This window comes from Peromyscus californicus, unplaced genomic scaffold (genome assembly GCF_007827085.1).
Source record: "Peromyscus californicus insignis strain IS unplaced genomic scaffold, ASM782708v3 Scaffold_13__1_contigs__length_99412109, whole genome shotgun sequence".
Classification (NCBI taxonomy): Eukaryota; Metazoa; Chordata; class Mammalia; order Rodentia; family Cricetidae; genus Peromyscus; species Peromyscus californicus.
The window spans coordinates 5,719,295-5,863,473 of record NW_026294424.1 but is presented as its reverse complement, the minus strand read 5'-3'; the positions used below and the strand labels follow the sequence as shown (position 1 = coordinate 5,863,473).

Here is a 144,179-nt window from a genome sequence, read left to right as displayed (position 1 = left end):
GCATTGGATCCATGGGTCTGGAGTTACGGCAACTTCGAATTGTTGTATGGGTGCTGGAAATCTAACTTGGGTCTTCTACAACAGCAGTATGTGTGGGGGAGGTAGCTTAGCAGTTAAGAACGTTTGCTGCTTTCAGAAGACAAGGACTGTATTCCCAGCACCCACATGGGGGCTCACAACCATCTGTAACTCCAGTGTGCCCTTTCCTGGCCTCTGTGGGCAGCAGGCAGCACATGGAACACAGACATACATACAGGCAAAACACCCATACACACAAAAAAATTTAAAGAAATTATTAAGAAAAGACCAATATGTGTTCTTAACTGCTGAGCAGCCTCTCCAGCCCTGTTCTGTCACTTCTTTCTCTTTATATATATATATATATATATATATATATATATATATATATATATATATATGCATTGGTGGTACTCTGGAACTGGAATTACAGACAGTTGTGAGCTGCCATGTGGATGCTGGGAGCTGAACCCAGGCCCTCCGGAAGAACAGCCAGTGCTCTTAACTGCTGAGCCATCTCTCCAGTCTGTCATTTCTTTGAAAAAAAAAAATACCAGGCTGGAGTATGGCTCAGAGGTTGGGAGCACTGGCTGTTTTTCCAGAGGTCTTGAGTTCAATTACCAGCAACCACATGGTGGCTCACAACCATCTATAATGAGATCTGGTGTCCTCTTCTGGCGTGCAGGCATGCATGCAGACAAAACACTGTGTACATAATAAATAAATACATCTTTAAAAAAGTGTCATTATTCATCTAGAAACTCTCAAAGTATCTTTCTTGGCCATTTCTATGGACTCTGCTGTTTCTGGACTCCACCAGCCCTCCGGCTACTGTGTAGCAGGAGATGACTGAACTCCTGATCCTCCACGCTCATCTGAGAGCTGGGATTGCAAGCATCTGCCACTATGCCCAGTGTTGTGTGTTGCTGGGGACTGAATGCAGGCCTCTGTGGTTGTTAGCAAGTACTCTGCCAACCGAGCTACACCCTAGCCCTCCACCGTATTTTTTGTTTGTTTATTTGTTTGTTTCTTTTGAGAATGTCTGCTCTGGAGAAGGGAACTTGGCATCAGGTCTAGAACTCACAGAGATCTGCTGTCTCTGCTTCCTGAGTGCTGGGATTAAAAGCCTGCACCGCTGTGCTGGCTATGTTCTTTCTTGCTTTTTGGGGGAGGGGGGGTACGCAGTGAGCAGGGACTCATGTATCTCAGCTGGGCCTCAAATACAATTCTCCTGCCTCTGTATCCTGAATCCTGGGATTACAAGGTCTATGCCATCATCCTTAGCTGGACTGTCTTGTGGAGAGCCTCATATACACAAAAAAAGGAACAAAACTTGTCGCTGGAGAGATGGCTGAGTGGTTAAGAGCACTGACTGCTCTTCCAGAGACCCTGGATTGGATTCCTAGTACCCTCGTGGTGGCTCACAACCATTTGTAACTCCAATTCCAGGAGATCTGATACTCTCTTCTGGCATCTGTGGGGACCATTCACACAAGTGGTGCATAGACATATATGCAGGCAAAACACCCATACACTTAAAAAAATTAAAAAGAACAGATTGATAAAACTTCTATGGGTTAATGCACCTTGGGTTAATTTGGTTCCCAGGTCCATCTAAAGAGCCCCTTCAGAATGAAAGGGAGGCATTAAAGAGCTCTCTCGCTCCCCTACATATGTAGGCATACACATAAAAATGTAATCTCTTAGCTGGGTGGTGGTGGCTCACGCTTTTAATCCCAGCACTCAGGAGGCAGAGCCAGGCAGATCTTTGTGAGTTCGAGGCCAGCCTGGTCTACAGAGTGAGTTCCAGGAAAGGCGCAAAGCTACATAGAGAGACCCTGTCTCGAAAAACCAAAAAAAAAAAAAAGCCATCTCTTTGATTTCACTGTGGTGTTGGAAATACATTGGATCCATAGACTGGGTAGCATGTGCTTCCCCTCGGTGAGTTTGCTTTAATGTCTTCTCCATGTCATTTTCATTACCACTGAGGGCAGCCATTGGCTTTTTTTTCCTGTAGTAGGCCAGTTAGTGTGTATTCTGTTTCCAATGCTCTCTATCATAGACTCAAGTCTGATGTTTAGCAGAACGCATAGGTAGCGTGTAAGTAAATGGGGCTGGGCATGTTCTGGCAAGAATTTCCTTACAGATACTGTAATTAAGATTTTTATGTGACTTTCACATTATTCATGATTATATTAAGATTTTCATTTTAATCTCATTTTAAATAATGTATATGTGTGTCTATGTACACCACATGAGTGTAGTGACCTTGGAGTCTAGAAGAGGGTGTTGGATTCCGTAGATCTGGAATTACAGGTAGTTATGAGTTGTGTGAAGTGAATGCTGGGGCCTGAACTCAGGTCCTCTACAAGAGCAACACCCTCAAGCCACCTCGTAACTGCCTTAAATTTTTTTTTTTGGAGACTGGGTATCATTTTGTAGCCGAGGCTGGCCTGGAATTCACTACATAGATTAAGATGACCTCAAACTCACAGGTCTCTTCCTCCTGGATACTGTTAGGTGCTCAACAAAAATTAACTTTGTTTTTTGTTTTAGTTTTTGTTTGTTTGTTTTTGTTTTTAGAGACAAGGTTTCTCTGTGTAGTTTTGGTGCCTGTCCTGGATCTCGCTCTGTAGACCAGGCTGGCTTCGAACTCACAGAGATCCGCCTGGCTCTGCCTCCCGAGTGCTAGGATTAAAGGAGTGTGCCACTGCCACCCAGCAAAAATTAACTTTTTAATTAACAATAATTATACATCTTTATGGGGAAGAGTGTGCTATTTAACAATCAACTCTGGATATTTAGACCATCCATCATCTCAAGTATTTATTTATTTATTTGTCATGAAAATAGTCAAAATTCTCTCTTCTAGAATTTCTTTTTTCAGTTTTTTGAGACAGGGTTTCTTTGTATAGCCTTGACTGTCCTAGAACTTGCTCTGTAGACCAGACTGGCCTCAAAATCAGAGATCTGCCAGCCTCTGCCTCCTGAGTGTTAAAGGCACGCACAACCACTTCCAGCCATTTTGAGTTGTATGGTGAAATACTGTAGGTATTTTTTCTTTCTTTTCCAAACAGGTATAGAATATCTATCTTCCATTGGAAGCAAATGAGAAACAAAGTATTTTCCTTCTTAAAAGCATAACTTGAATATTACTAAAATTAGCTTTTTTCCTGTTACCCTAGTGTTTTATCCTAAACAGAATCACAGCTTTAGATTTTTTTTTAAAGATTTATGTATTTACCACGTATATATTATGCCTGTACACCAGAAGAAGGCACCAGATCTCATTATAGATGGTTGTGAGCCATCATGTGGGTGCTGGGAATTGAACTCAGGACCTCTGGAAGAACAGCCAATGCTCTTAAGCCCTGAGCCATCTCTCCAGCCCACAGCTTTAAATTTTAATTGAATCAACTCTTTACACTCAAAGATCAGAACACCCATTTAAGGTTAAAATCCTCCACTCTTGCTGGGTCCATGCTTGGAACCCTAACCCTTGGGAGGCTGCAAGCAGAAAGGTTATCTGAACCCAGAAGTTTGAGGCCAACCTGGGCAGCAGAAAAAGCTTTGTCTAAAAATCAAAGCAAAACAAACAAACGACAGACAAGCCCTTCTGCTTTCCTGTCTGGTGGCTGTTTTAAATTTTCAACCATTCAATACTTAAAACCATCTTAGTTTGTGGTCCAAAAGAGGACGATGATGCTCTGCTGGGGTGAACGTGGTGTTCTGAAACAGTGTGTCCTGTAGAGCTTTGTACTCTCATGGAGATGTCCTGTGTTTGGGTCATTAACACAGTCACCAACATCCACGCTGACCCCTGAGCACTAGAAATGTGGCTGGCTTGAGCGAGGAAGTGAATTTTCAATTTTATTTCATTTTAATTAATTCAACAATCAATGATTCAACAATTAATGTGTCTGTGACCCTTAATATTGGATAGATTATTTTCTGAGGGCTGCTGTAACGTATTGCCAAAAATGGAGTGGTTTAAAACTATAGAAATATTGTTCTTTTTTCCAATGAGCTATGCTGCCAGTCCTCAAACAACAGAAATTTATTCGCTCATGGTTCGGGAGCTACAAGTCTGAATGGAGGATGAATTGGCCATTCTGTGTCTGGGGATCTTGTGTAGACTCCTATTTCTTCTTGTGTAGACTCCTTCTTGGTTCTGGTGGCTCTTGGAGATCCTTTTGCCATTGCCATCCCATGGCATTCTTCCTGTGGCTGTGGCTGCTTTCTCTGCTTATACTGAGTAGCTGCAATTCTGAATGATCTTGTTTCTAATTACACCTGAAAATTCCAAATAAAGTTGCAGTCTGTGGTTCTGGATAGACCCGGGCTTTGGGAAGGACAGTCATCAACCCAGCTCCTAGCAGCTTTACCACAGAGGCTCCTGCATTTACTGTGCATCTGAACCACCGGCATGGCTTGTTGGAATGCAGGCTGAGGGACCCCATCCCTAGACTTTCTCACTTGTATGTCTTGTCTGTAGACTAAATCCCAGGCGATGCTGCCACTGCTGGTCCCGTGACTATGTGAGAATGACTTCTCTGGATGAGCTCGCATTAGTTTGCTGGGGCTGCCATGAAAAGCTAATGCATAATGGGAGGAGCGATAAATAGAAAGGAGCTATCCCACAGTTCTGGAAACACGAAGTCTGAAATCAAGGTGTGCTCGAGGACTTGGAGGGAAGGGTCTGTTTTCCAGGCCTTTATCCTTGGCTTATAGATGTATGTCTTTATGTTCATATGTTCTTTTCTTGGTGTGTATCCAGATTTTCTGCTTTGATAAGAACATCGTTCATATTGGATTAGCTCCTATTATTATAAACTTTAAAAAACTTGATCATGCCTGTGAAGATTCTATTTCCAAATGTCACATTCTAAGTAACTGAGGGGTTTAGTGTTTTAATATATGCTGTCTTTGTTTATTTGTTTGTTTGTTTGTTTGTTTTTGGTGTGGAGAGCACAATCCAACCTATAACGGACCTTGACTTTCCATTTGACTATTTTCATTTTTTTTTAAAGAAAATATTTGTTTGCTGGATAGTGGTTGTGCACACCTTTAATCCCAGTACTTGGGAGGCAGAGGTAGGTGGATCTCTGTGAGTTTGAGGCCATCCTGGAATATAGAGTGAATTCCAGGACAGCTAGGGCTACATAGAGAAAACCTGTCTCAGAAAAAAAAAACAACAACACTTTTTATTTAATATTATGTATATGTGTGTGTCTGAGTGTATGCATGTGCACCACATGTATGAACTACCAGAAGATGTCAGAAGCAGGCATCAGATCCCACAGAACTGGAGTTAGAGGTCTTTTGCAAAAACAGTAAGTACTTTTAACCACTGAGCCATCTCTCTAGTTGCCCAGCTATTTCCTCTAAATTGAACTATTCTCTCCTGGAAGGAGAAGGAGGAGGGAAGTTCATATAAAATTCAGGAAGAGGACAAAGAAGCGGAGAAGGAAATCAGAGATACATCACCCTTTACTATAGCCACAAATGACATAAAATACCTTGGGGTAACACTAACCAAGCAAGTGAAGGACCTATATGACAAGAACTTTAAGTCCCTGAAAAAAGAAATTGAAGAAGATGTCAGAAAATGGAAAGATCTCCCATGCTCATGGATAGGCAGGACTAACATAGTAAAAATGGCAATCTTACCAAAAGCAATCTACAGATTCAATGCAATCCCCATCAAAATACCAACACAATTCTTCACAGACCTGGAAAGAAAAATACTCAACTTCATATGGAAAAACAAAAAACCCAGGATAGCCAAAGGAATCCTGTACAATAAAACAACTTCTGGAGGCATCACGATCCTTGACTTCAAGCTCTACTATAGAGCTACAGTAATAAAAACAGCTTGGTACTGGCATAAAAACCGACATGTGGACCAATGGAATCAAATTGAAGACCCTGACATTAATCCGCACACCTATGAACATATAATTTTTGACAAAGAAGCCAAAAGTGCACAATGGAAAAAAGAAAGCATCTTCAACAAATGGTGCTGGCAAAACTGGATATCAACATGTAGAAGGCTGCAAATAGATCCATATCTATCACCGTGCACAAAACTTAAGTCCAAGTGGATCAAGGACCTCAACATAAATCCAGCTACTCTGAACCTGCTAGAAGAGAAAGTAGGAAGTAGTCTTGAACGCATTGGCATAGGAGACCACTTCCTAAATAGAACACCAGTAGCACAGACTCTGAGAGAAACAATCAATCAATGGGACCTCTTGAAACTGAGAAGCTTTTGTAGAGCAAAGGATACGGTCAACAAGGCAAAGCAACAGCCTACAGAATGGGAAAAGATCTTCACCAACCCCACATCTGACAGAGGACTGATATCCAGAATATATAAGGAACTCAAGAAATTAGACATCAAAATGCCCAACAGTCCAATTAAGAAATGGGCTATAGAACTAAACAGAGAATTCTCAACAGAGGAAACTCAAATGGCCGAAAGACATTTAAGGAATTGCTCAACATCCCTAATCATCAGGGAAATGCAAATCAAAACAACTCTGAGATGCCACCTTACGCCTGTCAGAATGGCTAAGAACAAAAACACTGATGACACCTTATGCTGGAGAGGATGTGGAGCTAGGGGAACTCTCCTCCACTGCTGATGGGAATGCAAGCTTGTACAACCACTTTGGAAATCAATATGGCACTTTCTTAGAAAATTGGGAATCCATCTCCCCCAAGATCCAGCTATACCACTCTTGGGCATATACCCAAGGAATGCTCAACCACACCATAAGAGCACTTGTTCAGCTATGTTCATATCAGCATTGTTTGTAATAGCCAGAACATGGAAACAACCTAGATGCCCTTCAACTGAAGAATGGATAAACAAAATGTGGTACATATACACAATGGAATACTACTCAGCAGAGAAAAACAATGACATCATGAGGTTTGCAGACAAATGGATGGATCTAGAAAAAATCATCCTGAGTGAGGTAACCCAGACTCAGAAAGACAAACATGGTATGTACTCACTCATAGCAGGATACTAGACATGAAACAAGGATGACTTGTCTGCTACTCACATCACCAGGGAGGCTACCTGGAAAACAGGACCCCAAGAAAGACACAGGGATCGCCCAATGACAGAGAAATGGAATGAGATCTACATGAACAGCCTGGACATGAGTGGGGGTAGTGAAAGGCGAGGGTCGAGGGAAAGAGAGCTTGGGGGAGCGGGAGATCCCAGCTGGATCAACAACAGAGAGGGAGAACAAGGAATAGGAGACCATGGTAAATGAAGACCACATGAGAATAGGAAGAAGCAAAGTGCTAGAGAGGCCCACAGAAATCCACAAAGATACCCACACAACAGACTGCTGGCAATGGTCGAGAGACAGCCCGAACTGACCTACTCTGGTGATGGGATGGCCAAACACCCTAATTGTTGTGCTAGAAACCTCATCCAACTACTGAGGGATCTGGATGCAGAGATCCATGACTAGGCCCTGGGTGGATCTCTGGGAGTCCAAATAGCGAGAATGAGGAGGGTTTATATGAGCAAGAATTGTTGAGACCAAGGTTGGATAAAGCACAGGGACAAATAGCCAAATGAATGGAAACACATCAACTATGAACCAATGGCTGAGGGGTCCCCACTGGATCAGGCCCTCTGAATGGGTGAGACAGTTGATTGGCTTGATCTGTTTGGGAGGCATCCAGGCAGTGGGACCGGGTCCTGTGCTCATTGCATGAGTTGGCTGTTTGAAACCTGGGGTCTATGCAGGATTGTTTGGCTCGGCCTGGGAGGAGGGAACTGAACCTACCTGGACTGAGTCTACCAGGTTGACCTCAGTCTGTGGGGAAGGCTTTGCCCTGGAGGAGATGGGAATGGGCGGGGCTGGGGGGAAGGTGAGGGGGACGGGAGGGGGGAGAACAAGGGAATCCGTGGCTGATATGTAGAACTGAATTGTATTGCAAAATAAAAAAAAATAAAAGAAAAGAATAAAAAAATATAATCTAAGCTTCCAATAAAAAAAAAATTCAGGAAGAAACTGAACCATACAAGATCAAGGATGTAAGCAAAATTTATAAGGCTCAGGAAGCTCCTGAAACGAATGAGATCCACAGGCCCCTCCCCAAGATGATAATAGCAGTAAAAACACTTCGATGACCTGTCTGCAAGGTGGGCTGGGAGCTTGAGGGACGCAGCTTTTGTGAGCTGTCACTCATGCTGAGGGGGGCTGCTGGGTGACTCAGCTGGCTTTGAGTCATCCATGCTCCTGTAAGTTCCTTTCACCCTGGTCCTGTGAGTAACCTTGATAAACTCTCTAGTTTACTAAGATAGGCTTGGGTGGAGCAGTTTCTTTGGTCTGTCCTTAGGACCTGTCTGGAGTGAATACACTTTGTTCATATTCCCCAGAAAAAGCCATACAGCAGAATACTGTCTCGTGTGTGCCACGGACTTACTGCCCTTATCTTTGAACTTTGGGTGGCTGCTGGTCTGGATGAGTTTCCAGGACTAAGAGACAGGAGTCTTAGCTTCCAGTTCTGGTCTGTTGACATTTGACAGAATTCGGGGGTGGGGGTGGGGAGGAGGGGGGAGGTGCTTGCTTAAGAACACTTGTCTTGAGGTCTTAATATCTCCCTGGACTTTGCTGAATGCTGACATTCTGTCATGCCTAGATGGTAAGTTAGACAAGTTTTTGGTTGGTTCTTGGCCTCCATGTTGTTTTGTGAACTCTAAATGTACGTTAAGGAGATCAAGGCTAGGAATTTGGTCCTTGTTGAGTTCATTGATTTCTCTCTTGTGTTTTCTTTACTAACTTTCCATCCCTCCATCCATCCATCCACCCATTCTTGCATCCCTCCATGCATGCATGTATCCATCCATGCACCAGTCCACTCACTAGACTCTGAATATCTGTTGTGCAATAAGTATTGCTCTCAACAGGACAGAGCTTGGCTATTCAGAGCCTGGTTTTGCAGGGAGTTAGACATATAACCAAGTAAGCAGAAAGACATTTAAAGAATCTACAGCTATGGTTTAAATATTTTTAACTGGCTGGCCATAAGGCAGAAACAACGCTAACATTTCAGGTTCCCATGTCAGCAGTGGATACTTGTCTTAGCTGGGATTTTACAGCTGTGATAAAATGCCATGACCAAAAGCAGCTTAGGGAGGAAAAGGGTTATTTCAGCTGACAAGTCAGAGGTCACACTCCATCCGTCTCTGAGGGAAGTCAGGGCAGGAACTCAAGGCAGGAACATGGAGGCAGGAACTGAAGCAGAGGCTGTGGAAGAATGCTTCTTACTGGCTTGCTCCTCATGGCTTGCTCAGCCTGCTTTCTCTTCTTCTTTTTTTTTTCTTTCTCTCTTTCTTTCTTTCTTTCTTTCTTTCTTTCTTTCTTTCTTTCTTTCTTTCTTTCTTTTCTTTCTTTCCTTCCTTCCTTCCTCCCTCCCTTCCTTTCTTTCTTTTCTCTTTTTGCTTTTTCAAGACAAGGTTTCTCTGTGTAGCCCTGGCAGTCCTGGAACTCATTCTGTAGACCAGGCTGGCCTTGAACTCACAGAGATCCGATTGCCTCTGCCTCCTGAGTGCTGGGAATAAAGGTGTGTGCCACCACCGCCCAGCTCAGCTTTCTTATACTACCCAGGGCCACCTGCCCAAGGATGGTATCATCCCCCAAGAGATAGGCCCACATACATCAATCATTAATTAACAAAATGCCCCACAGGCTTGCTTACAGGCCAATCTTTTTTTCTTTTTAAAGATTTCTTTCTTTTTTTATGTTGATAATTGTGTGTGTGTGTGTGTGTGTGTGTGTGTGTGTGTGTGTGTGTGTATGTATGTGTACCACATGCCCATGGAAGTCAGAAAAGGGTGTTGGCTCCCCGGAAACTGGAGTTAGAGATGGTTGTGAGCCACCACGTAGGCTCTGAGAATTGGACTCAGGTCTTTGGCAAGAGGCACCAGTGCTGTTAACCACTGAGCCATCTCTCCAGCCCCAGGCCAATATTAGGGAGGCATTTCTCAATGTCGTTCCCCCTTCTCAGATAACGCAAGCTCGTATCAAGTTGACGGACAACGACAACAGAGCAGACTAACCTCAGTGTAAGAATAGTAAACACCATGAGAGGGCTGGAGAGGCAGCCTGTTGGTGAGAGCCACTGAGCATGTAAAAGCCCCCCCAACCCCCAAACCCCCAGTCTGACACAGTGTCTCAAAAGAAAGACATAAACAGCACTTAACGTCTGAGTAGGGATTTGAACCCCAGTCAGCGCACTGCCTGTCCTGCTTCCAACAGTGCCCTGTAAAGCTTCCCTCACGTGTCCTGTCAGTGGAGTTCCTGGATCCGATGTTGCCCCATTCATAAATCCTTACTCACTCAAAAGAACTATTTAAAAACTTGTGCTGAAGTTTGTCAGTGAACACTGACTTGCAGACATCGGGGACTGTGATAACTGGGCAGGCAGAAGCCTCTACAAGGCTTTAGATGACTTCTCAGTGGGAATATCTTGTGCTCTTTCTGGTGGGGATGAAGGAATAATTAGGCATGGCTGGAGCTCTGAGTCATGTTTGACTATTAGCGAGAGGTTGAAAAATGGCTGCTCACCACGCAACGAAGGATGCCGCATGCTGGGCCTTAGTCTGAGACTGACAAGGAGCTATGAGGGTTTTTACTTCGGAGGACTTCTTTTCTTTTTTCTTTTTCTTTTTTGAGACAAGGTGGAATTATGGTGAAATCTGAAGAATTCAGGGTGCTACAGCTGTAGATTTTGAGCTTTTGATCTTCCTGTCTTGGCTTCCTGAGTTCTGGGATTAGAGGTGTGCACTGTAGCAGGAATCTTAAAGAGTCTTATTAATAAAATCAAACCTGAGCCAGGTATTGGGGTGAACTGGAAGACCAGAGAACCAGAACAAGCCACAGCTACGTCACCTCTTGGATCCTCAGCTAGTCTTGTTTCCTCAGACTGGAGGCCTCTGAGTCCTCATCCAGAATGGGTCTCAGCTGAGACCTGAATGCTTAACCAGGCCAAATGCTTAACCAGGCCAGATGCTTCTAGTTTCTGGTCCTCATGCCTTATATACCTTTCTGCTTTCTATCACCACTCCCTGGGATTAAAGCCTCGCTTTCTGGGATTAAAGGCACGTGTCACCATGCCTGGCTGTTTCCAATATGGCTTTGAACTCACAGAGATCCAGAGGGATTTCTGTCTCTGGAATGCTAGGATTAAAGGCGTGAGTGCCACCATTTTCTAGCCTCTGTATCTAGTGGCTGTCTGTTCTCTGACCCCAGATAAATTTATTAGGGTACACAATATTTTGGGGAATACAATACCACCACAGTGCACCGACATTGTAGTGTGCACATGAGGCTGTGAGCGGATCTCTTGGGTGGCACGTGAGCGGCTGGGGGCAGGGAGAACAGTTAGGGCACCAACTAATGGCTGGCTATAGGTTTCAAGCAGAGGCCAGCACCACGGCCTTCCAGAGGATAAATTCAAGAAGATGCCTGGCTGAAGTGGTCAGGTTACGATTTCAACTTCCCAGGAGGCTGAGGATCTCAAGTTCAAGGCTGTCTTAGACTACATAGTGATTTTGAAGTCAACTGGGCATTTAGCATGACCCTGCCTCTCACCTAGGGTAGGTGGGTGGGCATGTGCAGTTCTGTGCTTTCTCAGCGTAGATGAGGGATTGGGTTCAAACTCACGAAAATAAAGAAAAAGATGCTTTTAAGCCTTTAGTTTGGGCAACTGGGTGTTTGGTTGTACAGTGGAAGAAGAGGGGGCTTGTTTTTTTTGGGGGGGTATAGTTCCTTCACGGGGTCTGCATGCCACTCTCTGCCCCTTCTTAGACTGTGTCAGCCAAGTTCACTCCCACTGCAGGGCCACTTTTGCCCCTTTCCCTGTGGTTTCTGTGTGCCTGGCTCCTCCCCCTTCTCACATCTCAGCAGTGTGAAGATGGAGACCGGAGACCTTGGCTGTTTTGTTCAGGGCTGTATAATCCAGGACGGTGACAGTGCTTGGCACATGGGGGTGTTCAATGCACATCAATGAATAAGCAGGAGGTGGCTGAAACCCAGCAGCAAGGCTGGGGGAAAGGAGGGAAAGGAGACACGTTTGCATTTCAGTGAGCGGAGGGGACTCAGAAGCAGAAAAACTCCCTCCACAGTTGAGGCTCTAGAATCCTTTCTTTGTGATGACTTTTGTTGATAATAAAAGTATTAACAGTGGCTGTGGAAATGCCTGGGCATAAATTCCCTTCTTCCTTACTGTGCAACCTTGGGTAAGTCTTATCTGTACTGGGACTAATAATTGTGTCTACAAGTCTATGTTGTGAATGTTTAAATGAGATGATACCTGTACAGGCAGGCATAGGCAAGTATTCAATAAATATTAGCTATTGTTATTATTTATTAAATATGACTTTATGCCAAGAAATATGCAAAGAGCCTTCCTTCCTTCTTCCCTCCCTGCCTCCCTCCGTTTCCTCTTTCTGTCAGAGTCTCATTATATACCCCTGGCTGGCCTGGCTCTCAGATCTACCTCTGCCTTCTGATTGCTGAGATCACAGGCATGCACTGCTTTGCCAGGCTATATAAAACCAATGTGCATTGTTTTTGGGTGGGGACAGGGTCTTACGTATACCAGCCTCGAACTTCTCGTGTAGTCAAGGGTAACCTTGAGCTTCGGAGCCTCCTGCTTTTACCCTCCCACGTCAAAATGACAGGACTAGAGGCGTGCAACGCCACACCTGGTTTACACAGTGCAGGGCCTGAACCCAGGGCGCTGCGCATGCTAAGCACTCAATCAATCACTCTGCCAAATGAGCCACATCTCCAGTCTTCAGTGTTTTCTTTTGAGGCTGTTTCATGACCTCTCAGGATAGCCTCAAATTTGTGATCCTGTTGCCTCAGTAGCGTTATAGGCAAATATCACTACAGCTGGCTTTCAGTGCAAGTCTCTAAGTTATTTTCACAGTAACTCTTAAGTCGCCACACTGCATCCTGGGCCATTCCCTGAATCCTAGTGTGATGAAGGGAACTAGCTGCGGATACTGGTTGTAACTCTGGGGTCCCACCTCTCAGAGCCCAGGTTATTCTCCTCAGAAGCCGTACAGGTCCTCTCTGAAGGCGTACAGGTCCTCTCTGAAGGCGTACAGGTCCTCTCTGGAAGAGCAGTAGGAAGCCTGTCTGGCGACAAAGGTCACCTAGAGATGAGTGTTTCCCCTCTGCTGGGAAGACTGTGAGCCTTGGGAGACCTTTTGATGGTTATAGTCTGTTGATCCTCACCAAACCCATAAACTGTGCATTTCTGGCCAGTCATCACATTGCTTTTCAGTATCTACAACCTTTGGGTCAGATAAGAGACTTCAACTAAAGCAATTTTTTTCTCTTTGAACACTCAATTAGCTCACCACTTATTAACTTGTTTGATACTATGATAAATAATAAGGAATGACCTTTGAAGTCATTCATTGACAACAGTGTTCTGAGGAAAAGCATTTTATATATACACAGATGCACGTGCAAACATTCACGCAGCTGCAAACACGTGCCTCCTGGAGCACCAATCTATATTGACCTCTGTACTCTTGGGCACTTATTATCACATTGAATACACACACACACACACACACACACACACACACAGCCAAAAAAAAACCCCCCAAAACAAAACAAAACCCCCAAAACCTTAACAACCATACATACACAAAAACAGAACCAAAAGTGAAAAAAAAATCCATTAATCATCCTCTGATGACCTAAATTTGGAAGAACAGAAATTACAATCAAACCAAGAATTTTACCTTTCATGCATCAACTATGCTCACGAGATGCCCAAACAAAACTAAATGAACCAAAGAGCCCCCCAGTACACAGAATCTGTGTTGTGTTGTGTAATTCCTCCTGGACCTGGAGCCAGTGATACTCCATGAGAGAAAGCTGATTTTTTCCTTTCCCAGCAGGCATCAGTTGGTGTCAGTTTTTGGTGAGGGGTGGGACTTTGTGTCCACCTCCCCTTATCAGTACTGAGACTTGGTCTGGTTTGAACCTGTGCAGAACCTGTGAGTGCTGTCGCAGTCTGTGTGAGTTCATATATGTATCACCCTTGTTGTGTCTGGATGACTCTGTTCGCCTCCTCTGGCTCTTACAATCTTTCTGTCATATTTTCTGCATAGACCCCTGAGCCTTGAGGGGAGGGGTTTGATAGAGGCAGCCCATTTAAGGTCAAGAGCTCCAAAGTCTCTCATTCTCTACACACTGTCCAGTTGTGGGTCTCTGTGTTAATTCCCATATACTACAAGAATCAGCTTCTCTGGTGAGGGTCTATGGATATAACAATATATTACTAGGAGTCATTTTATTGCTATTTTGCCATTTTATTTTAGCAGAATAATAGCATTAAGTTTTCTCCTAGGACTCATGGCCTGTCGATTCTCAGGTTCTTGGCCACTTTATCAGTGCCAGGTATGTGCTCCATCTCATGGCATGGGCCTTAAATCCAATTTTTAAAAAGTGGTTGGTTACTCCATAACACTTGTGCCACTATTGTGGCGGTATGTCTTGAAGGCAGGTAGCTGTTGCAGGTTACAGGATGACACTGATTACTATCTTTCTCCTCTAGTATGATGCAGAGTACCTTCCAACACCATGAATGCTTGGTCAATAGGGGTGAAGCTTCTAGATGGGTACCAGATCAATTTCCCCATGTTTGATGGCAACAGTAAAGTGGTATTTTCAGCAACGGAGCCTTACTACCAGGCTGTGGAGAATAACCAATAGCTTTGGCAGTAGCCTGTGCTGTCTGGGAGAGGTGGTCTGTGGGACTATTTTGGCAACAGCTCAACAAGTTGTAACCCATTTCTGGCACTGAAGGTTTTACTTGATGTCATAAGATGTCTAGTTGGGGCATTGTCTTCCCCGTTACATGGTGACTCCATTTAAATTCCTTTCATATATGCATGTATTTTAGGACACTTCTATAGTCGTAGGTTTCTCTACAAAGGCCTTTAGTGTTAGCTGCCTTTCCCCATACTTCCTCCTTTGTGCTGTCCCCCTTCACCTCCTCACTTAGTATTCCTAGTCCAGTTTCTCTTTTATCTGTTTATAACACTATGTTCTAGTTCCCCTTCTTTGGAAGATCCTATCCTCTACCCTAGGTCTGTCTATCTGTCTGTCTGTCTATTTATCTACCTACTTACCTACCTATTATCTATCCATCCATTATTATTCCTCCATACAGTTATCGATCTATTCATCTCTATCCAACTCTCTTTCTCTGCATGGGAGACTCTAACTCCCTTGATTGTGGTGCTTCACCTTGATTTCATGCTGAACTTCAGAGGTTTTCTTTTTTTTGAGCTGAGGATTGAACCCAGGGCCTTGTGCTTGCTAGGCAAGCACTCTACCACTGAGCTAAATCCCCAACCCCTTGGAGTTTCTCTTTTATGAAGCAGCAAGGACATAGTTATTAAGATACTTTATTAAGTATCTTATTAAGTTATTATAATGTTACAGTTATAATGTTGTTATAATCTTTTTTTTTTAAAAAAAGATTTATTTATTTATTATGTATACAGTGTTCTGTCTGCATGTATACCTGCAGGCCAGAAGAGGGCACCAGATCTCATTATAGATGGTTGTGAGCCTCCATGTGGTTGCTGGGAATTGAACTCAGGACCTCTGGAAGAGCAGTCAGTGCTCTTAACCTCTGAGCCATCTCTCCAGCCCCATAATGTTGTTATAATCTTAATATGTTATTCAAGGGACTTCACAGGGGAGGCTCAGTGGGGTAAGGTGCCTGCTGGCAAGTCCAATGACCTGAGTTCAATCCCTAGGACCCACACGGTAGAAGGAAAGAACCAACTCCTGAAACCTGTCCTTTGACTTCAACATGTGAGTTGTGACATGTGTGTGCATTTTTGTATACACAACAAATAAACAAATCTCTGAAGACCTTTACAAAATATCATAGTGGAAGGTTAAACACATATTAAATGGAAAAAATATGTCTAAAAGCTACCTACTCTGATTCCAGTTTTTAAAAAAAGAGAAAACACTCTGCTGTCGTCATTGACAGTGAAAAGGTCAGTGACTGCCAAGGGTTGGGGGTGACAAGCTGAATAAGCATAACAGAGGAGACTTTTTGGGGACAGTGCTATTGTGATTAGGCTAAACTGGCTGGTCAGCAAGCCCTTGGGACCAGCTTGTCTCCACCTCCCCAGTGCTGGCATTACAAGTATCACCAGGTTTTTATTTGGGTTTTTGCTGGGTGTAGAACCCAGTTCCTCATGCTTGTGTGGCAAGGCACTTTACCGATTGAGCTGTATCTTTCCAGCCCCCAGTCTCTGCCCCAAAATGATTCTTTCTAGGTGTAATTTGCTTCTCATCAGACAATTCAAGTTTACATTCACTGGGGGAAAAAAAAGTGCGTTCATTGACATGGCTTACATCTTGTTTGAGTTCAGTGGTTTTCCCTGTTCTAAGCAAGGTGCTCTGTGGGTAGAATTCAAGGCCAGGTAAGTTATCAGAGTCCTCTGGACCAACCCCACACAAAGTTATGAAAACGGAACCCCATCTTAAGTTCCCAGGGAGAGGGTGTGACAGAGCTGGTAATGTCAATTAGTGTTTCTTGCCTCAGAGGCAGGTGTGACCTGAAGAGGGTGAGGCCAAACTCCTCCTGAATTGAGCAGGCCCAAACATGTCTCTTTGACTGAACTGGAGGAATGAAGAACAATCCAAAGGCTCGGTATTGTTGTCCATGTCTCAGAGTCCTAGACCTGGAACCCAGCTCACGGATTATGTGATGTCGTAGCATGGGCGGGGCTTAGATCTTTTACAGTTCACAGTCATGGCTCTGCTCTCCACCCACCCTGGCTGCCTCTCTCCTGAAGAATGCTTACTGAGCACCCACTGTTTGTGGTATTCCAACCTGCTTCTCTGGCCATCTTGTGTTGTGCCTTCTGTCTGTCTGTCTGTCTTTCCCAGTTTTCCCTTCTCTTAGGTCATTATCACCGGTCTTTTCAAATGCTGCTCACATCATACTTATATGGAGCACCTTCTCTATTCTCCCACAGAACCTCCATCTGATGCAAGGTCTGAGGGCTCCAGGATGCTGGGTGGATGCCTTTTCAACTGCTTCCTTTCTGACTGTCTCCTGCTAATCTCCGAGTCTTTAGAGGCATGAGCCAATTTTTATTTATTTTTTTTATATCCCAAATATTCTTCACAGGTCCAGGCATGTAGTATGAGCTTTGTTTATTAATATTGTCCTCCTAATTGCGTACACCAGACATCAGGCATTGTGCTCTATGTGCACCACGATATCTTTAGCCACAATGGTGTGGCAGTAAGATAGGCATTGTGATTCCTATTTTGCAGAGGAGAAAACTAAATCTTAGAATGATTAATGACTTGCTTAAGGCAAGTGAGAGAGCTCGGATACAGACTTAAGTCTGTTGGACTCGAAAGCTATGTTCAGTAACTTACTAATGAATGAAAGAATCAGTGAGAAAGACATGTAGGAAATAAATAGCAATCTATCATGTATGTTTTGAGAAGGTGTATATTTCACAGCAAAGAAAGCAAATATAGATACTTAGGCTCAATGTAGGTCTGCCCGTTATGGGGTCATAGGAAAATGGTGGGAGGGAGAGGTTCCAGTGTTGTGAATGGGGCATAAGGAAGTTTCCCAGGTGAGAGAGAGAATAGTAGATTCAGGCAGGTAGAACTGGCAGGTGCAGCAGTAGGCAGAGTGGTCCTCTAAAGTTGACTAAGGAAATAGCTCTCACCAGCTGCATAAGCAAAGGGAGATACTACGCTTGGTTGGCCTAGACTTAAAAGTATATGAGGATGTGGAGGAGGCAGATGTTGTGGGATATTTGATTACACTGTGAACCCTGAGTTTGCATTAATTAAATAAAACCTTGGGTCAAGAGGTGGAGCCAGCAACTAGTTGACGGGAAGTAGCCATAGAGAGTTAGAGGGAGTCCAGCAAGTAGAGAGACACACACAGGAAGGAGTGGGGAGGGACTTGGAGTTTGGTCATCTTTTTTGGTTTGGGATCTTGGAAGAGACTCTCTCTCTTGCTGAGTTGCCAGCTAAGGAGGAAGGTTAGCTGGTTGCTTCTCGGCCTCTCTGAGCTAGCAGGTTTTCACCCCGGTATTGACTCCCGTGTCTTACAATAGGACGGCAGAGACTCAGTTAAAAACTATATTTGGCTGCAGAGGCAGAAGCAGTTCTGGTGGGATGCTGAAGTCCATGCCTGGGCCTGAGCAAACAGCAGTAGATTCAGGAGCAACTGCTGTGCCGACAATAAAACCACAGGCAGAGGGCAATGCCAGTCCCGGAACGGGTTAGCAGGTTGGAGTCTTTGAGCTTTCTCTGGTACATGGAGAGCACCTGGCAGATTTGGGTCAGAGTGACATGGCACAGTATGCAAGATGGAGTTGAGAAAGGAAAGACTAAGAAGAGGAGGACCACAGGCCTGTTGCAATAGTTCAGGGAGAGATGTGGTGGCCGGTGCAGGGTATGGAGCATCTAAGGTGGGGGGTGCAATGAGGGAGACCTAGAAGAGGTATTTCAAAAGAAAATTCACCGGGTGAGGCAGGAGCAAGTATTGAGACGTGGATTAAGGTCAGAGCCTCAAGTTCTGGCTCCAGATGAGTTACATGGCCCCACTTGGCCTCAGCATTTCGTTTACAAAATGTAGAGAGTGAGTTGTGCTGTCTCTAGTGGCTTTTTCAGGGTTTACTCAAGCAACTCTTAAATTTCTATTTGAGCAGACCCGGAAAGAGAGACCAGTTGCTTCCTCTGGGTAGAAGCTGAACTGGGCAGGGCTTCTCCTCTGGGATCCACTGAAGTAGCCAGGGAGCTGTGATTACTGTATCACGATGATCTGGGACTCAGATAACAGGTCATACACTCTGCTTCCTTAAACAGTTCTTTTCCCTAGTGGAAGTGTCCTGGATTGACTCAGGTTATCTCCGAAATTATGAGCCTTCAGAGGAGTGAGTGCGTGGTTTCTTGGCCTCTGATAGTACCAAAGTCGTCATGTGGCACAGCCATATCTGAATGGAATGACAGAAGTCATAAAGCCAGCACAGCTGCTTGACAAAGATCCAGCAAAGCTGAGCCACATGATGGCTGCCATGCCACCTTTGGTTTTCATCTCCACCTGTTACATACTTGGGGCAGTTTTAATATTTGTACAATTTGAGAATATTAGATTGATGGAAAATTCCTTATGAATCATTTATGCCTTCCCCCAGGAATGCTGCTTCTAAGCTTCCTTAGGACAGTCCTGAACATCCTATTCTCCCTGCTTTTAGGGAGATATCCTTATCTACTTGGAGGTCTTCCTTACGCCTTGGAGGTTGTGACACATAAAGAAGCCAGAGGTCTTTTCATGAGGCTATGAGACATTCTTGAAACATCTGTCCTTGTACTTACACAGGAACAAGATATTCAAAACAAAGTAAATTCAAAAAGGTCAACAAGATTTGGTGGGCTAGAGGAGTTGGCCACAGCTCAGATTACAAGCTTCTTCCCACTGTACACTCAGACACTTATGTAGCATATACATCTGCCCTACACAGAGACATATTGATGAGCAAAGTATGGAGTGGAAAGATGATAAAAGAATGAGATGTCAGGACCTCCCTCTCTTAGAAATGTTAGCTCATGCAGATTCACTATGGTGCCCAAGGAACAATAGAATGCCAGGATTAGATATATAGACACATTCTCTAAAAATATAAATATGAACATTGTATTATGCCAGAATTTGAATAATAACTGCAGCAGCTTTGGCCTGAGGATTTTTCTTAATGGGCACTCTGACCATTAAGAGTTAATAATACGTTACTTGGGACATGTCAAAATGCCTGGAGTGGCTTGAAGATTTTTGTTTTGGTCTAGTGTCCTTGAAGCAACCAAAGCTACCAGCCTGAGAACAGGCTGTCATATGCCTCTAGATTCTTAAAAATTAGGTTTTGGGGTTAATGAGTAAGAATGATAACTGTTTATTAATTATGTTAAAACTCGAGAGAAAGTGATTGGAAATGATAATTCTGTTCTGTCATAGTTTATTAATGATGACAAAAAGATGAGCAAAAGGAAAGTGAAACAAATGTCCAAAACCAAAAATGATATGATCTATGTTTTGGAACATCATGGATATATCCCTGCTTACTAAATTCTGTGTAAATAAAGAAACACTCTGGCTGCTAGTCAGTCAGGCTGCAAGATTCTCCCGACCACCATGGCCTGGCTCACTTCCTTCCCCCTCCAACTCCTTACATCCTTTGCAGGATCCATCCACTGCTGGGGATTGCTCCTGGCAGTTATGTAGTAAGGCTCATATTATGGGCCAAGAGGCCTGAACAGAGTTCTCTAGAATCTTCCATTGGTCACTCTACCTGCAGCCATCAAGTCTTCGGGCTCCAGGCAACTCTTAAATCTAGTACAGGACCCTGGGGGATGAAAGAGGCTCATGGGCCAAGGGATAAGGATGATAATGGTTAAGAGGAGTCCTGAGAAGCACGTGGTTCAAGAAGAGCAGAGAGGGGAGAGGACTTCTCAGGGTGACACTAAGTCAGGGTGGAGCTGGAACTGGAAGCTAAGGTTTGGAATTTCTTCCCAGGGGACAGTTCCTGCTCTCCTTCTTTGCTCTGTAGGACACACTCTCTGGGCACACGTTTCCAATATGCCGTTTAAGAGCAATGGTTCAATGATTAGCTGCCTGACCTTGGCCAATACTTGGTTTCCTTATCTAAGAATTGGAGTATCATGGAGTGACAGGTTATCTCCTAAATTATGAGCCTTCTGATGGTTGAGCATGTGCTTTCTGGGCCTTTGTTCAAAGTCATTATGTAATAAGGCTTACCCCTCTGACTCAGGGATGCTGTGGGGACTATATGAGATAATTTTTATCAGATACTTACTGATGTGCTCAATAAATAGTAGATAGCAAATGACAGATTAGCGATGGCTGTTTGACTATTTCTCTAACACCCGTCTCAGGCAATCATTGTCTTGGTCTAAGGGAGGGAGAGATTTGGTGCAAGGTCCTGAAATTAATTTGCTCTCTCGTCATTAATTAATGATGCACCTGCATCATTATTCTGTATACTTTCTTTCTTTCCTCCATTACTCTGGTCTTGTTCTGGTGTTAACAACTCTAATATCCCCCAACCCTACTCTCACACTGTCAAAAATCCATAGAGCTTCATGCCACCTCTAGGTTACATATAGGCATTTGTGAGGGATTTCCAAAGACAATCCCTCTCATTCACCTTGGTTTCTAAAACCTGGCCTTGGGAAGGAGCTCCACAGTGATTTTTCAGGACACCCATGCTACCTTCTCTGCTTACTTTTAGGACAACTGATTTCCTTGTTTACTACCTCCTTCCTGATTGTTTCTCCCCAGACTGTCTTCTTAGACTCTTTATGTAGTTAAGGCTCATGTTATGGGTCTTGCTAGAGTTGACAGGGAAAGAACTAAGGTGCCAGTGTCAATCACAGTTCCCAGAATTTCCCTTCAGCCCCTCTACCCACAGGCCATCAAGACTTTGGGCTTCAGTCAGACCTTGAGTTGTTTGTAGTTGAAATGTAGAAGAGAGGCTATTCACATAAGGCCAGGGAACCAGAAATGAAGAAAGGCCACCAGGAGGAGGTGTCCCAGCCTTTCTGTCACTCTTTCCACCCTTGAAGAGAACCACACACTTTGGTTTTTCGAGACAGGGTTTCCCTGTGTAGCTTTGCGCCTTTCCTGGATCTCGCTCTGTAGACCAGGCTGGCCTCGAACTCACTGAGATCCGCCTACCTCTACTTCCCGAGTGCTGGGATTAAAGGCGTGCGCCACCACCACCCGGCGAGAACTACACATTTTAAAGAACTTCCCATGTTTTCACCTTATTTTGAACCTTACCGAAGATGAATGGATAGAGATTATTGCTTCCATTTGACATATGAAGAAACTGAGTCCCAGGGAATTGAAGTGGCTTACTCAAGGAAAAAGGCAAGATAGCTGCAGACTTAGGATTCCGATCTGGGAATGCTGATTTCTAGTCCGTTATTCTTGTCTTTATCCTCATTACTGGAAGAATTCCTGTTGCTGGATCATGTGATGCCCGAAGCCTTTAATCATGTAGCCAGCATCTACCTGCCTCTGTTCTTTTTTTTTATTTTTTTATTTTTTTGGTTTTTCGAAACAGGGTTTCTCTGTGTAGCTTTGCGCCTTTTCCTGGAACTCACTTGGTAGCCCAGGCTGGCCTCGAACTCACAGAGATCCGCCTAGCTCTGCCTCCCGAGCTGCCTCTGTTCTTATTGGCTTTGCTTCTCCACCAGGAGTCATTGCACTTGCTGCTCTTCATCTACAGAGGCTCTTTCCCCGGCCTTGTGTGTGAGTCTTCCTGGGGAGCCATGGACAAATGTCTCCTCTCCCTAGATAGATGCTAATGACAAAAAAAAGGAGTGACTCCACTCATGTCTAGCTTATAGTTACAATTGCCTGATCTGTATCAGATGTTTACAAAATCAGTTTGTACTATGCATAACAAATTATTAGGCATATATATTTTTGGTGATCACATGTTACTCTAGTATATTGATTTGTCTTTGTTTATTTAGTAAATCCTCCACTTTAGACACAGGTCAACAGGAGCTCTTATCATAGGCTTCACGGAGGTAAATATCCCTGTAACACTTCCCTGATTATTTTCTCAACATAAACTCCCAGAGTACGACTTGTTGGTTAAAGTGTTTTGCTGTTTTTCAGACTTTGATATATATTGCCAAATTGCTCTCTCTCGAATGCCCATCTGATCAGCAGGATGTGAAACATGGAATTCACCTGTGTTCTCTCCATGATGGGATTTGGAATGGTCATTTTTAAATAATAAACACAAGACAGGAAAGTTACCATTTTGAGGTTTGTGGCGTTAGCACATTCCCATTACTGCATGGCTACTCCCCACCCCCCCAAACATCTTCATTTTCCCAACTAGAACTCTGCACCGAATAAACAGAACTCCTGGGTCTGGAGAGGCGGCTCGTGGTTAGTAGCTGTGCTGCTCTTCCAGATGACCTTAGCTGGGTTCCCAGCACCCACATCATAGAGCTCACAGCTACCCATAACTCCAGCTCCATGGGATCCAGCACTCTCTTAAGCAGCCACTCCACTGCACTCGTGAACAAATTCAACACACACACACACACACACACACACACACACACACACACACACTGTCTAAAAAAAAAACCACATTATCCTTACTTTCCTGTCATGTAGGTGAATCATAAAAATCAGACCTCCCTCCCTCTGTTCTTTTGAGACAGTCTCACTATGCATCCCTGACTGACCTGGAACTTTCTATGCAGAACAGGCTGCCCTCAAGGTTGTAGAAATCTTTCTGCTTCTGAATTCCAAATGCCATTATTTTTTTTTTATTTTGGGGGATGATTTCACTTAGCATTTATGCCTTCAAATTGCATCCATACAATGAAATTGAATCCCAAGAAACCCATCATTGTGTTGAAAATATCACACATTGAAAATACACAGGTTTTAAACACGCTCAGAGCATTTGTACTAGCCTATGGTTTGGCAAAATCATTTATGAATTTTTGGGGTGGGGGTTTGAGAAAGATTTTCTCTGTGTAGCTTTGGAGCCTTTCCTGGAACTCACTCTGTAGCCCAGGCTGGCCTCGAACTCACAGAGATCCGCCTGCCTCTGCCTCCCGAGTGCTGGGATTAAAGGTGTGCGCGCCACCACCGATCCGCTGGTAAGATAATTGAACAGGAAGTCCACTTTATAATGACATGTTGGTTATCATCCTCTCTGGAGGGAAGCACACAGGGCAAGTCTCTGCCCCTCTGAGCTGTGGTGCGTCTGTCTGACAAATGAAGTATGGATTTCAGGCCTTCTGAATCGTGGGTCCACAGAGGAGCTCCTGGTTCCTGCCACAGGTGGCTGAGGCATCCATCTCTCATCTCTGCAAACTGGAAACATTATGATGGCTGGGCTGTAGCTCACTGGTAGAGAGCAACTGCCTAGAACACACAGTCTTGGGTTCTAATCCTAGCCTTGCAAAAAAAAAAAGCATGACTGTGAAGGACGCTGGGGTTGTGTCAACTCAGTATGTGGCCCCGGGGTGTACTGATCCTTTCAACAGGAAGAAACTGTAGCTGCAGGAGGATCATTTGTCCTGTTTCCTCCTGCAAGTAGCAGGCCATAACCGTGTCTTAGGGAGGGGTACCTCCATCCCCATTTCCCAGAGCAAGAGAACAGCCTGAAACTGGGAGTTGGTGCTGCAAGGGACCAGAACAAATTCACCAGAGTCACTGTCTCTGTAGTAGGATAAAGTATCCTTTGGATATGTGCCCAAGAGTGGTATTGTTGGATCTTGAGGTAGATTTTAATTCTCATTTTTGCAATGAAACTTCACACAGCTTTCCATAGTGGCTTATACAAGTTTGCACTCCCACAAGTGACGGACGAGTGTTCCCCTTAGTTCACACTCTTGCCAGAATGAGCTGTCACTTGTTTTATTGATTCTGGACATTACGATCAGTGTAAGATGAAATTTCCAAGTAGTTTTGATTTGCTTTTCCCTGTTGACTAAGGATGTTGAACATTTCTTTAAGTATTTCTCAGCCACTTGAGTTTCCTTTTCTGAGAATTCTGTTTAGATTTGTACCACATTTTTTCAATGTTTTTTTTTCTTGATGTCCAATTTTTGAGTTCTTTATATTTTTTGGATATTAGCCCTCTATAGATGTATACTTGGTAAAAATCTTTCCCCATTCTGTAGCCTGTCGCTTTGTCTGAATGATGGTGTCCTTTGCCATACACAACCTTTCAGTTTCATGAGGTCCCATTTATTAAATGTTGATCTTAGTGCCTGTGCTATAAGAGTTCTGTTCAGAAAGTCGTCTCCTGTGCCAATGAGTTCAAGACTGCTCTTCACTTTCTCTTCTATCAGATTCAGTGTGTCTGGCCTTATGTTGAGGCCTTGGATCCATGTGGAGTAGAGTTTTGTGCAGGGTGCTAGGTATGAGTCTGTTTGCATTCTCCTACATGCAGCCATCCAGTTTGACCAGCACCATTTGCTGAAGATGCTGTCTTTCCCCAGTGTGTGTTTCTGCCTTCCTTATCAAAAGACACGTGCCATAGGTGTGTGGACCTTTTTCTGGGAGTTTGATTCTGTATAATTGATCAACGTGTCTTTTTGTGCTCACACCATGCTGTTTTTTAATTACTATTGCTCTTCAGTACAATTTGTGATCAGGATGGTGATACCTCCAGCAGTTCTTTTACCGTTCAGGAATGCTGTAGCTATCCCGGGTTTTTTGTGTTTCCATATGAAGCTAAACACTGTGCTTTGAATTTCTGTGAGGAATTGTGTTGGAATTTGAAGGGAATTGCATTGAATCTGTAGATTGCTTTTGGTAATTCTACTGACTCATGAGCATGGGAGGCTAGATGGAGATTAAACTACATTGTAGAGCTGTTTGAAGCAATATTTTTGGTGGGGGGAGATTACTTGCTCAGAGGCCAGGCAATGGTCTTAGACAAGTCATCCTTACTCTTTGGACCTCAGGTTTCTGAGTGTAGAATCAGTGGGTGGGTTAAACGCTTTTGACCCTTTTCAGTGTGAAGAGTGTGTTAGAAGTCACGTCAGTCTAAAACTTGCCATGTGCTTTCTTTAGGCTTCGGAGGCCCTGGCTCTCAAGGTCGCCGACAGCAGCTTTCTGTAGTCAAGAAGATCCAGCAGTCTTCCCGAAGCAGCGCTGTGTGGTGGCAATCACAGTGTTAATGGCGATTGTGGTTTAAAGAGGCCTTTGCCCCATCAGCCACATCACTTTCACATGAACAGTTGACTTCAGAGTATACTTTGCACCCAAGGAAACTCTCCAGCCTTCTTTTCAAGAGATGGAAGGCAAGCAGAACATGACTCAGGATGAATGGAGACAGGGTTTAACCTGGGAGCTGGGACACTCACTGGCTAGAGAGCAGAGAAACAGGCCTTGTGGAGTCTTCTGGGAACAGCGAGACCTTCCACAGTCATATTAGGTTGTTTTCTCTACCCTTTCAGAGCACAATCTTGACCCATCTCCTTTCTTCTATCAACATTTCCGAGAAGTTCCTTGTTCCATGTATCCATCCAAACTAAACTGAAGCAGGATGGCTGAACGGCGGACCCTCTCCAGCAATAGAATTGCTCCAAAGTCAGAGATTTTAGCATTCTCCACTCGGGATCATTATGGGCTTCACCGTTCACTAAATGAAGCCGGTCTAGAAGTAGTGGCTCTTCACCTCACACTGAGATCTTGAGTTTTATGTTGCTATGTATATGCTTATATGACATGCATTTATGAGGGTTATTACATATCTGCTTGTATATAGTTCCATTTGTGCTGCTTTTGAATATGAAGCTAATTCTCAGGCTCTTAGTTGCTGTACCTATCTCATGAGAGCTTTCTTGCTTTCTCTCTCTCTCTCTTTCTTTCCTTTCTTCTTCCTTCTCTTTCTCTCTCTTTCTTTCTTTCTCTTTCTTCCTTCCTCCCTCCCTTCCTTCCTTTCTTTTTTGGTTCTGACTGTCCCTGAACTCACTCTATAGATCAGGCTGGCCTTGAACTCATAGAGATCCACCTGCCTCTGCCTCCCTGTGCTGGGATTAAAGATGTGTGTCACCACAACCCAGCTGACCTTTCTTTTAAAAAAAAAAAAGCTATGTAGCACCATTCCATTGAGTGGACATGCAATACTTGCACATATATCTGTATATGTACCAGGGCTTTGTGGATGGATATTTATTCCATTTCATATCATTTTCAGTTCAGAATAGTCCCATAATAAATAAATTTAAATACTGATAATTTTGCCCTTATATTAGCCTATATGTTATGCTATATATCTATAGCATAAGTTTTTAGAGAGAATTGTTGGATCAAAGGGTGCATGCACAATTATTTCATTAAGAGTAATTTTAGACTCATAGTAAAACTGAGTAGAAAGTACAGAGCGTTCCTATAAAACTCTGACCCAAACACACCCAACATCACACATTGGATTGGCACACTCGTCATGGATGATAACCTCATTATTAACCAAAGTCCATAGCTTATATTAGGGTTCACTATCTGTGAAGTACATTCTAAGGGTTTTGACAAGTGTATGATAATATATATCTATTATTATTAGTACCATATTGTCTAATTTCACTGTCCTAAGCATCCAATGTCCCTTCCTCTCTGTTGCAAATTACCAGGAAGTCCAGACCTTCCTACTGACTTCAGAGCTTTGTCTTGTCCCCTAGTGTCACACAAATGTGGTCACACAACTGTGGTCACACAAATGTGACCTTTTCAGGTTGACTTTTCCCACTTAGTAATATACATTAAAATTAATTCATTAAAATTTTGAGACAAGGTCTTTCTGTGTAGCCTGACTTGTTTGGAGCTTGCTCTATAGACCAGGCTGGCCTCAAACTCTCAGAGATCCACATACCTCTGCCTCTTGAGTGCTAGGATTAAAAGCATGTATCATCATGTCAGGCAGTGGTGATGCATGCCTCGAATCTCAGCACTTGGGAGGCAGAGGCAGGAGAATCTCTGTGAGTTTGAGGCCAGCCTGGTCTACAGAGTGAGTTCCAGGACAAACAGGACTACACAGAGAAACCTTGTCTCAAAAAACCAAAACCAAAACCCCCAAACAAACAAACAAACAAACAAACAAACAAAAAAAATGTACCACCAGGCCTGGCTAAAATATCATTTTCATTTACTCATTGTGTGCATGCAGGTATCTGTGTGTGTGTGTGTGTGTGTGTGTGTGTGTGTGTGTGTGTGTGTATGTGTGTGTGTACATGTAGAGGTCAGAAGACAACTTGAAAGAGCTAGTTCTCTCCTTCCACTAAGTGAGTGCTGAGGATCAAACTCAGGTCATTAGGTTTGGTGGCATCCCCTTTACCCACTGTAGCTGGAGAGTTTTCTCACCGGGTCCCACCAAACCCCGGCCATTGTCCGACAGCCCACTTATAGAATAAACACACAGATGCTTATATTATTTAAACTGTTTGGCCTAATGGCTCAGGCTTCTAGCTATCTAGTTCTTACATCTTAAATTAATCCATTTCTATAAATCTATACCTTGCCACGTGGCTCGTGGCTTACTGGCATCTTCACATGCTGCTCGTCATGGTGGCAGCTGGCAGTGTCTCTCTGACTCAGCCTTCCACTTCCCAGAATTCTCCTCTCTCCTTGTCCCGCCTATACTTCCTGCCTGGCCACTGGCCAATCAGTGTTTTATTTATACAGAACGATATCCACAGCACTTCCCCTTTTCTTTTTTTTTTAAAAGGAAGGTTTTAACTTTCACATAGTAAAATTACAGATAACAAAACAATTACCAAGCAAGAATTACAGTTATAATATCTAGTCTATTTATAATAACTAGTTTATTTGGCAAAATTAAAGAAGATATCCTATCTTATATTTCTGAGTCTAAGATTTTATATCTAACTTATCTTTTATCATAATTAAGGAAAATTGTAACTAGTCTTCAACTACATCAAAGACCTCAGAAGGATATAATATTACCTGAGAAATGGGAGAAGGATGCAAGCAACTTTTGGGAGTCTTGCAGGGTAGAGACAGCTGGCAGCCTGGACAGTTATCCAAAGTTCTCTTGTAAAGTTGGGGCATCTGTCTTCAGCCCACAGGCCTAGAGTCTCTCAGTTACTTCTCTTTGTGTCGTGTAGAATGTCTGGCAGTTTCCTCTGCAAAGCAGGGACCCAAAGGACCATTTTGCCAAGCAAAGTTCAGTGGTCACCTTTTTATGGGTCTTGTATGTCCAGTCGATCAAGCAGTCCAGACAAGAACAGTTTCTTGCCCAAATGGCTATTTTTGCCAAGGTGAAGATAAACTCCATACAGAGTGTCTTTGATGCCCATTCTCCTCTCTGAAGTAAATCGGTGCTGCCAGGAGCAGACATGTCTCATTGTCCAGAAAGTCTAAATTTTTAAAAATATTTTAAATGCCATATTCTGCAGGTCTTTGAAGTGTTTGAAGATTACCTGTCTATCTGAAATATATCTATGTATACCTAGAAAACTTAACTAACATGGTACAAGTTTGACTATCATAGAAGACTAATTATTAATCTGTATTTTTAATTATCACTACAATCTAAATGAGTTACATAAACATACTACCTCAAATGAGAATAGAAATATATATAAGTATAACAAAATTAAGTTTAAACTTGTATCAATAGACTAAAATCTATACCAATGTAAAACATTTTAAACAAGTTGTTGCTCTTTAAAAGTAGGTTCATTAATCTACCCTTTTATCCTATCATATCTATATCCTCTATATCTATATCATATCCCCTTTTGTTTTTTAAAAAGAGATGGCATTTATAATCAACCTGTTTTAAATAAAAATATTGGTTTTTCTCTGTCCCATACCAGAGGGCTCTTCTGATATGGGACAAAAGAATCTTTTAACTTTTTATTTTAGGAATATGTCTGTGTTTAGAGGGGGAGTGAGCCAATTCCCTCTCCAAAGCCAGCTTGGTATATTTGGGAATTTGGGCATAGCATCTCTTACTACTTCCTGCTGGAGGGGGGCGCTGTATCTTATGGGGACACAAAGAAAATTTTAGGCTTATGGGGTAGTCCGTGAGGCTGTATTGTCTGAGCCAGTTGCTTTGAAACAGTTCTGGATGTTGGATCATCTGGGCCATGGTGTCATCAGAGACCTTTCAGGGGGTCTTGACTGGTCAAACCTGATGTATCTTAATCTGGAACAAATCCATAGCTTCTGGCTTTCTGTGGAAACAAAAGCAGAGCCTCCTTTCCAAAGCAACATATCCTTACATCCAAATTTTGAAGTCAAGGTACCTTTAAAATATACATTTTGGCATAACTCAACAGCTTTTGCAATCAAATGTTTTTCTTCAGTTACGAATATCAAAGAAAACATAATCCAGATTCTCTGTGTGATAGCCATCTTTACATGGCTTATTACCTTTAATGTTTCTTTAAAGACTTTATTTTTAAAAACTATCTATTTGTTTATATAACTGTATATATTCCTTTTTTCTCTTTTGAAGCCTATGTACATTTTTACATACATTGTAAACTATTCCATCTGAATCAGTCTTATTGTGAACCTATTGCTTTAAACTGCAGCCTTCTAAGACTGAAATGGCGCTGTGGCTGTTAGCTCTGCCCACTTCAGCTTCCCAACATGGCAGTTGTACGTTTTCCGCCAGCTCTGGGAGCCATCAAGTCTCAGAAATAGAGGGTCTATGGTTTTATCAAAGCAGCGTGTAGCCCAGAAACCTCTCTCTCTCTCTCTTTTTTTTAAAACTAGTAAAAACTAAATCTACCACACAGCATAATGTGCCGCTGGCAGATGCCTCATTCCCGCCATACTGCAGGTCAAACGTGCACACCAGGAACCCGCCAGTAGTTCAAACCCGCGTTTTGCGGCGTCTAGCTGCCTGTATGAGACATGAAGCAGGAACCTGGTTTTGGCTCTGTTTAGAATTGGTTATTATTAAATATTCTCAGGTTTAAGGTGGAAACTAGAGCCGTTGGGCGCCATTTGTAGCTGGAGAGTTTTCTCACCGGGTCCCGCCAAACCCCGGCCGTCGTCCGACAGCCCACTTATAAAATAAACACACAGACACTTATATTATTTAAACTGTTTGGCCTAATGACTCAGGCTTCTAGCTATCTATACTTCCAGTCTGGCCACTGGCCAATCAGTGTTTTATTTATACAGAATGATATCCACAGCAACCCACTGAGCCATTTGGATGAATGCAGTATACATTTAAGATTCTTCTGTTTTCTCTCCTATTCAAATAATACTCTATTGTACGAATGCACTACAGTTTGCTTATTTATTCACCTACTGAAGAACAACATTATCTCAGGTGAAACAGAGTGCAAGATGGCTCGAATGTATAGGTCCAGAAGGACAGAGAAGAAAATTGAAACCATATGTAGCTAGCATAGCTATGAACCTGTGGGGTCGAGACTTGTTGCAACAATGGAATACTTAGATTAACATCCCTCCAATCTCAGAAACAAATCATAAACTAGCACATGTTTCTGAGAGAAGTATTAGAAGGCATTATTCTGAGTGGTCACCAGCCATCCATATTATACAAGAACAGGGCACAACAACTGATGATCTTCCAAAGACACCAACAGCTCTACCTTTAAAATGGTTAACAGACAAGCCTGTATGGGTCCAGCAGTGGCCTTTAACAACAGAGAAACTACAGGCTTTAGAAGAGCTGGTAGAAGAACAGTTAAATGCTCAGCATATTGAAGAATCAACCAGCCTTTGGAATTCTCCTGTATTTGTTATTAAAAAGAAATCTGGTAAATGGAGAATGGTAACAGACCTTAGAGCAATTAACAAAGTAATTCAGCCAATGGGCTCTCTACAATCTGGAATTCCTTTGCCTACTCTGTTACCAAAAGGATGGCCTCTCATAGTTATTGATTTAAAAGACTGTTTCTTTTCAATACCCTTACAAGAAAAAGACAGAGAAAGATTTGCTTTCACAGTGCCTACTTACAATAATTCTCAACCGGTTAAAAGATTTCAATGGAGGGTCCTCCCACAGGGAATGTTGAATAGCCCAACTCTGTGCCAATATTTTGTACAATAGCCATTGGAAGTGATACGTAAAAAATTTCCTAAATCTATTATTTATCATTATATGGATGATATTTTACTAGCTGACTCAAATGCAGATACTTTAGAAAGAATGTTTGAAGAAGTAAAGAAAATTTTGCCTTGCTGGGGATTACAAATTGCTCCTGAAAAGATACAAAGAGGAGATTCTATTAATTATTTAGGATATAAAATAGAACTACAAAAAATTAGACCCCAAACGGTGCAAATTAGGAGAGATCGATTACAGACTCTTAATGACTTTCAAAGATTATTTGGAGATATTTCTCATCTATGAACTATTGTTGGGGTGAAAAATGATGAACTGAATAATTTGTTCAAAACCTTAGAAGGTGACAAGGATTTAAATAGTCCAAGAGAATTATCACCTGAAGCTGAGAAAGAATTGGCCTTGGTAGTAAAGAAAGTACATGAAGGGCACGTGGATCATATCGATCCAAAGCTGGATTGCATTTTGGTTATTTTACCTTCTAGACATTCTCCTACAGGAATATTAATGCAGAGGGAAGATATTATATTGGAATGGATATTTTTACCAAATAAACCAATAAAAAATTAAAAACTTATGTGGAAAAAATCTCTGACTTGATTTGGAAAGGAAAATTGAGACTTCGTCAATTAGCAGGAATAGACCCAGCAGAAATTGTCATACCTTTAACTAAGGAGGACATTGAAAAATTATGGACAGAAAGTCAACCTTGGCAAAGAGCTTGCAGTAATTTTTTGGGAGAAATTAACAGCAAATATCCCAAAAGCGATAGAATTGATCTAATAAAGAGAGCTGATTGGATCTTGCCTCGAATTGTATGGGAAAAACCCATATCTGGAGTTCGTACATTTTATACAGATGCCAACAAACAAGGAAAGGCAGGTTACAAATCAGAAAATTTAAGTAAAGTGGTTCAAAGTCCTTATAATTCAGTTCAAAAATCAGAATTGTATGCTGTTGGTATTAATGGATTTTTCAGAACCTCTCAACATAGTAACTGACTCTCAGTATGCTGAAAGAGTAGTATTACATATTGAGACTGCAGAATTTATCCCTGATGCTTTAGAATTAACTTCACTATATTTATTCAATTACAAGATACAATCAGGAAAAGGAGTCATCCTTTATATATAACTCACATCCGATCCCATACTGGTCTGCCAGGCCCTCTAGCACAAGGCAATGATGAGATTGATGAATTATTGATAGGAAATGTGCTGGAGGCCTCAGAATTTCACAAAAAACATCATGTCAATAGTAAAGGTTTAAAAAAGGATTTTTCCATAACCTGGCAACAAGCAAAAGAAATAGTAAAGAAATGTCCTACTTGTTCCTTCTACAATCAAACGCCATTACCAGCAGGATGTAACCCAAAAGGTACTCAAAGGAATGAAATCTGGCAGATGGACGTGTTTCACTATGCAGAATTTGAAAAACTGAAATATGTACACCACACTATTGATACTTATTCAGGATTTCAGTGGGCAACTGCTTTGAGTTCTGAAAAAGTTGATTCTGTAATCACTCATTTGCTAGAAGTTATAGCCATCATGGGTATACCTGCACAAATCAAAACTGACAATGCTCCATTATATGTCTCTGCTAAAATGAAACAGTTTTTTGCTTATTACAATATAAAGCATATTACAGGCATATCACATAATCCTACAGGTCAAGCAGTTATAGAAAGATCAAACAGAACTCTAAAGGATATGCTAAATAAACAGAAAGGGGTAACAAAACCCCCCAGAAATAGACTGCATAATGCTCTATTAACTTTGAATTTTCTTAATGCCAATGAGAAAGGAACAACAGCTGCAGAGAGACATTGGATAATAGAAAAAACTACAGAATTAAATCAGCCTATATACTTTAAGGATGTGCTGACCTCAGAATGGAAACCAGGGTATGTGTTACATTGGGGACGAGGTTTTGCTTTTGTTTCTACAGGAGAAGATAAGCTGTGGGTACCATCAAAATTGATAAAGGTTCGATTTGAACAAGAGAAACCTCTTAATTAAAGGAGGTGATAGTTCATCAACCAGCATGAACATCCAATTTAAACTAACTTATACCAGTAATACATGCCTTTTCATTTTATCAGATAATAACTTGCCAAAAAGGAACATCCTCAAAATTAGTCTTGGGGAAAGGTTTTTGTTTTTGTCTTTTAGGAGAATGAAGGTTAAGGAATCTGAAGAACACTGGACAAATGAGACAACTGAAGAAAAGGGACAAATCATCTATCCCAGGAAGCAAAGTGAAACGGCGTATGGGTATATATTATCTAAAAAATTTTATGTCTTCCTAAATGTTTGTTTCTGCTTTTCTCTAAAGATTTAACACTATTGGTCTTCTAATAGTACCAGTTCAATTAAAATTTAAAGCTGACTTTGGAGTTGGAGAATGGCTCTCTCCTTCTTTAAACTCAAGCATGTTGTTAAAAGGAAAATGTAAACTCCCTGTATCATGCCAGAAGAAAAGAGCCATCTTCTGCTATGGGACAGGAGAAAAGCCAAATTAATTAAGGGACTATTCTATTACTAATCTCAACTCTTTGATTCTATTCTGATTCTTTAAACTTTTCTTAAAGTATAAATTTTATATCAAAATTTACAAGATTAATATATATAGATATATAGTTATATATACATTTTAAACTTTGTTAAGATATGAATGGTCATATAGAGTACTAACTAATTCTAGAAAAAAGGCTTCAATTAGCTGCGTATATATGTCTTTGTGTTCGAGTCTCTTATCAGTTTTCTGCAGTAATTCACGGCCAGGCCTAACATCAACTGAAGTCTCCAGGAAGAAGATGGGGCCCCACAACAACAACAATTCCACGTGGACAATAATAATATCACTAAGCTGACAAACATCGTCTACAGATCAGCTTTGAACTACAAGGTGTGCTGTGGGATGGTCTGTACGTGAAATGTGTTGCTGATTGGTCAATGAATAAATCACTGATTGGTCAGTGGCCAGGCACGAAGTATAGGCGGGACTAACAGAGAGGAGAATTGAGAGAACAGGAAGCTGGGTGAGAGAGACACTGCCAGCCGCCATGATGACAAGCCGCATGTGAAGATGCCGGTAAGCCACGAGCCATGTGGCGAGGTATAGATTAATGGAAATGGATTAATTTAAGCTGTAAGAACAGTTAGCAAGAAGCCTGCCATGGCCATACAGTTTGTAACCAATATAAGTCTCTGTGTTTACTTGGTTGGGTCTGACGGCTGTGGGACTGGCAGGTGAGAGAGATTTGTACTGACTGTGGGCCAGGCAGGAAAACTCTAACTACAAAGGTGCTCAGAGCAATTTTGAGATGACTAGCTGAGATGATCCAGTCTCAAAGACTACTTGAATAAGGACTTGAGATAAACCCTGAACTTTGGCATTATACACAGACTGGATAATGAAGGATATAGTTACCTTTCCTAGATTTCAACAATTAACCTAAAATTTTTCGTTCAGGATAAAGATACCTTCGCCCATACCCAGCAGGAAGCAATTTTAAGAATACGACTCCCACATTCCCAAAGAGGTGGTGTGGGGCGGGTGGTTTTTTGGTCTTTTTAATGGGTTTTGGGTCTGGGATAATTTTCATTGTTTAGGAAGGTTGGTTACAAGTTGTTGTCAAGGGTTAGGAAAAAGGCTAAGCAAAGGAGATTAGATTTAAGGTTCTTGTTTAAAAAAAAAGGAAGAAAAGAAAAGAAAAGAAAAGAAGAAAAAGACAATTACTAGTTTTAAATACTTTACATTGGATTGGATTGTTTTATATTGTATACAAATTATATATATTGAAATTGATATTGTTAGAAAATGCTATATGTATATTTCTAATTGTACTTATACCGTTCATTTAACAATGCAATTTTCTGATCCTTGAATGTTATTATTACCAACTATTAGGATATAAAGAAATGAAAGTTAATAGTTAGACGTTATAATAGAACTTGTAGTTATATTAGATATGCTTTAAAAATTGAGCAGATATATTTTAGACAGGTCATCTTCAAACCCTTCAGAGATCTACAGAATATGGCATTTAAAATGTTTTAATAACTTAGAAAATTTTTCTTTTTTGAGACATGTCGGCTCCTGGCAGTACCAATCTACTTCAGAGAAAATATGGGCATTGAAGAAACTGCGTATGGAGTTAACTTTCATTGTGGCAAAAGTTAGCCACTGGACAACAAAGTATCCTCGAATCAACTGCTGACAAAATGGACAGATAGGCCATGAAACAAAGGACTACTGATTCTTGCCAAAACAAGTGTGGTTATGGCTTTATCAAAAGGCATCTTCTGAGGCCAGGACAATATGGCACCATCCCTGAAGTGGCCTTCGCAATTCGGAAAAGGTACAGTGCCCTTTTCTTCGAAGGCAGCTGAACAGGCAGTGGGCCGATGGCCTCTGATGTGCAATGGAACAGCAGCTGAAACAGTTATTCTTGAAGAGTAACTAAGCTCACGCCTCTCAATAGTAGACTGGCATTTGATAGAGGGATGTGGAGAAGAACAGGATGCTGAGATGAAGCCATATATACACAGCCATGAAGAATGGACAACTGAATTAAAAAACCATCAACTATTTCCAGAATTTAAAATCCTGAATCATGACATGACACTAGTGGAATTCAGGTGTTTCTGGTACATGGACTGCTCTCACCCAATGTGAGGTTGAACTGTTGACCTTGTGTACATCCTACTTCACAAATGAGTCTGTCAGATACGCTAAGCCTATAGGCTGAAGATGACGCCCCAGCACTGCGGAAAAACCTCAGGTGACTGTCCAGGCAGCTCCCTGTTTCTGTCAACTCACAAATTTTTTGGAAGTTGCTTGCATGCACTTCCTGTTTTTATTTTTGTTAGCTAATATTATGTCCTTCTTGGGTCTCTGAGGGAGTTGTAGGTTAGTTAGTTATAGTTGAAGATTAATTAGGATAGAAAGTGAATTAGATACATTTTGGACTTACCAAAATAGAATAGATAATGAAATTATTTTCTCTGAATTTGTCAAGTACAAATGGACTAGACATTGTTTAGACATTTATTACTTGTATATATTGTATATAGTTATTGTACTTTTGTATATAGTTTTTCTTTTGTTAGTTATAACCTTTTTCTTTTTATTAAAATAGAAAAGGGGACATGTGGTGGTATTTTACTTGTACTGAAATGTGATTTTAATTGTATGTTAATAAATAAAGTTGCCCGGGGGTCAGAGCTATTAGAGCCATAGCAAGAGCGTGGCGGTGGTGGCGCACGCCTTTAATCCCAGCATTTGGTAGACAGAGCTAGATAGATCTCTGTGTGTAAAAAGATACAGCCAGCATTGGAGACACACGCCTTTAATCTCAATCCCAACCATAGAAGACCTGGAAGTCTCTACAGAGGCAGTCATGTGTTTGGGTTTACAACCAATGAGAAGACAGAACAGAAAGGCTATAAAGACAAACACACAGTAAGTAGCTCCTTTTCGGAGAGCTCTCTTGGCTGAAGCGGATCGCTGAAGCAGGAAGGGTGAGGCTCTTAGCTCTGACCTCTTGGCTTTCTTCTCTGAATCAGCTCTGTGTTTCTTATTTAATAAGACGGTTGGTTACATCTACAGTTTTATTTATACAGAACGATATCCACAGCAACCCACTGAGCCATTTCGATGAATGCAATATACATTTAAGATTCTTCTGTTTTCTCTCCTATTCAAATAATACTCTATTGTACGAATGCACTGCAGTTTGCTTATTTATTCACCTACTGAAGAACAACAACTTGGTAGCTTCGAATTTTTGGCAGTTATGAATAAAGCCGCTATAAACATCTACATGCAGCTTTTCCTTTTTTTTCTGCCAGTTCTGGGGGTGGAGCTCAGGGCCTCACGCACTCTTGGCAAGAGCTCTACCACTGTACAAGACTGCTCAGTGGTAGATTGAGTTATTTATGTGTATCTGTGTGAGTTTATGTGTGCCATATGTGTTCAAGAACCTGCAAAGGCCAGAGACTGTAGAACCAGAGTTACAGGCAGTTGTAAACCGACACACGGCCTGGGAATTGAATCCAGGCTCTTTGTTAGCAGGAATGCCTCAATTGCTGAGCCATTTCTCCATACCCAGGATTTTTTTTTTATGTGTTTTTCAACTTGTTTGGGTAAATGCCAAGAGACTGACTGCTGTTTTTTTATGATAAGATTGTGTTTAACTGTTTAAGAAACAGTCACGCCGGGCGGTGGTGGCGCACGGCCGGGCGGTGGTGGCGCACGCCTTTAGTCCCAGCACTCGGGAGGCAGAGCCAGGCGGATCTCTGTGAGTTCGAGGCCAGCCTGGGCTACCAAGTGAGTTCCAGGAAAGGCGCAAAGCTACACAGAGAAACCCTGTCTCGAAAAACAAAAAAAAAAGAAACAGTCACAATTTTGTTTGAAGTAGTTGGACCATTTTGCATTTTTTAAAAGATTTCTTTAGTTTTTGTGCATGGGTATTTTGTATGCATGTATGTCTGTGTACCACGTGCATAACCTGTGCACCCAGGGCTCAGAAGAGGCTGTCAGGTCCCCTGGAACTGGAGTCATGGACCATTGTGAACCACCATGTGAATGCCGAGAACTGAACCCTGGTCCTCTGCAAATGCAACAAGTGCTCTTAACCATTGAACCATCTCTCCAGCCCCCGTTTTGTATTTCTATAGCAAATAATGAACCCTGTTTATCAACAGCCTCACTAGCATCTAATGTTTTCAGTGTTTTGATCACCCCCTGGCTATCCTAAAAGGTACATAGCAGTACCCCACTGTTGTTTCAGATTTGCAGTCTTTTTTTTGTTTGTTTGTTTGTTTGTTTTTTGGTTTCTTTTTTTTTAATTTTAATTTTTATTTTTATTTTGCAATACAACTCAGTTCTACATATCAGCCACGGATTCCCTTGTTCTCCCCCCTCCCACCCTCCTCACCTTCCCCTCAGCCCACCCCCCATTCCCACCTCCTCCAGGGCAAAGCCTCCCCCCGCGGACTGAGATCAACCTGGTAGACTCAGTCCAGGTAGGTTCAGTCCCCTCCTCCCAGGCCGAGCCAAGCGATCCTGCATAGGCCCCAGGTTTCAAACAGCCAGCTCATGCAATGAACACAGGACCCGGTCCCACTGCCTGGATGCCTCCCAAACAGATCAAGCCAATCAACTGTCTCACTCATTCAGAGGGCCTGATCCAGTTGGTGACCCCTCAGCCATTGGTTCATAGTTCATGTGTTTCCATTCATTTGGCTATTTGTCCCTGTGCTTTATCCAACCTTGGTCTCAACAATTCTCGCTCATATAAACCCTCCTCATTCTCGCTAATTGGACTCCCAGAGATCCACCCAGGGCCTAGTCATGGATCTCTGCATCCAGATCCCTCAGTAGTTGGTGAGGTTTCTAGCACGACAATTAGGGTGTTTGGCCATCCCATCACCAGAGTAGGTCAGTTTGAGCTGTCTCTCGACCATTGCCAGCAGTCTGTTGTGGGGGCATCTTTGTGGATTTCTGTGGGCCTCTCTAGCACTTTGCTTCTTCCTATTCTCATGTGGTCTTCATTTACCATGGTCTCCTATTCCTTGTTCTCCCTCTCTGTTGTTGATCCAGCTGGGATCTCCCGCTCCCCCAAGCTCTCTTTCCCTCGACCCTCGCCCTTCACTACCCCCACTCGTGTCCAGGCTGTTCATATAGATCTCATTCCATTTCTCTGTCATTGGGCGATTCCCGTGTCTTTCTTGGGGTCCTGTTTTCCAGGCAGCCTCCCTGGTGATGTGAGTAGCAGTCCAGTCATCCTTGTTCCACATCTAGTATCCTCCTATGAGTGAGTACATACCATGTTTGTCTTTCTGAGTCTGGGTTACCTCACTCAGGATGATTTTTTCTAGATCCATCCATTTGTCTGCAAACATCATGATGTCATTGTTTTTCTCTCAGATTAGAAGTCTTTTAAATTTTATCTATCTATGTATCTATGAATCATCTATATATATATGTATGTATGTATGTATGTATGTATGTATCTATCTATCTATCTATCTATCTATCTATCTATCTAGACAGGATTTTTCTGTGTGGCCCAAGTTATCCTGGAACTAGCTCTGTGGACCAGGCTGGTCTCGAACTCACAGAGATCTACCTGCCTCTGCCTCATGAGTGCTGGGATTAAAGGTGTGCACCACCACTACCCGGCATGAATGAAATTCTTAGAGTTTATTCCTTTTACTATTGGCATTGGGCCTTACAGTTGCCATGAATGGGAAGACGGTGGCTGGACAAATACAGTAGCTGGTGTTTCTCTCTCTCTCTCTCTCTCTCTCTCTCTCTCTCTCTCTCTCTCTCTCTCTCTGTGTGTGTGTCTGTCTGTCTATCTATCTGTCTTTCCCCCTTTCTCGGTGCTAGGGATGAAACCCAGGGCCTTGTACATGTCAGATAGGCTCAAACGCTCTCTCTGTACACTCTTCAGTTTGTATCCATTTACGGCCAGCATCCTCTGTGACTCAAGCTCTTGCATCTTAATTAATCCCGCTTCTGTCTTTTGGTTGATATTCTGGTTCTTCTGTGTTTGACACTGAACATGGTTTCACTCAACTTGAATCACTTCCTTCTTCACCCAGGTTACTGTTTTGGGAAACCCCGTTCTCCTTAGTCATCAGCATCTTTAACTCTGGTGCACACCTAATGTGGCCGTGAGCTAACACGGGTTGCTCATCTCTGTGAGCATTTTGCAACTGTAATTCAATTGCACTGCCATTGTTACAACAGTATCTGATGTCTAAAGTGTCATACATGTGGGAACTGTCACAGTTAAAATAGAGAGCAGTCTTCCTCACTCTCAATTCAAATGCTTTCATTTTTCTGCTCACTCATCTTTGATTCATCTATCCATCCATCCATTCACCCACCATCCATCATCCATACTCTGTTACTATATCCATCTACCCCTTCCATCTATTATCTATCCATCCATTATCCGTCATTTACACGTCCACTCACACGTCTATTTGTTTACCTAGCCATTCTGTGACTACTCTTGTTTCCTCTTTTGGTGTTGAGAACTGAACCTAGTGCCTCACCCATACTAAGCATGTCCTCTACCACTAAGTCCCTGTGACTGCTCTATAAAAAGAATTAGAATGCTTATGTAGTCACGTTCATAGTGGAGTCAATCACAAGTCAAAAGGTGGACAGCTAGCCAGGTGTCCATAAATGAAGGGTAGGATAAACAAAATGTGGTATAGACACACAATAAATGTCATTTAGCCTCCAAAAGAAAGAATGTCCTGACAGATATTGTAATGTGAGTGAACCTGGGAGGGGGGGTGTCACTGTTTCAAATAAAACAAACCAAACACAAAATAACAAGTACTACAGAGTCTGTTTATACAAACCTGGGGGTCACTGTGTTAAAGAAAACAAACCAAACACAAAATAGTAAATACTACAGAGTCTATTTATACAAGATGTCTAGAGCACTCAAATCCATACAAGTTAGAAAGTAGGATGGTAGTGCCAGGGGCAGCGGAGGCAGATAAGGTAGGGAGGGCGGGGCAGTGTATCACTTTAATATCATTGTAACGATGGCAGCTGCGTTGAGTTGAAGGGAATGTCATAATATTTACAGAGATGAGTAGTTAGTTCACGGTCACCACGGTCACTAGCGTGAGTCAGTAAGAGGACTGTGTACTGGAATTGGGATGCCGCTGATCAGGAAGGAGAGACTTCCCCAAATGACAATGCTGGCAGAGAAGGGAGTGACTAAGCTGAATGAAACTGTGTTCAGTATCAAACGTGGGAGAACCAGAACAATAGCCAAAAAAGTAAAAATCGGCTCAATGAAAATTCAGGAACTTGAGCCACAGGGGAGTCTGGGTCCATATGGTAAAGAGGACTGTACCCGGGAAAAGTGGAGAGAAAGGAAATGCAAGGGTGTAGAGGGCTGAATCGGCCCCAGGACTGAGGTAAAGAGTTCGAGCTGGAAGAAGAAAGGAGTTTTGGGGATAGGTGGTGGCCAGGGTAGCGTACCACCAACCCATTCGATGCGGTTGAAGCCTACATCTAAAAACCGTTAAGATGCCAAATCTTATGCCACCTTTATTTCCAGTGAAAGGAAAACTCTAATAAGATTTATATAATTCCTAAGTATTTGTTGAATTTTAAGAACTGTCAAGGCTTGTGTACTCGACACTGGAGACAGACCAAGAGTGAGCAAGGCAAAGCCTGTCCTGGCAGGGCTGCTCTTTGAACACAGAAAGGCAGTAAACCAAGAAATGGAAACTTGCCGGGCGGTGGTGGCGCACGCCTTTAATCCCAGCACTCGGGAGGCAGAGCCAGGCGGATCTCTGTGAGTTCGAGGCCAGCCTGGGCTACCAAGTGAGTCCCAGGAAAGGCGCAAAGCTACACAGAGAAACCCTGTCTCGAAAAACCAAAAAAAAAAAAAAAAAAAAAAAAAAAAGAAATGGAAACTCATGCTTTGTTAGTACCATGAAAGCCGTGGATCGGGGTGGGGGGGGGTGGGGTGGGATTGTTTAAATGCGGGTGGTCAGAATAGGTGGTGGTTCTTTCTTTCTTTTTTTAAAAAATGGTTCATAATGTATAATGTTGCTTTCATCATCAGTAGTATATAGACTTTTATTTTGGTTTTTTATTTTTTTAAGATTTATTTATTTATTTCTTTTTCCTGTGTATGGGTGTTTTGTCTGCATGCATATGTGTGCCCCATGTGAGTGCCTGGTGTCTGCAGAGGCCAGAAGAAGTCATCAGATCCTCCGTCATTGGAGTTACAGATGGTTGTGAACAGCCATGTCGGGGCTGGGAATCAAACTTGGGTCCTCTGGGAGAGCAGTCAGTGCTCTTTACCTCCGAGCTATGGCTCCAGCCCTAGTGGTGGTTCTTAGCTCACTTTGCCAATCTGAGAATCTGAGGAAGGCCCTTTCTCCAAGAAAACACAGACCTGACCACAAGGTGCACTGTGTGACTTTAGGGAGTTAGTGGATGTTTGAAGCCGACTCTGAGGGGACTATGGGGCGAAGGAGAGGGACCTGGCCTTATTAGTTTCCTACAGTTTTATGGAACGGATTCCAGCATGCTTTACCTACTGCACAAGGCCCTCTGTGATCCATTGCTCACCTGTGTCCCTGTCCCATCTCCAGCTGTTATGTCCAGATGTGCAGACCACAGGTACTTCTGGTTCTCAAACACGCATTCTGTGCTCTCAAGCTACCCTCCAACCATACTGCTGTAGGAACTCCTATTGACCCTCAGTCGTTGTGTCCCGCCCCCTGCTTTGTAAAGATTCATTTATTATGTATACAGAGCCTGCATGTGTCCTTGCAGGCCAGAAGAGGGCACCAGATCTCATTACGGGTGGTTGCGAGCCACCATGTGGGTGCTGGGAATTGAACTCAGGACCTCTGGAAGAGCAGTCAGTGCTCTTAACCTCTGAGCCATCTCTCTCCAGCCCCGGATGTCTCTTTTGCTCTTCTCACTCACTACCTTCTTTGAAGGGACCAGGTCAGACTTGCTTTACTTCACAGCCAGAGCATCTACCACACTGTGCTTGTATATGTCATCTATATCATCCATCCACTCAGGGAAATTATTGAGCATCTACTATGTGTCAGCTCAGTCCCGGGCACAGTGAGGGTCAAGAGACATTAGCATTATTCTCATAGAGCTTATACGTTAGGAAGAATGAAAATAGGGATGTCAGGGATAGGATTTAGGGGAGGGATGGAGACAAATCAGGAAGCCCCTTGGTAGAAATTTAAACCGAGACTAGAAGTTTGTGGGGGTGGCTGGTGAAGAGGAAGGGCCCTCTCTGCACAGCGATCAGCTTGCAGGTATCACACGCACACTTTCCTCGGCTGACATGAAGCAGAGCTGGCACGCCATCCAGGTTTGTATTTCTAGTGTCTGACTCAGAGCAGACACGATGAATGGAGAAGTGATCGGATGGAGGAGTGTTATCATGCACAATTACTGGGATTAGATACTAGACGGGATAGGGTGTTCTTTCGATGGGGAAATGGATTCTCTGTTTCAGTCAACACACGTGGCATGTTGAGCAACTGAGTGAAAGGCAAGAAATGTTAAAGCTAGTCAGGTTGGGGAGAAATGGTCTAGGTAGAAGGGCTTTTAAAAATTATCTTCAGGCCATATGCCTTGTGCATTATTTTTCAATTTATTAGGATGAAGTGAAATTCACACAGTGTAAAACAAACCATTATGAAATGAACATTTTGGTGGTAGTTGGCACACTTAAATGTTGTGTAACTCCCACCTCTAATCCTAAAACATTTTATCATTTCCCAGGGATGCCCTGAAGTACCCCCTGAATACTACACGGATTTGAAATTCTCTAAGAGTGAAGGCTGTTAATCTGTTCTCTTTGCTCCCCTGTTGCTTAGAACAATGTTTATCTAGCATTTGTTGGATACCAAATAACTACCAATCCCACACTCACCTTAACAGATTTTTCAGTTGCCTAAAGATTTTTCCTTAATTATATTAACATAGCTAGATGTCATTACAATTTATCGTAATGTGTTGTAATATATATAAAACAAAATGTATCATCCTGGTCACTTAAATGGACAGTTCAGAAAATGAGCTATACTCATGGTGTTGTATAGCTACCACCCCCACGCAGTCCCACTTTTTGCTTTGTAAAGTGGAAACTCGGTGCCCATTAGACAGTAGCTCTTGGGTTAAAGGCTTAGCTTTGTCATGGGATACTCTTCTACTATGTGCCAGGCCCTGGGTTTGATCCTCTGAAGCATAAAAAAACCTTAATAATACACCCCCCCACTCCACGGGCTGGAGAGATGGCTCAGAAGTTAAGAGCACTGGCTAGTTTTCCAGAGGTCCTGAGTTCAATTCCCAGCAACCACATGGTGGCTCACAACCATCTGTAATGAGAACTGGTGCCCTCTTCTGGTATGCAGGCATACATGCAGGCAGAACACTGTACACATAAAAAATAAATAAAATCTTAAAAAAGAAATACCGCCGCCCTCACAAGCCCCTGAAGCTCCCGTCTTGTGTAAGTGAAATTGCCCGGGGATCTTTATGTTTTAATTATTATTTGTGTGTATATATATGTGTGTGTATGGGAATGATTTACGCATAGGCACATGTGTCAGGCATGAGCGTTGAGTCAGAGGACAATTTGTGGAGTCAATTCTCTTTTCCACTTTTATGGGCCTAGAATGCAGGTTGTAAGATTTTGAGGCAAGTGCTTTTTCCTACTGAGCCATCTCAGTAGCCTGAGGCTAGGGATTTTTTTTCTATTAAACTTGGTTATTTTGTGTTTGTTTTGTTTTTTTCTTAAGAAAATTTTTATTCATTTTACATACCAACCACAGATCCCCCTCTCTTCTCTCCCCTCACCCGCCTCAAGCTTCCCCCACCAACCCACCTCCCCTTTCCCTCCTCCTGGAACTCTCATTCCCCTCTCAACTTCGTATCTCTTTTTCTTTTTCTTTCAAAATAACTCACTCAGGCCAGTTAGAAATGGCTGTATGCACACGGGTGTGGGATGCTGTTCACTGGAGCATGGGCAATCTACCTGGGCCACACTGATGGAGAAAATGGACTCTTCCTCTTATTTCAGAAAGAGTGGCTGTGGAGTGCTCAGCCTAAATGGGAACACCTTATCTCACACACATGCACATACACACACACACACACACCGCACACACATACTACACACACATGCATACACACACAGACATACACATACATGCACAGACATACACAGAGACGCACACACACATGCACACACACTTGCATACACATACTACACACACATGCATACACACACAGACATATACACATACATACACAGACACACACACATACACACATACACAGGCTCAGGGAATATCATGGAAGAGGGATCAGAAAGACCAGAGTTGCACTCTTTCTCTTAGTGACCACTAACTGCCAACAAACAGGTCCTCAGCTAGGGGTGGGGTCTTGTGAACCCCTTCCATCCTCCATGCTTGAGTGTTGACTGGCTTGATTTTATGCAGGCAGCTACAGCTGCCCACCATATTCAGAAGCCATTACCTCCCATCAGTTTTTCCTTACTTTTGCTCTCAGAATCTTTATAACTCCTCTTCCACAATATTCCCTGAGCCTTGGTGTGTGTGTGTGTGTGTGTGTGTGTGTGTGTGTGTGTGTGTGTGATAAGGTTGTCTCATTGAAGCTGAGCACTCCAGTCACTTTTTCCTGCACTTTGACAAGCTGTAAGTTTCTGTATTAACTGTCATCTGCAGAACAAAGAAGCTTCTGTAATGAGGAGTGAGAGTTGCAGGAGTCAACGGGTCTAAGGATAAGTATTTAGAAGGCAGTGTGACACTATATCCCTTGAGCAAATGGTAGCAGCACCTATGACCTCCAGCCAATGGATTCTTGGCCAGGTTTATAGTATGAAGTATGAGTTCCCTCCTGCAGAATACACCTTAATTCCAATTAGAACGCTGTTGGTTACCCCAATAAGATCCACGCCATTACTGCACCAGTGGGCATATCTTTCCAGGCTGCTCATTATTGTAGCTCACAGGGTTCACATCTGGGTGAGATTCATCATGGCTTCTCTCCCCCAGCAGCCTGCACAGCATCTCCTGACACTGTGGAATGTAGCCATCAGGGGGGATGTTTCCAGGTCGACACCAGCTTGATTTCTCCATGTCCTGTGGTCAAAGTGTGTGGTGTCTTGGGTAACTAAGAGCAATGACAATTCCCTGTATTGTTTTGGGGTCTCTGGGACCCCAACCAATAACTTGACAGGGGTACCCTGTACTTGTCACTGTGTCTTTTGTTTGATAACCTGTAGCTTCTGGGAGAAGCACGTTCCCTTCTTGTAGCGGATTTCAATGAAACATTCTTAAAAAAATTATGTTTTAGGAAGCTCATGAAAATAGGTTTCCATTGGCTTTCCCAACCATCTCTTCGTTCGTTATCGCTTCCCCTCTCACCCTCTAGCCTAATCCCTCCTCACTCAAACTCTCCTTTCGGGTTCCTGCTTCCCAACCATGGTCTGTTGGCTGATGATGGGTGTTGAGTTGGCAGTGTGGGTCCAGGCTCCCAGGTGATTTTCTGAGCCAGGGCCTGCAGACTTCTGGGGTTTGCTTCTCTGTTTCATCCCACAGAGGGGGTAGAGACCAGCTGAGCGCCAGTCACATTGGTGTGTGCTTCCAGAGAGCCGATCTCTCCAGGATCCGAGTGTCAATGAACTCCCTTTCGCTTTCTCTCACCTCAGTCTCTGAGTTTGCAACAAACCAAGATATTTGCCAGAAGATGGCGCCTGGAAAGAACTGTCCTGATTTTTATTTGGATTTCTCATAGTTAATGGCTCCCTTCAGTGCCTGAGACCTATAGACAACTGGGACCAACTGCCCACTGGGAGTAACGCAGGAGAGGGGTAGAGGGCTGCTGGCCCGGAAGTGGCCTGAACATCAGGACGAAGGCATCACTTACTGATTTGTCCCCTCCTGTCCCCTCCTCTCTTTGCAGCAATGGTTAAAATACATACAGGTGCATTGACTGAAGACCAGTGTGGCCATTTTCATCTGAAGGCGCTTGGGGCAATTTACTTAACCTTTTGAGTCCTAGTGCCCATGAAATGGGCAAACAAGGGTGGTCACTGTGAAAACAGAAGGTGTACTGTTTGTGGCCAGGCCATGGCCGTCTCCAGCTCTGGGAGGGCAAGGGCAGCCCTGAGGACCCCTCATCTTTGAGTCCAGATAAGATGACCATAATGAAGAAGATAAAGTTAGTCCTGTTCTTGAGCACTGCATATATATTTCCCAGTGTGCTGAAATGCCGTCGATGCACGGGAGCATCTGCCTCAGACACTATTAATACCATTTTGTAAGTGAGGAAAATGAGACCCTGCAAAGTTAGGGGGTATGTTCTCCTAAGGCTCCTTCTCTTGTGAGAGGAAGGGACAGAATTCTGACTTGATATACCTGATCGCTAGGCACTGGTGAGCTCATCGGGGTTGGGGGTGGAGGGGTGGGGGTGGGGTTTCCAGGGAGGAGCCTGATCCTTTACAACAACAGTGTGTTTCCCTTTCTTGGTTTTAGAAATAACTGTTCAGGAGTAGAAAATCTCATCCCTGGGAGATGTAGCAGGGGGTAAAATTGAGGCTAAAGTGAGGCTGACAGGGTTTGGTATGCAAATGTCTAGGGCTTGTCTCCAGGTAATAGGGATGAGACCGAGAGCCAGGGAGCCTGGCTAGAGTCAGAACTGATACTAGGGTCTTTTTAGAAAAGAACAGCTGGTGAATGTCTGCCAATCTGACTGAAGAGGAAGCAGGTTGAGAGAGAGGAGTGCCGTATGTAAGGCCCTTTGGCAGAGGAACCAGGTTGAACTCAGGCTCCTGGCTTCCAGCTGTGAATCCTTGCGGGGGGGTTTTTTTTTTTTTTTCCTGCTGCTCCATGCCAAGAGGCTGAGGTAGTATTCTGAGACGCTCTGAGGGTGGTAAGCTAGGGATGCTGCAGATGCCTCTTCTCCAAAGCTAGCCTGGGGCTTGGTGTCTAGAAGTCCTCCGTCTGAAGGCTGCTCTGGCCTGGCCTGGGCTGCAGGGCCAGCGTGGCTGTTGGCTCACTGTGTGGCTTTGGGCAAGCCATGCTTTCTTTCCCAATCGTTTTTGTTCTCAGCCCGTGTTTGCGGCTCAGACTCCTGTCCCAGTGCCCAGGGTTTGATGAGCTCCTTGAAGAGAGTCTCTGGCATCTTCTCGTCCGTGTGATTTACTCCTGATTCAGGGTCTTACCATATATGTAGCCCAGCCTCCAATCACCATCCCTCTGTCTCCGTCTCCTGAGTGTGCCACCACGCCCAGACATCTCTCACACTTTAAAAGGGTTTCAAAGTACGTTACAAATTGTCCCATGCTCTCTGAGGGGCTTGGTTCCAGGATCCCACTAATATTGAAATTCAAGTCTCTTACATACAATGGCACAATTATATTTACATGCAGACCACCCACATATATCCTCTCATGTGCTTTAACTCACCTATGGATTATGTGTAACGTCGACTACCAACTACCGTGTGCAAGCTATGAACAGTTGTTACATAGTATTGTCTAGGGAATCGCAAGAGCCTGTACAAGTTCAGTACAAAAATATTTCCATTTACAGTGGCTCGAACCATTTAGGTGAAGACACAGGGCAAGGAAATGACTCTGGGGGACTCCGTCTCCCAGCTTTTTCTTTTTTTTCTCCTTCTTATATTGGGGATTGCACTGTTCCTGGGGATTGCAGGTTGTGGAGAAGTCACGAGTGGGTGAGTCTGATGCTGATGGCCAAAGAGATTTGTATTGAGTTTTCCCCAGCAATCTCATCCTCTTGAGAATGTTCTCCAGAAAACAAAAAATTGGCGGAGCTCTCTGAAAAGTCCTGCACTCATTTTTCACACGGAGATGCCCGCTCACAGAGATGCCGGGTCTTCTTCAAAGGCCCCCGCTGCAGGTGAGTCTCAGCCTGTAGACCCCTGGCTCCAGGCGCTTCGGCTTCTCCATGCAGCTTTTCCTTTTCTACCCTACGCAGGCCGGGGCAGTCCAGGTGTGGCAACTGCACGAGGTGCCCACTGCGGGAGCACAGAGGACTTTTGTGCCAGGAGGGCACCACCCCTTAGCAGGCCCCTCCCTGCTCGCAGAACAGCCTTTACCTGCGGGGCGCCCGCCCCGAAGTTTCTCCTACATCTTTGCTAGCTCCTTTATCAACCCGGCGCGCCCAGAGCTGCTTCCCCACAGTGCGGTGCCGGGCAGCAGCGACAGGGGCCCAGCATTACTGCCGCGCAGCCCCTCTGTCGCGGGTCCCCTCCCTCGGGGCTGATCATTAACTCAAAGGCATTATAAGGAGTGAGTGGCCCCAGTGAGCCAGAGGGACTCGTCGGCCGCTGCCATGGACGTTAGCACCTGGAGCCCCGCGGTCACCGCCACAGATTCACCCATCCCGTCCCATGAGCGCATTCGCAATGCGGCTGACATCTCAGTCATTGTCATCTACTTCTTGGTGGTGATGGCTGTCGGGCTGTGGGTATGTGCGGGTCCTGGGACACGGACTGGAGAGGGCAGGGCTACTGTGTGGCATGAGCGGGCACACAGAGACGACATGGTTTTGCTGAACCACAAAGGGGGAAGATGGGCTTCCAGGTCTATAAGGGGAGTGAGTGGGACTGTCCTGGGAATGCTGAGGAGGAGTTCAGAGCACAGGAAGCCTGTGTGTGGGAAGGCAGAGGGTGCCAAGGGGAGCCTGTCAAGAAGGCCCAGGGAACATCCTGAGCTGAGGGGGAAGTCGGAGGATCACAGAGTCTAGGATAGAATGTAAGGGACAGGAAAGGGACAATTTGGAGCTGCAGCGGGGTCGGGGACAGGGCAATTGGCTACTGTCCTACCTCCGAATTATCCAGTTTCCCATGGGAAAGAAACAATTTAGAGCCAGAACGTTGTAGCCTCTGCAGACCGCAGGTGCACGAGGCGGCCTATGGCTGACCAATGCCCCCTTCTGGGGAAGGGTTAGCTTTATATGATGGGATTCTAGAGGCTATCTGGGGTTAGCTATGAGGAAGGAGCCAGTGAGCAGAAAGAGTGACCTGGTCCTGGGGAGAGGAAGTATATGTGTCTCCTCTCGGGACTCTGGGGACACACCAAACCAGAGAAACTCGTTTTTCAAAGCCTGAAACTTGGAAGTTCATTTATGATGCTGGCACACCTAACAGCTAGCCCGAGTGTGCGAGCATTTCAGCCACCTCTGGAGGTTGACTTGCGGTGGCAGCTGCTGTGGCAGCAGGTGTTGTGTTGGGCTCGTGAGTTATGAAAGGATGGTGGGCATTAGCCTTTTCATAGACATAGCTGTATGGGGGGGGGGGAGGAAGGAAGCATGGACTTTTGTTTTTTTAAAAGGAATTGTAGAAACCCCATGTAAAAGAAGACTCAAGCGTCCCTTATGCAGTGTCTGTGTGGCTGACTCTTCATCAATATACCTAGCTTCCTTAACAGAGGCGAGCGTCCAGTACTTGCTCTCATGCACTTGAACTAAATGAATGAACTCCCCACGGCCTGAGTTTATCCAAGTATAACGTAGGCCTGTTCTTATGATCCCCTCCCCCAGATATTGTGATGTGACTCTAAAGGTCCTTATGATTCTAGGAATTGTTTCCTATGCTACTGCCATTAGCCTTACTGTGTGTGTGATCCATGCCCTGGATAAGTTTTGTATTTTCAAGTAAAATGGGCACAAATAGTAAGCTGGGTAACACGCCTTCACACTAAAAGCCACGGAGCGGGGAGGTCAGGAATACCAATTATCATTTGACAGAAGAGAAACTTGAAGTCACAGGTGCTTGTGATTTGCCTATGATTTTGCAATCCCTGGGACTGTTCCGGGAACTCAGGTGTCTTGACACCAGGCCCTCAAGCATGGCGCTTGCTCTCTGCCTCCCTGCTCCAATTCAGATTGGTAGATGTTGGAGCCAAGACACATTTGCTGGTCACACCAGATGGCCCCCTTTCCAGGCATGCCCTGATCGTCGCGATGTTCTTAGCAAACTCCTTTCAGCCTCCCTCCCCAGTCCTGCCAGTGTTTACATTTTTTATGGTGTTTGCACTTTTGAAATATCTGTGAACCAGTGTCACTTGTCCTGTTAAAATGCTACTTAATGAGCCTGTTAGTATCTGTCCATGTTTAATCTTCTCACATTAGCCAGTGTCTCTTGACCTTGCTCATTTAACACAATGGATTTCTTCCAGTTAACACTCCTCTTTTTCCTACTGGAGTGTTAAGGTGGCTTGATTTAGGGATGGGCATTCCGGCTTCTGAATGATTTCTGGGCTGCACAGAGACTGACCCAAGTCCATTGTGCTCCTCAGCTTAGAAAATCATGTGCAGCTAATGTTCCTGTGTCTCCACCCCATCCATGCCAACATTACTTATCTGGGTTCTGTAGTCTTTCAACTTTGCTTCTTCATTGATTATCTTTGAGCTTTGTCCTGTTACCTGTTTGATATTTATTTCCCCTTTTTTCACTATTTCTTTTTGCTTCTCTGGGTGGTTTTTGTATCAGTTTAAATTGAATCACTGACCTTATTCTTGCTGGGAGATGCTACCAACCCAAACCAGGGTTGTTAAAAAACTATGGTCCAATGGCCAAATCTTGACCCACAGCCTACTTTTGTATGACTCAGAAACTAAGAATAATTTTTACACTTTTAGAGGGTTAGAACATAATAGGATAAGGCAAAATAAAAATAATATGTGGCAGAGAACCCATAAAATCTGAAGTACCCACTATTAGAACCATTTTCTTCTCTTTTTAAAAATTTATCATTTTATTAATTTATTGTTTTATGTATATGGGTGTGTTGCCTGCATATATATCCATGTACCACATGTGTACAGTGTCTTAAGAGTTCAGAAGAGGGCATTTCTTTGATTATCTATAACTCATTGTGGTTATAGATAATTGTGAGCTGCCATGTGGGTGCCGGGAATTGAACCTGGGTCCTCTAGAAGAGATCAGTGCTCTTAACCGCTGAGTCATCTCCCCAGTCCACAGACCCATTTTATTTTGGCCTAATCAGATGATTGCTTGTCATTAAGACCCTTGTTATTTGAACCAATATGATCATTGCTCCCTGAGTTGGAATGGCCTTTGAGTTAATAGCATCACTGAATGCTTGAGTTGGAGTGGCCTTGGGGAGCCCAACCTGTCCATTTTATTAATTAGAGTAAGAATGGGTAGCCAGAAGTCATCCAGACAAATCAACACCAGAGTGAGGACAATTAGAACTCAGAGCTTAAGATGCATGAGCCAATGCTATTCTTTCTCCTCCTCCCCAAGACACTGCCCTCCTGGGAAAACCTCTTCTTTGTCCCTTCTCCATCACTGAAGTGACAGGGTCCTTCTTTCCTCACATTTTTGCATGAAGATGGGGCTAAAGTTTACTGACTTCAATCCTCATACATCTCTTCATTGAATTATTTGACAGAATAGTTTTCACACGTTACCAACAGCTTTACCTTGACTATTCCAGTAGAAACTCTCCGCTGGGGTCCAGTTTCCATTGACAGCCCTGGAAGAGAAGTAATCCTTCCTGGTACCCAGATCAAATCTCACATCCTCAGTTTCTTGCATTTCACCTGATTGTGACCTATGTAGGTTGCTCTGAACATGAGTGCCCCGTTTTATGCATCAGGAATCAGTATGCCACATCTGGATCTTCCACTCTGAGTTTCCTTCCTTTCTTCCTTCCTTCCTTCCTCCCTTCCTTCCTTCCTTCCTTCCTTCCTTCCTTCCTTTTTTTTGGGGGGGGGGGGTAGTGTAAGGTTTCTTTGCATAGCCCTGAATGTCTTGGAACTACCTTTGTAGATCAGGCTGGCCTCAAACTCTCAACGATTCACTGCCTCTGTTGCTATGCATGTCCTACTTTATGGCTTGATGGGTCAGTTAACACTCAATTCATGATGGGCAGCTCAGGTTGCATGGTGATTTGGTGGACAACTCTCAGACATTCAGTTTCCATTAAGGCCAAACAGCAGGCCAAGAGCTGTCTCTCAAAGGGATAATAGTTGTCTGCACATTACCATAGTGCCTTTCTTCAAAATCCCAAGGGGCTTCTCTGCGATTCACCTATAGGGGCCTTCCAAAGGCTCCAAACAGCATCCCTATCTGCCACTGCCACTTTAAGTACCACTGGGTCTGCTGGATCATATGGTCCAAGTGATAGAACAGCCCACACTGCAGCCTGGACCTGCACAAGAGCCTTCTCCTGTTCCAGGCCCCACACAAAGCTAGCAGTTTTCCAAGTTAGAGTCACTTGGTATATGGGCTGGAGTAACACACCCAAGCAAGGAATGTGCTGTCTCCAGAATCCAAATAGGCCAACTAAGCATTGTGCTTCTTTCTTGGTTGTGGGTGGGGCCAGGTACAATAACTTAATCTTTCACCTTAGAAAAGGATTATCTCTACACGCCCCACACCACTGGTCTCCTGAAAATTTCGTTGAGACAGAGGCCTCTTGAATTTTGGTTGGATAGTCTCCATCCTCTGTACATATGCCTTATGAACAAGTCCAAAGTGGTTGCCACTTCCTGCTCTCTTGGTCCATTCAGCCAAGTGTTATCAATGTAGTGGACCAGTGTGGTGTTGTGTGGAAAAGAAGGATGATCAAGATCTCTCTGAACTAAGTTATGGTACAGTAGTGCTGGGAGTTGTGCAGATGGTGGGGAACTGTCTCAAGAAGTTTCAGAGAGGAACATAGCAGCGTGGCTGGAGGCTTGTGCGATTTTGGTAAAGAATGAGGCTGTTTTCTGCCCTTGCCCTAAGAATCGGTCTGAGGCTAAATTGAAAAATGATACTTAATTTTTCTGGCAGAGGAGATTTCAAGACAGCCTAATATTGACTCTGATTAGTCAGATGTTTATTAATAGTCACTCTTATGCAGGTCTACGTTGAAAAAGAGCAAGCAGGGTGAAAAGAAATACAAATGTACAGTTTAAAGTGAAAAAAAGCACAAAGAACCTCCAAAGACGCCACTGAGTCCATTTTGTGTTGGCCGTCTACTGCTGGGCATGGGGCCTACCCTTAGAGACTGCCCTTAAGAGTGGTTTGTTTCCCCAGTGAGACTCCCTTGGAAGAAACTAGGTTTTCATTTGCAAGTGGCTATCAATTGGAGATAGCTTCTGGGTTAGGGATGGGAGCTTGTGTCCACTTTTCCTTTCAGCTCTAGGGCCCCATCTGGTGCAGACCCATGCAGGTCCTGTGCATGCTGCCTCTGTCTTGTGAGTTCATATGTGTACTAGTCCTGTTGTGTTTAGAAGGCCTTGATTCTTTAGTGTTTTTCATCCCTTCTGGTTCTTACACCCTTTCTGCCTCCTCTTACATTGAGTTCCCTGAGCCCTGAGGGGAATGATTTGATGAAGACACCCTTTTTAGGACTGAGTGTTCTGAGGTCTCTCACTCTCTGCATATTGTCTGGCTGTGGGTCTCTCTATTTGTTCCCATCTTCTGCAGGAGGAAGCTTCTCTGATGTTGACTGAGAAAGACACTGATCTGTGAGTACAGCAGAGTGTCATTAGGAGTCATTTTATTGCTATGTTCCTTGAGTGGAACGGTAGTGTTTGGCCTATCTGGTCTCAGGGTCTTGGCTACTTGAGCAGTGCTGGGCATGAGTTCCATCTCATGTAACAGGCCTTAAATCCAACCACACGTTGGTTGTTTAGTTAGTTGGCCACAAGCTTTGCCCCACTATTGCACTATTGCAGGCAGGTCATCACCTGAAGGCTTACAGATGGGTTGGTGTTCACCTTTCTCCTTTGGCAGCGTGTAGAATACCTTCCAGGGCCGTGAACACTGGTCTGTAGGGGTGAGCGCTGTGGGTAGGCACCAGTTCAACTTCTCTGTGTTCAATGAGTTGTGTAGCGATTTTCTTCAGCAACAGGGCCTTCCTGTCAGCTGGTGGGGAGCCACCAGTAGCCTTGGCAATAGCCTGGGTTTAGGGCTTCACATGAACCCTTTTGGCCAAGAACTCAATTAGATATAACTCGTTCCTGGTACTGGAAGCTTCATTTGGTGATGAGGTACATCCAGTTGGGTCTCCCTGTTATTTGGTGATTTCATTTAGATTACCTTCATATATGTATATAATTTAGGAAGCTTCTATTGTATTAGGTTTCCACATGACCCCTCAAATGGCCCTTAGTTTTAGCTGTCTGTCCCTGTATTTCCGCCCTTGCCCCCTTCTTCCCTCCAGCTTCCTGTTTGATCCTCTTAGTCCAGCCCCCTTCCCAACCCTCCATCCATCACTATTCTATTCCCTCTTCCTAGGGAGATATCTCCCTCACCCTTACTTTCAACCTGACTTCTGCAGTTAAATAAATTGTAGCTTGTCGTTCAATGATTTAACAGCTAACAGCTACATATAAGCAAATGTATACCATATCTGTCTTTCTGGGTCTGGGTTACCTCACTCAGGATGATTTTTTTCTAGTTTTGTCTACTTACCTGAGAATTTCATGATTCTGTTTTTTAGAATGGTTGAATAATATTCCATTGGGTAAATGTACCAACTTTTCTTGTCCATTCATCTGTTGGTGGACATCTGTTTTTTTTCCAATTTCTGGCTATTATGAACAGAGCAGCAGTGAACACAGGTGAGCAAGTGCCTCTGTAGTAGGATAAAGTGTCCTTTGTGTAGACACCCAAGAGTGGTGTAGCTGGAGCTTGAGACAGATCGACTCTTCTCTTTGTAATGAACAGCCACACTGATTTCCACAGTGGTTGGACAAGTTTGCACTCCTACCAGTAATGGATGAGTTCTTCCCCTTACTCCAAATCCTCATTAGTATGAGCTGTCACTTGTATTATTGATCTTGAATTCTGATTTGTGTAAGATGAAATCTCCAAGTAGTTTTGATTTTTATTTCCCCGATGACTAAGGATGTTGAACATTTCTGTAAGTGCATCTCAACCGTTTGAGTTTCCTCTTCTGAGAATTCCCTGTTTAGATCTACACTATATTTTTTAATGATTTTTGTTTTTGTTTTGTTTTCTTGGTGTCCAATTTATTGAGTTCTTTTTTTTTTTTTTTTTTTTTTTTTTTTTGGTTTTTCGAGACAGGGTTTCTCTGTGTAGCTTTGCGCCTTTTCCTGGAACTCACTTGGTAGCCCAGGCTGGCCTCGAACTCACAGAGATCCGCCTGGCTCTGCCTCCCGAGTGTTGGGATTAAAGGCGTGCGCCACCACCGCCCGGCAAGTTCTTTATATATTTTGGATATTAGCCCTATACAGGATGTGTACTTGGTAAAAAAATCTTTTCTATTCTGTAGCCTGCTGCCTTGTCCAAATGATGGCATCCCTTGCCACACAGAAGCTTTTCTGTTTCATGAGGTCCCGTTTATTAATTGTTGCTCTTACTGTCTGTGCTACCCGTGTTCTGTTCAGAAAGCCATCACCTGGGTCAATGAGTTCCAGACTGTTCTTCACGTTCTCTCCTACCAGATGCCATGTGTCTGGCCTTGTGTTGAGATCTTTGATCTATTTGGAGTTGAATTTTGTGTAGGATGTTAGGTGTGGGTCTGTTTGCATTCTCCTACATGCAGCCATCCACTTTAACCAGCACCATTTGTTGAAGATGCTGTCTTTTTTTCCAGTGTGTATTTCTGGCTTCTTTATAAAAAAAAAAATCAGGTGTCCACAGTGTGTTTTTTATTATTATTGCTCTGTGGTACAATTTGAGATGAGGGATGGTGATAGTTCTCCAGGAATCCTTAATAAAAGTCAGTAAGGATTGTTCTAGCTATCTTGAGTATTTTGTGTTTCCACATGAAGCTGAAAATTGTTTTCAAGGTCTGTGAAGAATTGTGTTGGGATTTTGATGGGGATTGCTTTGAATCTGTAGATTGCTTTTGGTAGGATGGGCATTTCCCCTCTTGTATTCCTATTGATTCACAAGCATGGGAGATCTTTCCATCTTCTGATATCTTCTTACATTTCTCTCTTCAATGTCTTAAAAATGTTATTATACAAGTCTTTCACTTGCTTGGTTAGAGTTATTCCAAGACATTTTATATTATTTGAGGCTATTGTGATTTGTGTTATTTCCTTGATTTCTTTCTCAGTCCTTTTGTCATTTGTATATAGAAAGACTACTGATTTTTGTGTGTTAATTTTGTATTCTGCGACTTTGCTGAAAGTGTTTATCCGATGTAGGAGTTTTCTACTGGAATTATATATACTATCATATCATCTGCAATTAAAAATACTTTGACTTCTTCCTTTCCAATTTGTATCCCCTTGATCTCCTTTAGTTTCTCTAGCTAAGACTTTAACTACTATATTGAATAGATGTGGAGAGAGAGTACAACCTTGTCTTGTTCCTGACTTTAGTGAAATTGCTTTGAGTTACTCTCCATTTGAGTTGATGTTGGCTATGGGCTTGCTGGAAACTGCCTTTATTATGTAGCGGTATGTCCCTTGTATACTTAATTTCTTTAAGACTTTTATAATGAAGGGATGTTGGATTTTGTCAAAGGACTTTTCTGCATAATGAAATGATCATGTGGTTTTTGTCTTTCAGTCTCTCTATATAGTGGATTACATTCGTAGATTTACATATGTTGAACCATCCCTGGGAAGGCGTCTCTGAGATGAAGTCTATTTGATCATGGTGGATGATCTTTTTGATGTAACCTTGGATTTAGTTTACAAGTATTTTATTGAGAAGTTTTGCATCTATTTTCATGAGGGAATTAGTTTGTAATTCTCCTTCTTTGCGGGTCTTTATGTGGTTTGGGTATCAGAGTAACTGTGACCTCATAAAATGAATTGGGCAATGTTCCTTCTGTTTCTATTTTGTGGAGTTATTTGAGGAGTATTGACATCAACTCTTCTTTGAAAATCTGGTAAATTTCTGCACTAACACTGTGTGTCCCTGGGCTTTTATTTTTGGAGGTAGACTTTTAATGGCTGCCTCCATTTCACTAGGGGTTATAAGTATATTTAAATTTTTAAATCTGATCTTGATTTAACCTTGGTGGGTGGTATATATCAAGAAAATTATTATTTCTTTTATATTTTCCAATTTGGTGGAGTACACGTTTTTAACGTACGTCCTTATAGTTCTCGGATTTCCATGACGTCTACTATTGTGTCGCTCTTTCCACCTCGAATTTTGTTAATTTGGATTTTCTCTCTCCACCTTCTAGTTAATTCGGCACAGCGTTTGTCAATTAAGTTGCTTTTCTCAAAGAATCAACTCTTGATTTTATTGATTATTTTCTGTTCTATTGATTTCAAGCCTGAGTGATTATTCTTGCCTTCTACTTCTTTTGGTGTGATTTCTTCTGTTTGTTCTAGAGTTTTCAGGTGTGCTGTTAAGTTACTAATATGAGATTTCTCCAATTTTTTGATATAGGCACTTAGTGCTATGAACTTGCCTCTTAGAATTGCCTTCCTTGTTTCCCATAAGTTTGGGTATGTTGTGTTTTCATTGTCATTCAATTCTAGAAAGCTTTTAGTTTCTTTCTTAATTCCTGTCTTGACCCATTTTTCATTCACTAGAGAGTTCTTCAGTTTCCAAGAGCTTATAAGCTTTCTGTTGTTTCTGTTGCTGTTGGTGTCCAGCTTTAATCTGTGGTGATCTGATAGGATGCAGGGAGTTAGTTCTTGTATCTTTTGTGTCCAAGTATGTGGTCAGTTTTAGAGAAAGTTCCCTGAGCTGCTGAGAAGAAGGTATGTTCTTTTGTGTTTGGGTGAAATGTTGTGCAAATATCTGCTAGGTCCAGTTGCTTTATGATGTCAGTTAGAACCAGCATTTCTCGGTTCAGTTTTTGTCTGGATGACCTGTCTATTGTTGAGAATAGGGTATTGACATCTCCCACTATCAGTGTGTGAGAGCCAATATGTGATTTAAGCTGTAGTGGTGTTTTTTTTTTTTTTATGAACTTGTGCACCCCTGTTTTTAGTGCATAGATGTTAAGAATTGCAATGTCCTCTTGGTGGATTTTTCCTTTGATGAGTATGTAGTACATTCTCTATCTCTTCCAATTAGTTTTGGTTTGAAGTCTAGTTTGTCAGATACTAAAATGGCTACACCAGCTTGTTCCTAGGTCCGTTTGCTTAGAATATCTTTTTCCATCCTTTTACTCTGAGATGATGTCTGTCCTTGATGTTAAGGTGTGTTTCTTTGATGCAGCAGAAGGACAGACCCTGTTTTTGCATCCATTCTGTTAGTCTGTGTCCTTTTAGTAGAGAATTGAGACCATAGATGTTGAGAGTTATCCACAAGCAGTTGATTCCCATTATTTTGTGGTTGTGGTGTGGGTTTTTCCCCCTTGTGGTTTTTGTTGTTGTTGTTTTGGGGTGTGATTAGCACCTTCAGGTTGAAGTTTTCCTTCTAGCTCCTTCTGTAGCACTGGATTTGTAGATAGATAGTGCTTAAATTTGGTTTTTATCAGGGAACATCTTTCTTTCCCCATCTATTGTGATTTAGTGTTTTTGCTAGCTATAATAAATAGTTGAGCTGGCGTCTGTGTTCTCTTCAAGTTTGCTTAACATCTGTCCAGGCCTTTCTGGCTTTTAGAGTCTCCATTGAGAAGTCAGGCGTAATTCTAATAGTTCTGCCTTTATATGTTATGTGATCTTTTCTCTTGTAGCTTTTAATATTCTTTTGTTGTTCTGTATGTTTAGTGTTTTGATTATTAAGAGCTAAGGGGATCCAGTCTATTTGGTGTTCTGTATGATTCTTGTACCTTGATAGGCATCTTCTTCTTTAGGTTAGGAAAATTTTCTTCTATAATTTTGTTGAAAATATATTTTTTTAAAGATTTATTACTTTATTATGTATATAGTGTTCTGCCTGCATGAATGCCTGCAGGCCAGAAGAGGGCACCAGATCTCATTATGGATGGTTGTGAGCCACCATATGGTTGCTGGGAATTGAACTTAGGACCTCTGGAAGAGCATCCAGTGCTCTTAACCTCTGAGCCATCTCTCCGGCTCCCTGAAAATATTTTCTGTCTTTGACCTGGGTTTTTTCTCCTTCCTTTATTCCTATTATTTGTAGGTTTGGTCTTTTCATAGTGTCCCAGATTTCCTGGATGCTTTGTGCCTGGATTATTTTAGATTTAACCTTTTCTTTGACCGAGGTATCTATTTCTTTTATCTTGTCTTCAATGCTTGAGATTCTCTCTCCCATCTTTTGTAGTCTGTTGGTGAGGCTTGCCTCTGAGTTTCCTATTTGAGTTCATAAATTTTTCATTTCTAGTTTTCCCTCAGTTTGGATTTTCTTTATCAATCTTACTTCCACTTGTAAGTCTTGAACTATTTTTTTCATTTCACTCCACTTTTTGTGTTTTGTTAGTGGATTTATTCATTTGTCCTTCCAGGCCCTCTAACACATTCAAAAAGGCTATTTGGAAGTCCCTGTCCTGTGCTTCAGCTCTATTGCTTTTCTCAGGGCCTGCTGGAGTGGGATTGCTGGGCTGGAGTGGAGACAGGCCTGCTGGAGTGGAGACAGGCCTGCTGGAGTGGAGACAGGCCTGCTGGAGTGGAGACAGGCCTGCTGGAGTGGAGACAGGCCTGCTGGAGTGGAGACAGGCCTACTGGAGTAGGGACAGGCCTGCTGGAGTGGAGACAGGCCTGCTGGAGAGGGCTTGCTGGCTGTAGTGGAGACTCGTTGTCCTGGTTGCTACTGATTGTGTTTTCTCCAGTGTGTAGGCCTCTGGGTTTGGCATGGTTGTAAATCTAGGTGCTGATATCTGGGCTTGTCACTGTTGGGTGCGTGTTCCATTCCTTGGTTTCTAACTTCAGAATTATCTCCAGAGTGACCTTTCCCAGTTAATCTCTAGAGCCTAAATCTGTAGTATTCATCTCTGTTCCAGTGTCAGCTTCCTTCTCTGCTCCTGGGCTCTGTTTGCCATCTGGCTATTCCCAGGAAGACCACCACTGAGTCTTCAGAGTGTGACTCGTAGGAGGAAGGACACTGTCAGGCATCAGGAAAGACTCAAGTGCTCTCGCTGATACTTCCTGACACACAGAGATGCTCAATACATCTTTGCTGACTGATTGGGTGCATTAAGGCCTTCCTTCCCAAAGGTCTTCCGTGCAGTCTGCACATCTATAAGGGTGTACCTGTTGCAGACATGTTTGCTGCAAGAATGACATCAGAGCTTAATTCCTTTGGACCACTGATAAGAGCAAAGCCACTATCAGTCATTAACGAGTGTCTGGACAAGGGAGGCAGTGACAGAGAAAGAGAGGAAGGAGGAAGAGACCTAGGAGCCAGGCCAAGGGCACTGAGCCAAAGGCTGGGCCAGGAATGACTGCAGGTTCAGAGGGGGCGATTCCAAAGGAGCTGTGAGAGACGCTGCTCATCATGTATTGGAGATAGAGGCCATTTATCAACTCCCAAGCCTTCGGGGGCTCCCCATGTCTGTGAATAAAGACTGTGCTTTTTGGTGTGGCATTTGAGAGCCTTAATTCTGTCTCACTTTTCACCCCGTCCACATTCATTCATCTTGGCCAGGCCCAACAGCTAGCATCGTTTGCCACACCTTCTCCACACACCGGGTGCTGCCCCTTCTCAGTCCCTAATCTGCGGTTCCTGAAGTCTGAAATCCCCCCTCCCCCCCACAGGTCAACAAAACCCCACCTTTCCTTCAAGACTTGGGGAAACACTGCCTCTATGTGAAGTATTTCTTGCCATCAGAAGGACTTTCTTCATGCCCTCTGAACTTAGTCACAATATATCACAAATTAACAGCCCCAGGGATCGCCTGTGTCTACTCAGAGAGGAAAGAGTTGAACTAACTGGAATATCTTGTCTTTTAAGTAAGACTAAGTGTTAACACTTTGGGTTCTTATGACATTTTAATTTTTTTCTTAACAGCCTTATTGAGATATAGTTTACACACCCTTTAGTACTTTTTAAAGGCACGATATTTCATTACACCTTGGTGTGCATGTAAGAAACATACAAAAACATTCCATTTCCCCCTGTTAAATGTATAAACAAAACAAGTGAACAGGACCAGGAGGGGTGACTTGCTCAAAGCCACATGGTAGGCTAACTGCAGAGCTGGTTCTAGGGCCTCAGTTTCCCTGTCTGTCAAATATAGGTGAGTATTTATGAGCTCCTTCATGTGAACATGCCGAGGCTGTGGAGGGGGTTGAGCAGATAAGGAATGAAAAGTGCTTCAGAAATCGGAATGGTGTCTGAATACAAGAAAGTGCCCATGGGGGTGGGTGTGTTGTTTCATTGGCAAAGCTACTCCTCTAGTTTCCTGTTAAATTTTTGATCCTCTCTCCCTCAGGCGATGTTTTCCACTAATCGTGGGACTGTCGGAGGCTTCTTCCTGGCAGGCCGAAGTATGGTGTGGTGGCCGGTAAGTTTTCTTTGAAAAAAACTTTTCTTTTTAATCTTTTTTTTAAGTATTCACTTTTTGAGATTATAATATAATTACATATCTTCCCCTTCCCTTTTCTGCCTCTAAACACTCCCTCCTTGCTCTCTTTCAAATTTATGGCAACTCTTTTATTAGTTGTTGTTACAAGCATACACACACACACACACACACACACACACACACACACACACACACACACATATGTATGTAGGAATATGTGTACATATATTCCTAAATATACCCTGCTTGTTCTGTATACTGTTACTTGCGTGTGTGTTTTCAGGGCTGAGTATTTGGCGGTGGATAAGCAGTTGGTATGCTCTACCCTGGGGAAGACTATTTTCTCCTGTTCTCAGCATCCCTTAGCTGTTTGTAGTTATTTGTGTAGAGCTGAGGCCCTGTGGTTTCCTCCATCCACTTGGCATACCTATTACTGTTGTCTTTATTCGGCTCATGTTTGGGCAGTCATGGTGAGACTTTATGGGGGTAGCTTCTGACATTGCTAGGAGACACAATTGCAAGACCAGTTCCCTGATCCTGTGGCTCATAATTTTTCCATCCCCTCTCGGGCAATGTTCCCCAAGTCTTAGGTATAAGAGTTGTTCTGTAGATACACCCCTTGGGGCTGGGCTCCACAACGCTGTATTTTGATTGGTTGTGGTTTTTAGTAATGGTTGCTGTTTATTGTAAGGAGGAGTTTTCTTTTTTCTTTCTTTCTTACTTTTTATTTATTTATTTATTTATTTTTTGTTTTTCGAGACAGGGTCTCTGGCTGTCCTGGAACTCACTTTGTAGACCAGACTGGCCTTGAACTCTCAGAGATCCCCCTGCCTCTGCCTCCTCGGTGCTGGGATAAAAGGTGTGTACCACCACCACCTGGCTAAGGGGAATTTTCTTGATGAGGGGTGAAGACTATACTTATCTGTGGATATAAGAACAGATATTTAAAAGTGTAGTTAGGCATTAAGCTTGTTTAGTAAAGTTGTAGGTCTTCCCTCAATATCCATGACTTGACCAGCCCTGGAGAGGTGGCTAGGTTTCCAGGAGACATGCTTTCCCTCCTGTTGAGTAGTTCCTAAGTCCGATAAGATAGCTCTTAGTTACCATTAAGGTATTTGTGCTACTACTACAGCCCTCGGGATATCAGGCCACACTGGTCATTGCTATGGTTCATAGGTGTCGTAGCTGGGTAGGGCTGTTAGTTTCCCTCCTTTGGAAGCTGGCATGGCTCCTTGTGGTGCCATGAAAGCTAGTCCTCAGGGAGAGGCTTTCGGGTCAGTGTCAGCTCAGGGGCCTTTGGGCACAGTGTCTGAAGAATATGGTGTCTTCAGCAATGGGAACTTATCTTCCACCTCTGTGGGGGAACCAAGGGCAATAGGAATAGTCTAGAATGTTTGGAGTCTCTTAGACAACCGCACCCAACACTCCTAGAAGGTAAATATCATCAACCCTAGTTTATAAGAAAAAAAATGGAAACTACAATATGTCTAAAATTACCTTGATCTATGTAGGGTTTTGTTGTGGATGATGTGGATTAGGTTTTGAATTTTTTTTTTTACCATGATGAAATTATATCTCTTTATATAAAAAAATCTTAGGGCTGATTTACTTGGAGTTAGATCTCAGTTTCTTCCGTTTTTTTTTTTTTTTTTTTTTTTGGTTTTTCGAGACAGGGTTTCTCTGTGTAGTCCTGGCTGTCCTGTAACTCCCTCCATAGACCTGGCTGGCCTCGAACTCACAGAGATTCACTTGCCTCTACCCTCCCAAGTGCTGAGACTAAAGGTGTACACTACCACCACTTGGCAGATATCAGTCTCTGCTCTTTGGGTCTTGAGGAAACCTGTGAGGGTGGAGGCAGGGGATGCACTCCTTTAGAAAATTTGTGTGTTAGGGCAGATCTGGGTGAGCAGACGCTTTGGGCTGAGGGTTGGCTGATGGGAGAGGTTAGTCCCACCCAAAGCAGGGAGGGGTCAGTGTTTTGGTGAGGTTCCTGGGGCATTGTTTCCTCATGCACACCATAGGATTGGATTGTTCTAACAGAGAAGCTTGGCATTGTTATTTTGCGTAAAGTCGTTACTTCCTTGGTAACGCTGGCATTTGACTCTTCTTTTACCAACCATGGTTTCCTTCTAAGGCTTCATAAGACTACAAATGGTTCTAGGTGGCTGGACCTTATGAAAATGAGACGTGGCTCAGCCGTTAAAAGCTCTTGCCTCTCTCGTAGAGGACTTGGGTTCAGTTCTCAGCACCCACATGGTGGCTCACAACTGCCTGTGACTTCAGTTCCAGGGGATCTGATGCCCAGGTATGCATGGGGTACACTCACATGAATAAAAAAATTTAAAAGATGGTTCCTAAAGTTGACTGTGTATCAGAATCACCCGTGACAGCACTGTGCAGCACCCCACACTGTGCCTGGCCAGCAGGTAATAAATGGGACTGTTAAGACAGAAGGAAGGCCAAGAATGCCCAGGCAAATCCCTTAATTGCCATTATACTGGGTAGTGTTCAGTGAATACTGGAAACTGTTGCTAATGAGTCCCTTAAGTTAACTTTCATGTAGATAATGTTAATAAAACCTGGTTTATACCCACATTTATTTATACTATTAAAAATCATCAATTCTGGGGCTGGAGAGATGGCTCAGAGGTTAAGAGTATTGGATGCTCTTCCAGAGATCCTGAGTTCAATTCCCAGTAATCACATGGTTGCTCACAACCATCTATATTGAGATCTTGTGTCCTCTTTTGGCCTGCAGGCATACATGCAGGCAGAACATTGTATATGGAATAAATAAATAAATCTTTAAAAAATTTTTAAAAGTCACCAATTTCAGTTATATAGGAATCATGTTCTAAAATGGGTTGATGATGAGTTATAGTAGTAAGAATAAATACACATAGAAATCATGATTAACATATTCACTTTGGTTGTGTATTGTAACAATCCGTGGCATGTTATAGGTTAAGTGCAGGGTGTTTTCCTTTCTTCATGTCATTCAGTATGTCTTTGTAACTACATGTATAATGTGTAACTGTGTGTGGGTATGTGCACATGTGTTTGAGTGCCCACAGAGGTCAGAGGCATCAGGACCCCCTGAAGCTGGTATTACAGGTGGTTGTGAGCTGCCTGATACGGGTTCTGGGAACTGAACTCGGGTCCTCTAGAAAATCAGTGTGCATCTCAACATCTGAGCCAACCCTCCAGCCCCCATGGTATGTCTTTTTTTTTTTTTAAGATTTATTTGGGGTTGGGGATTTAGCTCAGTGGTAGAGCACTTGCCTAGCAAGCACAAGGCCCTGGGTTCGGTCCTCAGCTCCAACAACAACAACAAACAACAAAAAATTATTTATTATGTATACAGTGTTCTACATGCAGGCCAGAAGAGGGCACCAGATCTCATTACAGATGGTTGTGAGCCACCATGTGGTTGATGGGAATTGAACTCAGGACCTCTGGAAGAGCAGCCAGTGCTCTTAACCTCTGAGCCAACCCTCTAGCCCCCATGGTATGTCTTGATGACAGCTGGGGTCTTAGATGTAACAAAATTAAGTTTTATCGTAAGTAATGTTTTTATCCATGTTCACTATCACCGTAGGCACTGTAGAAATGTTTTGGGGTTACTTACTCCCCTAAAACTCAACTCTTTTTTCAAGGGGGAATCTGCTAACATTCTGTTTAATGATAGGGATCTTTGACTTAAGAGAGTTTTAAAAACCGATAGTTTAGAGGAAGACTAATCCAGGCAGTTTCTTTTCTAAAATTTAAAATGGTTTATAAACACCATCCCATCACGCAGCTGTAAGAAGAAATCAAAAGAAAATGTGGTGGGGTGGTGGTGGCACAGGCTTTTAATCCCAGCACTTGGGAGTCAGAGGCAGGTGGATCTCTGAGTTTGAGGCCAGTCTGGTTTACAGAATGAGTTCCAGGACAGCCAGGGCTGCACAGAGAAACCCTGTCTTGAAAAACCAAAAACAAACAAACAAACAAACAAATAAATAAAAATATGGCATGCATGAAAGTACACATTAAGGACTCCCTTCAAAATTGAAAAGTATTTTAACAGCACCCAAATTATATTCTTAATTTCCTCTTAAGGTAAATTAAAAAGTCAATTTAGCCTGTCATGGGTTCCTAAATCTGTAATTAGAATATCAGTTCTCAAATAGCTGACCCGAGGGCCCTCAGAGAAGCGGATGACTCTCACACGCTGACAGTCATCTCCCCCTGTGGCTTTGATGCACACCACCGGACTGGGCCCTTGACCCCTTTCATCTGCCTTTACAACAGTTGCTTTCCAAGCAGGAATTGTAGGTAGCCGGAGAAACTTCAGGAAGAGCCATCTGTGTTGATTGATTCTGAGACAGGGGGGGCCTAAGTGTTCCCCATGAGAGCTAATGAAGTCAAAGATGGCTAGACTGTGCAAAGGCTAAATTCTGGACATCTCTGGGGGTTAAGGGGACACTGGACAGTGGTTATGACCCATGAAGGAAGCAAAGTTGGTACCCTGCCCTGAGCGCAGAAGTGAAGGACAGCCAGAGGGGGTGGGGCAAGGACTCCACAGGTGACATTAGAGTGAGTTTATGCAGAAGATGGGCAGGATGGCTTCCAGAAGATGAAGTCGCACTTGAGGCAAACCAGAGCCACCTCATCGGGGTGACATGAAGCCACAAGAGGTGCTCACTGCATTGCACTGGTCGTTCAGGAGCCCCTGCTGCTGCACTGTGATCTGACCCCTTCCTAACAGAGTTCCGAGTGCTTTGTTGTAAAGATTGTTGGAAGGATCTGGGAAGTGAGAGCATTCCAGGAAGCTGAGCTTTGAAGGGGAAATTCCCACTTCTCCACCTGAGATAACCGAAATTCTGAGAAGTGAGGCCCTAATTAGTAGGTTGGAGGAGGACCTTTGTTTTAGAGGGAAGTGTGGACACACCTGTGCATTGGCAGAGCTGGTTCTGTGGAACCGTCAAGTACAGCAGTGCTGAGCTGACCCTTTGCCAACCCCCTTTGACTCAGAAGCGAGCAACTGCACTAGGAGCCAAAGGATTTGGCTTTCCCTGCTTTGCAACGTTGACCAGCTTGCCACCCTCTCTGTTTGAGGGAACCTCCTTTGTCATGTGGGGCAGTCAGGTGAGTTAGATTGTGCATTGGTACCACAGAGGCATGAAAAGTGAGGTGACCTTGGTTCTGTAAGGACAGCAATGTGGTCATGCTTGTCAGTCTGTCACCTGAAAATGGGTTGGATATGGGGGGGCACATACCTGTGATTTCAGTATTCAAGGGGGTGAGGCAGGAGGATCCTGAGCTAGAGACCAGCCTGGGCTTCAGAGACCCTGCCTTAAAAGAGGGACTGTATGTCCCTTAATACCCAGGGTTTGTCTCCTTAGAGAGTAACAAAAAAGGAATGCATTGCAGTGTTTGGGGGAAATGCAAAGAAGCCAGATTTCATCTTTGCAGGTAAGATCTCTGCATGGCTTCTCAACTCTGCACAAAAACATGCACGGCAAATACACAAATGAATGGGTGTAACTGCGTTCCAATAAAACTTTATTTAAAAAAGAAACTGGCAGAGGGCCCACTTTGTTGTTTTAAGGACACTGTATAGTCTGAGAACAGAGGCCTTGTCCATTTTCCGGTTTGTCTCTTTTTCGTTTTTTGTCAGTGTATCCTTTGCAAGACTTATCTGCTTGACTCCTGAGTACCCTGGTTTGGTAAGGACAGTGAGGAAGATGAGTCACTGCATGACTTGCCCAGGTTTGCACAGAGCCAGGACCCCCCTGTTCTTCTGGTCACTCAGGTCTTGAGACAGACATTGATGGGGCCAATAGTTATAGTATAAGATTAATCTGAAAACCAAAACAGGTTTTCAATTAGGGCTAGAAAGAAACCCCAATGAAAATTATCCTTAAGGAAGAGGGCAACACCTCAAACTTTTGACTGTCTTGGGAAATATACCTGATTTTATTTTTATTTTATCTATCTATCTATCTATCTATCTATCTATCTATCTATCTATCTATCTATCTATCGTCTATCTATATCTGTTTCTCTCTACCTCTATCATCTATCTATCTATGATCTCTCTCTCTCTCTCTCTCTCTCTCTCTCTCTCTCTCTCTCTCTCTCTCTCTCTCTTTCTCTCTCTCTATTTCAGTCAGGGTCTCACTTTGTAACCCAGGATGGCCTTGAATTCAAGATCCTCCTGCCTCAGCCTCCTCAGTGCTGGCATTACAGGCATTGCATCTTCATGCCTTGTTTAATTTTACTTTTAAGGTAAGTCTAAAACCTAACCAACAGACTGAAGTTCGACCATTGACCGTGCTACCAGAGGACCAAAGAATGCCTAGGGAAAACATGGCAGGCTGTTGACATGGGTGCAGGAGGTCATGAATTCAGAGAGGCAGAGCGGGAACCAGGAAGACTGACACAGGGGAGGCAGGGAACAGGCTGAGGGACAAAGTCCCAGGAAGAAGCATGAGGGAATGACAAGTAGCTGGCCCTTTAGAAGCCTGGGAGGAGTGATTTCTGTCTCATTTGCCACCCTGGTCGACTCTGCTCTCTCTACATGCATGAAGCTGCCCGTGCCCGTATTTATCCTGTTACTGTGATGAGGGTCATCCTTTCGTTTTTTGTAACTTAAAACAAAAAAACCCTTAAGTGCGTATCGCACTGTAAGGCCCCGCACCGCCAGTAAACACCTGATGTGAATACAGGCTCTATTAAAGAAAGGGAGGAGGCAGACTTGTCTCCTGGGGCACTGGGATGTGTCCTGCTCTCTGGTGCAATGGCCTCACAGCGGCTAAGAGAAGAGGAAGCTCGGAGGGTGCAAAGCCTTTCTAAAATCGTTCCTAATTTCTGTCCCTGTGAAGAGAGACAAAAATCATTGCTCTTATATCTTTCAGTTTCATGGATAAAACTGGAAAAATATGCCTTGTCCTGATGAGGGTGTCAGTAAAGTCATGCCATACCGGACTGCTTGGGAAGGCCTGGTATGGGCCACATCTTCACTGTCTCAGGCCATTTATTTATTTTTTGTTTTTCGAGACAGGGTTTCTCTGTGTAACAGCCCTAGCTGTCCTGGAACTCACTTTGTAAACCAGGCTGGCCTCGAACTCACAAGAGATCCGTCTGCCTCTGCCTCCCGAGTGCTGGGATTAAAGGCGTGCGCCACCACCGCCCAGCCCAATTTATTTTTTCTGTTTGAGTTAAGTATTGGCACAATTGGGCACTTTTCGCAGTGAGATTTCCTTTTGCCCCACTGCCAGCTTCTGCCTTCTCAAACCACCTGGTTCCCCTTTCCTTCCCCTTTTTCCTCTCTTTGTTTCTTCTCATTTTCTTCTCCCTCCACCTTCTCTCCGGCTCCTTGCTCTTTCTCTGTCATCCTCCATGTTGAAGCCTTTTCCTTCCTATGTTTTCCTGTTCTTGGTTTAGTGTCCTCTCGAGAGCGGCCTCCTCCCCACACCTTCCTTCCTTCTGCTCTCCCTTCCCTTTTCTGCTTTCATTTTGAATAGGGTCTCACCATGTAGCCCAGGCTGTCCTCCCTCGGACTCTCGAGTTCTGGGACTCCGTCAGGCTCAGCATCATTATTGTGTTGCGTCTGCAGAAGTTCTGAGGAGCTTCTTTGATTGATGTGTGGCCACCTCCTGCCCTGTGTGTTCTTTGTGTTTCCAGGCTTCAGGGGGCCAGTGTGCTGTAGACAAGTTTCTGCCACTGAGTCATTACCTAATCTCGTGGCCTCTCATTTCCCACTGGCTGTTTTCCTGGTGTTTTCTAAGAGATTAGCCCTTCTGTAGTCAGAAAAGGCAATCAGAGTTATAATCAGTGTTTCAAGTTGGTTGAAGCCAGAAGAGTACAGCTGAGATAGGTCCTCCACGTCCTCTGAGTTTTCCTCGTCTACCAAAGGCATGTGGCATAGAGTTAGCTGTAGTTTTATGTAACTTTTGAAGTAAACTCTATATTATAAAGATAATTTACAATTAAGAGCAAAGATTCTGGAGCCAAGCTGCCTGTTCAAAACCTTAGCTCAGTGTGTCCCTACCTGCAAGGCCCTGGGTGACTTTGTCTTTCTGTGTCTCTGTTCCTTCAGTGGAAACAATAGAGATCATCGACCCACCTTGTAGAGATACTTTATTTGTTCTTCTTGTTGTTTTGAGACAGAATCTCGCGTAGCCCAGGCTGGCCTTGAACTCCTGAATTTCCTGCCTCTACTTCCCATGTGATGATGATGATCATTATCACCATTATAATAGTTTTTTTTAAAGATAGGGTCTTACTATGCAGTCCAGGTTGGCCTCAAAATCACCATTTGCCCGCCTTAGTTTCCTGAGTTGTGAAATTATAGGCATTCACACCCACACCTTATCATCATCATTGCATCTTAGGTTTAGGTCTTCCTCCATTAGCTCTATCTTCAGTCATTCATTCAGTTATTCATTCATCCCTTTATACATAACTCTTTCATTCATTACACTACTGCATGGTGTTGCCTGCCATGAGGCAGATTCCATGATAGGAGCTTATAGATCACTCATACACATCACTCACAGCTTTAGAAAATACTTGTAAGGTTTCAGCAGGAAATGTATTTGAATCAAGAGTGGGTAGGACAGAGCAGGATGCTCCTTAACCTGCAAAGGCAAGCTGGGGAGACCTTTCAGAGGACAGGGCTTTTAGGCCAGGACCAGAAGGATCATGAGGTGCCAGCTACAAATAAAAACTGTTGATGGTCTGGGTATCCCAGCCACCCTGAGCTGATTCTTCATATGTCACATTGCATCCCATAAGTATTCATAATTATTGTATATCAGTTACAAATGAAAAAGAATAGGAGAAACCATCCATTTGAAAATCAGAGGTGAGAAATTAAAAGCAAAAAACCTAAAAAACAAAAACACCCCAAACCCTCCTAAAACTTCCAAATGAAAAAACCTGAAAAATCTACCACTCCACAACAACTGACCCGCCTTCAGAACGGTCAACGGCCTCGGGGTTGGAAGGAGCATGAGATCTTTGAAGAGCTAAGTGAGGACCAGTGTGGAAGAGACACAGTGACAGACGGTAGCTCATGCCCTCTGAGTGGGGGACCCTGAGTCACTAATGAATCCAAACACAGGCTCATCTGGATTGGTGGCTGGCTTGTCGGTGTGACCTCTTTGACCTCTAATGCCATTGAACGACTTCACTTGCCTTTTGTGCCAAAAACCATTGGGAAACACCAGGGTTGGCAATGGTTTCCTGTTTCCTACCTCTTTGGGCCTTTGAGTAGGGAGAGATGTGTACAGAGGTAATGACTGGAAGACAGGCATTGTTTCTGGGGACATGAGCTCATCCAAAGTAAACGGAAATTATGATGACTTGAGCGACGCTTCAGTCTAAATGTTTACCAGAGGTTTGGAAATAAAATATTCTGAATCTATGAGCCTTACTTTATTTTCTGTCCAAAGCCAGGAAGTACTATCCCCGAGAGATGGCGAAAGTCAAAGGTTAAAGGTCAAATCTCTCCAAACTTTCCATGTTGAGAAGAGATGTCTTAATCCCAGCACTCGGGAGGCAAGGCATGAGAGGATCTCTGTGAGTTTGAGGCCAGCCTGGTCTATATAGTGAGTTCAAGGCCAGCCAGGGCTACAAAACAAAACCAAACCAAACAAACCAACCAACCAACCAAACCAAAAATCAACCCCAAAACAAACAAACAAAAAAGATGCCAACCAAGATTAACCAGAATTCCTGAGAGGAAGAAGGAAGGCTGGGAAAACAAACAATTGAGACAAGCCCATGCTGTGCCAGAGTTCCCAGAGATGGACAGAAGGATGTTACTCCACACTGTCCCTCTAGGGACATTAGGAGAGTGTACCCTGGAAGGAGCGGGGAGGAAGCCAAGTCAGTGTGATGCTGTGTTCTCTCCCTGGGTCCGTAGACTTTAGCCCCCTTCAGTTATGGAACTTTGGAGAAGTTATTCTGTAACCCTCAGGCCCCTCCTCCCTAAACGTGAAGATAGGAAGAGAATAATAACTCCGGCCTTCCAGAGCTGTTGTGGGCACTCCATGAGATAAAGGCCTCCCAGAGACGTCACAGAAGTTAGTGTTCTCCTTTCTGTCTTATCCAGGATGGTACTCTCAAAGAGTGGTACCCAGGGCAGCAGCACCAGCAAGATCTGGGCCCTTGTTAGAAACACAATGTTTCTAGTCCTAACCTAGACTTACCGAGTCAGAAACTCTGGGGATGTGTCCCAGCAATTTGTATTAATTAACCTTCAGATGATTCTGATGAGAGTTACCAGCTTTAGCAAGATATAGGATGATATATTTAGAATTTCAAATAATCAATACACTTGTAGTATGAATGTATGCCAAATACTGAGTAGAGCCTATTTATACAGCAGCATTCCATAGTTTCCTGAAATGCAGAGGTGAATGCACATTTCACGTCCTGGGGTAGCTCATGTTTGAGCATCACTGGATGGGTATGTCTAGTATGACCCAGAGGATAGAGAGGAGGCCCTGGGACTCTCAATGGCCTTTAAAGGGGAGGACAGACTCAAGAAGCAGAGAGCCAGCTCCAGATACTGGATATTTTGGGCATGACATGGCCTTTAACAAAGAAAGAAATTGCCTAAAATTAGCCAAGAACGTTTTCCTTTTGAGCTATGATGATCTTGTTCCTGAAAGGAAAAATCTTGGTGTCTTTCAGGAACTCCAGCGCAGTCTATAAAAACATGCTCTGGTAACAGCAGTGTTAGTACTTCTCCACAATGGCGTGTCTTTGTAGGGAAAACTGTCTCAGTGACTTCTTACATCTGCCACTTCACATCTGACAACACCTTATGAGGGAGACTGAGAGTCTTCTCTTTCTCTCCCCTTTTCTGTTTTGAGACAGGCTCTCACGTAGCCCAGGCTGGCCTCAGACTTGCTAGATAGCCAAGGCTGGTCTTGATCATCTATCCTTCCTCCTCTACTTCACAGGTGATAGGATTATAGGTACACTCCACCGCACCTGGCTGGTGAAGAGGGATTTTTATTCTTAGTTTAGAGTAGAGGAAATTGAAGTACAAAGCGTTACAGCAACTGACTTCAGGTCGTGTAATTTGGTATGTCAAAGGCAAGACTAGAAAGAACCCTGTTGGAGAGCGCCCCCTGTGCTCAGGAGAAGGAGGGTATGCCACTTAATTGTGCTGTCAAGCATGGCTGTTGTTGCCGGGTCCTGGGTGTGCACAGGCTGCTGCTTTCCTTAGGTCATGTGGTAAAGATAAAATCAGTGTGTGATTTGAATTACTTTTTTCCTTGGTGACAAAGTTTTGTTTTCATTTGAAAACAGCAGGGCTGAGTATACTCACCTCCAAGCTCTGATGTCAGCTGAGCTGGATTCAAACAACTCTTTTCTACTTTTCCTCATACAAAGTGTAATTGTGGTTAGCAGTCAGTGACCTTTACCACTTTTAATTCATTTCTTTGTTTAGTTAAATAACTAAATAGTGTGTGCCTGTGTATTTATTTGTTCAGGGGCACATGCCATGCATGCATGTGGAAGGAAACCAGAGGACAACTTAGGGGAACTGTTTTTTTTTTTTTTTTTTCACCTACCATTTAGGTTCCGGGTGTTGAACTCAGGTTGTCAAATGTGGCAGTGAGGTCTCTGTGGGAGCCCACAGAGGTTTCCTAGTGAGATCTGAGCTTGCTTTACCCGGCAGGGTTGCATCAGGGGATGGATTGACCACGTGTGTGGTTACCTTGTGTTTGGAAGGGTCTGCACTTGGCTGAGCTAGGGGGAGGTCTTTTGCTCCACCCCTTGGCATTCCTTTAAAAAGTCCTTTAGAGGAGACAGAAGGGGCTGGTGGATAAGGATCCAGGTCCTCCAGAGGCTATCCTGTGTTTCTATCTGTCTCCCTCTCCCCTCTATATTTCTATCTAAATCTCTTATCCCTCACTCCTCAAGAGCACCCTGGAGGAAAAGGTGGGGGCGGGTCCCCCACAGGTCTCTTACCTGATGAGCCATCTCACCAGCCCTTGGTGACATTTTTATACAACACCAATACTGAACTCACCTGCCTGCTTTGTTCTCAGGCTTCAGGCTCTGTCAGTGAGTCTGAGAGAGCGCTGGAGGGTTTAAAGATTTGTGTTCTGGGCCGGGCGGTGGTGGCGCACCCCTTTAATCCCAGCACTCGGGAGGCAGAGCCAGGCGGATCTCTGTGAGTTCGAGGCCAGCCTGGTCTACAGAGCGAGATCCAGGAAAGGTGCAAAGCTACACAGAGAAACCCTGTCTTGAAAAACAAAACAAAAAACCAAAGACTTGTGTTCTGATAATTGAATTTCATAAAATCATTGTAAAGAAATTAGAAAAGTCTAAAAAGTAAAAATAAATATGTCCTCTGTGTTTTCTCTTCCAAACATAAGCATGCCTGAATCTGGATATATGTCCATCAATTCACGTATATAGATGCACACACACATGTACTTAAATATTTTGAAGATCATATGGTACATATAGTATATGAAGCTATCTCTTGTGTTCTTTTGAAACAAGGTCTCTTGTAGCCCTTGCTTGCTTCAAACATGTGTAGCTGTGCTCCTGACACTCCTGTCTTCCCTCTGAAGTGCTGGGATTACAGGGGTTCTCCACCATACCTGTCCCCATTTTGATTTATTGTGATAAGGTTTCTGACATAGCTTAACTGATCTGGCACTCACTATGTGGACCAGGGCCATTTGGAACTTGTGGTAATCCTCCTGCCCCAGCCCCCTGAGGTCTGGTATTGTAGGCATTGCTATCATGCCTGGCTGTATGTTATTTTAGCTTACATTTTATCATGACTATCTCCCATGTTATAGCAAAATTTTCAAAGCCATCATTAATTTAATGGCTGCATAGTATTCCATCATTAGTATGAATCTTAATTTATCAAATTTATAAAATGTTCCTATTGTAGGGCATTGTAGTTGGAAACATGTTATAAGCAGCACAGTAGTAAATGTCCCAATGAAACCTCATTGTGTCTCTCATAATGTTCTTAAGGCAGAAATAAAAAAAACTAGAGCATCCATACCTACGCTAATCAGGACGGTATAGAAGAAGGAATTGCATTTTCATTTCTAAACTAGAAATATCACAAACATAAGAGAGACTGTACTTGTCAGAAGTAAATATTACCATTGAAAAGGTGTTGCCTGTTTGAGTACAGCCTACAATACTAGGTAGACAGCTCAGTGAGTAAAACGCTTGCTGTTTGAGTGTGCTGGCTAATTTTATGTCAACTTGACACAAGCTGAAGTTATCTGAGAGGAGGGAACCTCGGTTGAGAAAACGCCTCCAGAAGATCTGCTGTAAGGCAGTTTTTAAATTAATAATTGATGGTGCGAGGGCCCAGCCCGTGGTGGGTGGTTCCATCCCTGGGCTAGTGGGTTCTATAAGAATGCAGGCTGAGCAAGCTATGATGAGCAAGCCAGTCAGCAGCACCTCTGCATAGCTTCTCATCAGCCCCTGCCTCCAGGTTCCTGTCCTGTTTGAGTTTCTGTCCCAACTTCCCTCAATGACGGACTATGATATAGAATTGGAAGCCAAATAACCCTTTCTTCCCCAACTTGCTTTTTGGTCACGGTGTTTCATCACAGCAGTGGTAACCCTGACTAGGACAGCAAGCATGAGGACCCGATTGCAGATCCCCAGCCCCCACGTAAAATCTGACATAATAGTTCCCTCCTGTGGACCCAACACTAGGGATGGGGTATAGGTTGGAGATAGGCAGATCCCTGGAGGTCACTGGCTAGACAGCCTAACTATGTGATCGCCTTCTGGAGACTCCTTTTTTCATATGAGACTGTATGTCACTACATAGCCAGGCTGGCTTGGAACTTGCTACGCAGCCTGAGGCAGTCTGGGAGCATCCACTTCTTTGAGTGCCGGAATTCCATTCACTGTGGCGCCCAAATCTGGGAATCCTTGCAATCCCGTCCTTGAGGATGTTATTTGAAGAAGGCTTTCCTACAGTCTGCTGAATCACTTCAGGAAGTTTCCACTGGAACTGTTTAATAATGTGGCTGTGACCCGAGACCAGCTTGAAAATCTTAACTTGATTAGCAGTTCTGGGGTTTTGGAGGTGAGATGGTCAAACCCTCTTCAGACCACATGCTGTATTTTGACATGTGACAGAAATGATAGTGTCACCCACTGGGCAGGATAAATACCATGGTTACAGACTTTAACTCTGTAACTCGTGGTTACAACTCTGCAGATAAAGGACCCTTGATCTGAGTGCTCTGTGTAGCTAGAGACAGCCCTTCTGCTCCCCAAATGATCTAGAACAAGGCTGAGAAATGATGGCTTTGAACAAACAAGGCAGGCTCCTCGCACTTCATTGTGGGTAAGAATCACCTGGAGGGACTTATTTCTCTCATTCAGTAAGTCTGGGCGGTAACGGAGCCGTTGCAGTCTCAAAAGTCCCAGGTGGAGCTGATGAGCCTGAAGAAGACTCAGTAAGTAGCTCTGGTTCCAGGAGCCCATTTCTAGGGCTGAGTTACTCATCGAAGGCATAGTCATTAAACAATGTCTGTCTTTGGTCCTGGAGATGTGTGTAATCCCATTACCTTCTAGCACTAACATTAAGAGCAGGGAGAGATGATGCAGCCAGATGTTTTCCTTTGGGTGTAAGTAGTTTTCCCTTAAGAAGAGGCTCACAGGAAACCATTCAGTTTGTGTCAAACCCTGGAGGGACTGAAGTGAAAATTTTAATGGTAGAGTCACTGTACTATGGACAACTGAATTGGTCTTATCAGAGATCTAAATTGCAGCGAGAGGCAAGCTGTCCTTGGTAAATGGTCCGAATAATTGAGGGGCAGCTCTTCTCGTAGTGATGGGAATTAGAGGGACTGGGACTCCTGCCAAGGAGCTGGGGCTGAGAGAGGAGGTTTGAAAGATTTGGTGCAACCAGAGTTGGTTCTGGTGAGATCTCTTTTCCTGGCTTGAAGATAGCTGCTGTCTCTTGAGTCTTCACATGGCCTCATTGTGTGTGTGTGTGTGTGTGTGTGTGTGTGTGTGTGTGTGTGTGTGTGTGTGTGTGTGTGTGGTGGGGCAGAGGAGGGGAGAGTAAAAGATCTCTGCTTTCCTCTCTTTCTTTTATAATGCCACCAATCTTATCGCAAGACTCCATCTATATGACTTCATTTAACCTGATAAGCTCCGAAATAATCCTGTCTCCAGATAAAGTCGTACTGGACTTTGGGCTTTGAAATATAATTTGTCTTCAAGGGTCAAGTAGTTGTCCTCTGGGAGTGAGATGGGGGAAAGTGGATACTGACTAGAGATAGATCCATGACAGTCATTAGTAAGCCATCACCTTGATTGCCTTCTGAAGGACTGTAATATGAGAAGTGGCGAGGTGTAGCTAGAGTTTTCCTGCCTGGCCCACAGTCAGGACAAATCTCTCTCACCTGCCAGTCCCACAGCCACTCAGACCCGACCAAGTAAACACAGAGACTTACATTGCTTACAAACTGTATGGCCGTGGCAGGCTTCTTGCTAACTGTTCTTACAGCTTAAATTAATCCATTTCTATTAATCTATACCTTGCCACGTGGCTTGTGGCTTATTGGCATCTTCACATGCTGTTTGTCATCATGGCGGCTGGCAGTGTCTCTCTGACTCAGCCTTCCACTTCCCAGCTTTATTCTCCTCCTTGTCCCGCCTATACTTCCTGCCTAGCCACTGGCCAATCAGTGATTTATTTATTGACCAATCAGAGCAACACATTTGCCATACAGACCATCCCACAGCAGCGAGGCTCTCAGGTGTTGTGAGTACCTAGATGGTAAGAGAACGAGAAAGAATTCCAACTGCAAACGTGAGGCTGGAGTACATTTGTTCGAGAGAAAATTAGCTTTGAAATCTCACTGAGTTTACAAGGGTTCATTGCCGGGCGTGGAGCTTCCAGGACTGCCTAGTAGGCCCATGGAGCTGAACACGTGGGTGGGGTGATGCATGGGAGGGAGAGACTTGAAATGAGGTAGGAAAATGTTGTAGAGGCGGTGGGATGGCTCAGTGGGTAAAGCCACCTGAAGAGTTTAATCCCTAGGACCTACATGGTGGAAGAAGAAAACTGATTGCTGCAAGTTGTGCTTTGGCCCTCATACATCATAGCACCCCCCACATTGTGCATACACGTGTGCACATGCATTCTCTCTCTCTCTCTCTCTCTCTCTCTCTCTCTCTCTCTCTCTCTCTCTCTCTCTCTCTCTTTCTCTGTCTCTTTCTCTCCACCCCTCTCCCTCCAACACACACTCGTAGTCTTGTTGGGAGATAATGGCAGGCAGCCAAAGGCCAAGCAGCCAAGAGTGATGTAGAGAGTACGAGCTGGAACCCTGGGCCCTCGCAGCAGTTGGGCCCAGGCTCCTTTGCTGAGCCACCGTGTTGCTGATCAGGGAGGGGAACCTGCAGCCTGCAGGACTCCTGGGTAGACCTGTACTTCAGCAATTGGAACGGGAGCAGCGTTCCAGCCTCCGTCTCTATTTATAATGGTAACATGGAAAAAAATACCGCTGGATGAATCCAAGAGCCTTCGCTGCGACAGCCCACCGCACTGAAGACACCACAAGATACCAACAGAGCCCAAACAGACACCGCAGCCAGCACTGGAGAGAAAAACAGCATTCTGCCTGAGGAAGATTCCAGTGAGAGAAGAGAAGTTGAAAGCATCTTGAAGAAAAACTCAGATTGGATATGGGATTGGTTAAGTTGGCCAGAAAATATCCACCGCCCCCCCAAACTCCAAGGAGTTCCCTTTTAAACACCCGAAGCACACAGCTACTCTCTGCACGAGAAACACAAGGGTTATGGAGAAAGGCGTTTTCTCGTCGGACTTTCTGGAGGTGTTTCTCTGTCTCTGCTGCCGTCTCATCCGCTGGCCTGGCTTGAGGATCTACACTGCAAGGTGCCTGACAATCCCACTTCATCGCCGATGAAGAATTGCGTCTTACTTTCATTCACACAGTGAGGATTCATGTCTGAGCTGTGACAGCTAACAGAAGAACATGGTCCTTGGGTGTCTGCATCACGTGTGTTTATTTGTCTGTGAATCTGGATTTATATACTATTTATAATTGGATATAAATAGTATAAATAATTTTAATATGGTAGCAATGGTGTATTTAAAATGATCTGTAATTAATTGTAATCCAGTTAAGACAGTTTACACTTCAAAAGAATGAGTAAGTGATATTAAAATCATTAAAGGGTTTGTCCCAAAGGAATATGGTGGCCTTAAAATCCTATTACATAGTACAAAATGCCGAATGGCTAATTAAGTGGGTGAGGGTATCTGTAAAAACCTCTTACTATGTGAATTGTTAAGTAGCAGGTAGAAGCTAAGGTGACCCACATACCCCCTGTGCAGTCCCCTGCTATGATCTTCTTGCTCGCCATGAGGATTCCAGCCTGGCTGTCCGCCATTACCTTGGGTGGTCAGTTTTGTCGCAGGCATTTCATCACTGCTGGATTTGACCCCATTGTTTGGACTTAAAATTTGTGTGCTTTTAAAAATTTGCTGTTTCATAAGCAAATCTGTCTATCCTTAAAAGGCTAGGAGTGGAAAAAAAATCTTTGCCAAATCCTAAAAAGCAAAACAAAACAAAAGAGTGCTAGATGTCAGTAACATTGTGGAGACAGAGTCAGAGTTTTGTAGATGATTGAGCACAGGTAGATCGTGAGCGCAGGTCATGCGGTGGGGGTGGGGTCAAACCTAGAATGAGGCCAAAACAGTGCTCCTTACATAAACGAGGCTAACCCAGTCCCAGCATATTCTAGTACCAGCAATGCTCCCGACTTTATTCCATCCCTTCCTCAGATGTGAGGAGTGGGCATCAGGACAGCCTGAGATGCGCTGACGTCCATCGCCTCCTGGAGGGGAGGACTTTAGAGAAGTCTCTTGAATTTCAGAGTTGGGTAGTTCAGCTAATAACTCTGATAATCAAGTCTTCAGCTGTACAACATTGGGCTTCATAACTAATCAGGTGAGAGGTGATGAATTAACACATAATGGTTCAGGATGGGGGCTAGTATAATTAGGGCATTTTCTTGGAGTAATCTTCTTCTTTGGGGGAAAAAATCCAGATTTGGACCATTTTAAAGGACATTAAAAGGAGGGAAATTCTAGTTAAAATTGGACTATTATCTTTATCAATTCTTGGTCAGAAAGAGGTTGACATTTTTATTTTTTAAATTTATTTATTTATTTTAATTTTTTCATTTTACATACCAACCACATATTTTTAAACAATATAACCCCTTAGATTCTTTTTTTAAAACATGTCTTTTGCCGGGCGGTGGTGGCGCACGCCTTTAATCCCAGCACTCGGGAGGCAGAGCCAGGCGGATCTCTGTGAGTTCGAGGCCAGCCTGGGCTACCAAGTGAGTCCCAGGAAAGGCGCAAAGCTACACAGAGAAACCCTGTCTCGAAAAACCAAAAAAAAAAAAAAAAAAAAAAATGTCTTTTATTTCTTGAGATTATACTATAATTACATCATTTTCCTCTTTCCTTTCCTTCCTCCAAACCCTCCCATGCTCTTTTTCAAATTCGTGACCTCTTTTTAGTTGTTGTTATGTACATATATGTGTATGTGTGTTCCCTGCTCAGTCTGTATGATGTTACAAGTTTCCTCTTCTTAATGCGTGGCCTTCACCTTCTCAGCCTTGGCTATGCTTTTCCTCATCAAACCCACCAACAAAGGCTGTCGGCTTTGTTTTTAAAGCATAATTCCCCAGTCCTCAGGCTGGTCTTTGACTCACCTAGGGCAAGCCACCATCCTCACTCACCCGGCTGCAGAGGTGGCCTCCCATATTACACTCCCTGCACAATTTACAACAGTTCTTAGAACACAATTTAGAAAGCAAATTAAATGTCTTTTTTTTTTTTTTTGGTCTTAAAATCTTGTGGTGACTTCCTGGTATATTTAGAACAAAATCCACCCTTCCCTGTTCATTACACTCTATCCACTCTGGTCTCTTCAGCCATGCACTCATGCCCACTTGGAGCACCATCCTGGTGCTTCAGTCTGGCCTCTACAGGGGTGACTGACCGGCATCATCTAGGTCTTCACTCTGTGGTGTCACCCACAGATGGCGCTTTCCTGGCTCTTCACTATGCTGGGTCATGCTCTGTGTTATCTCTCTCTGGCCTTTTCTTTGGTGTTGTTCTTGGGTTCAAGTTTCTTGAGAGTACAGGTTTTGTCTGTGTTAGTCAGCACTTAATCCCCTCTGTCTAGAACAAGACTTGACATTTTACAGGAGCTACATTGTCATTGATTGGGGCCTTGAATGAATGCACGTTCACCCCCGTCCTCTCCTGACCCTTCTGAGAGCTCTTCTATCTGGTTTTCAAGAACCCCCCTCTACTTTGGTTATCATTTGTCACCAAGCACCGGCCACCACATGCTGGAGACACGGGCTGGTATAAGGAGGACAGTTTCTTGGAGTATCTTCCTGTTTTGGTAATGTGTATTTTGTTCCAGATTTGGAGACTTTAGGGAAATGTCTCCTTTCATCTAATTAGTAAAAAAGGAATAAAATGCAGATGGCCCCCACATTACTATGGTTCATCTTTTGGAGTGTAGGATGGTGTGAAAGATTATTGATACATACATTATGTTTTTCAGTAGTCAATAAGTTACAGGGGATTTTCAACATGTAATTATAGAATGCTGGAGGAATATGCCCAACTGTAGGGTGATGTGAGTTCTCTGAGCACTTTTAAGGTAGGCTGGTGTCTTAGCTATGGTTCTGCTGCCATGATAAACACCATGACCAAAGCAACTTACAAAAGTTAGGGTTTGTTTGGGCTTATGGTTGCAGAGGGTTAGAGTTCATGATGGTGGAGTGGATCATGTCTTAAACCACGATCACAGAGCAGAGAGAGCGCACTGGAAATGAGAGACTTTTAAACTTCAAAGCCAGTGACATGCTTCCTCCGAATGAATTCCCCACAAGTGCCTGCCATGAGGGGATTTCAACCAGGGTCCAGAACAAACGCTACAAGCAGCTAGGATGCTAATCTGAGGGATACAAATGAATCTAAGCACACAGAGCTCTTTAGTCCATTCACTTTATTCTTCTAAATCAAATCTATGCACACATTTTCTATTCTCATCCTTAGCTCCTCTCTGTCCCTTCTCTGTTCTCTCATGATTCTATCGAGTTCTTTCCATGTTCCTCTCATCTTCATTCTCTCATTGTTATGTCTTAGTTCTTCCCTTTCTTCCTCCTCCCAAGTATATATATATATCCATTAACAACTTGTTAGTAAAAATTACAAAGTAAACTCTCAGGGACAAGTATTCTGATAAGAGTCACATTTGGGGGCTGGAGAGATGGCTCAGTGGTTAAGAGCACTGTCTGTTCTTCCAGAGGTCCTGAGTTCAATTCCCAGCAACCACATGGAGGTTCACAACCATCCGTAATAAGATCTGGTGCCCTCTTCTGGCCTGTAAGCATGTATGTTGAACACTGTATACACAATAAATAAATAAATCTTAAAAAAAAAAAAGAGTCACATTTGGAAAAGACTTGGTCATCTTAATTGGTGACTGACAACAGCTATAGGTTGTAAAACGTTCTGGCTATCTCTTAAAGGGATAGCTACAAGGTTACAAGGGAAGAAATTAAACCAATGAGAGATTTAAGGAAAAGGCAAATAATACGTGTACCATTTTATGTGATTAATAATATCCGGACGTGATTAGTCAGTTAACAGCTTTTTTCTGTTAATCACTTAAATCTCAGGACCTGTACATAATGAGTCTACTGAGCCTAAAATTTTGCATTAAAGGGCTGGAGAGATGGCTCAGAGGTTAAGAGCACCGACTGCTCTTCCAGAGGTCCTGAGTTCAATTCCCAGCGCCCACATGGTGGCTCACAACCATCTGTAATGAGATCTGGCACCCTCTTCTGTGTACATAACAAATAAATCTTTTAAAAAATTTGCATCAGAAACTGGTGTAGAAATAAATACAAAGTGTTAATTGTTATTTGAATCAGAGTGGGGAGGGGCCAGTGGAGGAAGCTTAGGACAACATAGGTGCCATTGATCTCTTGAAGGACTAAGATATACCAGGGCCAAACACCTGCACTATCACTTCTAGTTGGCTGTAATTCTTCTGAAGGGTTTTGATCCAGCAAGGCCAGGCACCTGTAATTCTGCTCGGTGAAAGTTCTATGAGGACACTTTATCTGGCCAATTTTGCCTTGTCAGTGGCTAAGGATGGAGAACAAGACCTCTAAATGCCTACAGTCCACATGGAACAATAGACCCAATTATGAAGCATATTTTAGTATGTTTCTATTCATAAAAATTGTATAGTTAAATAAAAAACCGTCTTCTAGACTATCCACAATTATGTGTGCCCATAAGACTGAGATGTAGTCAATGAGATTGCATGTACACATAACATGGAAATGCACAGTAAATGGGGAGATATCATAGCTGTTATTGCACAAGAAGTTTACAACAAGAGACAGTCAATTCATTCAAAAGGCAGTAATTCCATAACACCTTGCATGATGGTTTCCTCCAACAGAACCCTTGGTTCTGATAGGTTGACCTTCTGAGCACTAGTTGTCACCTGCTGTATACTCCCATGGTCTTTTGCTACCAGCAGCTCTCAATATCTCCCCCTTTTTCATTTAATTAAAAAAAAAAAGAATGTGTAATTCTCTCTAGGGCAGCAAGTAATGTGGACAAGTTAAAAGTTTGGAGATGACTTGAATAATGATAAATAATGATTTTGAAATTAATAATCAGTAATTAATATTGACATTTAGTCAATATTTGTATCAATAACATATATTTATAACAATAAAATATATTTATAATCAATTATCAATATTTAATATTCATAATCACTAATTTGTATTTATGATTAGTGATCAATCAATAATCTATATAGATGGCAAGCTGAGAAATTAGTTTACCCATCTAATAGGTATAGTTGTATATAATTAGGATATCTCTGACTCAAAAAGGAGCAGAGGAGTAACATAAAATCTATCCTTAGTTAGCATGGCATAATATGGTTACGTGTGTCTAAATATTATGATTTCGAGTAATCAAAAAGAAATGGTTATTTTAGAATAATAACTCTATTAATCTTAGATTAGTGGTATTAATTTGATTAATCTGTATGTTAATGAAGCATTGTTAGATAAAGAGTTACCTGAATTAGTCACAAGCATTTGTAGGATCAAGGCTGCAGTTGAAGTTGACCTAATAATTTAAATTTGCAATCAAGGCAAATAATAAACAATTTAGTGATGAGAGGACAGTATCAATATGTATCAAGGTATACATAGCAAGATTTACATACAGAGCAATCATCAGAAGTACATAAGGAGAATGTCTGATACTATATATATTTCAGGATCATGGGCAGAATTTATACAATTAATAATAGAACATTTGTTAAAAGGCAGTTCAGTCTGTGGGTAAGAAATTTTCTGTAAGCAAAAGGAACGGGAGTATAGAATTCGCTCATGGTTACTTCATGCTGACATGGGGTGAAGTTGGGAGTTCAGAAGGCTGGAACACAGTGGAAAACTGGGAAGAGCAGTTTTTTCATGTGTTGCCCATGCAGGTGGCATTTGAATCAGTCTATACTGAGAGGTAACTGTGTAAGTGCAGTGGAACCCCCTGGCATGTGGGCTGGAGGGCGGGATGCAGACCTACAGCTAGACAGCACATCTGTGGCCCAGAGGATGACCACAGGTAACTCTCAGTCCTCGGGGGAGGGGGGACGGGGGGGGGGGGGGAGGCTTTGCCCTGGATGAGGTGGGAATAGGGAGTAGGCTGGGGGGAAGGGGAGGGGGGGGCGGGAGGGGGGGAGAACAAAGGAATCCGTGGCTGATATGTAGAACTGAATTGTATTGTAAAATAAAATAAAATTAAATTTAAGAAAAAAGAATTTCTGCTGGAACAAATATATGTTAATGGCAGAACATGAAGTCAGGGAGTTTTAAAGAGGAAACTTTTTCTCTTCGGTGTACATTTGGAATATTAAATACATGGTTTTAGTAGATGAGAGAAGGGCAGGGAGAGGGTGAAAGCTTCCCCCCTGCAAAAAAAAAAAAAAATGTAGGTGGGAAAACAAACTGTAGTCAGATAGTATTCCTCTAGAGTCTTTCTTGGCTTGTGGGCAATGGTGAACTTAGATCTTCTGAATCTTGTAAGAATCTTCTTGAAGAGACAAAAACCTTAATTAGCAACGTGATAACAGTGGTGATACTTTGTCAGAGCAAAATTATGAACCGTTGGAGTCTCAACAAAACAGCAGGCTAGCAAGAGAGTGAAATCTGAAACATGTTTTATTCTTTTATATATCTCAAATCTTGTTTACCTTTAGTTAAAATTAACAAACTATATTTAGAACAGAGTTATTATTTCTAATCATATTCCTTGAAGTTTTGACATCATTGATAAACGGAGTTCGTCAGAAAGACCTGAAATTGTATCAACTTATTCATAAAAATAGGCCCAATTATTAAGGATCTAGAGATAAATAATAGCCTATACTCTGATTGGCAGCTTCTGTGGTTACAAGGACATTGAATCAAGATAAAATCTTCATCAGCCCAGGCATCAGAGTGTCCAATAAAAATCATCAGGCCAAAACTGTTGTAGTTATTATTTAAATTCTGGCATGGCAGCTTAAGCTAATCTAATTTGTTGCTGTATATGTGATATAATTGCCTGAGTGTATAGTGTAAAGAAGCTTGTAATTTGAACTGTGACCAATTCCTCCAGCCCATCCAATATTGTTGACCCTTTCCTTTATCATTATTTGAGCCTTTTCATCCTCAGACCTCTATAACTTGCATAAAACATTGTTTATATATGTGCCCATACCTTAAGCCTATATATCTTAGACATCATAAAAACTTTATCCATATTTAAACCCTTATGAATTATCCCATAACTATAGACCTAATTTAGGCATGCATCCTCAGCATGTCTAGGTTATTTACTCAGACTCATGTTATCATATCTAGATGTTTATGCTATAGTTATCTGTCCCAATAACTTGTATTTCACATATCCTAAGTTATTTTTTAATTTTCTGAAACATTCTTTATATCTAAGCCTACATATCCTATTAAAAACTTTACATCTAAAAGCATCTTTATATTAATTTGTCAGGAGACGTAAGTGATTAATTATTGAGAGTAGCCAATGTGGAGTGAGTTTCTTTAAACAAAGGAATAGTAAAAGGTTATTTTGAAATCTGTTTGGTGAGCTATCATTTATTTGAAATTTGATAGGAAGGCAAATTATCTTTAGACCTGGTAAATGGAAATATAATCTAAATGATTCCAAAGTGTAATTTGGACAAAATTCTGGCAATAAGGGGCATGGCATAGTTTTGTCTATAGTGCAAAGCTTAAACATTTTAAATGCCAGGGGACTAAGTAAAGAATTTATTATACTAATATTTAGCATGTGTATCATGTATGTAAATATAGCTTTATATACATTAGAGAATTTGATCATTATAAGATGATCAAGCTTTAATTTGTATCCTAATAATTTTTTTTTTGTTGTTGTTGTTTTCGAGGCAGAGTTTCTCTGTATAACAATCCTGGCTGTCCTGGATCTCACTTTGTAGATCAGACTAGACTCGAACTCACTGAGATCCTCCTGCCTCTGTCTCCCAAGTGCTGGGATTAAAGGCGTGCACCACCACCGCCCAGCTCTAATAATTATTTTTAATAGCTTATAATTTAAGTAAAACTTATTCTTAATAGTTTATAGTTTAAGTTGGCCAATAAATCAGTAAGTTGTATATTTCAATTATCTTTAATAGTTTATAATTAAAGTAAACTTATTCTTAACAGTTTATAAGTTAGTTGTCCTTATAGACTTAGAACTTTAAGTTTTATCCCTGTTAGGTTTAGCCTTAAAAATAATAAGTTTGTATTGAAGTTATTTTAATAAAGAAACAAGAGCTCTTAGTCAGAAATATAGTATATAAGGAGAGTGGTAATTTAATAAATCCTTTATCATGTGTCATGAAATAAGATAAGCACAGTAAAAAACCTAAAGTAATTGTTTCATGAGTTAAAAGTGAGAAGGATTTATATTGAAGCTATATCAGCCTGTCTGTGTAAGGCCAGCCAGACATCAGGAATGGTAAGGGATGGGGAGGGGTGAAGAAGCAGGAGGAAATGAAAGCTGAGACTGGACAGCAGGGAAGTAATGAGACTGATTACAGGCAGGCAGTTAGGCTCAGAGAGAAACAAGGCAGATGCTCAGCAAAGGAGTAAGCCTTTATTTTGGCAGGATTCCTCAGTCTCCAAACATCTTTGGGATCCAAGAACGCCCCCCCCCCCCCCCCCCCCCCCCCCCCCCCCCCCCCCCGTATAGAATTACAGGTCCTGGGAGGAGCAGCCTCCTCCCATAGATCTGGTTCGGAATGAGTTAACTGGAAGTTCTTGGACTTGGCCAAGATTTTTGTAAATAACCAAGAACTTCGTAGTAACAGTCAACCCAGAAAGAGAGAGAGAGAAAGACACTTTTTAAATGCAGCTATAGGAGGAGAGCTGAAGGAATAGTTTATGTTGGGGAAATCACCATTTCAGTTTTTAAATCAGCATTGTCAGCAAGGTTTGTTTTGATATTTAAATGAGCCGTTGGAGTTCTGCGCTCCAAGGCGAAGCAGTTTCTAGGTTCTAAAGCACAAGTTAACCCTTTAGTTTCCAGTGAGTCATAGCAAAGAGAGCTATTTTCAGCAGTAGCTGCCACCCCAGAAAGCTGGGGGGAGAGCATAGCAAACTTCAACGGCCCTAGTTTACGTTCTCAGGAGGTCTCGTAGTGTGATAATATTGTGTTACCCTGTATAAGACCCTGAATGAAATGACAGCGGGTTTCTCCCCAGGGCAGAGGGGGTAGAATCTCTGCCACCTGTCCTAATCTGCTGGTGACTCTGTCCCACCAGGTCAGCGGCTCCCAGGGGTCCCCTTAATCTTTCTTTATGTTTCTCAGGGGGCCATTTGGGGTTAAAATAATCTGTTACTTCCTCACCTAAGTCTGTAAACTGACTGGAGCTGACTGAAATGCCTCTCATCTCAAGCCTGAGTCTTGTAATTTCTACCAAAAGCTGTTTCTCTTTAGACTCGTTCTGACCCATGGGACTAGAAATATTCTTAGGGGATGGAGTGCTAACGAGGAAAAGGGTACTCACTACTCACCGCTCCACCGGAAGATGTGGGATTCCTGGGGTCTGCAGCACCCTTCAGTGAGGTCCACTTTGTAGTTGAAGACTTCAGAGGTCACTGACTGGTGGGTTTACTGGGACATAGCTTCATTGTAACTTAAGGAGTGCAAAATCCTTTTCTTATCTCAGTTGACATTTTTCTTCTTTTTTTAAAAAAAGTAATACATTGACATTCTTTTAAAAATATTCATTTTATTTTTAATTATGTGTGTTTGTGTGTGGAACTGTGCATGTTGGGTGCAGGTACCAGCAGAATAAAGAAGGCTTTGATCCTCTGGAGCTGGAGCCATGGGTGGTTGTGAGTCACCAGCGTGGGTGTTGGGGACTGAACTTGAGTCCCCTGCAAGAGTAATATGTCCTTTTAATTGCTGAGCCATCTCTCCAAGGCCCCGGTTGACACGCTCTTCTTCAACTCCCATTCACAGCCCCATATTCAGTTTCATTCTCCTATCCCCTATTCTTGGGGATTGGATGTATACTCTCCTAATCTGTTTCCCAAACTGCTTCAGATATATATGTGTGTTCTTCTGTTTTTTGTTTTGTTTTGTATTTTGAGACAGGATTTCTCTGTGTAGTTTTGGTGCCTGTCCTGGATCTCATGCTGTAGACCAAGCTGGCCTCAAACTCACAGAGATCCGCCTGGCTCTGCCTCCCGAGTGCTGGGATTAAAGGCGTGCGCCACCACCACCCATGTGTGTTCTTGAAAAGTGTGATTATTCCTAGGGCATCTCCAGGACCTTTGTGGAAAAAAAAATCACAAATCACCATTAATATTATCTTGTGTTACTTTTGAGCATATAAAATCCCCAGATTTAATGGCTGGAAACCACTCTTTCTTGACAAGGTGTCTGAGGTCTAAATGATTTCCTTCAAGAGCATTGTCTATGTTCATTGAAAGCCTTATTAGACAAGGCACCGGGCCACCAGGTCTGACAAGGATGTGGAGGTGAATGACTCAGCCTTGCTCCTGAGCAGACAGGCTCACAGAAGCCTCAGGGCCACCCTGGTGGGTTGTGGGACTTCCCGAGTCCTCCTCACAGTTCAAATCAGGTTCAAGAACGACCCACAGATGGTCTGACATGTAGATGTGTCCTGTTGCTCCTCCGAATCTCTCTTTGTCTTTTTGTTATTTCTCAAGTCCCCACGTCTGCTGTGGGAACTGGCCTCACAGATTTCAGCCTAATCAAGACCCCAGCTGGCCTCTGATTGCTCATGTCCCTTCATTTGGCTGACATGTCTCTTCTTCCGTTGTCCCAGCCTGAGTGTTCTACTCACCTAACTTATTTGCTTGTTTGTTTATGTTTCCAGGTTGGAGCCTCCCTCTTTGCCAGTAACATTGGAAGCGGGCACTTTGTGGGGCTGGCGGGGACAGGAGCAGCCTCGGGCATTGCCATGGGTGGCTCTGAATGGAACGTGAGTGATCCCGGAGCCACTGTGTCCTGGGGGGCGGGAAGGAGTTCCTATCAGGTCCTTTTTCATCACTGTAATGAAATGTGGGAGGCAGGTTAACTTTATAAAGAGAAGATACTTAGTCACTAGAGCTGAAGGCTCAAAGTGTAAACAACATTGCACAGACTCTTGTGAGGGTCCCCCTGGACTCTGTGTAACCTCGTGTGGAGGGCAAGTGACGGGGTGGGGGTGGGGCATCACCCACAGCAGGAAGATGGGTTAGGTAGAACCAAGACTGGCTTTTGTAAAAATTGCCCCTCGGGGACTGATGACTAAGGAGTCCCTTTAGAACGACCCCAGTCACTTCTGTGAACAGTGCTCTCAAAGACACGAGGATTGTCCGTGTGCTCCGCTACCTCATGAAGGTGCTGCCACCTTCCACACTAAGGACTAAGCTTCCCGTACGTGATCACGGCAGAGTCTTGGCAGCCGGCCAGCTCAGCCTATGTTCAGAGGATCCTCAGAACCACCCTGGGTGCAGATGGGGGATTTCAACTCCAAGAACTTTCATAGGAGAGGCCCGTTTGCTATGATAGTCACAGGACCCCTCTCTTTTCCCTTGGTCCTCTAGACACGTTAGAGGTTGGGAAATGCTACTGGAGCTCCCTCCCTCCCTCTCTCCTTTCCCTTCATTTCTCTCCCTCCCTCCCTCCTTCTCCCCTCCCTCTTTCCCTCCCTCCCCCTCCCTCCCTCCTTCTCCCCTCCCTCCTTCCCTCCCTCCTTTCCTTTATCCCTTCTTTTCTCCTTCCCTTCTTTCCTCCCCTTCCCCTCTAAATGGTATTTTATTCCTTATAAACCAGGGAAGAGCAGAAAGAGAACTCAGAGCTCTAGCTGGGAGTCTGGGCTGTGTTGATAGGGAGCGTCCTGGGTTCCACTGTTGCTCACAGGCTTTTGCTGTAGGCCAAGCAAGTAGCAAAGCGCATGCATGCATGTGCACGCAATATACATACATACTTATATATATATATATATATATATATATATATATATATAGAGAGAGAGAGAGAGAGAGAGAGAGAGAGAGAGGTGGGGGACTTTTCTACAGTAGTTGAGGGTCTCTTGAGAGAGAGGCAGAGATGGGTAAGTTTCTCCTGATCTGAATTCACCTCTTGTTTTGGTTGCAGGCCTTGGTTTTGGTGGTTGTGCTGGGCTGGGTGTTCGTCCCCATCTATATCAAGGCCGGGGTAAGTACCCACTCTGTTATCTCTCCTCATCAGCAAATACACGTGTGAACTTGACCCTCTTGGAAGCCACGGGAGACTTTATGGCATAAATGACAGAGAATAGTCCGGGTTTGCTTTCATCCCTAGGTTTTAAAAGAGCTCCTGATTGCCTGCAGGAGTGTTAAACAGTCCTCTGGCCCCGTTCAGTCCAGGTTCACTACTCTTCCATCTAGGACAGTCCCTAAGTGACCCTATTTTATTCAGAGCCCCCTGAAGCATCCTACACCACCTTCTGGGTGTGTTCTTGTGCTACACTGCTGTGATCTTGTTTACTTCCTCCCCTAGAAAGGAAACAGGTTGAGAAAAAGAGCTATGTCCCCCTTCTTTTATGCACACCATCACCTCTCGTTTCGGAGCATGTGGCTGATCAAACACAGCCTTATCATCACCTCTTCAGTGACATATGTAAGCCCCTCCTACATGTAAATGTATACACTGGGAGCTAAAGGTGATGTCTGGCAAACTCTGCAGGTTGTACCTTCTGAAGGCTCACAGATTGCTGGTGACATATTGGTCCCAGAAGACAAGAGGCTAAGGGTACGGAAAGCAAAACAGGAAGTGTGGTTGGAATTCACAAAAGAGAACCATCAGAATATTTGGGAAGGCCTGCAGCTGCAATCCTTTGTACTGCCTGTGTAGAATAAGGTGACAGTCACTTTCAATCTGGACAACTTCTTTGGTGCAATGGCAAGAGGCTACCATTGTCTCATTTGCAGTAGATGAACTATATAGAAAAAAATACATACAGACGTAGACACACACAGAGAGACAGACACGTACAAACACATATGTGCATTTGCATGCACCTTCTCCAGGGCAAGCATCTGCCTCCTTAGTTATGTCCAGTCATGTGTTTATTAGAAAACATGTGTTTTTGAATACTTTTGATATATTGCACCTGAATGTTAGGGCCTCTCTACTTCTACTGTATAGGGTATGTAGAACTGAAATCAGCACATGGCATCTGGCTGCTTTGTAGACTTGCTGGGCTGACAAAGGGGTATGAATCCCTGACCACACTCCCGAGGCTCTGACACCAGGCTAGACCCCACTTATCTGCTTGCCCTGGGCTCTCTGTTTACTATGGCTCCATCTCATCCCATTAGGTGGTGACGATGCCAGAGTATCTGCGGAAGCGGTTTGGAGGCAAGCGGATCCAGATCTACCTCTCCCTTCTGTCCTTATTGCTTTACATCTTTACCAAGATCTCAGTGAGTGCATCGCCAGGGGTGAGGTGGGGCGGGCTGGGGGAGGGGAGGCTGGCTGCTGGTCCATCTTCTCACTATGCCACATGTACCGTTCCACCAAGAGGCAACTGTACCTTTCTATGGCCTTTGTGCGCTAAGCCTTCTTGCTCCTGAGGGGAAGGTCCTGTTTTATACATCAAGGAGCCAATGGAGCGCAGTGGGACTCCCTGTCCTCCACTGTGATGTGAGTTGACTATGTGGCAGGCTCATGAAAGTTCACCAAAAGCTGCTCTGAAGAAAAGATTAAAGGGGGGGTTGAGATGTTATCCCCACCACTGGGTATATACCCAAAGGAAATGGAAGTAGCATGTAAATAAATACCAATCTCCCGTGTTCACTGAAGCCTAATTTACAATAGTCAAGGTGTAGAGTCAACAAAAGTGCTCATCAGCAAGTGTAAGTGGAACCTCATGATACATACACACACACACACACACACACATACACACTGTTCAGTCTTAGAAAGAAATCTCATCATTTGACGATATGGGTGAACATGGAGGCCATTATGTTAAATGAAATAAGCCAAGCCCAGAAAGATAGGTGCTCAAGATCTCATTTATATGTGGGGTTTAAAAAAAAAATTAAACCAGGGGGCTGGAGAGATGGCTCCTCCATCTACACAATGAGAAATTAAACGAATCATTAAAAGTTCCATGCAATATATTTTGATCATATTATCCCCAACTCTCCTCAGATCTTCCCCACCTCCCTACCCACCCAATTTCATGTTCTTTCTCCTTCTCAAAAAAGAAAAAAAAAACATCCCAACATCAAAACAAACAACAAAAAATACCAAACCAAACAACAACAAAAGAGCACACAAAAACTTGGAGTCTGTTTTGTGTTGGCCGGTTACCTCTGAGCGTGAGGCCTGTCCTGGAGAGCAGTTCATGTGTCCAGTGACACTCCATCAGAGAAAACTGAGTTTCCCTCTCCCTGGAGGTATCCATAGTAAATCGCTTCTTGATTGGAGGTGGCACTTTTTATCCACTTTCCCTTCTAAGCCCCGGGATTTTGTCTGGCTTAGACTTGTCCAGGTCTTGCCCAAGCTATCACAGTCTCTGTGCGTTAGCCCCACTGTATTTGGATGATTCTCTTTCCCTGGGATCATCCACCATGTCTGGCTCTTACAGTCTTACTCTCTGCTCTTCTGCATGGATCCCTGAGCCTTGAGCAGAGCGGTCAATAAAGACATCCCATTTAGGGCGGAGTGCTCCAAAGTCTCCCCTCTCTGTACATTGTCCAGCTGTGGATCCCTGTGTTAATTCCCAGCTCCTCAGGAACCTCTGATGAGAGTTGAGGGATGTACTGATCTGGATCCCAGCAAAGTGTTTCCTGTACAAAACTTTGAAACATCATTGTGCCTGATAAACCACTGCGGATTGCTCGACTTTTAACAATAGCAACACTTTGCCATTCTTGGTTCGTTTATTTCCTTCTAATTTTTTTTAGCAGTATTATAAATCAAATCTTAGAATTCATAGGATTTTATTCTCAGTTCTCCAGCATACACCTTTAACTTTTGGAATCAAAAACGTTATGCTTTTATAACATTTAATAAAAACTTTAAAAAACCCATGATTTAAAAATTCAGATGACTTAATGTTTGGCATGCCCAAAATTTCTTGATTATCTAAAAATGTTTTCATAGGGTTAGGACATATTGAACTGCTGGTTCTTCAAAGAAAAATATTTTTAAAAGTTTTTAGCATACCACATTTATTTTTTTCCCTCCTATATTATCCCCTGGTCTGGCCTACATGCAAAGACCTAAAAAATTAGATTGTTTGTCTTCTTGTTCAATAATGAAAATTCTTTATAATATTCTGGACTCTAGACCCTTACTAAGTGCATAACTTGCAAGCATTTATATTTTCACTTTCTGGACACTATCCTTTGATGCACAAAGATTTTATATTTTGGCAGAATTATTGATTTTGTATTTGTTGCTCATGCTTTTGGTGATATTTCTTAGAATTTGCTGTAAAATTCAAGAGAATGAAGATTTATTTCCATGGTTTCTAGTAAGAGTTAAATTAAATAAAAAAGTGTGTGTGTGTGTGTGTGTGTGTGTGTGTGTGTGTGTAAATCCTGCATGCACATATGGAGGCCAGAAATCATTGTTAAATGTCTTTTTCTATTGCTCTCCACCTCATTCTTTTGAGGCAGGGTCTCTCACTGAATGTGGAGCTCACCATTCAGCTAGACTGGCTGGCTACCACGTCCCTGGGATCTGCCTGTCTCCAACCCCTGCACTGGGGTTGTAAACACATGCCATGTCTACCTTTTACCTAGGGCCTAGGGATTTGAATTAAGTTTCCTGTGTATGCACAACAAGCATTTTATTGACTGAGCCCTCTCCCAGCCTTTCTCCTATGAGTGTTATCTTTTATTTTCCTGGATTTGATCTATTTGAGTTAAGTTGTGAATATAAGGCAGAGTCCATGTGTTCTTTTGTATGTGGGCACTCAATCCTCCAGCACTCTTGGTTGATGGGACCACTGTTTCCCACCAGTGGTTTTGAGCCTGCTCTCACAGGTGAGGGCGAGAGGACTTTGTCTTAGGAGTTGGGGCTAACAATCAGGAAGGTTATCCCTCTTTACACCACTTCCTGACGCATACTGATGACGTCCTCAACCGGTAGCAGCTTGATTGTGGCCTCCTCATTCTCCTTCCCTCTTCCAGGGTTAGTTTTTAGTTACAAGATGAAAAACCTGGACTTTCCAGTCCTTGTTTCACTAACAAACCAGTGTGCAGAGCCTTGCCTGGGACGTGCGAGGAGTGCTGAAGGATCAGTGTGGGCTTCAGAAGGGAGGGAAGTTCCAAGTGAGAAGAGCAAAGGGGATGTAAACAGTGGGCCTGGGCACACCTAGAAGGGACAGGACGCTCAGAGGGAACTGGGTCTTAGTTTAGCTGTGAGGGTGTGAGCGTGTGAGCGTGTGAGCGCATAGGAAAGGGAACCTAGCTTTCCCTTCTGAAGGTCAGCGTTCAAGCCACAGTTCAAGCTGGTGACAGTCTATTGACGGCAGTTGCCATGGAAAGGGTACTCTTTGCCCTTAGACTGGTATAGGGGCGGTCATATAAACAAACTAGTGCCAGGCCTTTTGCCCTCTTATCACCTCACCTACTTTTCAGGTTACTGATTAAACCTCCCTGGACTTGAGAGCCCCCAGGGAGTCAAGGCCCAGCCCCTTGCAGCCCAGCATGAACGAAGGAGCAGGTCCTCCAGCCGGCACTGTTTCCAACATTTGGCAATGGACTTGTACACAGTTGCAGTCTGCTTCTGTGTGTGGTTTCAGAGGCTTCTGGCTGGAGGCCCTGGCCAGCACAATACTTGTTTCACCCAATGACTAAACAACCATCCCAAAGATGTCTTGAAAGGTGCACATGAAGATGCCTGAGTTCCCCTCTAGTTCCCACTAGGGGCTTTACCCACTGCCTTCTGGTTCTCCTCAGTGTACTTCAGGACTGGGGAGATGGCTCAGTAAAATCACTAGCCACACAAGCCCAGTGTCTTGAGTTCCATCCCCAGAACCCACATAAGAAGCCAGATGCAGCAGAAGGCGCCTGTACTCCCAGCCCAGGCACAGTGCAGTGGGCAGAAGAACTGGCTGCAAGGCTGGGAGCCTGCTACCCTGGAGTAGCTGATCAGAGAAACAAACAAGAGAGATCCTGCCTTTGTAGTTGGATGGTGAGAACAGACTTGGAACGTCTCCCTCTAACTTCCATATGTGAATACACGCATGTCGGCATACACACATGTGCGCGCGCGCACACACACACACGTGTGCACACACACACACACATACACACACACACGTGCACACACAGCTGGTATACAGACACACAGCTGTCCAGCACTGTGATTAAAACCTGTCTGGGTTCAAAGCTTGCAGTCTCACAGTTCTGCCCTGTGTTCAGGTGAGAAGAAGCCAGAGAATGATAGGAAGGGATAGACTGTCTCATCCTGTGTCCTAGTCCCCAATTTACAGATGGACAAACTGCACAGAAGGGCTTTGTGAGGTTCAACAGGAACAGAACGGAATAAGAAGCAGGTTTCCTGACACCCAAATCCTTTGTCCTAATGTCCTCTCTGTCGTATGACTCTTACATTCCTCTACGGACAAACCCCGGGAAAGTGAGGAGGGTTTACAATGCACCCTGTAACCGAATGGCTGAAAGAAGGCTCTGGAAGGACTGTGTGAGGCATCTGCTTCAGTGGGTGTGTGATGATGGTGAAGGAAGGGCGTGTGTACAGGGAAGCAAGACGTCCTTATAAATTTGGTTGGCTTTAGGTTCACTTTGCAGCATAGGATGATATTTTTAGAAAAATGACAGTGATGTCAGCTATACCTGTTGGGAGCTGATGTTCAGGAACACAGGGTTCATAGACACAGAGTTAGTTCCCAAACCACGTGGTAAGGATTTATATTAAACAAAGATTAGCCAGTGTGTGTGTGTGTGTGTGTGTGTGTGTGTGCGCGCGCGCGCGCGCGCGCGCGCGTGCACACACACAGATGGTTTGTGAGACTCATATCTAGACAGGGAATAGCAAAGGACCTGCCAGGAGGGACTTGGAAGGATGTAGGGATTTAGTAGGTGTGTGACTGGTAGAAGAAGAAAACAAAGGGAATTGCAGGTACAGGTCAGCGAAGATCTCAGTTGTGGCTGCCATCTTGAGATCATGTCTCTTTGTCACTCCATGAGTTTTATTGGCTCACTTGAACACCTGCCGCATCAATCTGCAAGAGGCATTTTGTTCTGTGAGATTTCCTGATGTGGTGTATCTCATTCAAATATGGATAATCAGTTGAGATAAAGCTTCAGATTTTATGAATCACTTGACAACGGGATGTCCTGGTTTCTATTTCCTGGAGCTGTTATCACAGATCATGACTGCAATAAACTTTTTACAGCAACCCCGCTGTACATTTCGGGTCTTTAGGTAGACGTAAAAGCTTTTGCTCTTGCTTAATGTTTGATGCTTGGGACCTGGACTGTTCACTTTGACAAATGGAAAGAGAAATTTGAGTAATGAGGCTTCTCCATCTGAAACCTCATTGCCAGGGAGGGCTTACTGGATGATCAGAGCTGTCTTGGTTAGGATCAGAATGGGCAGGAAACACACACACACACACACACACACACACACACACACACACACACACAGTCCCAGGGTTGGGTCAGGGGTGGTGGTGAACCCCTTTAATTCTACAACTCAGAGGTAGAAACAGGAGGATCTCTGTGAGTTCAAGGCCATCCTGGTCTACACAGTGTGTTTCAGGAAATAAAATAAAATAAAATTCCCAGGGTTTTAAACCTCTGAGCTAAGGCCAGGTAACCTGCCCAAGGCTCTGTTACTCTCAGAGGTTTCCCAACGGGGTCCATGTTTTATTGCTACCCAAGAGTTCCATAGACACAGCTCAGCCCACCTCTCAACGTGATAAGAATGATGCTCTTGGGTTGAACTCGACCTTTGATCCACTGCTATACACATGGTTTTGTTGGAAACCCCACAAAGCACAAGCCAAGGTGTTTATGTCATAGTAGGCTGTGCTCTTGTCCCAGCAGCCTTTGCCAGAGATGGTGAGGGAGGATGATTTCCTCCCACTCTTGTGGGTGTGTGTTTGTGTCACTGGGGATTGAACCAAGGCCAACGCCCCACCACTGAGATATTTAAAATTTTCTTATTTTGAATTAAAAAAATTTTAAAATTTATTTATTTGTATTTTATTTACATTAGTGTTTTACCTGCATGTATGTCTGTATGAGGGTGTCGGATCCCCTGGAAGAGGGGTTATAGACAATTGTGAGCTGCCATGTGGGTGCTGGGAATTGAACCTGGATCTTCTAGAAGAGCAGCCAGTGCTCTTAACCTCTGAATCATCTCTCCAGCTCCAAATTAAATTTTTTTGAGACAAATTTTCACCTAAGTTTCCCAGACTAGCCTTGGACTCTCTGTAGGTCTTAAGCTGATGATCTTCCTGCCTCAGGGTCCCTAGCAGTTGGGATTACAGGCTGATGCTGCCATGCCTGGCTTCCTACCCCTGTAGAAAAGGACCGTTGGCTCTTGGCTTTGAAGGACGTACTTTAAAATTGTTACTTCCGGTTGGTTTTGCTAAGCAGCATGGAGAAAGTTCCTTTCTTCTTCTCCTTCCCTTCCTTTCTTCTTCTCTTCCTTTCTTTTGTTCCTCCTGTTTGTTTGGTCTGTTTCTCTCTCTCTTAGTGCTAATAGAATCTTAGCAAAGGAGCGAGCTGGGATGATCTATGGATGTAGTGAGGACATAGGAGGGCTCTTTATGTCGAGGCTGGTAGTGTATTCTCTAACTCATCCACCATTTTCATAAGTGAAAAAAAAAACCCTGCCCCAAACATTTCATACATACAAAAGTACAAAGAACAATATGATAAGCACTTTTATATCTACCACTTGGACTTTATTTATGTAAGGAATTTATTTAAAAAAGAAATAAACCAGAACTTATTGGTATCTACCCTTGATCTCAGTTCCCTTCTTAAAAAGATAAAACAAAAAATAAACACAGTGGAGTAGGACAAAGCAAACAACCAGAAGGAAAAGAGCCCAAGAAAAGGCACAAGAAACAGATAGAGGCACAGAAATCACTTGTTCACACACTCAGAAACCCCATAAGAACACGGAACTTGAAGCCATAATATACACGCAAAGTACCTGTAGGATAAAAAATGAATGAATAAATAAAAATGAAAAGCATAAAATTTAAAAAAGAGAGATAGAGAAGAAAAAGCCCCGATGTGATGTTATGAGACTGAATCTCTAAAGGTGCTGTTGAGTTCATTTTCTGTCGGCCATCTACTGCTGGGCATGCAGCCTGTCCTTAAGAGGAGTCTGCTTTCCCAGGGAGACTCCCTTGCAGACAACTGAATTTTCATTTGGGAGTGGCTATCAACTGGAGACAGCTTCTGGGTTAGGGATGGGTCATGGGAACACTTCTCCCTTCAGCTCTAGGACACTATCTGGTGAGACCCACGCAGGCCCTGTGCAGGCTGCCTCAGCCTCTGAGTTCATATGGGCATTGGTCCTGTTGTATTTAGAAGGCCTCGTTTCCTTGGTGTCCTCCATCTCCTCTGGCTCTTATACTTCCTTCCTACTCTTTTGAAGGGTTCTCTGAGCCCTGAGGGAGAGATTTGATGGAGACATCCTACTTATTATGATCAAGTGTTTCACGTCTTTCACTCCCTGCACATTGTCCAATTGTGGATCTCTGTGTTTGTTCTCATCTACTGCATGAAGACGGCTGAGCAAGGCCCTGATCTAGAAATACAGCAGCGTGTCATTAAGAGCCATTTTATAGCTATGTTCCTTTAGTAAAACAGTAGTGTTTGGTTTTACCCTAGGTATCTGGGTTATCTAATCTCATGTTCTTGGTCACCCAAGCACTGTCGGGTATGGGTTCTGTCTTGTGAAGTGGGCCTCACATCAAATCAGATATTGGTTGGTTACTTCTACAAGCTTTGTGACATTGTTGCACTAGTATATCTTGTAGGCAGGACACCCTTGTAGATGGAAGGTTTGTAGGTGGGTTGGTGTTTACATTTCTCCTTTGGTAGTGTGCAAAGTACCTTCCAGTACCAAGAACACTAGCCTGTAGGGGTGAAGGCTCTGTGTAGGCACCACCTCTCTTTCTCAAGGTTCAGTGCATTGTGTAAGTGTTGTCTTCAGCTATAGTGCCTTGTTGTCAGTTTCTGGAGAGCAACCTACAGCCTTGGCAATAGCCTGGGTTGTTTGAGGGTTCCAATGGGACCCCCCTGGCCAAGAACTCAATTAGACAAAACCCGTTCTTGGTACTGGAAACTTCATTTGGTGACAAGAGATATCTAGTTGGGACTATATCCCCCATACTTGGCAGCTATGAGCATGGTTGAGCAAGTGTCTCTGGTAGATGAAGTGTCCTTAGGGTATATACCCAAGAGTGGTATAGCTAGATCTTGAAACAGATTGATTCTTATCTTTGTAATGAACCGCCACACTGACTTCCAAAGTGACTAACCATACAAGTTTGCACTACCAGCAGCAATGGAGGAGTGTTCCCCTTGCTCCACGTTCTCACCAGCATGAGCTGTCACTTGTGTTATTGATCTTAGCCATTCTGACAGGTGTAAGATGAAATCTCCAAGTAGTTTTGATTTACATTTCCCTAATGACTAAGGATGTTGAACATTACTTTGAGTTTCTTCTTTAGAGAATCTCTGTTTAAATATATACCTCATTTTTAATGTTTTTTTCCTGATGTCCAGTTTTTTTGGTTCTTTATATATTTTGGATATTAGCCCTCTATAGATGTGTACTTGGTAAAAATCTTTCCCCATTCTGTAGCCTGTTGCTTTGTCTGAATGATGGTGTCCTTTGCCATACAGAAGCCTTTCTGTTTTATGAGGTCCCGTTTATTAATTATTGATCTTAGTGCCTATGCTATCAGTGTTCTGTTCAGGAAGTTGTCTTCTGTGCCAATGTGTTCAAGGCTATTACCCACTTTTCCCTATTAGGTTCAGTGTATCTGGTTTTCTATTGAGGCCATTGATCCATTTGGAGTTGTTTTATGAAGGATGATGAATGTGGATCTATTTGCATGCTTCTACGTGCAGCTGTCTATTTTGACGAGCACTCCTTGTTGAAGACGCTGTCTTTTTTCCAGTGTATATTTCTGGTTTCTTTATAAAAATATTTGGGTGTCCATTGGTGTGTGGATTTATGTCTGGGTTTTCATTTCAATTCTATTGATCCATGTGTCTGTTTTTGTGTCAATTCCATGCAGTTTTTATTAGCAAGCCCTGTAGCACAATTTGAGTCAGAGTTGGTGATACCTCCAATAGTTCCTTTATTTTTAAATTTATTTTACATACCAACTACAGTTTCCCCTCCCTTCTCTTTTCCTGTTCCCTTCCCCCACCTCCCTTCTATACCCTCCCCCACCACATCCACTCCTCTTCTGTCTCCATTCAGAAAGGGACCGGCCTCCCGTGGGAGTCAACAAAGCATGGCACATCAAGTTGAGGCAAGACCAAGCTCCTCCCCATGAATCATAGTTGGCCAAAGCAACCCAGCTTGGGAATTGGGTTCCCCAAAGCCAGCTCAAGCGCCAGGGCAGGTCCTGATCCCACTGCTAGGAGTTCCACAAACAGACCAAGCTACACAACTGTCACACACATGCAGAGAGTCTAGGTTGGTCCCATGCAGGCTCCCTAGCTGTCATCCAGAGTAGATGAGCTCCCACCAGCTCAGGTCAGCTGTCTCCAGCAGTTCCTTTATTATTCAGGATTGTTTTAACTGTCCTGGGCTTTTGTGTTTTCCATATGAAGCTGAGAATTGTCCTTTCATGATATGTGAAGAATTGTGTTGGAATTTTGATAGGGATTGCAATGAATCTGGAGATTGCGTTTAGCAGTGTGGCCATTTTTTTTTTTTTTTTTTCTGTATTAATCCTACTGATTCATGAGCATGGGAGATAGTTCTATGTTCCGGTATCGTCTTTCCTTAATTCAGTGTTTAAAGTTTTTATCATACAAGTCTTTCACTTGCTTGCTTAGAGTTACCCCAAGATATTTTATATTTTTAAGGCTATTGTGAAAGATGTTGTTTCCTTGATTTCTTTCTCAGATTGTTATTTGTGTATAGGAAGGTTACTAATTTTTGAGAGTTAATTTTGTATTCTGCTACTTTGCTGAAAATGTTTATCAGCTGTAGGAGTTTCCTGGTGGAACTTTTAGGATCACTTATATATACCATCAGACTATCTGCAACTAAAGATACTTTGACTTTCTTTCCAATTTGTATCTCCTTGATCTCAATGAGTTGTCTTATTACTCTAAGATTTCAAATACTATATTGAATAGATGTGAAGAGAGTGGACAACCTTATCTTGTTCCTGAATTTAGTGAATTGCTTTGAGTTTCTCTGTGGGCAAAAGTTTCTGTCCCACAAACCTCTCCTAAATAGCTGACACAGAGACTTAATATGAATTATAAATGCTCAGCCAAAAGCTCAGGCTTGTTACTAGCTAACTCTTACATTTTAAATTAACCCATATTTCTTATCTATATTTTTCCATGTGGCTTGGTACCTTTTCTCAGTGTGACATGCCCATCTTGCTTCTCTCTGCATCTGCTGGTGACTCCTCCAACCCCACCCTTCTTCTTCCCATCATTCTCAGTTTGACTCTCCCACCTAACTTTTATCCTGTTCAACTGCTGGCCAGTCAACTTTTTTATTAAACCAATCACAGCAACATATATTCACAGTGTAAAGGAATATTCCACATTTCTCTCTATTTGAGTTGATGTTGGCTATGGGCTTGCTGAAATTGCCTTTATTGTGTAAAGGTATGTCCCTTGTATCCTTATTCTCTTCAGGACTTTTATCATGGAAGGTTAGGGAGTCTTGTCAAAGGCCCTTTATGCGTCTAATAAGATCATCATGTAGTTTTTGTCTTTCAATTTGTTTTTCTGGTGGATTATACTTATCGTTTTCATATGTCAAACAATCCCTGCATCTCTGGGATGAAGCCTCCTTGATAATGGTGGGTGATCTTTTTGATGTGTTCTTGGATTCAGTTTATAAGTATTTACTGAAAATTTTTTCATCTATGTTCATATGGGAAACTGGTCTATAATTATCTCTCTTTGTTGAGTCTTTATGTTTTTGAGGTATCAAGCAACTATGGTCTTGTAAAAAGAATTAGACAATATTCCTTCTGTTTCTATTTTGTGGAATAATTTGAGGAATATTGGGGTTAACTCTCCTTTGAAGTCTGGTAAAATTCTTCACTGAAACTGTCTGTTCCTGGGCTTTTTTGGGTGGTAGACTTTTAAATACTGCTTTTTATTCCACTGGGTGTTACAGTTCTGTTTAAATTGCTTATCTGATCTTGATTTAATTTTGGGAGGTGGTACATATTGAGAAAATTATCCATTTCTTTTGAATTTTCCGATTTGGTGGAGTACAGGTTTTTAAAGTATCTCATCATGATTCTCTGGATTTCCTCCATGTCTGTTATTATATCACCCTTTACATGTCTAATTTTGTTAATTTGGATCTTCTCTCTCCTCCCTTTAGTTAATTTGAATAAGGGTTTGTCAATCTTATTGACTTTTAATCAAAGGACCAACTCCTTGTTTCATTGATTATATTGTTTTTCTTGCTATTTATTAATTTTTGGCTCTGAGATTGGTGATATCTTGTCTTTACTCCTTTTGGGTGTGATTTCTTCTTTTTATTTTAGAGATTTCAGGTTGCTATTAAATTACTAATATGAGGTGTCTCCAAGTTTTTTATGTAGGCTCTTATGGGGCTATGAACTTGTCTCTTAGAATTGCCTTTATTGTTTCCCATAAGTTTGGGCATGTTGTGTTTTCATTTTTATCCAATTTTAGAAAGTCTTTAATTTCTGTCCTGACCCATTTTTCATTCAGTAGTGAGCTGTCTGTTTCCTTGAGTCTGTAAACTTTCTGTTGTTTGTTGTTGTTGACATCCAGTTCTAATCTGTGGTGGTCTGATAGAATGCAAGGTGTTATTTTGATTTTCCTATATCTGTTGAGATTTGATTGTGCCTGAGTATGTGGTCAGTTTTAGAGAAAGCTCCCTGAGCTGCTGAGAGGAAGGTATGTCCTTTTGTGTTTGGGTGAAATGTTGTGTAAATATCTGCTAGATCCAGGTGCTTTATGATGTCAGTTAGTGTCTGCATTTCTCCGTTGTGGTTTGTCTGGATGACCTGTCTGTTGGCAAGAGCGATGTATTAAAGTTACCCGCTATCACTGTGCAAGGGTTGATTGGTGATTTCAGATGTAGTAGTGTTTATGAACTTGGGTACCCTTGAATTTGGTGCTTGATGTTAAGAATTTAACATCCTCTTCGTGAATTTTTTCCTTTGATGAGTATATAGTGTGCTTGTCTTTCTCTTCTGATTTTTTTAAAATTTTTATTTATTTTTATTTTTTGAGACAGGGTTTCTTTGGATAGCCCTGGCTGTCCTGGAACTCGGGTGTTTATTCTCCTTAATTTCATCAAACTGTTTGTTTGTGTCTTCTTTAAACTCCTCGAATTCTCTGATGAAGTCATGATTGCTCTTTTCAATTCTGTGTCCTGGGATTCATCTAGGTAACTCTCACTAGTGAACCTTTCTACAGAACAGTGGATGAAAGGAAGAGGATACTGGCTTGACCTTTCACATTATTTGTATTTTTGTGATGACATGTGGCATATGGACTTCTTTTGTTAGTTCTAAGTCTGATATGGACAGAGCAGGTTGGACAGAGAAGAGGATGTGCCTGGGGGTTGCAAATGGCTCGGGTGGAAGGTCAAGTGGACAGAGCGGGGCTGGGCTGGTGTTCAGGATGTCTTCCCGGTCCATGCCTGGCGTGTGGTGTAGATATGGCTGGAAAGGTTGGATATGGGCACCGGATGTTGAACCTAGGCTAGATCTGGTGGGTTCAGGAGAAGTTGTGACGGAGAGGTCAGGAAAACTCACTGGAACGGATCCTGGAAAAGGAAGTGGGGTGTCTGGCTGGCTGGAGAGGTTAGATGCAATACAGAAGGGACTTGTAGTTGGTGGCAGATAGGCCAGGTACTGGTGGAAGCTCAGAGGTTGGTTTTGGTATAGGTAGGGCTGGCCAGAGCAGGCCAGGGTACCAGATGTGGTATCCACGCTAAATCTGGCAGGCTGGGGTGGGCGGAGGCATGGATGGCCTTTTTATACATTTTGAATTAAAATATAATCACATTACTTTCCCCTTCCATTTCTTCTTCCAGAGCCTCCCAAGTCCTCTTCCTCCAACCCCTTCCATATCACTGTTTTCTCATATTGATAGTCTTTTAAAAATTGTTATTGCCATATGTATATATATATGTGTGTGTCTCTCTGTGTGTGTGTGTGTGTGTGTTTGTGTATATCTGTATAATGGCTGCATAAACAAGACAGAAGCATCACAGCTTCAAAAGAGAATGCTAACACAGAAGGAGAAAGTCTCCTGGGGTCCCACCTCTAGACTAAGAACTACAGGCAACTGCTGACTGAGAGAGGGCCTCACTCCCAGGGAGGAGGAGGAGGAGGATGATGATGACAACAATAATCCTAGTTGATTGTTCAATACATAGTGATCAACCTTGAAACCATAGCCAGACAAGCACCAATACTTTTTAAGTACAAAAATATTTATTAAGTTGTTTGATAACCTAAGTGCAGAGCTTTTAGAAAAGGTAAAGATTTCTATAATGAACATATATTTAGAAACTTTAAAGTATTTTTTAGACTTTTAAGTAGTTTTCTTTGCCCAAAACCTTGAAGTTTATAACTTTTGTATACAATAAGTCAGATGTTTACTGATCTTGTTATTGCCAAGCAGATATCTCAAAGATGAGGAAAAAGGAATTCAAGATGGACATATTTCAGGCAAAATGCCAGAAACACTCAACAAAGTAAAAATCAGTAATTTGAGAACTTGATTTCTCAATTAACTAATTCCTGTTTTTATATTGTCAAAAGATTGTCAATACATACTCTAGATATCTGTGAAACTCAAAATACTTCCCTTTCATTAGCATAATCCTCACATTCTGGGGTTTAGGCAGCATAGCATGTCTCTGGGACCTTTTCTTGAGGTGGCTCATGGGTTGTGGCAAACAGTAATGCAGGATTTCACTGCCACATGCTCAACTTCACATCAGCAAAGGCTGAGCCCCGGCTTCACCTTTCTCCCACCACTGCCAGGAGATCGAAGTTTCTCCAGTCTCTTGTGTTTTGTGAAGTAGACAGAGTTCCCTTTGAAGCTATTTCTCCACATCCGAGGAAAGGGGAGTTCCAGGCCAGGAGCAGAGGCTGATAACGGACATGTTAGGAACCTGGATGAGACTTTGAAATTCATTACGTCTTCTCTGAATATCTTTTAGTAGTTGTTTGAAGCCTTGTATATTCTTCAGATGGGACATTTTGTCCATGTGACACCATCTTTTCTGTTTCCAATTCTTTCTTTGCCTCCAAGGCTTCCACTTTCCCCTGTGGTCTCTTCAGTTTGTTTCGTGAGCTGTTCCAGATGGCTGCAGTTGATCTTAGCTCGATTATCCATCCTTTCTTCTCCCTCCGTGATTCACCCATTACGCTTTTTTTCCCCAACCACTGTATCTGTTTGTCCTCCACTGTCACAAAAGAGCAAACCCGACTTCTCAACTTCTGGTTGCACTTTTCCAGCGCGGCTTCTTAAATGTCGGCATTCTTGTTTTGCTCTCTCCACGTCCTTAGACATTTAGCTTGAACCCAGCGGGTCATCCTCTGTGAGGATGTGAGGTCATGTGACTCTGCAAATGGCGGCTTGGCCATTTCAGGGTTTTCATCTCTTTCTTTGCTTTCTCACTACTCATCACTTGTTGTTGGAGTTTTGTGTTTGGTTTTTAAAAATATTTTATTTTATTTTTATGTGCATTGATGTTTTTGCCATGGGTGTCGGGTCCCCTGGAACTGGAGTTACAGACAGTTGTGAGCGGCCATGTGGGTGCTGGGAATTGAACCCGGGTCCTCTGGAAGAGCAGTCGGTGCTCTTAACCCCTGAGCCATCTCTCCAGCTCCTGTTGTGGAAGTTTTAACTTTTCATCGTGTAATACCACAAGATTTTGAGCCTTCCTTGGCAGCTTGTACTTCATACGTTAACACACGATCTCTTTCCACTAAGAGAACTTTGTGGGGTCCAACAGCTGCAATCCCAAAAGCGTAGGCAGAAATGAGCAAATGTCAATACTTTTTGAGTATCAAAACAACACATGCCTGTGGCAGCCCTGGGTAAGCTGTAAAATTCCCTGGAAAAGAAGAGGAAAAAAAAATCCCAGGGAAATGAAAAATTGAGGCAGGTAGGAAGAACTGGAATCCAATGCACAGAGCCCTCAGGCTAAGGCGGATTTCCTCGACTGGATGCACTTAGCTATGGTATTCTCAGCAGGAATCCTGGTTTTTGGTGTCCCAAGGATAGAATTCATGAGAGGGAGAGCTTGTATTAGTTTTTTTTGTTGTTTGTTTTGTTTTGTTTTTAGTTCAGCACAAAAGTTTTCTTTATCTATATTGGATACAAGTAGCATATCATAAATATAAGACTTACATTAGTCAATACTTAAGCAGCTACATGCACACACACACACACACACACACACACACACACACACACCACACGTCACTTGTGTGTTTTTGCAGGTGTGTGTGTGTGTGTAGACAGGAGTCTTATTATGTAGCTCAAGATGGCCTCAGAAATCCTCCTGCATCTCCATCTCAAGTGCTGGGATTACAGGTGTGAGTCACCACACCGGGCTCCAGGAAGATTTTATAGATGTCATTTATAGCACATCTTGTGATTGAGAGTTACTTATTGTGACTAGTGCTGGGAAGAGTGTCACAGTGTGGCTGTCACAAAGCTCTGAAAACCACATACTGGAAAATAAAGCAACCATGGTGTTTGTGCTGTTTTCTACTGGGGTTTGAACTTAGGACCTTGTATACACTAAGCATGGAATGCACCACCAAGCTACAGCCCAAGCCAAAGAGTATTTTTAAGGTAGTAGACACCTTCTAACTTTTTTCATGTTCTTAGCTAATTTGTCAAATCAAAAGTGTGTGTATTTAGTAGCATTCTTCAGTAACCAGTGAATAGGATTCCTTTAATTTAGATGACTTTGTGGAATGAAAAATGCATTATTTTAGGGAGGAGAAGCATTGTGAATATTCATCACAGTCTCAAGTGGCCTGGTGTGCAGAGTGTGGAAGAGGTGGCCATTTTACACTTAGCATGACTAGTGTACAATGGAGCTCTTTTCTTCTATTCAGCTGCTGCTGAGACATGGCTGTGGAGTGCTTCCGCTGCCTTTCCCACTTCCAGACACTGAGACATAGCTCTCTGCTTTAAAGATGAAGAAACGGAGAAGAAGAGAGATAAAATGTTTTGTCCTCATTCCTTAGGGCTGTAGTGGTAGTGCCCAAAGTCAGGCCCTCAATCTATGAGTCCGTGTGTGTGTGTGTGTGTGTGTGTGTGTGTGTGTGTGTGTGTGTGTGTGAGAGAGAGAGAGAGAGAGAGAGAGAGAGAGAGAGAGAGAGAGAGAGAGAGAGAGAGACTCACCATCTCTCTTATCGCCACATTCTGTCTGTCCTTCCTCACCAGGATTGGTGATGACATAGGTCTCTTTGGGTGAGAGCATCTTGCAGGGGAGGTCTGAGATGACTGGAGCTACAGCTAAGAAGTGGGGCCCCAAGAAGGCTGGGAGGATGGGACGATTCCCTCTTGGGGCTCAAGTTCTAACACACAGCCATGGAATTGGTATTAGGTGAAACAGTAGAGGAAGGAGACTAGAGCTTCCATCGGGAGGGTATCTTGGTCCAGTGTACTGTACTGTAACAAAATACCCGAGATTTATAAAGAACAGAGTTTCTTACAGTTTTGGAAAGCAGTACATCTGAGGGCACACGGCAGCTGGTGAGGGCTTTCTTGCTGTGTCACCACGGGGTGAAAAGGAGCTTGCAGCCTGGGCTCTCTTCCTTCTTCTTAGGAAGCCAATAATTGCATTATGGGGGTCCTGCCCTCTCGGTGTCACTCAATCCTAATTACCCCCCCCTCAAAGGCCTCACCTACAAATAGCATCAGTATGTGGATTTGGGCATGGTGTTTTCAACTCATGGACCTTTAGGGACACACTGAAACCATAGCAGAGTGCAGAACATGGCAGGGGACCTGAACACGGCTGGGCTCTGAGCAACTGCAATGGAGTAAGGAAGGGAGCAATGAGAATGGTGTGTGTGTGTGTGTGTGTGTGTGTGTGTGTGTGTGTGTGTGTAAAAGAGAGCCGAGTCCAATCCTGTTGGCACCTTCCCAAGGAGTGTGGCTTCATTCCTTTTTTAGATTTCTAAAATATGTTCTATTTTGTAAAAAAAAAAAAAAAAAAAAAAAAGACCAACTCATATACTTTGTGGAGGAGGAGTCTAATTTTGGTACCTGCAAATCTAAAAAGATTACCTTGTCATGGTCTCCTTCCTGGAAGCACAGTATTTTGATGCCCTCTGCTGGTTTATATTAGCAACTGCATACCATCCAGCCAGGTCGCTTTACTAGAGGCAGAGAAGAAAGCCCGGAAGAACCGTGTAAAGAACATAGTGAGTTCAGCAGTGACAGGGGGACAAGTCTCCTGAAAATCACACCAGCCAGTATAGACAGAAGCACTAGTAATGTGCAAGAGGCACTTAGTGTTCTGGATGAACTCCTTTGGGGCCAGGCAGGTAAAATGAAAATCTTGAAGAAGCAGCGAGTGGGGGCTGGGTTTCCCACGCACAGAACTGAAACACTCAGACTTGCTTTTGAGGGTAGAGATTATAAACCTGTGCACACTGGTGTGTAAAAGCCGGGAGTAATGGCTAAGAGCAGCAGCTGATGGGTGGGATGCTAACAGACATATATATTTATAGTTAAATGTTTGTGAAGCATCTTGTCCCTCAGCTATGTATTCACAGCCTATGGTACATATTAAAGGTGAAGGGATACGTGGCACAGAAGCCACTTTCAATTTGTGTAATCTAGCATTTAATAGATTGGGTTTTTTTTAACCACAGAGTCCTTTTTCTTGTGAAATACTCACTACTATCATGAACAGAGCTTGCTTTATGGCCCCTGTGACCAGATGACCTCTCTCACTTCTGCCTATGTTTCGCTTCTCTCCCCTCAGGCAGACATCTTCTCTGGAGCCATATTCATCAATCTAGCCTTGGGCCTGGATATATACTTGGCCATCTTCATCCTACTAGCAATCACCGCCCTTTATACAATCACAGGTGGGTCCATTCAAGCGATCGGCAGCTCAAGCCTGGCTCAGGGTTAGGCACTTGCGAAGGACAAAGGAGGTAGGGTTAGAACGGCTATTTTCTTGGTCTCCGCGGCAAGCCATGTGGATGTTCGGCGAAAGCTCCCGCGCTGGTTGGAAAAGTCAGGACAACCTTTCACAGGCACTCGGGAGAGCCTAGCCCTGAAGGTTGTGGCTAAGCTACGACAATTAGAGGTCTGCCAGGTGAAAAAAATAAGAGAAGCGGAGATTGGTGGCAGGAATGGGCGTGGCTCGGCTCAGAAGCAAGGCCAGCCCGCAGGTACCAGAAGAAGGTGGTTACTAGGAAGTAGCGGGGAGAGAAGGGACATGAAGCATGATGGTATAAACAGATACAGAGTCCTTGGGAACCATAGATCTAATGTGACTAGATTGGGAACCATTTTGAAGTGGGAGAAAGGTATACGAAGAGGTTTTGGAGTAAGATTTGAGGATGGCAGAGACTCGTGTTCTTTGCAGGAGTCAAGGGGCAGATCAACAGTGGAGCTTGCTGCTCCGTGGGAGCCCTGTATACCTGAGGACAAGAAGTTACTTAGAGAGGCTGGGAATGTAATTTACAGTTAGCACATTTGTCTGTCACATGCATGTGTACACGTGGGCGTGCGCGCGCGCGCGCGCGCGCGCGCACACACACACACACACACACACACACACACACACACACAGGGTGGGGACTGGGTTCCATCTCTCTAGCATTACAGAGTAAAAAGGAGCAAGCATTCTCTTGGGCCATGTCCTAGCTTAAAAAGCTCACAACAAGTGTTTTCCACTCAGGTATAGACAAACGCCCCGCCCTTTCCCAGGCCTTGTAGGTGTTTTTGTGAGAGGCAAAGGCTAGGAGAATATTGCAGCAGGATTAGGGAGGAAAGAAGGGAAGGCAGGCAGATGGTGGTGGCAGGGGCGGTGGAGAGCTCCTTGGCAGGTGCCTTGGTGGTAAAGAGAGGGTAGTGGGTAGGAAAAGGAAGCAGGTGGGCATCGCCCACTCCATGTGATCTATTGTCTTTTTTGCCTGCTTAGGGGGCCTGGCGGCGGTGATTTACACGGACACCTTGCAGACAGCAATTATGCTGGTGGGGTCTCTTATCCTGACTGTGTTTGGTAAGTGGGGTTAAGGCTAGCTGAGGAGGTGGGGGCAGAGGTGTGGAGTTCTGACCAGAGGAGAGCAAGTCTGGCTTGATGCTCTGCAGTATCGAGTCTTTGTCTGTCCCACCAGTGAGCCCCCAAATAATGACACAGGGACTTACTATTAATTATGAAAGCTTGATCTTACCTTAGGCTTGCCCCCAACTAACTCTTATAACTTAATCTGCTTTTATTAATGTATGTTCACGGCTTTTTTTTTTAACCTAGTCTCCATTTTTGTACATCGGACTTGTTCATCTCTGGCATCTCTGGAGTAATTCGTGCACCTAGACTCCTCCTCCTCCTCTTCCTCGATCTCTCCCCAGAAATCCCGCCTGCCTCTCCTGCTTAGATACTGGCCGTTCAGCACTTTAGTAAACCAATCACAGCAATACATCTTCACATAGTGTACAAATATCCCATTACACTCTGCCTAGCTCAGGGCACTGGCCCAGCCCTGACTGGCCATCCTTATGGGAACCCCCTTGCCTCTGTAGGACCCTTGTTGGAGCAGACCCAAGGAATACTCGAATTGCCCCTGTTCTTTCTGGATAGCTTGGTTCAGTGGTCTCCAGGGTAGGCCTGGGGAAATGTGGTGCTGTATTTGCAGAGAACCTGGGTGAAAATGAAGAAGGCTAACCACTCATCACGTGACACAGATTTACATGCTGTATTTTCAGGCTGAAACTATATCCTGCCTACACTGTGATGTTAAAAATCCAGCGTTTAGGCATTGTTGGTGATAGGTGATTTTTCATTTTAATGCTTCAGTTGACAAAATTTAAAAATTGTTCACCCACTGTCAGCATCTCCTATCATTTCTTGAAACTGTCCTGTCTATAAAAGACAGCATTGGAAAGCCTAGCTGTTAGGAGGAGACAGAAGACACATGTTGTTTTTCACGTGTATAGGACCCTCTGGGAGTCATTCAAAGGCTCCTGTCTACACTCTAGGGTTTAGTTTTCTGAGGATTTCATTTGGTTTTCCCCATAGACTCTGGGGGGTTGGCGAACACAGGCTAAAAGGCAACACTGAGCTGTGAGGTGGCCAAGTTCTGATCCCTCGCCCATTCCCGGTACATCCCTGGGACCTGCTGTCCGGCCTGTGGCCAGTCTCCAGAAGGCAACTGTGTGTCTCTAACTCTGTGTTCTGAGTTCCAAAGACCGTGGCTGACAGCTGGGATTTAAAGAAAAGACAGTCTGCATGTGGTCCAAAGCCCAGGTCTTCTTTTAATAAGACATTCCCCCTTTGTATATGGTTTTCAGTCAGGGCACTTACACAGGCTGTTGCTTTGAAATGTCAGTGGCTCCCAGGAAGGCTGGGCAAAGTTCACACTCCCATTTTTATAAATGAGAAACCTGAGGCCTGCGGGGAAGGTAATTTGCCCCAAACTGTGCACACTTCAAGGATGTTCTCCTGTGCTGGTATCCTCTTGGTGTCCAATATACTCATACATGAAATCACTATAGGGAATTAAATTTTTCACAGTGTTCTTTTTCGTGCCAATATTTTTCAGCTTTCAATGAAGTAGGAGGGTATGAAGCGTTCATGGAGAAGTACATGAAAGCCATTCCAACCGTGGTTTCTGATGGAAACGTCACCATCAGGGAAGAATGCTACACTCCCAGGGCTGACTCGTTCCATATATTCCGAGATCCTATTAAGGGCGACATTCCATGGCCTGGGCTCATCTTTGGCCTGGGCATCCTCTCCCTGTGGTACTGGTGCACAGATCAGGTATGCAGTCTGGGTGTGCAGGTAGACAGGTTGCATGATGGAGACTCCCACTTGGCAGGCTGCTGGGGTTGAGTATGGAGAGGAAGGTCTGTGGGTTTCTGGGGACCAAGGCTAAAGGCCCAAAACAGGGAAGCTGGGATGTCAGAGGGTCACAGTGTCACTGGGCTGCACAGCTCCTCACTGGGATGTTCTTGACAGGTCATTGTGCAGCGCTGCCTCTCAGCTAAGAACATGTCTCATGTGAAGGCCGGCTGTATCATGTGTGGCTATATGAAGCTGTTGCCCATGTTCCTCATGGTGATGACGGGGATGGTCAGCCGGATTTTATACACAGGTAATTCCTCTACCCGAGCTCAGCCCGTTGTTACTTTGCTAGCTGTATGGCACTCTGGAAGCCCTCCGGCTCCTCTGATACTCTTTCTTTTGTGCCATGATTACCAAGGGTCAAGGCGCCTGTGTCGGGCAGCGTGCACATCAGAGACACAGAAATCTTGGCATTGCCTTTCCCAGTCTCTTTTTAAATCAGTTTATTATTTGTTTTTGTTTTTAAAATTTAAAGTTGTTTGCTAGCAGGCTTGTCACCAAGGCCGACAACCTGAACTTGATCTCTGGGGCCCATGAGGTGGAAGGAGAGAAGCAATTCCCTCATTTCTTACATCAACAGTTGCCTTCTCGTTATTTTTCATTATTTTTCGAATCGTCCACAGTCATGACATCATCCACGTTCCCTCTTCCAGGAAATAATCTTTGCTCGATTGCTGTTCTGCACCCTGACCCCCAGCCTTGCAGCGGTGTCTAATAATTTATTTTGTAATTTTAATGTCAAAGGTCCAGCCAGTTGCTGATTGCCATGTTCTCTGCCCTGTTTCATGGATTGTTTCCTTGCAGGGGCCTCAAGCCTGTGACTTGCCATCTAGAGTGACAGATTCATCTTTGGCCTTTTTTGTGGCATCTCAGCATTGCCATTTACATGCTGCTGTTATGAATAAAAATAATTTTTGGTTAGCTGCTACGATTCAAAACTGTTTGAAATGCAAAATAACAACAATAAATAAATAGAGCACCACAGAGTGACACTTTGGCAAGCATCCTCCAAAATGAAGTCAGAAGAGTTGGCAGGCATTTGCTATCTTGTCCTTGGTTACATGCCCTCTCTAGGCTCTCCTATTCCTGTGCCGGCTTGTACACCATGAGGAAATATAATTGCCCTCTATATTCGTAACTCACATATCTGTGGCTCTTCAACCAACTACATATTGAAAAAAATCTGCACCTATGATGACAATTTGTAAAGTTTTGCTTATCACTTTTTCCAAACAACATAGTATAACAGCTATTTCCATAGCATTTATAGCTTATTATGTATTGTAAGTACTCTGCATGTCATTTAAGGGGAAGATGTGCATGTATTACAACAGATACTATGATATTTTATTTAAGGGGTTGAGTACCCACAGACTTTGGAATCCAATGGGTCAAGAGTACCCAGGAACCAGTCACGTGTGGATACTGAGAGACACTTGTCTAGCAAACAGAATGGCTCATTCCTTAATGGCTACTGCATGTATTTATTTACAAAATACTACTTTGGTGAATTGGTGCTGTGCAGTTCAGTGCTAAATGAGTACTTAACAGATGTTTGTGGAGCTGAATTCTATATAAGTTTCTAGAATTTGCTCCAAGATTCTAGATCTTGTTCCCTCCTCCTCCCAGTCTATTTCTTTCTTATCTCTGTGCCAGATTTCTCACATCTTGGGAGTCACCATAGTTTTCTAGGGGTTTGACTGTATGCTTAAGAGCTATTCAAAATAAACCTCAAAACTAGGAGTCACAAATAACCATGATTTTCAGGAGGAAAAAGAAAAGACGATTATCATCACCAAGCTGTTAAGATAGAAGACAGCGTCTCCTCCCTTCCCACCAGATCATTTCTTAGTTTCCTTTTTTCCCCTCTGCCTAAGAACCATTTTTCTCTGCTGTGGGAGCTTCAAGCTGTGTCCGGGATAACAGGGCCAGGATATGACACAGAACGGCTTAGCTGGGAGATGTTCTCTTCCTGGCAATGTTCTTGGGTGTTGGGTGGGAATATCTTGTTTGAAGTGTTGCTTTAAGAAGGTAAACATGCCGAGCGGTGGTGGTGCATGCCTTTAATCCCAGCACTCGAGAGGCAGAGTCAGGCGGATCTCTATGAGTTTGAGGCCAGCCTGGGTTACAGAGTGAGTTCCAGGAAAGGTGCAAAGCTACACAGAGAAACTCTGTCTCAAAAAACCAAAACCAAAAAAAAAAAAAAAAAAAAAAAAAAGAAGGTAAACATTTTGCAACTGTCTGAACCCATTGCAACCCAATGAAAACTTGCTGATACAACTGTTCATCTCTCTCTAGACAAAATCGCCTGTGTCATCCCCTCAGAATGTAAGAGGTACTGCGGCACTGCTGTTGGTTGCACCAACATCGCCTATCCAACCTTGGTGGTGGAGCTCATGCCTAATGGTGAGACTTTCTTGGGAGGTCAATTTGGTTTAGGCTCTACCTAGACTTTTGGGTGCATTCTGGGACAAAGCCATTTCCTAGCCAGGGCTGTGCTCTAAGGTGAAAGCCCCATTTCTGTGTTTTTGAGTTACTGTCCATAACATATGGTTCAGTTGGAGTCTATCATCCCAGGTCTTGTCCTTTAGTTGGTCTAAGAAAGGAAACAATATGAAAACTTGTTGGGGTGGGGGCAGAACTTCCCTATTCATGCCTGTCTAGATAGTCATTTAAAGCACTTAAACAAAGAGGTTATAACTTACAACAGTCATTTTGGAAAACAGTATGGAGGCTCCTGAAAAAAAAAATAAAAGTAGACCTACCATAGGGTTCAACGTTCTCCATACAGAGTTCATATCCAAAGGGAATGAAACCACTAGTTAAAGAGACAACTGTGTTCTAGTGTGCATCATAGGCTTGTGCACAATTGCCGAGCTATAGAACCAACCTAAGTGTTCAAACATAAATGGATAAAAATGTGATCTCCATAAACAATTCAGACTTGCAAGGTGATCTGTTCATTTGTGATAATATGGATGACGCTGCAAGGTGTTAAGTGAAAAAAGCCAGTTATAGAAACTCAAATGCTGAATGATCTCATTTCAAAATTTAGAATTTGTGTGTGTGTGTGTGTGTGTGTGTGTGTGTGTGTGTGTGTACACATGTGCACACATGTGGAAGCCACAAGTAGATATCAAGTCTCCACTTCTATTATTACTGTCTTAGTTAGGCTTTCTATTACTGTGAAGAGACACCATGACCATGGCAATTGTTACAAAGGAAAACATTTAACTGAGGTGGCAGCTTACAGTTTCAGAGGTTCAGTCCATTATCATGGCAAGGAGCATGGTGGCATGCAGGCAGACATAGTGCTGTAGAAGAAGATGCTACATGTTGATATGCAGGCAACAAGAAGCAGAGTGTCTCACTGGGCGTGGCTTGAGCATATAGGAGACCTCAAAGCCTATCTCCACAATGACACAGGTCCTCCAATGAGACCACACCTACTCCAACAAGGCCACACCTCCTAATAGTGCCACTTCTTTTGCGGGCCATTTTCTTCCAAACTACCATAATTACTTCAAATATTTGATTTATTATTAGGGTGTGTGTGTGCTGTGTGTGTGTGTGTGGACATCCGAGCACAGCCTTTAGGAGCTGGTTCTCTCCTTCCACTGTAGACTCTGGGGCTCCAATCCAGGCCATCAAGCTTGTGTACCCATCACTTTTACCTACCAAGCCACTTTGCTGGCCCATGCACCTTATTTTTTCTCACAATTTTAAAAATTTACACTGTGATAGAAATGCTAAGTGTGTAAAAGGGAAATACACAAATTTGTAGAGAACATTTTACCTGACAGTTGCAATAACCTATATTGTCACTCATTTATAATAGTAATAGTCCTTTTCCTGTTACATTTATTTTTATTATTATTAAAATATAATATATTTCTTTTCCCCAGCTCCTCCCATGTGTTTCTCTTTCACTCTCTCAAATTACTGTCCTTTAAAATTTAATACACACACACACACACAGAGCTGAGTCTATTTAGTGTTGTTTGTGTGTATTTGATTTCAGAGCTGACCATTTGGTATTAGATAACTAGTTGGGAGCTCATCCCAAGGAGAAGACTACTTCTGCTCTTAATGCCCCTTAGTTGCCTGTGGTCCTTTGCCTATGGTTGGGGCCCCTTCCATGTTATCATGTCTATTGATGTTGTCCTTGTTCAGGTCTTGTTTAAGCAACCATATTGTTAAGATAGCATGCATGAAACTTCCCTGTCATTTCTGGGAGACACAGTCTTACAGCAGATTTCCTGGTCCTCTGGGTCTTATAGTATTTCTATCCTATCTTCCAAGACGTCCCATAAGTCTTAAGCTGTGGGGTGTTTGTTTGTTTGTTTGTTTAAGACATGCTATCTCATTGTACTCGGTGCTTGTGGGAGCCCACAGAGGTTTCCTAGTGAGATCTGAGCTTGCTTTACCCAGCAGGGCTGCATAAGGGGATGAATTGATTGGTTACTGAATTGCATGGTTACCAGATGTATGGAAGGGTCTGCACTTGGCTGTGCTAGGGGGAGGTCTTTTCCTCCACCCCTTGGCATTTCTTTAAAAAGCCCTTTAGAAGAGACAGAAGGGGCTGGTGGATAAGGATCCAGGCCCTCCCGGGGCTATCCTGTGTTTCTATCTGTCTCCCTCTCCCCTCTATATTTCTATCTAAATCTCTTATCCCTCACTCCTCAAGAGTACCCTGGGAAAAAAAAGGTGGGGATGAGTCCCCCACAGGAGCTCTCAGTTTGGCTAGACTGGCTGACTAGGGAGCTCCAGTATCTGCATCTTTCCCATCAGCACTGGAGTTACAGATATGTGCTATAGTTCCTGGCTTTATGTAGATGCTGGGGATCCAAACTCAGGTCCTCCTGCTTATGCAGCAAATACCTTATCCACTGAGCCACCTTTTCAACCTTTCTTCCACCTATCTGTCTATCTGTCTGTCTGTCTATCATCTATCCATCCCTCTATCCATCCATCCATCTATCCATCCATCCATCCATCCATCCATCCATCCATCCATCCATCCATCCATCCAGGCTGGCCATGAATTGAATTGATGTTAGTCTTTTTGTCTGAGCTTCCCTAGTGCTCGGATTACTGGTGTTTACCAACATGGCTAGCTTTCTTTTTAAACTTCTTTCCACAAGCTTTATGCACAATCTTGAGCAGGACATTTGTATTCAACTCATATAAGAGCGGGAGTAATATTTAACTCCTCCACTGAACTTGGCTGCTTATTAATTAAGGTTCCGGCGAGCAACTGTCAGTCACACTGGTCTTTGCCGGAACAAATGTGTGACTTCTCCAAATTGGCCCTGTACCCCTCTGCTCTCATGAGACCCTAACACATGGTGCTAGAGTAGAACAGTGAACAACAAAAAGATGAGTGCATAACTCTGTGTTTGCACTCAGTGTTTCTGGCCTCCCGGCAGTCACCTGGCTTCTGTGAATACTGAATCCCATGTTAGACAACACAGACATTTCCTTATCCCTCACTTAACATCACTCAATAGCATTTAATGTCATTGATCAGTTGTCCTGGCTGTCACCTGGCTTCTGTGAATACTGAATCCCATGTTAGATCACACAGACATTTCCTGTCCCTCACTTTACCTCACTCAATAGCATTTAATGTCATCTATCAGTTGTCTTTCTCGAACCTTTCTCTTTGGATTCATAATGTTATCCTCTCCAGCTCGTCTCTTTCCCCCATCTTCTTAGGCTGCCTCTTTGGTTCCACTTGTAGATTCAGCTTTTCAGCCAGCGAGTGTTCCCCCGCTAATCCACATCACTTCTGCCCCTTTTGTCTCCTAATTATCACGTACTTTTCTTCCTGTCTGCTTTTGCCCCTCTTGCCTTACTAGTCTGCTATCCCATGATTTGGGGGCGGGGGCTAGGCTGCCGTACAATTACATTTAGCAAACATTTGTTGAGCAGATAAGTGAATGAAGGTCTAACAGGAATAGACCAATGAGAGGAAATTAAGTTGCTTGTCCTGATGCTGCTCAAGTCATCAATGGCAAAGCCGATGTCGGCGGAGTTTAAACAGGTCTTGTTGCAGGTCAGGCAGGCTGTGTCACAGACCCGCTTTACCAGGTGATTTATTAGTGTGGCTTACAGCTTGTGGCCCAGCTAGCCCAACAATCACTGTCTTCCAACAGAAAGTCCCAGAATCTAGTAGTTGTTCCATCCATAAGGCTGGGTGTCTCAACTGGTCTTCAGTGTATGCTGGAATCCCTAAGAAGTAGGCTCCAATGCCAGTGAAGGAATGGACTTGCCAGAGAGAGTGAGGGCAAGGAGGCAAAGAGCAAGAGCTTCCTTCTTCCAAGTCCTTTATATAGGCTGCCACCAGAAGGCGTGGCCCAGATTACAGGTGGATCTTCCCACCTTAAAAGATCCAGATTAAAGGTGGATCTTTCCACTTCAAATGATTTAATTAAGAAAATCCCCCACAGTTGTACTCAGGGGCTTGGGTTTTAGTTGATTCCAGATGTGGTCAAGCTGATAACCAAGAGCAGGCATCATACTCGGTATGCTACAGCTTTGCCAGATGTGACTTACTCATTTCTCTAGGCTCCCATTCATGGATGTCTTTTCATTCTCTTTTCAATCTAGTGTAGACATCCTTCTGCTGTATCATGACTCTTTTTGGTGAGAGTCCTTATGAAAGTCCCCTTGGTTGGAAATACCTGCCACTGCCATGACCACCACACTCACCACCACCATCATCATCACCATTTAGTTTAAAATTCTCTCATGTTTATCTTGTCTCTGAATCATTGTCTTCTTTCTTATAAAGTCTTAACAAAGTTAAAGAATTAGCCAGGGAAAGATTTTAAGGGAACACTCTAGTCAGGAAGTAGCCGGGTCTTTCTAGCTCTCTTCTTGTTTACTTCATGTTGGAAAACTATGGGAGATTCTCTTACACACTCTTACTTCTTGTGCACTTGGTTTAATTATAAAGAAGACTAGAGTTTCCATTGTCTTAGAAGTCCAGTTCTTAAAACCTCTATTCTTCCCGGAGAGATGAATTTGAGGACCTAGGCATGATTTCTAGAGGCAAACAAACCTTGGGTACTGCTGCACAAGAAACAGAGAGTTGGGGTGACGGATGTGTCACTCAAAACCTCTCTCTCTTCCAGGACTGCGAGGCCTGATGTTGTCAGTGATGATGGCTTCACTCATGAGCTCCTTGACCTCCATCTTCAACAGTGCCAGCACCCTCTTTACCATGGACATCTACACCAAGATCCGGAAGAAAGCATCCGAGAAGGAGCTCATGATTGCAGGAAGGTAAATGTGGCTTCCTCCACTCTGCCATGTGCCAGGGAAGCTGAAAAGATCACAAAAAGTTCTACCCACCGTAGTTCAGTTAGGCAAGATTGGCAGATACTTGGTATAATCGGAGTTGTCTCTGTGGCCAGTTATAGTTACCCTTCTCTGGCACTTTCTTTTTCTTTTCTGTGGCAATGGGGGATTGAAGTCAGGGCTTTGTATACTCCGGGCGAGCACTGTACCACAGAGCTAGACCCCAGTCCTGACATTTCATTTTACATTGAAAACAATTAAGCAGTGTCCCACTGGAGTTAGAAGAAATGTAAGAAATCAACTTCTTTATCTCAGGCTACTAATGAGGGTTACTGGAATGAAGTTATCTGTATCTTAACTAGGTCTGGACTGGGCAGAGCTAGGATTGCTGGTTACAGCCAGTTAAGTCCCTCCGCAGAGCTCTCAATATACTCTGTGAAGTACAAAGCACCAGCTATGTGCACATATACTTTAATTAATGGTGCTGGGATCAAACTTGGTACTTTGCATGGACCAGGCAAATGCTCTCCCACTGAGCTACATGCCCATTCCTTGTTTTCTGAGAAAATAAGGATACCTATCCCCACAAAAGGGTGTCTAACCAGCAGAGCATCTGCTACTTTGCACTCTACTGAGCAGCACCGAGACCTCACTTGTTTTTTTTCTTAGAAGGTACCTACTGGAAAGAAACCCAGTTTGTTGACTTGTACAGTTCTAGATCTCCTGGTCCTAAGATTGCATTAAATCTCACATTTTTTTGTGTATCCAATAACTACTAGCTTTGGGTTTGCTCAAATTAAACAAGCTCACAGTGGCATGAAGCAACTGTATGGTTTGTAAGAGCAATCCAGGACCCAGATAAGGGAGAGATGAGCATGGCTTAGTATAGTAGGGGAAGGTTTGGTGGAGGGAGAATTTGGAGTCAAGATTGGCAGGTAGGGTTTGGGTAAATAGTGGGTGGTATGGGAAGGCCGTCCCAGAGGGAGACTGATATGAAAACATTACTCATTTGCTTTAAATACACACGGGGTAAGGAAATTCTAGTCTTCTTTATAATTCAACCAAGTGCACAAGAAATAAGAGTGTGTAAGAGAATCTCCCATAGTTTCCCAACATGAAGTAAACAAGAAGAGAGCTAGAAAGACCCGGCTACTTCCTGACTAGAGTGTTCCCTTAAAATCTTTCCCTGGCTAATTCTATAACTTTGTTAAGACTTTGTAAGAAAGAAGAAAAAGAAGATGATGTTTTAAAATTTTTATTTAATTTAAAAAATTTTAATTTTAGAGCCGAGTGTGGTGACGCCTGCCTTTGATCCCAGCACTTGGGAGTCAGAGGCAGGTGGATCTCTGTGAGTTCGAGGCCAGGCTGGTCTACAGAGAGAGTTCCAGGACAGCCAGGACTGTTACACAGAGAAAAACCTGTCTCAAAAAAATCAAAAGAAAGAGAGAAAGAGAGAGAGAAAAAGGAAGGAAGAAAATTTTATTTTTTAAATTTAATTTTTAAATTTTTTAAAAAATTTAAATTTAAATTTCCTATTTGTGAGATGATTTTCTCTCATTAATCTTCACCCAACCTTTTATTCTCAGTTTTTAGCTGGAGAACTTGAGACTTGGAGGGAGATTGTTTCATGCAGGAACAGTGAGAATTTGAATCCATGATTACCTTGCTCCCGAGTCTGTAACCTTGTACCTACCACTTTGACTCTTCTCGAAGTGGGATTTTTGGGCATATAATCACTGGGCCTAGCTGCCTTTTGAAAGTCAAATGTGTCTCAGTTATTCATAGACACAGATGACTTTCAGTTAAGCAGAATAAGGAAGAGAGAAGCCTCCAGAATGAATTTGCTTCACTGTGGTAATATGAGATATGTATATATTTACATAATACATGTGTGCATATATATTTGCTGGTAACACCTACATATAGGTATGTGCGTATGTGTTTATATATTATTGGTATGTATTTATCATGTAGAACACTGATATGCTAGCATGTGCATATGTGTTTCTATATTACTGGTGTATATTTATCATGTAGAACACTGATATGTTAGTATGTGCATATGTGTTTATGTATTACTGGTATATATTTATCATGTAGAACACTGATATGCTAGCATGTGCATATGTGTTTCTATATTACTGGTGTATATTTATCATTAGAACACTGATATGCTAGTATGTGCATATGTGTTTATGTATTACTGGTATATATTTATCATGTAGAACACTGATATGCTGGCATGTGCATATGTGTTTATGTATTACTGGTGTATATTTATCATGTAGAACACTGATATGCTAGCATGTGCATATGTGTTTCTATATTACTGGTGTATATTATTTATCATGTAGAACACCGATACACTCTGGTGGGGCTTTGATTTCAGGTTGTTCATCCTCGTACTGATCGGCATCAGCATCGCCTGGGTTCCGATTGTGCAGTCTGCTCAAAGTGGACAGCTCTTCGACTATATCCAGTCCATCACCAGCTACTTGGGGCCGCCCATTGCAGCTGTCTTCCTGCTCGCTGTTTTCTGCAAGAGAGTCAACGAGCCAGTAGGTATCACTCCAGCAGCTCCAGAAAAGCCCGTGTGCTGCAGCAGCCGCTTATGGGGCCTTGCATAGTCTCTGTGAGAAGGATTCTGTATTCCAGAGATCTCAAACAGAAGTGGATGTGCAGTTATAGCTTTGACTGGGTGTGCCTCAAGAAGCCCTGAGGTCCCCTAAGAATGGGCATGAACCCTTAGGAGTTGGTATCAGACCCACTTTCTCTCTGACCCCCTTGTCCTCGCTACAAGGTCTCTAAACTAATAGTGTTTTTTTTCCATCCAACCTTCCCCCCCCCCCCCCCATTTAGGCACTTAGTTTTATTTTCTTTGAATTAGTCTCTGAAATGCTTGTGTTTATATTGCCTTCTAGAAACCTAACTTTAAAAGGTATTGGCCTTGTTTACTGAAGGAGGAATAAATAGAACAGGGGTGTCTCCTGTAGGGTAGGAGATGGCATAGACTATGACCAGAGAGCTTCCCCTCCCTGGCTCTTTGACAAGTTGTGTGGTGTCACATGAGGTTTGGGTTAGAGATGAGGGCTACACTATACTTTGCACACTCATAGGGCTTCTCTCCACGTGGGTTCACTGGTGCATGGTTTACCATACTTGTTACACATATAAGGTTTCCCCACTATGGATTCTTATATGAATATGTATAAGCTACAAGTGAAGGCTTCCCACAGTCCCTATGCCCATGAGGGAGATCTCCACTCTGAAGTCTCTGGCAGACAGTAAGGCAGGAGGGCAGACAGGAGGCTTTTCCACATTCATGGAGTAAGCTTTCTCTGCTGTATGAATTCTTTGGTGCACAATAAGACTTTTGCACACGCTTTGCACACATACGGCTTCTCATCAGTATGGCATCACTGTTTCTACCCATCCAGTCTTTGTAATTCTGACCTGACTATGTGGCTCCCACCAGGAAGTCTTGTTTGTAGTCCCTGGGTGAATGACACCAGAGGATGTTCTAGTACAAGTTACCTACAATGTGAACTTGCCTTTTTAGTCAGGATCTTCAGGGCCCAGTGAGGGACAAAGTCCTTGTGCTCGAGAAGTTCATCTGTGAAACTGTAAGAGAGATGACAAATGAGCCATGAAACGTGGGACAAAGTGTAAGTAGGCAGGGATTCAAAAAGGGCCATGTCAACGGACACCAAAACTCCAAGCAAGGAAGGCTGATTGGAGGGCATAGGGCAGAAAGGATTTAAAGTCAAGAAGAAAGAGGCATTCAAGATGGAGCGCACAACCTTGGCCAATGTGGAGGCCAAATGAAAGGGAGGGCCTTGTGAGGAGTTTACCCTGTCCAGAAATGGAGTTTATGTGTATGAAGAATGGGAGACACAGCTGAGAAACCAGGGGAGGAACAGCACCATCGAAACCCAGGTCAGTGAGTCTGAGTCCACTAACCTGGGGGGAGGGTGCTACCAAGTTTAAAGTACAATAGAAATGGTACCTAGAGATGGATGTGCTGTCCAGCCATCCACCCACATGAGAAGAGTTGGAAAAGGTGACTGCTACCCATGTGACAGGCTAATTGTCTGACACAATACAAATGATGACATGCTTTTTAATTTTCTTCCTGTAGGGTAGAAACAGATGAACACTCTACCAAGGAGATACCTTGGTAGAGTTTTGAGGTATACAGTTTTGAGGCACACAGTTTTGGGGTACACAGTTTTGAGGTACACAAATCTGTTATGTGCATCTCTTCCTTCATCATCCATGAAGAAGATAGTCCAGATGTTCTGTTGACACACAACTGGATGCAGAGATAGATGCACAGACCCAGAGATAGCAGAATTAAACTTGGAGTTGATTTTCACAGTTTAGTACATTATAAGTATATACCTTGGGATAAGTTTAGAAGAGATTATCAGAGGGCTGGATCACTGGAGATTACTAAAATACAAATTAAAACAGTGTGTCCGAGAGCCTTACTTATTCTTGCAGTAGCCCACAAGGATACTCAGTTCAACACTTCCAAATACTAAAGCTAAGAATTGGCATAGAGTTCCACAGTTACCAGCTCTAAGAGATTTTGCCTTCCCTTACTTCAAGTAGGACATTAGGTAATGTCTAGAATGTTTACACAGATCTGGTGAGTAGCAGTCCGGCATAAGCCAAACATCTTAAAACACATGTCAGCACTCCAAATACCACAGAGCCAAGGCTGCTCTTTTCTAGGAGTTTGGTTAAGACTGTGTGTAGTGTCTATTTGTGTCATTTTAACACAGTACCAAGGTCAAGGAGCCCTGGGGTGGAGTCTGGAGAACAGCAGGTACAGGTTGCCAGAGTCCTTAGGACTGGCCGGGAACGGTGTTTGGTGAGGCATCACCCAAGGCCTTGAGGAAAATATGGCTTCCAGACTCGCCAAGAGCTTTGGAAGGATAAAGGAATGGAGAGAGTTTAATTGCAAAGAGGGAGGGCCTAAAATGAGGAGGTGAGGGAAGAGGAGCAAGAGGAAGAGTAGGGGAGCAGGAGAAGAAAAAAAGAAGAAAGGAGAGCCTCATCAATGCTGTTTCTCTCAAGTAAAATGGAGGATGTGGGTCAGTGAGATGCTACGTGGGTAACAAACAGTACTTCCATGCCTGATGATTGGAGTTCGAGCCCAGGACCCATATCAAGGTGGAAGGAGAGAACCAACTCCACAGAACTGTCTTCTGATCTTCATGTCCATGCTGTAGTGTGCACAACCCTTCCCCCACATCAAGTGTGTGTGTGTGTGTGTGTGTGTGTGTGTGTGTGTGTGTGTGTGTGTGTGTATGCACAGAGTCAAAAATTCAAAAGCTAAGATTGTTTTTTATGGGTCTGGAGGAATGGCTCAGAGGTTAAGAGCATGCACCACTTTTGCAGAGGACTGGAGTTTGGTTCCTTGTTCCTACATCCAGTGGCTCACAACTACTTGTGACTCCAGGTATAGGGGTCTGATGCTTTGGGCCTCCACAGGCACCTGCACCCATGTGTACCCCCATACACACAACTAAACATAAAACAAATCTTTCAACACAAGAAAAATTTCAAAGGAAAAGTGTTTGCAGAATAATGGGAAACCTATTTTTTCCTTTTCCCATTTTCATTTATTTCGTTTAAAAGAAACTTCCAGATTTCAGACATGGGCTAGGCACTACCAACTGAAAGAGAGCAACATTTGATTTTTTTCTCCAAGCAAGCTCTAAGCTCAGATGAGGAGCTAGAGAAGTGTCTCCACAGAAAGGAGGACATGCCCACCTAGTTCTGAATCACTTACTTAGTCTAGACAACAGACTCCGCACTCGTCTGGACAGAGAAAACAACAGAGACAAAGATCCTGGGAGATGAGCATAAATGGCATCATCAAATAGCCAGTAATTTAGTATGTGGTGCTTTGAATGAGAATGACCCCCATAGGCTCATATTTTTGAATACTTGGTCCTCAGTTGGTTGAACTGTTTGGGAAGGATTAGGAGGTGTGGCCTTGTTGGAGGAGGTGTGTCATTGGGGATGAGCTTTGAGGTTTCAAAAGCCCATGCCATTCCCCAGTGATGCTGTCTCTCTCTGCTCTGTGCTTTGGAACAGATGAGAGCTCTCACCTACTGCTCCAGTGCCTGTCTGCTGCCGTGCCCCCTGCCATGATGGTCATGGACTCTAGCTCTCTGGAACTGTGAGCCCCAAATGACAACGCTTTCTTTTACAAGTTGCCTTGGTCACAGTGTTTTGTCACAGCAATAGGAGAAGTAACTAAGATGATATCTTGAAATATAAAGTATTTGAGTTCAGGTAGCCACCTGAATGAAACAAAGAGCAAAGAGACCGCTTAACCCATGAAAAAAAATCGTGAAGTCTCTTGCTGATAACACTGTAATTTGTCACTGACCCTTTCAAACTGTGGCCTTTGGAAGGAGGTATGGTTCTCCAGGTGAGGACTGGCCAGAAGGAAAGAAAACAGGTAAAAAAAGAGAGAGGATGGGAGGGAAGAGGGAAGGAGAGTGGAAACAGGTCTCTAAAAATGCAATAGGTACTTTTTAAAATCTTTTACATTTCTCATACATAAACCCCACTCAAATTTAATGTCAATCACATAGTAAAATTTCACTCTCAGATTAAACTTAGTGACATTGCATACACAAAGGGAGATAAACCAGGCAGTGGTGGTGCATACCTTTAATCTCAGCACTTGGGAGGCAGAGGCAGGTGGAGCTCTGTGAGTTTGAGACCAGCCTGGTCTACAGAGTGAGTTCCTGGACAGCCAGGACTGTTACACAGAGAAACCCTGTCTCTAAAACCCAAAAAAAGAGGTAAAAGTAAAGAAGGAGTATTCCTATTGTTTTATTTTTGAGACTATAATATAATTACATTTATCACTTCCTTTTCCTCCCTCTACTCCAATATACTCCTACTTGCTCTTTCAAATGTATGGTCTCCATTTTTCCATTAATTATTGTTACATACACATATGCATATGCATATACATATATATCATAGAAAGTGCTACTTACCAGTTCTGGCCAGAATCTGAATTTCAGTGCCTTGGCCTCGGATGGCCAGGAGGAACCTTTTCTCCTTTGTTTCTTCATCTCTGTCTTCTGCTCCTTAGGAAGATGAGAATGTCGTTGCTTTCTTGTTTCAGCACCATTAACTGGGGGGTTTTCTTTTGCAGGGAGCCTTCTGGGGACTGATTCTAGGCTTTTTGGTTGGAATCTCCCGCATGATTACCGAGTTTGCCTATGGAACTGGGAGCTGCATGGAGCCCAGCAACTGCCCCACGATCATCTGCGGGGTCCACTATTTGTACTTCGCCATCATCCTCTTTGCTGTCTCTATTATCACCATCTTGATCGTCTCCTTCCTCACCAAGCCCATCCCCGATGTGCACGTGAGTATCCATTTGAGCTAACCCTGCCCTTGTTCCATACCCCTCTGAGCAGCTCACACTCTACATGACTGAAATAGTTCCAGCTTATCGTTGGTTTCATGTAGAGGCATTCAGGATGGGAAACATGGAATGCTTGCTGTATCAACACTGTCTGGTGCAAATCCTCAGAGCCCAGACTTCAGTCTGGGGGCTGTTCTGTAGACTCGGCCTCCTGAGTGACAGATACAAAGTAAAGAGAGGTCACTCCACAGGCAACATAATGCTCTAGACTAGAAGTCCATGTCCAAAATAAGAAGCTGTATTTCTTGTGAAAGTTCCATGGCCAAATCATCCAGAAGTCCCAGAAAGGGACATGCCTAGTTACAAAAATCACCCACTCAGGGAAACCACTTAAACTATGGTTTACTTTTTGACTTCTTTCTAAATGAGACATTTTTAACAATATGTTTTATTCTGTTTTCTGCTGCTATAATTGAATGCCACAGACTAGGTACATTATAAATAATATTAGAAACAATATTTATAAATAATATTTATAATATTACAAATAATAGAAGTTTATTTCTCTTACCATGTGGATGCTGGAAAGTTCAAGGTTGAGAGGCTTTGTATGGTGGGGTTTCTTGCAGAATAATGACGTGGTAGCTGGTGTCTTAGCAGAGAGAGAGGAAGAAAGGATAGGGGCCAAACTTCATCTTTTTTGTTTTTAATCAGGAAGGTTCTCCCAGGATAACAGTATTAAGAGGTAATTGGATTACTCACCTCCAAAGATTATCTAAAGAAAACCCTGCTCTTGATATTGTCAAACTGGCAATTGCCTTCCAATATTTGTTGTGGACATTCAAACCACAATGCACGGCCAATGCCCACCCATTTCAAGCCTTCAGAAATCATAAACACTTCTTTAGGTGCATATGCTGCCATTGGATTAAAGTGATTTCACAGCTTTAGCAACTCAAAGAAGGATAATCAATAATGAACCCATTTTATTATAGTCAAAATAGTGTCATGACCCAACACATACAGCATTCTGTTGTTCCCAGGTTTGCAAGGGAACAGAGCTAAAAAATAAAAAAAAAACAAAAAACAAAAAGGAAGCCAATGTAGCATTTATCTGTGGGAAAAGGGTTGTATGAACACCTTACTCCAGTACACACAAATACAAGCACCCGTGGAATCCCTAAGAGACCTTTAACCTCCCTGTCAGATGATCAAGATCTGAGACAACCTTATTGTAACCCAGAATCCATGTTTATAGCTGCAGATTCACCAGCTCGTCCTTTGCCAGCTCTGTAGTAGGGATCTTTACATTGTAGCAACCATTTTGCTATATCTCAGTCTTCAGAAGTATTGAAGCCTCAAACATATTTAGCTCCGAGCTTCCTTGTGAAGTAGAGAAAGCAAGACACTCACCAAAAAGCATGATTGGGATGGAAGTACGGCATTGGTTCTCACAGGATTTTGCAAATTCCTACCTCACATTCCGAAGTGTATCAGTAGAAACTGACCCCGCTCTATCCTGTGTTGATATGGCTCATGTTTACAGTTTTTATTTCCATAATGTGACAGTGTTCAATAATAAGATCCTACAATGCTGGTTTGGAAAAATGACTTCTCGTCCTGTTTCTGAGAAGCAGTGATAAGAGGGCAAACTCCTTCATCAGAGAAAAGCGAATTCACCCACACAACAAGCATTTATGTTTCAGGCGGTCTCTTCTCATGAGGTTTTTAATTTTAAAAACTCCATCTTATTTATATATTTTGCACACACACGAAGGTCAGAGGATAATTTGTGTGAGGTGGTTGTCTGCTGCTACTCAGTGGATCCTCAGGATTGAACTCGAGTCTAAAGGCTTGGCTGTACACACCTTTATTCACTGAGCTATCTCACTGGCCCAGTATTTTTACATTTATTGTATTTTTATTTCATTTTGCCTTTTATTTTTGTTTAATTTTTCTGTTTTATTACTATTGATATTATTTTGCTCCTTTGATACTTTCATATGTGACTATACTGAATTTTGGTCATTTACACCGTCCATTACCATGTGTCATCCCATGTCTGTCCTGAAACTTTTCTTTCCAACAAGCCCCTTCTTAACTTTGAATCTTATCTTTTGACTCACAGAGTATAGTTATGGCTGCTTGCATGAGCATGAGTGGGGAGCCATACAGAACATGGGAACTTACCACTGGCTACACCACTGAAGACAATGACACTTCCTCTCCAGCATTCTTTAATTGGCCACAGTCCCTCACAGGGGTGGGGTCTCATGTGTGCCTTCCCCATGCACGAGGAAGTGGTGACAGGCCACATCTTGTGCAGGTCACTGCTGCAGTGAGTTCCTGAGGACAGTGGTGTGTCACGTCCAGAAGACACTGTTCACAGCACGCCTCCCCATCTGGTCTCTTACCTTCTTTCTGTCCTCTCTTCTGTGATCCTTCCTGAGCCTCGGAGGTGAAGATGCAGATGTGTCATTTAGGGATGAGTTGAGGCAGTCTCTTAGCCTCTCTCTCTATTATGCTATATATATTAATTGGGATGTTGATGGGACAGTGATCCATGTTTTCTTGGTATGGAAAGGCCTTATGCTTTTCCTTTCTTGATGTGTACTTTTTTGTTTTCCCCAAATTCTTGGCCTATTTAGATCTTTCTGGTGTTGTTCGAATCTTAAATGGTCTTATAATAAAAAAAAAAAACCAACAACCTGGTACCACATATTGGGATGAAAGCTGGAAGATTAGAGAGACAAAGGAACAAGCCACCTCTTACCTCTAGGACTCCCCAGCCTGAACAGCTTTCTTCAGCAGAAAGACTTTAGTTCCTGTCTCCTCACACCTTATATACCTTTCTCCACCCACCTATATCATTTCCTGTCTCAACTTTCCTAGTGCTGGGATTAAAGGTGTGTGATTCCCAAGTATTGGGATTAAAGGTGTGTGCCACCACTGCCTGGCTCTGTTTCTCTCCTAGACTGAATCAATCTCATGTAGTTCAGGGTGGCTTTGAACTCACAGAGTTCACTGCCTCCCGAATGCTAGGATTAAAGGTGTGTGCCATCACTGCCTGGCTTCTATGTTTAATCTAGTGGCTTGTTCTGTCCTCTGATCTTCAGGCAAATTTATTAGGGTACACAATATGTCAGCACACTCTGGTAATCCACTCTGCTTTCTCCACAGTTGTACCGTCTGTGTTGGAGTCTACGCAACAGCAAAGAAGAACGTATCGACCTGGATGCAGAAGATGAGCACATTCAAGAGGACCCTAAGGATACAATTGAAATAGGTGTGTTCCTAAGCCGTTTATTGAAGTCTTTAGCAAATGCCTTCATCACGGCTCATGTCCTTGAGGACTGGAGGAGGGCAGGGTGAAAGACAGGTATGCACTGAGGAAGTTCACCAAACAGGCGAAGGTGGGGGAGAAACACTTCCAGCTGCCTCACTCCCCATATTTTGCAGAACTTGTTGAATCAGTGAATGAAGAATAATTTGTTCTTGATTTGGAGCATGGTTGGCATGGCAGAGTTAGGGCTTTACTGACATATTCTATGGCCTGAGACAGAGACGTGTGCAAAGCTATGTTGACTTCTGGTGACAACAGGGTATGGACCAGAGGCTCTTGGCATCGTATGTCTTTCCACTTTAGATTAGAAAATCCAATTTCTCTGGATGCTTAAGATGATGCTTAGTGTCCATAGACTTGTCTTTTGTGATTTTTTTTTCAGTTCTGGGGATCAAGCCTTACTTAGGTTTAGCACACTGCGAGGAGAGCGCTCTATCTCTGAGCTACCCGACTCTAGCCCCAGGCTTACCCTTTAAATTAAGGCTCTCTTCAGCTTTAGTGTCACAACCTTTCCTCTCTATGTGGAAGAGATGTAATGCACGGGAACGTGTGTGTATGGTGTGCAGAAGACGTCTGGGGAAGTGAGGCGCTCAGGCCCATGCACTGATCGGGTGCTGAAATGGAAGGCCCATCAGTCCTGCAGGACAGCACTAGATGAAGCAGAACGAGTTACGAATCTGGCATCAGAAACAGAGATTCTTAGCTGCGGGCCCACTAGATGTCTACCTCACTATGGCCTAGAGACCATTTGCCCTCATCACCTCACTTTAGAGTTCTGATATACCTATGCACTTGATCACTAAAGCTCTTTTTGAATAATTGTGTGAGTTAGGAATGGTGGCACATACCCGTCATCTAGTCTGGCTACATATTGAGACTGCGCTCCTACCCCCAACAAACCGAAACAAAACATAACGGTCTGCATATAAAAACTAGGACATGCCAATCAGTAGTCTCTCAATGTTGTGATAAAATGTAGAGTGGATCTCACAGCTGGTGACTGGCAGAGCTGGCATATGAAACTATGTCTGTCTGTCTCCAGTGCTACAACTGACCTCCGAGGAGGGAATCTGTTCCTTTGCCGGCAACCTCTTCGGGTGTCAGCACCACTCGAATGGTTTGATCTAGCGGTGTTAACGTGCATCAGCATGTTCTAAGCCCAACAAGTACTGACTGTTGTTGTTCTGCATCAGGACCTGTGTGGAGTAGCCCTTACCCTCCAGATGGGTCTGTTGTGAAACCTTAGACTAGGCAAGTGCAGCCAACTCTCTGAGTCAGGCCAGCCTCACTGCCATCCAGTGACGTAGCAAACAGATACAAGCTCTGTGTTTCAGAGGTGGGTTTACCACGTTCTCCCTAAGTCAGCTGTCCGTCTCATAGTTAGCATGTCCCTCTCATAATCTATTATCTGACTATTCCAAATCAAAACACATTTTTATTGGTCCTGGAAGAGATAAGACTCAGACTAGTTGATCATGAGAAGGCAGAATCCAACTCAACACTGTCTCATGCTTTGAACATTGTATTCAATTTCCATTCCTAAAAACAAGAGAACTGGCATGCTTCTACAGAATGGTAAATGCTTTGTGGTATCCCATCTTCCCTGGAAACCCTTTCTAGTCCCTTTAGCCCAGTGGTTCTCAACGTGTGGGTCATGACCCCTTTGGGGGTCAAATGACCCTTTCACAGGGGTTGCCCCAAACCATCTGCATATCAGCTATTTACATTACAATTCATAACAGTGGCAAAATTACAGTTAAGAAGTAGCAACGAAAATAAAGGGTCACAGCATTCCAAAGGCTGAGAAGCACTGCGAGGCTTTGTATCCAATAATCCCTTTATGTCTTTCTGCAGACACAGAAGCTCCCCAAAAGAAGAAAGGATGCTTTAGAAGGGCATATGACCTGTTCTGTGGGCTGGACCAGGAAAAAGGACCAAAGATGACTAAGGAAGAGGAGGCAGCCATGAAGCTGAAGATGACCGACACTTCTGAGAAGCCTTTGTGGAGGACCGTGGTGAACATCAATGGCATCATCCTGCTGGCCGTGGCTGTCTTTTGCTATGCCTACTTTGCTTGAATCCCACCTCCTGTTGTAGACTTGGCAAGTCTGGATTTGTTATTTCCCTTTAGACCGTTCTGTGGTGGTAAGGGGAAATCGGCCAATTGTACATTTTACCCATTGGGATAAAATATGTATATATGTGATTTTAGGCTTGCTGGAGGAAAATAATTACGTCGCTGTGAATTTTTGCATTTGAAGCTAGTAGGGCACACTTACCTGTTTCTATTAGAGCTTCAGAGGAGGGAGAAATTGACTCCGATCCAGGAAAAGTCCGACTTAAGACACAGACACCTGTGTGGCCTCATGCTACCCTGCTTCGGTACATCCAGCTTGTAATTATTGTTTATAATCCTTCAATACTACTTTTTAAAATTGTGGTCTGGTTCCTGTCACTTTCCTACCTGACCCTCCCTCCTCCTTCTCTTCCTCCTCCTCCTCCTCTTCCTCCTCCTCCAGCTTCTTCTTTTTTTTTTTTAAAGAAATCTTTTCCCTTGACATCACATACCTCTAGATTTTTTTCTAGTAAAAAAAGAAAATCAATTTGACAAATGAATGAATGCCCAGAAGCTGAGGATAAGGACCTGGTCCTAGGAACTTGTTCTTCAAAGTGGTAGTCTCAAGGGGACAGTATTTATCTGAAGTGCAGGGACTCACACCAGTTGGGGGTGCAGACAATCTTAGGTACTGGGAATTTTCTGGTCGTTAAAGAAATGCCCAGTGTGTGTCTCCTGTGTCTGTTACTCACCTTGGTGTTTACTGAGCCTGAAATGTCTTAGTCACTCAGGAATGCTCATTGACTCCATGATTTTTATGGCATTTATCAACGGGTGCTCCCTGGTCCTTGCTTAGTTTATATTTTATTATTTTTTTGTGGCCGCACAAAGTATACCTGTGGTGTCTGTTATGGAGAAGAATGCCTCATGGTGCCGATATTGACATGAAATATGGACTGAGAAGTTGACACTTCATGATGGGACAGAGCAAATGCACCTACAGGACATATGCTACCCTAGTACAGCATACCTTCCCAGGGATCCCTGACATAAGTAGTCGGAGCTCCTCTTTGCCGTGTGTTCCCATGGCCACCATGGTTGCCTTTTAAGGTGTCCTGATTGGTGACCATCCCCTAACAAGGCTAGGGCAGATGGCCCGAGTTCTGGATGGCAGTGCTCGGTGGTTTTAGCTGGAAGAAAATGTTTATGATGAGCTAGTTTTCCGTGGGAAAAATAATTTTCATTTAACTTAAAATTAATGAATTAATTAAAATTATACTTGCAAAATCTCAATTATATTGTAATATGATCCCATTGAAGCTAGGAAATCAGCATGTTATTGTAGACTAGTTTCATATAGCTAGCTTAGGAAAGAGCTGAGGGAAGACTGGGCGTGGAAGTGGCTCCAAGATAAGTGGATGGCTTGTTGTTAGAGAAGAAAGGAAAGCTGGAGAGAGTTGATGGAGATCCTCTTGTTCCCGTGCAGCCAGGCTGAGAAGATGGGGATCGGGGAATTCCTCATGGCCGGCACTGCGCAGAGTGCTGTCTTGGGTGGGCTTTGTGGCAGGTTGTGAGCGGAGAGAGGGGAAGAACTGAAGCTTGAGGTGGGAAGGGCACCGTAAACTACCTAGATTGTTTGGGTTTCAGTTCTTGGCATTGGCCAATGATTTACTGTATATATTGTAATAAATTATTTTGTCTGAACTGTGTGTTTTCCTTTGTGAACAATGGAAAATCTTGGTGCTTATAGGATTTCCTGTGGAAGACACTTTGAAAAGGGGATGGGAGTCACATGCATGTAGCCATGTAGATGCTATATTAAGTTGTATTATAGTCCCATTGGTTAAAGGGTATTTATTTATTTATTGTTTTTTTGAGACAGGGTTTCTCTGTGTAGCTTTGAGCCTTTCCTGGAACTCACTCTGTAGCCCAGGCTGGCCTCGAACTCACAGAGATCCGCCTGACTCTGCCTCCTGAGTGCTGGGATTAAAAGTGTGCACCACCACCGCCCAGCAGGTTAAAGGGTATTTATGTTGATAAAAACAAAAACATTAAAATTTGAACAACTTTGAAATTACAGGTAAATAGTGATCCTAATTGTAATTAGCATTCAGATATGGGACACACACACACACACACACACACACACACACACACACACACACACACACTTGAACAATTAAAAATTGTCACCAAAGCCAGGTACAAAGGTGTGACCCTATACTCTCAAGTGCTAAAAAGGCCCAAGTAGAAGGAACACTTGAGCCCAAGAGTTTGAGATAGGCTGGGCAACATAACCATATTCCAATTCAAGAAAAATGTATCTAGTCAGCCTGAAATACAGGTTGTCCTCTGAGTTCAGACAGTTTTGTAGGACTTTGGATCTTCTAGCTTGTCCTTTGAGGTTAGGGAGTATACCAAGTCTTACCTCCCCACCCACAGTCACCTCTAGGGCCAGGGAAGTTTGCCAAACTTTCAGTCCTTACTCCAAGGTCAGGGAGCATGCTGAGGTTTTGGATTCCTCCATCAGCACCCCCCCCTCTGAGGTTAAAGACTTGGGTGCCCCAGCCAGAGCCTCCTCAGAGACAAGGAAGTGCAGTGAGATTTCAGCCTCACACTGACAGTCGCCCTCGGAGGTCAGGGATGAGCAGAGACTCTGGTTCCAGCCTGTCTCCACACAGCTCTCATTTCCCTCCGTAGCTATTCCTGATTTATGGAATACCCAAGGTCACTGCAGCTGGTCTCCTCGGTCCCCCGCTATTCGCGCCTTTCCTCCCGTTTCTCTGTAAGCCTCTTTCCAGCTCCCAAAGGACAGAGGCCTCCCTGGTTTACAGGATGCTCTAGTTTCACTTCGGCTGCTGTGACAAATATCTTGACATAGAGCCACATGGGGGAAGGAGAGGGTTTATTCAGTTTATAATTCCAGGTTATGGTCCACTATTTCAGGGAAGTTGAGGCAGGAACTCAAGCTAGTCACATCACATCTACAGCCAAGAGCAGTGAGAAACAATGCACCCATGCTGTCTGCCTGCCTGCTTTCAGCTAACTTTCTTCACCTGTGTACAGCTCAGGCCTCAGCCCATGATGGTGACACCCACACTCAGGACAACAAGAAAATTCCCACAGATAGCCCAGGAGCTAACCTTATCTCGATAACTCTTTAGTTGAGGCTCTCTTCCCAGGTGATTCTAGACTGGCTCAAGTTGCCAGTTAAAGCTACCTAGCTTCCTGCGACTCAGCTCCTGGGAGCTGAGGCTGTTGGGTTATCTGAGTGGATATTTCCCCCCTCTCTTTTCAGTCTACCTTACCCAAACTTCCACATCTCCCCCATTCCCAAATTGTCTCTTCCCGCTCAGTCACTCCCCCTTCTATGTATGCCCCCCCACTTCCTATGTGAGATTTCTTTCTTATTTTTATACCCACAATAACCAATGCATTAATAATGTGTGGTACTAATGCTGTTCCTTTATTTCCTAAAGCAATTGGTAATTAAGGAGTGACTGTGTTATACTCAACTGCTACTCTATTTTCATAGTTAGTTTATTGCTGGATGGGGACTATTGTTGCAGATAGTAATCAACTCTCAGGAGAGGTCTGAGAATTGGGCCTCATGCCCTAATCACCCATCTAGAATAAGGAATTATCATCTCAACATCTACAACCCAGTCTCTTATGAGACCACAAACACTTCCACTGCAGGTGAGCTGAATCAACAGCGGCAGCAATAACACTAACATTTAGCCAGTGACTGAATTCTATATGAGTAGATCCCAGTACAAAAGATAATCCTAGTATAACCCTCAATGACAGCAACTTAAACTAGGAAAGAAAACCAAGAGAATAACTATAAATATGTTCAAAGAAGTCAAAGAAGACATGAATAGCCTCCTGAATGAATTCCAAGAGAACATAAAGAGTTGAATGAGATAAGAAAGTCAATTCAGGATGTGGGAACAATAGAATTCAATTACGTTTCTAGCAATAGACCTGGGCTGTTCACAACCTTGGTCAAGAAGCTCCTTTTTTCAATGGACATCAGACAATACAGAGACTCACAACTGGTCAAAATTCTGTGAATCAAAGACTGAGTGCTCAACCCCAAGTTGGCCATCTTTATCAGCCACCCCACTTCTCAAGACTTAGGGAACACCCCAGAAGGGAAATGGAAAGGATGTAAGACCCAGAGCATTGGAGGAATGCTATGAAATGACGTCTTTCAGACATGATGTGACAATTGCAATCTTGAACTCACAGCAGCTGTGGGTACCTGCACAAGACCTGTACAAGATCAAGCCAACCAAAATTTCACATAGATAGGATAGAAGATCTCTAGGCCCCTCTCCTTACTGAAGAGCTATTGGCAGGTTATAGCTGACTGAAAAGTAAATTATTCTCTCTCTCTCTCTTTTTTTTTATTTGAGGGTATGTCCCCTGGTAGGTTTCTCTTGGTCCAGTGGGTGACTTAATGCCCATGCACATATGGGCCTCACCAGTTGGATTTACTGGAAGGGGGGACATGTTGGTGGGGGGTATGTGGAAGGAGTTGGAGAGAAAATAGGGGTGGCATATGATCATATTTCATTATATATATGTATGAAATTCTGAAGAATAACAGAAAATATTTAAAAAGATGCAACTTGCCTTTTTCCTTTCCCCACTAACATTTGCTGCCATTTCCTGCCTCACATCTTGATAATAATTTTGATTAATTTTTTTGTGTTTTTTTTTACAGTTTTATGTAACTTATAACAAAAGAGAACATATGTTCTTATATATGTCTCCTTTTCTAATAAACAACTAAACTAAAATGATGATGAAAATGAAAGGTTCAATAAGTCAAATAAGAAATTCAGTGGACAGCATCATCATCAATAGATTGACGCATGTGGAGAACAGACTATCAGGCCTGAAGACAAGGTAGAAGAATTGGATTACATAGTCGAGGTCAATGGTAAATTTAAAACAATGAACAGAAGGTCAGAGACCATGGGGACACCATGGAAAAAGTTGCGGTTGGGGTATAAAAGAAGAAGCATTTCATACCAAAAGCATAGAAAGTATTTTTAATAAAGTAATAGAAGAAAATTGCCCAAATCTAGGGTAAGAAATGACCATCCAAGCCGGGCAGTGGTGGCGCACGCCTTTAATCCCAGCACTCGGGAGGCAGAGCCAGGCGGATCTCTGTGAGTTTGAGGCCAGCCTGGGCTACCAAGTGAGTTCCAGGAAAGGCGCAAAGCTACACAGAGAAACCCTGTCTCAAAAAACCAAAAAAAAAAAAAAAAAAAAAAAAAAAAAAAAAAAAAAAAAGAAAAGAAAAGAAAGAAATGACCATCCAGATACAAGAAACATACAGAACACCAAACAGGACCAGAGAAGAGACTACACATCATATTATAGTTAAAGTAATGAGTATATAGAGCAAGGAAAGTATATTAAAAGCTGTAAGACAGAAAGATCACACGCATATTGTGGGGGCCTACAGAGGCTCCCTAGTATGGCCTTATTCAAGGTCAGAAAGTATGAGTTTGCTTTACCCAGCAGGGCTGCATAATGGGATGATTTGACCATGGGCATGGTTACCAGGTGTTTTGAAAGGTATCCATTTGTGTGTATGTTGTGCTTTGCTCTTGAAAGGGGGAGATCTTTTGCTCCTCCCTTTGTTAATGTATAAAAAGCCCATTATGATTAAACTCAGGGTGACTGGGTATTGACCCAGGGCCCTCCCAAAACTATCCTGTGTCTCTGTCTTTCTCATTCCCATCTACATTTCTATCTAATATTTCCTCATTCCTCTCTTCTCCCTCCAAGAACCGTTTGACAGGCTGGAGCTGGCCTCCAACAACATATAAAGACAGGTCCATCAGAATAATGGCTGACATTTCAATCCAAACCTTAAAAGCCAGAAGGGTTTGGGAAGATGTATTTCACATTCTGAAAGATCACTACTGCCAAACTAGGCTAATATACCCAGCAAAACTCTCTATCATAATTGAAGGAGAGAACAAAGCTTTCCATGATAAAAACAGGTTAAAGAAATTTATAGTTACCAAGATAAATACAGAGGATACAAGTAAGAATACTTCACTATGAAGGGAAAGAAAAATACACCCTCTATGTATTTTGAGTACAGCTTGGTCTATGCAGAAAGTTCCAGGACAGCCAGAGTTATGTAGAGACACTCTGTCTCAAAAAAAAAGGAAGAAAGAAATAGAAGACTAAAAAATATAAAAGACTACAGTATTAACAAATTGTCAAGAATCAATGCATACCTTTCAATAATAATTCTAAATATTGTCTCATGGCCCTACAAGAGACACAGACTAGCAGATTGGATGAGAAAATGAGATTTTTCTTTTTTGCTGCCCCCAAGAACACTTCACCATTAAAGATAGACAGTATCATAGGATGAAAGTATGGAAAAGGTAATCTAAGCAAATGGAACTAGGAAAACAAGCTGGCATTACTATTATAAAGCCTGACAAAACAGACTTCAAATCAAATCTAGTTAGAAGAAATAAAGAGGTGTACTGGCCATGTCAACTTGACAGAGGCTACAGTCATCTGAGAGATGGGAACCACAATTGAGAAAACGCCTCCATAAGATCAGGCTATAGGCAAGCCTGTAGGGCATTTTCTTAATTAATGATTGATGGGGGAGGGTCCAGTACATTGTGCATGGAGTCACCCCTGGGCTGTTGGTCATGGCTTCTATAACAAAGCAGGTTGAATAAGCCATGGAGAATAAACTGCATTCCTCTGCAGCCTCTACATCAGCTCCTGTCTCCATGTTCCTGCCCTGTTTGAGTTCCTAACCTGACTTCCTCCAATGATGAACATCAATGTGGAAGTGTAAGCCAAATAAACACCTTCCTCCCAATTTGCTTTTGATCATGCTGTTTTATCACAGCAATAGAAATCCTAACTAGGACAAAGGGTCATTCCATTCTGATTAAGAAAACAAGCCATTAAGAGCATATTACAATTCTAAGCATATATGTCCTGAGCACAGACAGACCCAAATTCATAAAACAAGTACTATTAGACAAAAGATCACAAACTAATCCCAACATAGTAATAATATGTGATGTCATTGTCCTTATTCTCACTATTAGACAAGTCACTCAGACAAAGATAAAACAGATAAATATTGGAATTGAATAACATCATAGAGTAAATGAACCTAACAGACTTTTATATAACATTCCACCCAAATACCACAGAATACACATTTTTCTCTAAAGTCCATGGTGATCTCATTAAAATAGACCATGAATTGGAACACAAAATAAGTCTGAACAAACACATGAAAATTAAAATAACTCCTTGTATTTATTTGACCACAGTGGAATAAAACAAGAAATAACAGGAAAAAATTACAGAAAACACATAAACTCATGGAGATTAAATAGCACACCATTTAAAGATAAATAGGTCACTGCAAAAATCAAGAAGGAAATTTAAAAACTCCTAGAACTAACTGAAAATGAAAATACACCAAGTCCTGTGTGATACAATGACAGCCGTCCTATGAGGGCAATTTATAGCTCTAAATGCCTAGACTAAATAGAAAAATAAAAAAATCAGAGAGATCTCATATAAATAAATGACTTAATGATGAATCTTAATGTGTCAGAAAACAAGAACAAACCAAACCTAAAGGCAATGTGTCTTAGTCACTGTTCTACTGCCATGAAGAGACACCATGACCACAGCAACTCTTTCTTTTTTTATATTCACCTATTTATTTTACATCTCTGCTGCAACCTCCCCTATTCTCCCCTCGAAGTCCCTCTCCCCCATTCCCCCCTCCCCAATCCTCTCCTCTTCTGCCTCCATCCAGGAAAGGGCCAGTCTCCTATGAGCATCAATAAAACATGGCATATCTAGTTACATTAAGAGTAAGCACCGCCGGGCGGTGGTGGCGCACGCCTTTAATCCCAGCACTCGGGAGGCAGAGCCAGGCGGATCTCTGTGAGTTCGAGGCCAGCCTGGGCTACCAAGTGAGTTCCAGGAAAAGGCGCATAGCTACACAGAGAAACCCTGTCTCGAAAAAACCAAAAAAAAAAAAAAAAAAAAGAGTAAGCACCTCCCATGTATTAAGGCTGGGCAAGGTGACCCAGTATGAGATGTAGGCTCCCCAAAACTAGTAAAAGCATCAGAGACATACCCTGTTCCCATTGTTAGGAGTCCCATAAGAGGACCAAGCTACACAACTGTAACATGTATGTAACTGCCTAGGTTAGTCTCATGCAGGCTCCCTGATTGTTGATTCAGTCTTTGCAAGTCCCTATAAGCCCAGGAGTTCCACGTTGTCCTTGACCCCTCTAACTCCTATACTACTCCTTTCTCCTCCTTCTCCACAGGATTCTAGAACTTCACCTAATATTTGGCTGTGGGTCTCTACATCTGCCTCCATCAGTTGTTGGATGACACCTCTCTGATGACAATTGGGCCAGGCACCAGTTCTGGTCACAGGAGACAGCCAGTTCAGGTGTCTTATCCACTATTGCTAGGAGTCTAAACTGGGGTCCTCCCCATAGACTCTTGAGAGATTCCCCTGCATCAGGCTTCCATCCCAACCTGAAATATCCCCCTCCAGTAGTTCCCCAAGCACTCAACCTCTCCATGCCCCCCCCAACCTGATCACTCATGTTGCTTTCTATCTGCCCTCAATCCACTCACAAAATCTCTTTTATTTCCCCTTCCCAGGGAGATCTGGGTGTTCTCCCATGAACTCTCCTTGTTACCTAGTCTCTCTGGGTCTGTGGATTGTGGCATAGTCATCCTTTATTTTACAGCTAATATCCCCTTATGAGCGAGTACATACCATGTTTGTCTTTATCAATCTGTGTTACCTCACTCAGGATGATTTTTATCTAGTTCCTTCCATTTGCCTTCAAATTCCCTGATGTCCTTGTTTTTTAACATCTGAGTAATACTCCATTGTGTAAATGCACCACATTTTCTTTATCAGTTCCTCAGGAGAGAGAGAGACATCTAGGTTGTTTCCAGGTTCTGGCTATTACAAATAAAGCTGCTATCAACATAGTTGAGCAAGTGCCCTTATGGTATGATTGAGCATTCTTTGAGTATATGTCCAAGAGTAGTATAGCTGGGTCTTGTGGTAGGTTGATTGCCAGTTTTCTGAGGAACCACCACACTGACTTCCAAAGTGGCTGTACAAGTTTGCACTCCCACCATCAACGGAAGAGTGTTCTTCTTGCTCCACATCCTCTTCAACATGAGTTATTGCTTGTGTTTTTGATCTTAGCCATTCAGACAGGAACTCCTACAACTGATAAACACCTTTAGTCAAGTGGCTGGATACAAGATTCACTCAAATAGATCAGTAGCCCTCCTATATACAAATGATAAACAGGCTAAGAAAGAAATCAAAGAATTAACACCTTTTACAACACCTTTACATAGCCTTAAATGACATAAAATATCTTGGGGTAACTCTAACCAAGCAAGTGTATAATGAGAACTTCAAATCTTTGAAGAAAGAAATTGAAGATATCAGAAGATGGAAAGATCTCCCATGCTCATTGATGGATAGGATTAACATAGTAAAAATGGCTCTCCTACCAAAAGCAATCTACAGTGTTGCTGGATCCCTCAAGGGAGGGGGTAAGAAGATGTGGCATCAACAGCACAGACACTGGGAGTCAGTTGAAGGCAAACAGCAGACTCGTTTATTCAATAATAGGGAAGGCCCTGTATATCCTCCTCCCAGAACCCAGTCTGTGTCCCAATCTGGTGGCATTGTATGGTCATCTCTCATTGGCTGGGCATGATCAGGAACTCTGACAGTGACCAGGAACTCTGATAGAGCCTGTTGCTAGGCCCTCAGGCAGACTCCAGGTTGGCTCATAAGGAAGTATGTTATGTGCATGCCTTGGCAACTGGTTTGAGCCAATTTCCTTGACCCTATGGGCCTGTCCTACTACATACTACCCTTTTATTTTATTATGTGGGTGCTCAGTGGAAGTCAGAGTTCTTTGCTCTGGTCTTGTTGACCCCACCTCAGGGGGGCTCAGCAACTGAATTGTGCCTGTATTAGGTCGGCTTTCCAAACAAGCTCTTACCTGTCATTGACTATCAGTCCTCAAGAGCACCCATCCCTGGGGAGTCACCCCAGGTGGGGAGGATCAGGCAGTAGCCTTTTGAATTTCAGAAACGCAGGCATACATAACCTCCTGTGGAGGGATATGAGTTAGATGTCTAAGAGCCATTAACACCTGTAGAGTCACCTTAGTGACTGCCTATTGTTTCCCAATGTCCTGTAAGCACCACCCTGCCAATCAAAACATAAGTAAAAATCCAGGAGGGATCAAACAGTCTTTTTATATCATGCCAAAGCATGATATAAAAATAGTCAAAGGCCATAACCTCTGCCCTTGTTTTATTTAATTGGAAAAGTTTGTATGTTAGCTGTAATAAATAATATAGAA

At 43.2% G+C, this 144,179-nt stretch overlaps 1 protein-coding gene across 2 annotated transcripts; it reads left to right on the top strand.

The window, feature by feature from the left end:
* Positions 1–49,644: 49,644 nt before the first annotated feature.
* On the top strand, positions 49,645–134,022 carry Slc5a1 (solute carrier family 5 member 1). Of its 2 annotated transcripts, none has more exons than XM_052735865.1 (15): positions 49,645–49,779; positions 62,553–62,624; positions 90,188–90,292; positions 91,453–91,512; positions 92,658–92,762; positions 110,521–110,626; positions 111,691–111,771; positions 113,312–113,532; positions 113,731–113,866; positions 115,915–116,022; positions 120,756–120,906; positions 123,311–123,479; positions 128,111–128,326; positions 131,507–131,612; positions 133,530–134,022. In XM_052735865.1, the coding sequence occupies exons 1-15, from the start codon at positions 49,645–49,647 to the stop codon at positions 133,745–133,747; spliced, it is 1,989 nt and encodes a 662-aa protein (XP_052591825.1). In that variant the 3' UTR covers positions 133,748–134,022. The 2 variants fall into 2 exon arrangements, with proteins under 2 accessions (XP_052591825.1, XP_052591824.1); XM_052735864.1 differs by having other exon boundaries at positions 133,524–134,022.
* The last annotated feature ends 10,157 nt before the right edge of the window (positions 134,023–144,179 follow it).

Excerpts from the sequence above, each read along its gene's own strand:
- Slc5a1 (XM_052735864.1), top strand. The coding sequence starts at position 49,645 with ATGGACGTTAGCACCTGGAGCCCCGCGGTCACCGCCACAGATTCACCC. Across the intron at positions 123,480-128,110 it reads GCAAGAGAGTCAACGAGCCA|GGAGCCTTCTGGGGACTGAT; the intron begins GTAGGTATCACT and ends TTTCTTTTGCAG. Across the intron at positions 131,613-133,523 it reads TAAGGATACAATTGAAATAG|ACACAGAAGCTCCCCAAAAG; the intron begins GTGTGTTCCTAA and ends GTCTTTCTGCAG.